General features: G+C 46.9%; 2 protein-coding genes across 3 annotated transcripts; one reads left to right on the forward strand and one right to left on the reverse strand.

The window, feature by feature from the left end:
• The first annotated feature begins 17,087 nt into the window (after window positions 1-17,087).
• On the forward strand, window positions 17,088-19,899 carry LOC119177101 (uncharacterized). The gene is made up of 2 exons (XM_037428486.1): window positions 17,088-17,265; window positions 18,341-19,899. The coding sequence occupies exons 1-2, from the start codon at window positions 17,254-17,256 to the stop codon at window positions 19,622-19,624; spliced, it is 1,296 nt and encodes a 431-aa protein (XP_037284383.1). The 5' UTR covers window positions 17,088-17,253; the 3' UTR covers window positions 19,625-19,899.
• Window positions 19,900-30,458: 10,559 nt separating this feature from the next.
• On the reverse strand, window positions 30,459-69,955 carry LOC119177102 (uncharacterized). 2 transcript variants are annotated; one of them, XM_037428488.2, is made up of 10 exons: window positions 69,824-69,955; window positions 52,910-54,486; window positions 51,665-51,916; window positions 46,391-46,574; window positions 41,691-41,948; window positions 40,299-40,469; window positions 38,405-38,551; window positions 36,670-36,794; window positions 33,559-34,842; window positions 30,459-31,204 (listed from the first exon to the last, which is right to left on the reverse strand). In XM_037428488.2, the coding sequence occupies exons 2-10, from the start codon at window positions 54,470-54,472 to the stop codon at window positions 30,956-30,958; spliced, it is 4,233 nt and encodes a 1,410-aa protein (XP_037284385.1). In that variant the 5' UTR covers window positions 54,473-54,486; window positions 69,824-69,955; the 3' UTR covers window positions 30,459-30,955. The 2 variants fall into 2 exon arrangements, with proteins under 2 accessions (XP_037284385.1, XP_075734220.1); XM_075878105.1 differs by having other exon boundaries at window positions 54,350-54,486; window positions 69,824-69,954.
• Between the last annotated feature and the right edge of the window lie 74,224 nt (window positions 69,956-144,179).

Raw genomic sequence — 144,179 nt, forward strand, 5'->3', positions numbered from 1 at the left:
TCCATCCGTGGTTCATCCGTACAAAGGGACAGCCAACATGGGTCATCGTGCATGACTGTGCTGCGCTGACCTGCAGACCTCCGCCGAATGAGTTTCGGGCAAAGGCGCCTATGTGTCTAGACAGGAACGACAGCACTGCGAAAGGGTGTGGGGAGGAGGGGGAAGGTATGAGGAGATACTGCGAGCAAGCTGGTATACGAAAGCTTGCAGTCAACAGGAGCACTGCGCCAGCGTCAATACGCATCACAACCAAGATGATGAACAAACTTTATTTAATTAGCAGAAAGGTCCTCCTCCCCTTTCAGGTGCGAGAGGAAAAGGGAGGACCAAACCTAGACGACGGCCATGATCCCATGGGCCCTGGCGGCGTCTTCGGCCTGCCGTATTAAGCGTGCTTGTAATTGAGAGTCAGAGCTGAGGAGCACGGTATCCCATCCACTCCCGTCTAGAAATTTGCCTCTCATGGGGGCCTGCGGGCATCCCCGTAAAATGTGGCTTAAGTCCGCCCTGTTGTGGCAAAATTTACACTTGTCCGAATGAAGTTCCTGCACGCAGCGGTTCATTGTTACCGGACTAGGAAACGTGTGGGTCTGGAGTAGGCGCCACGCCACCGCCTGTTCTTTGTTCAATGACGAGTGTGCGGGAGGATAAATTTTCCTGCTTAGCTTATAATACTGCGTAATATCTCTGTAAGTGGTCATCCGCTCAAATCTCTCATCGTCCTCCCCGTTCGACCAGGGCAATCCAGAGGCTTGGTCTGTAAGTACTCGAGCTGTCTGGTGTGCAGCCTCATTGCCGGGTAAGGAGGAGTGAGTGGGTGTCCAGACTCTATCTATTGTTCGTTGGTATTTGCATTCAGGCAATATTCTTATAGCTATTTGGGATATTCGCCCTCGTGCAAAGTTTCTCACAGCCGTCTGCCAGTCGCTAACAATTAGTGAAGTCGAGGTGGATGCTATGGCCCTTGCCATAGCTGCTTTCTCCACTTCTTCTGCAAAGCTCGTTCTCACCGAGCCGCTGACCTTATGATTTCCTTTGTAGTCCATTACTGCTACAGTCATGTTGTCATTTCCTTTGTATTTGGCCGCGTCTACGTATGTTGTTTCCGGTAATTCTTTTACGTTGTTATGTATATTTTTCGCTCTTTCAGCTCTTCTTGCATTGTGATATTCGGGGGGCATGTTTTTTGGAATAGGTAAGATTACTAAACATTTCCTGATTTCATACGGGATATCTTTTTTGGCGCCAAATTGATTTGCAACCAAGAGAAGCAATATTTAGGTCCCAGTCGTGGGTGGCGACAGAAGCAAAAAGAACAAATGAAGGGCGGGGAGACAACCGGCGGCTGGGGCCGGCTTATAAATGTACCGTGCTTGTAATCAGCCAAGCACTTTTAGAAATACTCCTTTTTTTTTGCGAAATTCGAGGCTCAGATTTACTAATGAAAAAAATTTAATAACATTGTGTCGATGAAAATGTGCACTATTTTCGGAAAAAGACGCGATTCCATTCCCATTCCATTCGGCTCAAAATGTGCTCGATTCCATTCCCATTGTATTCCTCCAAGTGTTGTCTTCCAATCCATTCCGGGGTTGCGAAAATATGCAATGATTCCGGAATCATTCCTATTTCGGCATGGCAACTCCGCAACACTAGTGTAGTGAAGTGTCCTATAATTTTCACAAGATGTGGGCAAGTCAGATGAATCGATTTCTTTTCCCTAACTGTTTTTCTACTATGAAGAGGCATTGGAAGCAGCCCTACTCAATGGCTCAGGACTGGAGTCTCAAATGACTATAGTAAGACGTGCGCGGGCAGCACCCTTGTCTAGCCGGGTTCCGGATATCCGATGAGCATAACACACACACACACACACACACACACATGCACACACACACATACACACACACATGCACACACACACACACGCACACACGCACACACACGCACACACACGCACACACACACGCACGCCCGCACATACACACACACATGCACACACGCACATACACACACACACACACGCACGCACGCACACACATACACACACATGCACACACACACACACACGCACACACACACACACACGCACACACACACACACACGCACGCACGCACATACACACACACATGCACACACACACACACACGCACGCACACACACACACACACACACACACACATAAACAAACACATGCGCACGTTCTCTTAGTTCAGGGGTCTCAAACACGTGGCCCGCCAACCCATAGCTTCCGGCCCGTGGTGGCCTAGGCCTATTCTCACCCCATACTTTATTTGTTTTTCATGTTAAGCATGTGCGTAAGCTACAGAGGCATGACTGGTTTAAGGTATTGTTTTTGTGAGGCACCCCATTGTGGTAACCTTGTGAGGCACAAAGAGGTCGCATCAGAACAGACAAATGGACGAGCTGGTGTGCTTCTATCTTAAACAAATACTAGCTCAACAAAAACGGGGACACGAATAGACAAGACAGACTACTTTGTCTTTCCTATTCTCGGCCTCGTTTTTGTCACGCAAATTTTCGTTTAAAAAAGCAGAAAGAATACAACACTGTGCTTATAAGAAAAGTTGCAATAAAGCCGGTGGAAAAAAGATTTGCGAAATATACAGGTTGTTTCACGGCATGTGAAAATCTGCAGAAATTAGAGAAAACGAGTATTTTTACGCTGACTTCATAACTTTTTTTCTGTAATAGCGGGTTCCTTATTCTGAGTAGAGCAAGCAATTACGGCATCAATAAAAAAAATTAAGTTAGTGAACATTTTAAATATTTTGACACAGGTGGCCAGGCCCAATAGAAAAATTGCAGCCTTTCTTGTGAAGTGAATGTTGCCGCTTTCAAATTTCGTGGAAACAGCCCCTAGCAATTTAGTGGTAAGCGATAAAGTGTGACCTATTTCACCAGTGATACCAAAACCAACACTTCAAAAGGGAAATTTCGTTACTATCTTGAGACGTCTCGAATCAGCGAGAGTCTTAGTACCTAGCACTGATTGAAGCTTTGGGGTTGGTTGGGTTTCGTTTGCAAGTATGGCGCAGGTAGTTCTATAGTTAAACGTTGAAAAATGCAAAACTAGCACCACAGCAATCACCGTCATTTTCCTCGTGTAGAAATGGCGCTCATAGGAGCTTCGGCTTCAGTTTCTCTGGGGAATCGGGCTAAATTTTACTGCTCCCCAATAATGACGACACGTCGATTTCTCTGAATCCTAATGCGGCCATGACCTTTTCGCAAGATGGACAGCATTTTTCCAAGTTGACGCAACCACCTGTCTCCGCCAACTAAATTTTATATTTATTATATAATTACATTTAGTTAGTGCCGTACTTGCATTGTCTAGTCATCTTAAGATGTGTCCCACTATATAAAAGAAATTATAAATGCAGTAGCCAATATTTCAGTTACCTTATGTTTGGTTATTTTCAGACCCAATGTTTGAGACATCCTGTGTGCTGCGTTATCGACAGAGTTTTATGGAGGTAAAATTCATTCCTGCCGACTTGTAACGGCTGTGGATAAGTTTCTACAGATTTTGTTGTTATCGCTTTAACTCAAACGTGTGCTTTCTAACCTAATAGCTTTTATTATGTGGGAGTCTGGAAACTTTATCTATTCCTTGTACAAACAGGGCCAGCCAGATAACTAGGACGAAGATAAAAGTATTATTCTAAAAACCTGTATTATTTGCACATTAGCAGTAGTCGTTTTATACAAAGAGGCAATATGTCCTCGTGACTAGGTATATAATGATTACCTTAAATTTTTCAACATCTTGTTCATGCTTGAATCGGTAACATGAAAACATTGGGTTGCTGGCCACCCAGGGTAGACAGGTATTAAATTCTTTTTTTTCGTCTCAAAATCTGCCTGTTCATATAATCCTGAAAAAAAAACGCCCACAATGCAAGCCGAGTACTCGCATCAAAGTACTAGCGTCTCCTACTCAAGCCCATCCACGTGTACATTAATGGATACACGGTCCTTTATAGCGGCATCACGCATTAGCTTCGGCAAGCAGGGTGGTTCGGCCGGATTCGCGACCTAACTGGCGATGAAATAAGTGAGAGTGTTTTCTGACTAAACGATGTCTCATGCGGCACTCAGGGTAGCTTTGACCTTCGACAGGTCAAAGCTACCCTGAGTGTCGCCCCGCCGTGGTGGTCTAGTGGCTAAGGTACTCGGCTGCTGACCCGCAGGGCGCGGGTTCGAATCCCGGCTGCGGCGGCTGCATTTCCGATGGAGGCGGAAATGTTGTAGGCCCGTGTGCTCAGATTTGGGTGCACGTTAAAGAACCCCAGGTGGTCTAAATTTCCGGAGCCCTCCACTACGGCGTCTCTCATAATCATATAGTGGTTTTGGGACGTTAAACCCCACATATCAATCAAATCACCCTGAGTGTCGATTTAGAAGCCCAGAGGGGCGCGTATGTTGATAGTCTTAAGTGCGTGTTAATGGTTTTCCTGCTTATAAAATGCGAATCTCTACTCTTCCCCTCCTCCCATGTACACACACACACACACACACACACACACACACACACACACACACACACACGCCCGACTTCGCAGGCTTATCAATAAGTAAGTGGCAAGCTATCATGCCGCGACCATCACCAAGTGCGAAGCTCTATACGATGGAGCGATAAACGAGTGCGGTCCGCTTTCCGCCTGAGATCGCTTGGAAGCGCTTGAGTAGAGGCGAGGAGCATGCGTCGTATTTCGCGTCCCCAGACAATATTTCGGCGCCAAATAAGCGCCGGCCTTCGAGGGTATGTAAACTCAACATACATGTTCATGATTCAAGCAATAATCAAAAAGTTTTTCAATTAGTAAACAAAGTGTACGTAGTGAAGACACAATACTTCTTTTAAGTGTGTAAGCCTACCACTAGCAATAACTGCTGTGTTTTTACGCCCAAGAACACCGATCTGATTATGCGGAACCCCGTAGCTTGATTGCTCGATTGATTGATATGTGGGGTTCATTGTCCCAAAACCACCATATGATTATGAGAGACGCCGTAGTGGAGGACTCCGGAAATTTCGACCACCGTGGGTTCTTTAACGTGCATCCAAATCTGAGCACAAGGGCCTACAGCATTTTCGCCTCCATTTAAAATGCAGTCGCCGCAGCCGGGATTCGATCCCGTGACCTGCGGGTCACCAGCCGAGTACATTAGCCACTAGAACACTGCGCCTTGGCAGAGGGACCCCGTAGTGAAGCGCTCTAAAAATTTCGCTTACCTGGGGCTCTTAACGTGCACCAAAATCAAAGTGCACGCGCCTCTCGTAAAATGACATAGGAGATTTTTATTAAAAATAACTGCCTGGCCAACGGCCATCGGGGGGTAGAGCCATTTAATGAAGTATCAGTAACAACGTACTTTGTCCCTAGTCACACGTCTTTAGGAGAAAAATTCCAAGATGTATTCTTGCTATTTTTCCGTCTAGACTTTTCTTTAAATCAAAGTGAATTGAAGCAATCTATTTTATTAAATTTACCCAATTACTATATATATATATATATATATATATATATATATATATATATATATATATATATATATATATATATATATATATATATATATATATATATACATATATATATATATATATATATATATATATATATATATATATATATATATATATATATATATATATATATATATATATATATATATATATATATATTGTCCCGACGTCAAGAGAGAGGTCGTACTAGAAGACGCTGAGAAAACAGCAGCGGGTCGGTCTTTTTGTTAACCGCGTGAGAGAGAGTTCCTCATCTTTGTCGTTGTTGCATTCTGCATAAAAGCGTGCAGATGCGCGTATGCGCTGTCGCCTTCGTCTTTTTCGCGGGACGCACGTGACATTTGCCTCCCTCCAAAAATGGCATCGTCCCGATGCGTAGCCAAGGCACTCTACTTATAAAAACGCACATATGCACCGGCACGCACAGGACAAACGAGAGTTAGCTGGACAAGTAGGGTTTCATCCGGATGACATGCACGATTTCGGGTGCGCAGTTTCGGCGACTGGAACTGCAATTGCCGTCAGGAATAACTTCGTAGTTGATGTCGTTCAATCGTCGGGTGACTCGATATGGGCCAAAGTATCGTCGTAATAGCTTTTCTGAAAGTCCGCGTCGACGTATTGGGATCCAGACCCATACCTTGTCGCCTGGTTTGTAGGTTACCAATTTATGTCGTAGGTCGTACCGTTTCGCATCTTTGTGTTGCTGGTGACAAATACGCACGCGGGCTAGCTGTCGGGCTTCTTCGGCACGCTGACCAAATTCTTCGGCGTCAGCGTGAGTGTCGTCACACTCGTGCGGCAGCATAGCGTCCAACGTTGTAGTGACTTCGCGCCCATGTATTAAACTAAACGGCGTCATTCCGGTAGTTTCCTGCCGGGCAGTATTATAGGCGAAGGTCACATAAGGCAAGATTTCGTCCCAGTTCTTGTGTTCTGTGTCGACATACATGCAGAGCATGTCTGCGAGGGTCTTATTAAGCCGCTCTGTTAGTCTGTTTGTTTGTGGGTGGTACGCCGTTGTTCGCCGGTGAGCTGTACCACTGAGCCTGAGAACCGACTCCAAAAGTTCTGCCACGAACGCAGTTCCTCTATCCGTGATGAGAACTGTTGGAGCACCATGCCGAAGGACGACGTTTTCTATGAAGAAATGAGCCACTTCTGCTGCTGTGGCCCTCGGCATGGCTTTAGTTTCTGCGTAGCGAGACAAGTAATCAGTGGCGACAATGATCCATCTGTTTCCTGTGGTAGAAGTTGGGAATGGGCCCAGGAAATCCATTCCGATTTGGGCGAATGGCTTTGCTGGTACTTGAACGGAATGTAATAAGCCTGCCGGCCTGCCGGGTGGTGCTTTGCGTCTTTGACAGTCGGCACATGTTTGGACGTGATGTTTTACAGCAGCAGGTAGGTTAGGCCAGTAGTAACTGTTTTGCAGACGGGACAATGTTCGAGTGTAACCGAGATGACCAGAGGTGACTTCATCATGGCAGGCTTCCAGAATTTCTTTTCGCAGTGATGCAGGGACGACGAGCAAGTATGGGCTGCCGGTGGGAGAAAAGTTTTTCTTGTATAGGACGTCGTTCCTTAAACAAAAAGATGGCACTCCTCTCGCAAAAATTCGCGGCACGTCTTCCCGTCGTCCTTCTAAGAAATCAATAAGCGAAAGCAGGTCAGGGTCACGGCGCTGCTCTTGTGAGATAGTGGCCGCGTTGATGACTCCCAAGAATGCGGCGTCCATAGACTCGTCATTAATAGCGGCAGGCTCAACGGGTGACCGCGAGAGACAGTCTGCGTCGGTGTGCTTCTTCCCTGATTTATAAATAATGGTCATATCAAACTCCTGAAGCCGAAGGCTCCAGCGTGCTAAACGGCCGGATGGGTCTTTCAAGTTAGTGAGCCAGCAAAGCGAGTGGTGATCACTGACGACCTTGAATGAGCGGCCGTACAGATACGGTCGAAATTTGAGAACCGCCCAAACCACGGCGAGGCACTCTTTCTCGGTAGTCGAGTAGTTCTCTTCCGTGCGAGAGAGAGCTCTGCTGGCATAGGCTATCACTTTCTCGGAGTTATCTTGCCATTGTATCAGTACGGCGCCCAGGCCTACATTGCTTGCGTCGGTGTGAAGTGCTGTTGGCGCTTCCTGGTCAAAGTGTGCCAGAACCGGAGGTGTTTGGAGGCGTTGGCGTAATTCGTTGAACGCTGTTTGTTCCTTTTCGCTCCAAAGAAAGGGGACATCCTCTCGTGTGAGCCGCGTCAGAGGCGCCGCAATAGACGAAAAGTTGGCGATGAATCGTCGGTAATAAGCGCGGAGGCCTAAGAAGCGTCTCACTGCTCTTTTGTCATGCGGTGCGGGAAACTTTGCGACAGCGTCGATTTTGTCCGGGTCAGGTCGAACACCTTCGTGGCTGACCACGTGGCCTAAGAAGCAAAGTTCGTTGAAACCGAAATGGCACTTCTCTGGCTTTAAAGTCAGGCCAGCCGAACGTATAGCTTGTAGAACTGCGAATAATCGACTTAGGTGTTCCTCGAATGTAGCTGAGAAGACGACAACGTCGTCTAGATAAACCAAGCATGTCTGCCACTTAAGTCCTGATAGCACAGTGTCCATTAAACGCTGAAAAGTGGCTGGCGCTGAGCATAACCCGAATGGAAGCACTTTAAATTCATAAAGACCGTCGGGCGTCACGAAAGCAGTTTTCTCACGGTCTCTCTCGTCGACCTCTATTTGCCAATAGCCACTTCGCAGGTCCATCGATGAGAAATAGCGTGCATGCCGCAGCCGATCAAGAGAGTCATCTATACGTGGCAGTGGGTAGACGTCTTTCTTCGTTACTTGGTTTAACTTGCGGTAATCTATACAGAAACGCAAGCTGCCGTCTTTCTTTTTAACCAATACCACGGGGGATGCCCAAGGACTCTTGGAAGGCTGTATTACGTCATCTTGGAGCATCTTCTGAACTTGCTTTTGGATCTCCTCACGTTCTTTCGGAGCCACACGGTATGGGTTTTGACGGATCGGTCTCGTATTTTCTTCAATGATGATTCGGTGCCGTGTCAGTGGTGTTTGCTTGACTTTCGACGTGCACGAAAAACAATTTTTGAACTGGTGTATCAGCTCTAGTAGGCGCTGTTTTTCCGAGGCTGACAGGTTTGAGCAAATGTTGACAGACAAAGGTGTCGAGGCTGGGATGGTCGCTTCGTCCGGTTGCAAAGCGAAGCAATCTCTGGCTTGGTCCACGTCGTCGTAGTAGGCAATCGCGGTGCCCTTCTGGATGTGACGACGCTCGTTGCTGAAGTTGGTGATGAGGACTTCTGCCCGTCCATCAATTAGTGCCAGAATGCCTCTCGCTATGGAAACACCTTGCGTAAGCAATAGCGTGTCTATTCGCTCCGCTATCACCTCCTTACGGCACGGCCATTCACACAACACCGACACAAGGCAGCAAGATCTCGGCAGGAGCATCACATCATCGGCTACACGTAAACGTTGCAGTTGTTCATCAGTGGAGGCGTCGACGTAAGGATGGGAGGAAAAGGTGACGATACGTTCTGGGATGTTGATGATAGCACCGTACTCTCGCAGAAAATCCATACCCAAAATTAACTCTTTACAACAGTCCGGTAAAATGACAAATGTGGCAACGAAGTTCGAATCATCGATTACGAGCCGAGCGGTGCATTTACCGTTTGGCGTCATTAGCTGCCCACCAGCACTCCTTATGCTCGGCCCACTCCACGGCGTCTTAACCTTCTTAAGGCGGTCGGCGAGCTCTTGTCGCATAATAGAGAAGTCAGCACCAGTGTCAACCAGTGCTGTTACGTGGTGTCCGTCTATAATAACGCTGAGGTCGGCACGTACAAATTCATTGGCAGTAGTACTCGTGGTTGTTGTCGTCTTCGTCATCACCGTCGTCACGTCGTCTTTGTGTAGAGGCAAGGGGGTCTTTTTGGCGTCTCGGCAATTGGCAACCTTGCCCCCGGAGGTCGCGGCAGTTAGTTTCCCTGGCACGGGCTTGGGGAGCGGTTTCTGATGGCGTCCGCGTATCTTTGGCGATTCGGGGAATTCTGACCTCGTGCAGGTGAGGGAGACCGCCAGCGACGACTTGGTGAAGACGCTTGGTTGGTCGGTAGGTGATCAGCACCATGGTCACGAGGGTCTTCAGAGTAAAAAGAAGCGGGCCGAGAAAAGTTTCCAAACCGGGTTTCTCGATGACGGCAGTAGCGCGAGATGTGGCCTGGTTCGCCGCAGTTGAAACAAAGGGGTCGACGGTCGGCAGTGCGCCACAAGTCGGTCCGACGTACTGGTGGTCGCCGCACAGGTTCACGCTGCCACCACGGCAAGGTAACGGGCCGCGGCTGAAAGGGTGGTTCTTCTGGGGCAGGCGGATGACGGCGCACGGCATCAGCATAGGACAGTGGACGTGGTTCGGGTGGTGGCGCCGGTGATGGAAAGGCTTGCCGTAGTTCCTGGCGCACGATTTCTGCAACAGAAGCAACTGGGGGATCGGTAGACGGAAGGCCGAGGGCCCGCAGCTCTTCCCGCAGGATTTGTCGAATCATTTGCCGTAAAGAGTTTTCGGAAACGGCAGCGTTTTGAGCGGCGGCACCAACAGGCGTTTGGTCGGGCAGGCGGTCAAAGTGGCGGCATCGTTGCCGGAGCGCCCGCTCAATGACAGTCGCCTCTTTGATGAATTCATCCACTGTTGTTGGCGGATTTCGTACAAGGCCGGCGAAAAGCGGTTCCTTAACTCCCCGCATCAGATGACGAACTTTCCTTGCCTCGGGCATGTCAGGGTCAGCGCGGCGAAATAGGCGGACCATATCCTCAGCGAACATGGCCACGCTTTCGTTCGGCTTTTGCATGCGGGCTTCGATCATCTGTTGTGCGAGATCCCGTCGGTCCGCACTCAGGAACGTCTCGAGAAGCTTTTGGCGGAAATCGTCCCAGGTTTGGAAAGTAGGCTCCCTGTTCTCATACCATGTGCGAGCGCTATTTTCCATTGCGAAGTAGGCACGGCCAAGTTTTTCTTGCACGCTCCAACGATTCACCACAGCGGTCCGCTCGAACTGGTCGAGCCAGTCCTCGACATCTTCATACGGTTCTCCACGGAAGACTTCGGGAACACGAGGAGTCTCAAAAGTTACCTGGTAAGGGTGAGTCGTTTGGGCCGGGGCCGGGGGAAGATTCGCAGACGCTGAAGGGGCCGCCATGTTGGTAACAGGAGATGCCGTCAAGAGTTCTGGGCTTAGGCCTAATAGGCGCCGGCTGAATCGGTGTACTGGAGTCGCAACAAGACGTTGAGGCTCCGGACTGGGTGTACGGTCCCGAACAACGCTTTCTTGCATCAGGTTGCAGGCCCCAGCACCTCCACCAGTGTCCCGACGTCAAGAGAGAGGTCGTACTAGAAGACGCTGAGAAAACAGCAGCGGGTCGGTCTTTTTGTTAACCGCGTGAGAGAGAGTTCCTCATCTTTGTCGTTGTTGCATTCTGCATAAAAGCGTGCAGATGCGCGTATGCCCTGTCGCCTTCGTCTTTTTCGCGGGACGCACGTGACAATATATATATATATATATTGTATAGCTAAGTACGAAACTTACTCAGAGTTTTTCTCAAGTGAAAAAAATAGGATCGTTTAGAAAATACTCATCAATCGTACCTGCTAAGCATTACTCTTATAAGTGAGGCGAAAAGAGCTGAATATTGGAATAAACGCCAACAAATAGCATAGTTACTCAGAAAAGCCAGCCTCCGTGCTACCATGTTCGCAATTAGAGCATTCGCAAACTACGTATCTATAGTTCTTGCTTGCAAAGTACAAATGTCCAGAAGCAACGCAAGTTTCACGGTGATCCCCGCGTAGAACAGCTCGCAACGATGAAGCAAGACGGGTATGAAAGGACGCAGTACCCGATGTGATGGAAGCTCTCTGCAGTGATCAATGGTATAAGAGAGGGGAGAATTGTTGCCTGATGACACTGTTCGAAGCAAAGGCAGAGAGACTTCCAACTGTCGGAAGGGCAACCTTTGCTTGTCTTCGTGCGTTCCTTACTTTGTGAAATTTGGGGCCAAAGTATGTCATTAGCTGACAAGGTAGCAAACAACTGCAGCGAACAAGAAGGCGCGTGTTTTTTGAATATCACCAACCGTTCATTTGTATTTTTTGTCAAAGGCTTGTTATACTCGCACATATTATACCTCGCACGAAAAGCCTCAGTGCCCTGTTCATTCGCCCATTTGCTGTTTCTTACAGAGTGCACATAGTAAAAAGAATATTTCTTAAATACTCCTTGCCAAGGAGAGAAGTGCAACTAGAGAATGAGATAAAAAGAAGCGACATTCGGTTGGCAGCCCGCTGCCGTCTTGCGAAGCTTCAGTAGCAACCGGGCCTATCGTGGAGGCAGCGCTATCTCACGAGAGGAGACGGCAGAGGGCCAATTTTTCGCGCCGTTCCCAGGCGCCACTTGACAACTGACCGGAGCTAGTAACGTTGATCTGACCCGCGCCACCTCTTCTCTTCATTTGTCGGCGAAAAGACACGAGCCGGCGTGTTCGCGCTCTTCGCGCGCCTCGAGAATCTGGCGGCGCCGACAATGTGGATAGCGCGCCGCTGCCACCGCGCCATCGCAACAACGGGCGGGACGCCGTCGCAGCCTGCTTCCCGCTATTTTGCCCGTATACCTTTCCCGGCCGCCGCTGGCGTTACGAGGGTTAGCGAAGGCGATCGCTCTCGCGAATAGTGACGTCAACACCAACGAGGTGCGCGCCAGGGAATCTGAACGCAAGCGTCGCGTGTGGAAGACCAGCAACACCTACGAAATGCGAGTTAAGAACACCGACCGCGTTCGAGTATACAGGCGGCGCGTGGGTAACCCCGACGAGACGCGAGTTAATGAAGCCGAGCGCAAGCGTCTTCAACGCGTTTCGCCTCCCGTGTCTTTGCGTTTCAAACAAACGTTTACTCGAGTAACCACTACTGTGAGTTTCACTTCAAACCATTCTTGCAGCATCCGTGTCGACGCCTGTTTCAAGGGGGTCAACGTGGTGCGCACCGCTGCTGCTTTGCATGCCACCTGAGTTCCCTTCTGGAAGATGGTACATTTTTTATTGAACCCTTTTCGTACACTCAAGCCCCGCCGCGGTGGTCTAGTGGCTAAGGTACTCGGCTGCTGACCCGGAGGTCGGGGGTTCGAATCCCGGCTGTGGCGGCTGCATTTCCGATGGAGGCGCAAATGTTGTAGGCCCGTGTACTCAGATTTGAGTGCATGTTAAAGAACCCCAGGTGGTCGAAATTTCCGGAGGCCTCCACTACGGCGTCTCTCATAATCATATGGTGGTTTTGGGACGTTAAACCCCACATATCAATCAATCGTACACTCAAAGTCAGGGGAGTTATTAGCGCCAATGTTTCTCTTGCATATCATTTCCTTGATGATGTGCTTTGTTCCAAGCACCATTTGTGGCACCACACCACCTGCCAAAAAGCTTCACCAACACGCTAGTGCGGCCCGTTTACAAGAAAAATGGCTCAAGGTCGTTCTTTTGTGTGAACCTCGTTGGTGGCACTGGCTACGCACAAGTTTGTGGCGCGTTGGCGCCCACACGACCGATGGTGCTGAGAAACGTATAAGAGCAAAACCGAGCTATTGATTTACAAAGTCAACCTAATCGCGTTCATCCCATGGAGGTAAACAAACGATTCTGGAGGGGAAGCTCTCACAACGCCTTACCGGTCATAGTGAAGTAAGCTTTTGCCATCCCTTAACCTCATAAATATACTTTTCTTGGGGGGTTTCGGCGAAGACAACAAGTGTTTTCACTCCGTTCATATAATTGATAGGTTAAATATAAAATAAGAGATTGTTGTTCCCGAAGAAAGTAGCATATAACCTATAATTGATGGCTTTATCTTTCCTGACTTGGAGGTTTCTTAAGGAAACCAGAAATTAGAAGACGCACGTTGACCAGTATCTCTGCGGGATAAAATGCTATACTAAACTCTTAAGGCGTAGGATGAAAACTTCCTTTCATTGACTGAACACTAACGTTTTATAATAGCCCAACTATAATGGCGGCTGTTATACCACCAGCTTTTGGGGTTATGACTTCACTGTTGAGGCATAATTTCTTCTTCATCAACTTTTTTCACATATTTGGTTCAGCCACAGCAACGTTCACAGCACTCGGCTTTTAAGACACCAACTGCTGAAGGTCGGGCCTAGCTTGGTGCATACACTCAAGAACGTCCCTAAATCAAAATTATAAATATGTACTCAGGCTGTTGCTTGTTGCCCTCGCTTTTGTTGATGTTGCGGTTGTGTAGTACATAGGTTGTGTGAAGCTCTCTGCTGTGATCATGAATAAGATAGGGGAGAAGTGTTCCCTGGAAACGCTGTTCGAGACAAAAGGATCCTAGGGCACTGTGCTGCTTGGGCAGAAAAGTTGGCCGCCTCACAGCAACTGCTTTGTAAATTTCGTTTATTCCTAACTCCGCTATTATTTGACCCTTTCTGTGCTCTCAGGGCTTATGTGTATGGAATGAAATAAAACTTCTATACACATATACACTCACGCTTCGCATTTCAAACTTTCACATCGGCTCATTCGCATACAGTCTCTTATTTCTCTCGTGCGTGTGCCTTCTCCTTGCTCGCGTTTCCCCTTGTGCGTCTTTGATATCACTATACCCAGTACGGATCTATCAGCGCTTATGCGTCGCTTGCTATGAGTGGCCAACGCGCCGCACCTGCCGGCCACCGTCAAGCATGCACTCAACAAAACCAGTGAATATTACCTGTTTATTGGAGGACATAAGGATGACCTCCTTGACGTCACTCAAACCGTCATGCTGATGAACCGCATGACCCACACAAGATTTGTGACGTCATGTGTTCGTGTTATCATTAGATATCATTTGAAAGTTCTTTTTTGGTTATTAACGGGCTGAGGCTAATAAAATTTTGTCTCGCATCGTTATCATTTTGAAGTAGTTCAAACTTGATGTGATTTTGCTGCCTCCACGTCATAAGCCGCCATGTTGGTGAGCCAGTAAGATATGGAGTTTTGACCATGACGTTATGCGCAAGCTATTTATACAGGACAGCACGTACACATGGTATCAGGCGACAGAAAGCCGGCTTTACTTCCGCCACGTATCCACACAATATTTCACTATCCCCCTGCCCGCCATGGTGGTGAAGTGGTTACAATGCTCGGCTGCTCACCCGAAGGTCGTGGGCTGGATCCCGACCACGGCAGTCGTATTTTGGTGGAGGCAAAATGTTAGAGGTTCATGTACTGTGCGATGTTAGTGCACGTTAAAGAACGCAAGAAGGTTGAAATTTCCGGAGCGTTCCCATACGGCGTCCCTCAAACTCATATCGTGTCATTTTCGGAACGTAAAAACGCCAGACATTATTGTAACAATGAGCCGACCACTGGTAACTCGGGCTACACGAGGACATTGGCTAGGGTTAGGCAGAACTACTACTGACCGCAACTTGCCACGATCGCGAAAACGTATGTGCAAACGTCTTTGGACTGTCATCGTCGCAAACGATCACCCGTTAAGCCAGCCAGCCGGTTGCAGGCTGTTCAAGGGCCCACGCCCCCATTTGCACAAATGGGTATGGACGTTCTAGGTTCCTTACTAACGTCTACCACCGGAAACAGGTGGATAATCGTCGCTAGCGATTACTTCACCCGACACGCCGAGACAGGCACTTTGCGACGGGCAACAGCAGCTGAAGTCGGGCGATTCTTTGTTATCACCGACAGAGGTACTGCGTTCATGGCCGACTTCTTCGACACCACCTTGCGAGCAAGTGTTACCGTGCACAGGAAGACCACGGCATACCATCCCCAGACCAACAGGTTAACTAAACGTCTCAAAAGGACCCTGGCTGACATGATCAGCATCTACGTAGACGCAGAACACAAGAATTGGGATGACATCCTATCCTTCGTCACGTTTGCGTACAACACGGCTCGTCAGGAGACCACTCAGAAGACGCCATTCAGTCTCGTTTACGGCCGTCATGTTACAACGTTAGACGCGATACTCCCACATGAAAAACAAGGCCCATAAAGTTTTTACGCAGCGAGCAGAAGAAGCTCAGCAACTTGCTTGGTTACGGATAATTGAAGAACAGGACAGTGATGCTCGGCACTATAATCTCCGGTACAGACCCGTCACATACAACGTGGATGACAAAGTGCGGTTCTAGACACCAATTCGTCGTCGCGGCCTCTTCGAAAAACTGTTGCGGAAATATTTTGGACCTTACAAGGCTCTTCGACGCATCAGCGAGGTCATTTACGAGCTTGTTCTCCGCAGCCCTCAGAGTTCAAAGCGCCGCAGACATTCGCCAAAAATTGTTCACAGGCTTTGTATGGAGCCATGCCATCAGTGACTATAGTTTTTTTTCTGCTTCATGAACCTGCATCACTAGGACGATGTTATTTTTTGCAAGTGGTATAATTTCGAGCGTATCTGCCAGTGGCGAGGGCACAGAAGCAGCGCAAGAACACTTGGTCAGGACAAGGACGAAAAAGACGTGACTGCCTTTTTGCACAGCGTTATAAAGCCTCTTTGTCGGTCGTTCTCCGGGTTTCATCGCTGATCCCTCGTCGTATATTATATGAAAATGCTGCACTATCCAGAGTATTGGCCCACATTTTGTGCTGGCGGAAGACGGGCCCGAGGACGACACGAAATTCTGACCGACATACCCTTAACAGCTTCTCGGTAAAAATATACTTACAAGGGTTGGTTCCTCCTTTTACTTTACTTTTATTTAATATAGGTCTGTGCATAATTGAATAACACCACACACTTTTCGTGAAAAAAACGTGTCAACAAATGCCGACTTCCGTTACAAAGTTGGGAAAAATTTTTTCCCGCTACAATCTTAAAAGCTGCCCTTTAACGAAACGATCCCTTAACCGTGGGTTATCCCCGGGAGACAGCATTGAAAAATTGCGGTTACAGCAGTGACCTGTTAAATTGATGAATAATTAAAGTGTACTCGCATGACCCATTAAATATTTGCGATATATGAATGCAGAATCTGGGATACAGAAGCCAGCATCACAACAGCTAAATGCTATAAAAAATGATAAATTATGGTCTGGTCAAGCCGTAGTATAAAAGTTCTCGACCGCATGTTGCATTTTACTTTACTTTCATTTCTCTTTGAGATGGCATTGACTGTGTTGGTGCAGCGCAATTTATTTGCCTAATCGCACCTTGTTAATTTTCACTCGCTCATCGTATTACAAAGCAAACGCGTAATCGGCTGTTTTTGTTTTGCGAAAGCATAGGAGCCGCGCATGCAAGAAAGCGACGTTATAGCCCGAAGCAGACGTCGACATATACCAGCCTTGGGGAAGAGTTGCGATAGCATACCGACGGAAACTCGTTTAGACTGTAAGCGCATCAGCAGTGAAGACACGGACACGATGAGAATAAAATAGAGGTGGTGTTCGTTCGGGGTGGCGACGTGATAGCCCAGAAGTCGGGTAGCATACGTTACCGCGGCATCGAGAGCGCTCGCAGCACGACCGCCCCGTTGCCCGCGATCTGGGAAAACCGTGTCGTTCTCGCCCAGACCCTCTCACGCTGGGGTATAAAGAGAGCCAAAGCAGGACGACGATTGTGCGAGGCTAGCTTGTCTTCTGCCTCGTCTGAGCCGCATCATGCGTCTCGCTGTAAGTACTGCTTCTGAGAAAAACCCGGATAATTTATCATTTTTCTTTCGAGTTTCCGCCCTTTTTTCTTCGACAGCTGCTTGGATTGCAGCGTGACTTGAATGTATTTTTTTAGTGTTCACAAATGAGCTTCCGGCAACTGTTCGAAGTCGTGCCGCGGTGCATATGGATCATTGCATAATAGTTCTGTCAGTTATCACTGTTCTACTGTACACTATTCGTCCTTGCTGTAAGCGTGTTTAGTGATCATTTTAAACTCGCGTGTTGCTTCTGTACAAGGTATAAACTAATATTCAGCAGAAAATTGCTCAGGTTTGCCCATAAAAGGTGAAATATAGATAGCGCATGTTCGTGTGAAAATCACACATCACATACGTAAGTGCTGATAGGGTACAGTTACTTCAGTGAATAATCACAAAACTTGCGAAAAGAAGGGTTGTACGATCACTAAAATTAGAAATTATTTAATGTCCGCAATTTCATCAATAGGCTCCCTCCAGTACAAATGATAATGATGTAAAACGCAGAAATCACCCCTAATGTCACTCGTCAGTAATCTGACATTTGTTTTTTGCATTTGCTTTGAGGCACACTCAAAGTGCAGAACTCACTCTTGTTCTACCCTTCACCCCATCGCTAAACTAAATGCTGAACGGAAGCACAAAAGCCTGCTGTTTCATCTGGCCTCACATGAACAGCATGTTGGAGTGCTAATGTATTATCGCATTACTTCAAATATTTGTCTTTATCGGCTGATTATGCTAGAACATACTATAATTAGAGGCGTTTGCGAGATTGTGCTCGAAGAACAAAGCATTTAGGGGTGGGCTCTGTTTTGCACACGTGCTACGTCATATCAGCGGTGCTTTAAACTAATACCACCCCATCAATTACTTGTTGAGTGAATCACATGGACAGTTAATTCCTTAGGCCAAAAAATGTTGAGGTGGTTGTTTATTGCCCGTGTGAAGGTCAACATGAGTTCCGCATACATGACTCATGCAAAAATAAGTGAGAGCTGTAGTGAAGTTGGTTCATGCGCTATAAAGTAAAATGCAGCACTTCCATGTCCCAGGTGTTGCTCTCGTCCCTCGTGGCGTATGCGTCGGCTGGTGTGCCCTTAGCACTTGGCGGTGGCTCGCTCGACGGTGGTGCTTTACTAGGCGGTGGCCTCGGACAAGCAGCGACATTGGGCGACGGCCTGGGCACAGCAGCTCTGGGCCACCTCGGTGGTTTAGGCGGCATTGCCGGCGTCGGTAGTCTTCATGGCCTGGGTGCTGGAGGGCTAGGTACCCCCGGCCAAGGAGTCAGTACACTCAATCTTGGCGGCCTCGGAGGTCTAGGAGCTCTCGGAGGCCTAGGAGCCCTCGGAGGCCTAGGGACCCTTGGAGGTGGAGGACCATTGCTGGCTACCGGTCCAACCGTGGTGGGAGTGGTGAATTCTGCAGCGACTCCAGTGTCTGTTACGGCCGGACCGGCAACAGTTTCGAGTCCGGTCAATATCAATGGTCCAGTGGCGACTCCTGTGGCATCTGTAACATACGTCAAACAGCCAGTTATTAAGCTTCGCTATGTGACCAGGCCCGTCACCGCTTACGTGAGGCAGCCAGTCGCAACTCTGACGCACACCATAAGGAAGATCGTCAACTACAACACGGTCGGATCCCTGTTAGGAATCGGAGGCCCTGGCGAATTGGATATCGGTAGGGCTCTTGGTGGTGGTGACGGATTGAGCGGAGGTGACGGAGGTGACGGAGGTGACGGAGGGGATGGAGGTGATGGAGGCAACAGAGATAATGGTGGAGGCTTCAGTGGTGGTAGCAGTGGCGGAAGTGGTGGCGGAAATGGTGGCGGTGATGGCTTCAGTGGCGGCAGTGGTGGAGGCGGTGGTGCTGGAGGCTTTGGAGGTGGTAACAGTGGCAGTAGCTTTACTGGTGGTAACGGTGGTGGAGGATTCGCTGGAGGTCATGGTGCTGGTGCACACATCACCGGAGGAAGTGGAGGTATCTCTAGAGGTCCCGCCCCAAGCGGTGGCTTTTCTGGCGGTAATGGTGGCGCAGGAGACTTTTCTGGAGGATATGGTGGTGCTAGTAGCGGTGGTGGCTATGGTGGTGCCAGTAGCGGTGGCGGCTATGGTGGAAGTGGTGGTAGTAGAGGCTTTGGAGGGACCAGTGGCGGGGGCTTTGGGGGAAGCGGTAGTGGTAGGGGCTTTGGAGGAAGCACTGGCGGGGGCTTCAGTAGCAGCCACAGAAGCTCCGGTGGTGGTGGATTCGGACCTGCACTTGAAGGTGGATTCAAGCCCATGCGGATTGCAGGACGAGGACCATCCTTCAATGTGTATAGAAAAAGTAACTACTGAGCCCTCAGTATTAGGTCACCCATGTAACAAAAATTGTGGCGAGCTGCTCCTACGTGCAGCTTGCCTTCAAGAAGTTTATCCAAAGGAGCCATTGCAAAAGTCACCCACCAGCCACAAGCTACTTGAGGAATGCATGCATCAGTGCGTGTCATGTGGTTCCCTTCTCTGTACAATACTTCCTCTCGCACTCATCAATTTGCCACCATTGTGTTTCGCAAAGCATGCTTTTTTTGCTGTATAAAGCTATCAAATAAATTTGCTTGTGACAATTGTTACTTGGGTATTCATTTTATTTGTCTCATTTTTTTATTTCAGTGCTAATTCAATGTGAAGACAAGCGTTTGTATTTGCGTGAAGCATACGTGTAGGTTTTATTCTTATTCCTACTTGTATCAGTTAACAATTAAATTCACGCTCGCCCACCTTGTGTCTAAATCTTGTGCACCGCAAGCCCTCGCAGGTAGTTCCACTATGGGAGAGTTTGTTTATTGAGTCGAACAAACTGCTGGAATAACGTGGATATATACGAGCTCACAAGGTCGAAGGAAAGAAAGAAATCGACAAGAAATACGCTCATTTACAACTGCAGTTATTGCAGAAATAATCTTTGCACGAGAACCCCAAAATATACATGCGTAACAATTTATCAGAAAAAAATTGGTTCATATCTGCATTTAATATGCAAATGTCGTCGAAAGACGATAGTCTTGCGTGTGGAGAGAGTGAACAAAATATTTATTTGATGTTCTGCGCAAAATTGGTGAATGGTATTCTGGAGGCGCTGCGTTAGAGTGCTTTGGGCATGCAGCGAAGGTGAACGAGCGCATCAAGTCACGTCACACATAAGACATGAGCGCCATCTGGCAGTTTTCTGCAAAAAGAAAGCGCGTGACTCTGAGACGGGTGTGCACGCCCGTCTCAGAGAGGATAAGGTGTAGAACGCAAGGCGACGGGTAAGTGCCACCACCATCTAGTTTTAGCAAAACGTTGGAAACACTCTCTTTTTCCTAAAAGCGTTGGATGGTTAGCGCAGCGTGATAAGCGCTACCGTCCCTAAAATTATTTATGTATGCCTTTTCTAGTAAAAGGCGCACTTTCAGAATATATACGTGTTGTTATTGGGCCCCAGACATGCACAATAATTGCTTTTTAATCACCAATTGCACAAGTATGAATGCTGAATCTTGAACAACATTGGTGGGCGCTGCGGATGGGGTCGGCCGTTTCAAGTACCCGATGCTGTTAATAGTAAACAAGAAAACAAATATACAGACAGACAGACAGACAGACAGACAGACAGACAGACAGACAGACAGACAGACAGACAGACAGACAGGCAGGCAGACAGACAGGCAGACAGACAGACAGACAGACAGACAGAACAAAACTTTTGCGTCGAAGGTCCCCAAGAAAGACTATCGTCTTCAAAAAAACGTCACCCAACACAAAAATGAGCCCCACCCAAGGTGTATTTTTCTCCTTAAACTACTTGGAAAGTGCACTTATCTTTCAGCGAAACAGAGGAAACACTGATGGTCTCATACACGTGCTCGCATTCGCCCTAATGTGCCCTTATTCCATATTTCTCTGTGGGTTTAAATATGCTCAGAATACTCGTGCTGCCAAACTGCGGATTGCACCCAAAATCCTTACAGTGCATAGACTAGTGCGTGCCGCCTGCGAGAACCTTCAAAAACGGGGCGCATGTTCTTCGAGTCAATTTTCTAGCCATTGGCTCGTCTGGTCGATGTAAACTTTTCTGCACCTCAACGGTATTGCAATAGTATTTTAGACAATATACAATACTGTATGGATGATTCTACGTAAGATCGAACAAAGTATGGCCAGTACACCTCTAAAATTTCTTTCAAAATTTTATATATCGTTGCCTTGTGAGTGGAAAAAAAAGAGATCTGCAATTGGTTTTGCCAGAAAAAATTTGTCGAAGCACAGTAAATCAATAATGACGAAGAGGGAGAGTGCCACGCTTACCTGTTTGGTTGTTTTTCCGAATTCGTTGATGAATTAAACAAAATTAATGACCGCTACGCTTTTCAAACTTATTTAACTAAATACAAGGTCATTTTTTCTTACGTTCAGCTTTATTTCGATTCTCTGGGCAGTTTGGATATGTTTTTTAAAAATCACCAAATTGACCCAGAAAACGTTTTTTGCCTACTTTGCAGGCCTCTGTTACAAAAAGGGCTTACTACACAGCCGTAGAAATTCCACACTATTTCCTCGGCATGCTTACTTATAAAACTGCTGAAGCTTGTAATAATAATACGCTTCAATACAAAGATACAATTGACCCAAGGTGGTCAAAATTTCTGGAGCCCTCCACTACGGCGTCTCTCATAATCATATGGTGGTTTTGGTACGTTAAACCCCACATATCAATCAATGAAAGATACAATTGTGCTAACTTCAAGAAAAGAGCATGCACGTGAACCTTCTTGCGATGAATAAACACCATTTATTTATCTTTCTTAAACTTTCCCCGCTCATTCTCTTTTACATAAGCTTTCACAATCAATAAAAACATGTTGGGTAATTTAGTTTCACTTGCAGTTAAGGCCCATCAAAAAATACCAATGCACAAGGATAGACAATTGCATACCAGACTTCCTGCATACTAGGTATGAAATGCAGGCCTATACTTCAGCTTCTTAAAAGGTAAGCAAAACTGAAATAGCTGTCGACTGCATTGAGGACGCCAATTTCGAAATTATTTGGTCACGGGAGCGGCAATGAGTGGGCACAGTCCGGCGTGTTCCAGGGCAAAGAGGGCTCGCTTTCGCGTTCTCAGAGGGATAGATTGCGATATAGCCGTAGGTAACTTCCACTCATGTGCATTGGTTTATCCACAGTTTGTTTGCATCACAGCCACGCACTGTTAACATGGCATATCAGAATCGCAGGCGTAGCAGACATTGTTTGCTGCTCTTGTGTATTGAAAATAAACATGAACAAAAGCACCATCTACAGGACGTACTTGTATATTTAAACAAAAAAAAAACCACCAGGCCTGCGCGGAACGCCCCGCACAGTCACAGCAAAAGCGGGAAGAGCGCCTTTTCAGAGCTTCTTTTGAACACTCCTTCGGCAAATGCTACAAACACACTTGCTGGGTACCGCTATGCCGTTAACCATTGTAATTTTTTTGCAGTAAGCCGGACTTTATTATGCTAATCTTCGCCATTTCTCGGAGAAAGTGGAATACTGAAGGCTGGCACGCAAGGGAGCCGGGTTCGAATACCACTGTGTCATTGTTGTTTTTTATTGATTTAGTCTTCTTTCTTATTTTGTGTGATAGTAGTTAAGGACACCGGCGGCAGCGGCTGCGGTGGACAACTACGGCACCACATGTGATCCGTGCTGTGATCTCATAACAGATTCCGCTATAAAAACGTCCCGAGGGGACTGATGTAACTTGGGCACGACAAGATTCCAACGCACCTCCTTGGCGCGCCAACAGAGGCGATCGATAAAGGTCGCAGATTTCCTCTCTCTAGCTCAAGTTATGCGACTACATTCGGCTCCCTCACAAGAAACACTTCAAGGCGTTCACGTTGAAGTTAAAGTTTGACTGCGTCCCCGTAGTGGGAAGCCCCATAAAAGCTCTTGTCAGGGAGCTGCAAGCGTTCGCTTTCCGAAAGCGCATTACAGCCACTTAAAGAAGCCAGAGAAACTGGGCTGCGCGAAATGATCTCAGTGAAAATCATAAAGGTGGTGCTCTAGGAGGCTAATCTAATGGGAATAAACGCCAAACTATAGAAAAGTGGGCGCGCCTGGCCATCTCAGATGAGAGCAGCAGACGACTTGCACTGGCCGTGCGCACAGGCCGCTTCTCACACCTTGTTTGACTCGGATAGAGCTCGCGGTTTGCGCTGCTGCTGTGGGTTTGATGGCGGCAAAGTATAGCTCCTAGCTTAATTATTGTGCAGGCTACCATTCGATGTACAAGAAGCTCATTTCGAAGACACGAAATGTTCGTGGAGTTCCCCACTTATGCGTCACAGCTTGATAACGCAGTGCCTCAAGAAACGCCACTCGTACAACACTCATTTTTATCATTCACTATCATGTTTATCACTGCTAATTAGCTGTGGAAAGACATAGTTACTCCATACACTATCATTCCAAACTCAAAAGCCATACGCGTTCAAAAATTCCATACCATCTTCAGACCCACATGTTTTGCTCAGTCTTGTGCAAGAGCCTCACTCGATGCATTCTCTTCACACTACAACACGCCAGACTTTGCGTGCTTGATTGCTCGGTAATCCAGCACTCATGGCAGCTCTCGTTACCAAATCATTTCAATGTTGACGTCAATTCAGTGTCGCCGACAGCTATTTTAGTGCTGCTTGCTGTTCAAGAAAGTGCAGCAGAGACCTTCATTCCATACTTACCGTGCAGAAGTCAGATCTACAAGTGTCTATCATTGCGCAAGGGCATTATTCGACGCACCGTAACTGCAAGGGAAACCACATTATGCAACAAATTTTTATCGATTGTGAAAGCTGTCTTGCAAGAGAATAAATGGGGAAATAGATATGTAGGGTTCGACGTTCCAAAACCACTATTTGATAATGAGAGACGCCGTTGTGGTGGGCACCGGAAATTTCGGTCACCTGGCGTTCTTTAACGTGCACCCAAATCTGAGCACACGGGCCTACAGCTTTCTCACCTCCATCAAAAAATACAGCCGCCGTAGCCAAGATTCGATCCTTTGACCTGCCGGTGAGCAGACGAATACATTTTCCACTAGACCACCGCAGCGGGGACAACTGAGAAAAGTGGGAAATATTTCAGAAATGGTTTATCAGCCTAGTCGTTTTCAGAAGTTTCTTTTGCATGCCGTTTTATTGAAGTAAGCGCCATCATAATTTTATTGACAGTTTTAATAATATTAGCTTCAACAGTTTCATAAATATGCATGCTGAGAAAGTATTGTGGAATTTTCGCCACTCTGTCATGAGCCCTTTTGAAGTAAAGACCTGCAAAATAGGCAAAAAAAACGTTTCTTAGGTTTATTTTTAGATTGTTTTATAAATGTATGCGCCCTTTATACTCATAGATGCGAAAAGTAAGTGATTGTAATAAAAATTACGCATGAATTAAGCTTAACAAATTTGAAGTACGTTTCTTTATTATAGTTTGCTGTTATGATCAACTTTAGTGAAAAAAAAACAGAGGAGGTATGCGTGACATTCTACCTCTTCGCCATTATCGATTTACTGTGCTTCAGAAAAAATTCTTGGTGCCAAAACCATTTGCAGATCTCTTCTTTCCATGTATTAGCCCACAATGTGTAAAATTTTGAAATAAATTTAAGAAGCCGACCGGCCATGCTTCGTTTGATTTTACGGGGAAATCACCCAGAAGATTATCGTTGTGCGAGAAAGAGACACTCTTTTTACTTGATCTTTCCTTAAAGTGAACCATGGGTATGAAAGACGTTTTAGTTCAAATCAAGAGGAAGAAATTTACGTTCGGGCACGTGGGAAGAAAACTGCTTTTCATTAAGAGTAACTGGCTGGATTCCAGGAGAAGGCAAACGCGTGTTGCAAACGAGAGACAAAGTTAAGGGGCAGATGAGATAAAGTTTGGAGGTGATGTGTGGCGGCAGCAAGTTTGAGACCGGGTTGATGAACGGAACGTGAGAGAGGCATCTGCACTGCAGTGGGCTTAATCAGGCTGATGATTATGATCGGCGTGATCTTCCTGGCCTCTAACAGGTAACACACTACCCGAAGGAATAATGTGTGATAAGTATACATGGATTTCTGTAGAGATTAATTGGCTGCTATATGTAGCTGCCTTGCCACTCTCCACTGCAAAGCTTTAGATCACACAGCAGCTTCGTAAGCAAAAGAGGGTTTGCAATGCAATAGCCCTTATGTTGCGGCAGGGTTTCACATGAATATGACCAGTCATACTAAAAAAAAAGAGTATCAAGCGCTTTCAGTTTATCAAAACCCACCCATGCTTCGAGGAATAGTAAATCCAAAGTCCTTGTAAAGCTAAGTGCATCAACCTAAATATACCTCGACGTTGAAGATGGATTTCACACTTCCTGATGACAACACAAATACTGAAGACTGAGATGTCTCAGTACTTTTGAGGGGTTGACTAAAAATTTCGCAAAACTGTCAGTATTTTAATATATTGATAATATATAACGTTCTACCCCCCAAAACGAGGGGGCATGCTATAGTGAAGGCTCCGGAAAATTTGACATTTGAGGTACTTTAACGTGCTCTGAAACCGCACACTACATGACCTCTTTCTCCTACATCGAAACATGACCACTGTGGACGGGATTGAACACGTGACCTATGGTTCAGCAGCCGAATACGGTAACCACCATAGAATCACAGTGGTGGACAGTAATAATTGCTGCAGTAAGTTACGTATGTATGTTTTCTTATTGCTCCAATACTAATAATTATTGGGTGTAATGCACAGCATTGTACACTCTGATTGTTATATTCCATTGCACAGTGTGATTATGGTATGCATAGGATATGAAGACGGTACAGCACTGAGCACGCACATTATTCTTTTGTTGCCAGAATTTCAGCACACTGTCACATGTGTAATCAGTGCCTTATAGATTTCAGCTCCTAAAGCAGTTGGCCGAAATTCAGACATGACTATATATTTCAGTTTTAAACAAGATACCTCAGTGAAGCATCAAACTGCCCTTGGGAATTTCCTGCTTAGCCGAGGCACAAAGCCGAAAAATTTTCGCGAATCTTTAAGCTTCGCCTTTAAGAGATGAATGCGAAAGCGACATCATGTCACTAGTACGTACTTCAACCACCTAAAACATACTTTCCATTGTATGATGTTACTCAAGACACTTCAATTGTGGATTACGACTTTGTTATGACACGAGATGGAACTGGGAAGGTAGTACCAGTAAAGCTACATGAACTTAAACCATCCGCTCCCCCCCCCCAACCCACGTCTCGTACTGGACACTTTAGCAAAATACAACATGTACAAAAATGAAAATAACAGCAAGCTTTATTAAACGATACAAAAAGGAAGCTCCATACATATTGTAACCAAAGAAGGCAAAACACCAAATAAGCATTATGAAAAAGCGCATGCAAGTCTTTGCTTGAAAGTTTGGCCAGGTGATACTTATTGAAACCCGAGTGACTAAATTGCATCGCTTAAAAGCCGTAGTGTGGGAAAGCATTGCGGTACATGCCATAGTCGGGTGCGCCTCAAGTATAGGGGTGCATTGTAAAATTGAGGTTCTGTCTGCTATATATATATATATATATATATATATATATATATATATATATATATATATATATATATATATATATATGGGATATGGCACAACGGGAGCGTTGTCAACAAGGATTAATATATTTATTTCCCAACAGTTTCGGGAGGGGTCCTCCCTTCATCAGGGGATGAGTTGCATCTCGTGTGCAATTTTTCATACGCTTTGTGGCAAATGTGTCCTATAGCTATGCAAGGAGTTAATTTCAAGTACATTAAACGCAGTGCTACAATTCCGGTCAGCTGGTGAATGAATACTGGAATGCGTAATGTCGCTTAGTGCTAGCACCATACAAAATGTCCAAAGTTGGTGCAGCTGATCCACAAGACTTTCTAGATGCAGAGCTAGTCTGTGAGACACTTTTTGCATGGATACTTCAAGCGTAGTACGATGTGTACGTGCTAGTGTAACTTTCATGCGCGATAATGCCTTTAAAAATGTCATTGCTTCTCATCACATAATCGAGAAGGAGCGATTTCTGGTGGATGCGAAAATAAAGTAGAAGTGACTGCAACCCGACAACAATTTTTTTTTATGCAAGTGGACGCAGAAGTTTCTTTTAGTAGACACGTGGCTACAGTTCCCTCTTTATACGTGCACTTCAACGTGAGTCTGCAATGAATTGGTCCCTCCAAATTTCTAACTAATCCCCTGATGAAGGGAGGACCCCTCCCGAAACTGTTGGGAAATAAATATATTTATCCCTGTTGACAACGCTCCCGTTGTGCCATATCCCATACCTTCACGAAGACTAACTGGCCCATTGAATTATTACTCCCACTATATATATATATATATATATATATATATATATATATATATATATATATATATATATATATATATATATATATATATATATATATATATATATATATATATATATATATATATATATATATAAACTGACACTTTCATAATCATACTTCTGATTTCACTTGCATATTTTAGCACAAAAGTGGAAAATAACACTGAGGCCAGCACAGTGCATTGCGTGTAACGCTCACCCTGTGTTCTCTTCAGTATTTCTCACCACTTTTGAATTACCTTTAAAGTGCAATTTCCACTTATGACATGACATTAAAGCGAGTGTGATCGAAACAATGCAGTATGTACTAGACTGCGCCGATTGACTTGGAGAAAATGCATTAGCTCCTTAGCGTACCTACAGGTTTCAAAAGTTCAATATGTAGGTAAACAGTGGGAAGTCCCAAAGCATGAACTCGTCAAAAATTACCCGAAAGTATTTTGGTACAGAAAAAATTTCAATAACGTGAGAAATTTGTAACTGTGTGCTGGAACTGAAGTTTCGCCTAGTGAACTTTTTAGAAGCCCTAAAAGTGACAAAAACGTCGGCTCCCGCGCACACACTTTTACGAATTTCTCCTCGCAAGCTTCCATCTTCCCTTTCCTGTATATTTTTTTTAATTCAAGGAACGAGCCGTTCAGGAGCCTAATGCCACCGAAGTTGTAGGGGTAGGTCACCGATGTTACACAGTACAGAATATGGTCACTAACGGCTCATTGAATTGACGGAAAAATTACTGAACACGTTCTTATTAAGGGCATACTTCATTTGCAATATGTGTCAACAAAACGTCACATACTAAATGCAGAACAGTCTCGCTCTGAAGCTATGGAAGAAAACAGCCTAAAGTCTGCCGAGAAGTCAGCCGAAGTCTATTGAATTCTGTATAAACTAGCGTCATGAAAGACTCAAAAAAGAAAAACATTTTTTTGCATTAGCAAAATACTTTCACAAAACCATAGTGAACATGCTTGCCATAAAAAACCAATTGGTAAGCGAGAAAATGAACAAAACGAAATGTGGGTGGCGACTTTCTTTTGACGACAAGGCAGTTGGGGCAGGAATTTCACATTTTGACGGTGTCGACTAGGGCCTACACGTAGTTTTAACGGGCAAAATACGCCGTCCTGGAAGACGCAAGGGGCTTCGCCTAACATGTTTCAATGAATTTTGTTGAGCGAGTGTCGACACAATAGGGAAAAAAATTGTATTAAAACCCAATAACGCAGGCACAGAAATATCGTGGTTAAACCTAAAACAGAATTCATTTTTTAGTATTATGCCTACGATTGAGAATACAGGCCTAAATGACGTTATTTTCACTAATAAAACCGGTACTTTATTGCAGACCGGCTAGTTAAGTCGTAAGTTAAGGATCAGGTAAGGATAACTTGTTTGTGAAACGCGTTAAGGTGAAATCGAATTGGCACGGAAGCACCGGAAAGTAAAGTACAGCTACTGGCTACTTCAAGTGCTACTTTCGCTGTTTCTCGTCAAACAACATGGCGGCCCAATATGGCAATGTCTCCGACCTCGCCAGCTTTGATGGTAGTGTTGAATTGATACAAAAGAAGCATATCTTTATGTGCCACCATTACGCCTCAAATGACGTAGGATTCTCGTCATGGTACCCCTTTTACAAGTGAGTGGTTTGAGTATACGCCTGTTGCGAATCCTGCCGCTGGGCCCGAAGAACAACAAACGTAGTCACCGCATTACGCTACAGCATGCCAATGACAAGAGTGATATACATTTCGAAGGGGAGGTTTTTCAATTCTTCGTTCAAATGTTACAATGTAGCGTTCACAGCATCTCGGTAGACGCAAGCTTCGTTAGATATGGCTGGCAGGCCACAATCGTGGAGCTCATGGAGGCCGCCGGAGCTAAAGCACCTCTGTTGACGGCCTTCGTCTGCGGACTAGCTGTGGACGCCCGAATAAACTGTGTCGGTGTAAGCGGAGAACTCTCGCCTGTTCTTTAAATCATTGTTTCCTTTAACATGACAACACTTAATTTTTAGAGCCATCGTGTGTGTTCTATGTTAATAATTGAAGTATGGCCCATTTTCTGCATTGCAGCACTGGGTGATTTTTTTTTTCTCGAAGAGGGAAAGGCTAGTATGGTGACAAAAGAACCACTCGTATTGCATATGATCTCCCCGCTGTAACAAACACTTTGGGACAACCACTTTATAGTGACGGCGGCTCAGCGGCAGCGACTTGCTGTGGCCAGCCAAAAGCTTAGTTACTAATGCGAGAATTGTTTATTCCAATTTTTACCAAATGTGCCTCTATATGAAGTATAGCGTTTATGGCTAGTGTTCCGCGAAAATAACGGCAATTTATTGGTTCTTTAAATACTGAAACAAGTGTGAAGAGAGTTATACTTATTCAGAAAAGTGACTCCTAAATGACTCTTGGGAACGATTGATTGATTGATTGATTGATTGATTGATTGATTGATTGATTTGTGGGGTTTAACATTCCAAAACCACGATATGATTATGAGAGACGCCGTAGTGGAGGACTCCGGAAGACTCTTGGGAGCGAGGCTATAAGTGAACCTTAGGGGGAGTTTTTTGAAACTTAACTGAAGCTTATCATTTCCCTCATGATACTTTCACAAGTGTAACTTATCACGCAACTTAAGTTTTGTTGTTGAAAACGGGCCTCGGCGTTCTTGACCCTAATACGACTCTAAACCAATTCACTGTGTCACTATTGTGTCCCTTTCAATGAAACATTACCTTCACCTAGAGTTTATTCTCTGCTCCAAATATAGAGTGGCCTTTGTTCTACCCAGGGAAGATAGGTATACCCGTCACTTTACTTAAAGCGCATAACACATATACAAAGCAAGTACAAATAAAGCAGTATGTAGGAATACACGCTGGTTAGCTAGAGTTTCCGGTACAATGTACTTTCCTTTGCACGAAACAAAAAAAAAAGTGTTCTATTCAACAACAATTTTGTGGAAGTACAAAGAAAGTTATGTTCCCGCAGTACATGCCACAGTGAAGAAGGAAGTTTCTAGCGACATCATAGCCTCGTTTCATCGTAAAAACAAATAAGCTCAAGTTTTTACCCCTTTAAAGTACCATAGCCTATAGACTACATGATGGTGCAACGTCCTCGTTAAATGGTTAAAAGTGAAAGACATTAAAATATATGCATTACATTCTAGTGCAGTCTTGCACCTGTATTAAAATAAATCATGCACGAATGAATTCGGCAAGGCTGCGCATCAAGACTGCGCGAGCAAACCAAGGCTGGAGAAGCAGCTCTTCCAAAAACCAGCGCTGCCAGTCACGGCCAATCGAAGATACGACAATGTATTGGCCGCTACAGCGGTCGGAGCCACGCCGGATGCGAACCTCTTGCACGCCGGACCAAGAGCAGAGCAGGCAAGCAACTTCGTCTTGGCTGTGGACCAGTAGGTCCCATAAGGCCGGGTTGGACACCTGCGCCAGAGGTCGCCCCGTACATTAGGCCAGCGATTCGCTAGCCGAATGAGGTGGAGCACTGTGTTGCCAACACACATTTACTTGATCAGCTCTCTTTGGATCATGGTGGTGCAATAAATGAAAAATTTTCGCATTGTGTATTAAGTCCTTGAGTTGAACTAGGCACAATAAGGAGATGATGGCGGCTAGTTGCTACGTCTTCACGCTTATGATGCGCTGCAAAGCATGAAAAAAACGAGAAATGACACAGGGAGCGCCTGCCCCTGTGTCTTTTTCAGACCTTGCACTGCATCACAAGCATGAAGAACTAAGAGCTTCCGAATTTCTTACGTTATGTGTACGACAAACTCTCGTAGCTCACTACTTCCACAAGGGAGCAACTCATTGCTTCGGTCGTTGTGCACTGCAAAAGCATAGCACATTGCTTAAAAGTACACCTTTAAGCAGTCACCGCAACCTAATTCTGCAGGCACTGGTGCTATCTTACCGCACCACACCCCTCGTGGTAGGGCCTACGTGCTGCCCCACGGGTTACCCCACCAGCACAGCCTCAAGTTAGGCTGCTTTACAATTTACTTAAGAAACTGCCCGATACGGCAACATGCCAACACAGGTTCATATTACAAGCGCAGGAAGAGCAGTGACCTATAGACATGTGTAAAGAATTGTTTATTATGACGGCAGTGGCAAACAGTGAGCACTGTTCAGGTAAGCGTGCACATTTGTCATAAGGGGATGATTGTAGTTTCCATGTATTCGTAGTTCTAACATTGAGGCTCGCCCTTTGTGGTCTGACAGGGTATATACCCATTTTAAATGAATAGTAACTTATAATATTACTTTAAATGTAAGTGCGGTCGCTGCGCTGAAGGCTACAAAAAAGCAACAATGCTGCACCAGTAATAAGCGATGTTCTGGCAGTTGAAAGGACCCTTAACACCAAACTTGAAAACTCTAGATGCTTGTGTTGTTTCATAGTCCTGCATACGGAGACTCCTCTGACCGACTATTAGTGGCTAGCATAGCCTAGAAGATATATTTTTATATCGCGCGGGGCAGATTGCGTTCAAACCCACCTTTTTTTCAGCGCGGGGCAGATTGCGTTCAAACCCACCTGCGGCGCGGAGCTGCAGCGAAATGGGAAACTAAAAGGAGACAACTAAGCTGTGCTCCTAGCAGTTACGAAAATGTGTGATTGGTGGCAATCTTTCTGCTGCTAACAGCATACACACGTATTTTCACAAGTCGCCACTGTGGCGCACCACATGCGCAGTAAGAGGCTATCCTACATGCATGCGTGCACGAATATGCATGCCAGCGTTTTTTAGGACTTCATAGTGTATGAATAAAATACCTTGCAAGCCGTACTTCATGGTTAAACGAAAATTTAGGCCCCATAATGCATGTGGACAGGCAATATTTAGCCTGTTTGTTTTAAATAGGCTTGGAAACTGGCATACCCCTACTAGCAAAGCAGTTTAAGTGTATACATGGTGAGATACCAGGAGCTGGAAAGCTGGGCTAGTTAATTCATTAGCGAAGAAAGTATTCGCTCTTGTACAGCTTCATTGAAGAGAACAATTTTGACAACTTTTGCAACAATCTAGTTTTTCGCCTAAACAGAATGGGAAGCAAGAAGCATCTTTACACATGCAAAAAAGTGCTCAGACAGTGGAGCCAATAACAAGTCATAGACACTGGTTTATATCTCCTCGGATTTTTAGGCAAATTTCATCGAGGGCATGAACAGCTGAGAAGCCATTAGGAGGACACTGGCTATAAAAGTATAATGTGGAACAAGTTAACAAGCTCTTTTTCCCAGAGCGAACTCCACACAAATACAACTAACTAAACATTTCAGCATATTTCCGCTGCATCAATAAATTGAGCTTATCACGTGACCAAAATACAAAGACTGTGTGCACGTAGATCAATCTCTGGTAGGCCACAGAAGACAGGCCAAAAATCCTATCCGATGAAAAAAGGTACTCATCAAAAACGACTCCTCTGGCTAAGTTACAGTGCCGTACTACTAATCGCCTAGCTTCTAGAGCATTTACTATTGAACAATGAGATCCCACGTGTTTCTAAGGGTGGCATTTATTTGTGCTGGGAAGCCACATGCTTTCTAGGGCGATGCTGCATTTTTGCGAAAATGTATCAGTGGGTCTCGGCTACCAAAATCTACTGCCGTCTTTGTGTAGCAAACTTCTTTTGAAGAGATTTTGTCGCCTATATATATTTCCCATTCAGGTATGGCAGATCGCCATTCCTCCTTTCGACAGATGGTGCCACGTCCAGATGTCCGCAAATCCCGAGAATGCAAACCCGTAAAATAAAAAGCGGCTTACCTTAATGCGGACAGAGTTGCCTTCTTTTATCTCCTGAATGGGTTCGTGAAGGCTGGCGTCGCAGTTCAGGCCTAGGTGACAGAGATCGCACAAGATAGACAACATGCTGTAAGTCCTGAGTGCAGCCATTGTTAGGGTGTGGGTCTGTGATGACCGGCTACAGGCATCACATTCAGGAAAGACAACGGAAGAACTGCTCACGTAACGCAGAAAAGAAGTGACGTAATGACCAGTGGAAAGTGGCTTCATATTATCTGGGTCATTTTGAGCATGAGCGCATTCCTCGGCTTGCACACTTTTGGCAAAGAGCTTTTCCAGACAATCTTTGCAAATACGTGCACAATTCACGGCTTTCGTCTTCAGTATCAAGTCTTCTTTCTCAGCCCACTTCAGTACTACTCCTAGTGCCACCTTCTTGGCCACGTGTTCAGATGCAGCAGCCGCCAGCTGATCATTCAGCCGAGATACGAGAAGGTTCTTGCTTGTGCGCTCTACTCGAAATGAACTCGACTCCATGACGAGGAGAATGACGTCCGCGAAAGACCAAGGGAAGCTGGAATAGGTCTTCTGTGCATTGCAGTAAGTCACCATGTAGCACGCGGATGCCATCCTCAGAAGAATCTGCTTTTTATCCTCTTCTGACATAGCATTTTCCGTGCGACATGCATAGTCAACTTCTTTGAAGAATCGCTCCCTTGTCGACTCTACTATCGCTCGGTACTGCTTCGCGACAAGAACTTCAACGTTACTCTTGTCATAGTGGCCTTTGTTGGAGGCCGATACGTCGTTTATGTACCCAGACACAATCTCTGCTTCACTTTTTATACCATACTGCTTGAGGATGCGATCCATGTCGGACTGGTGCGCAGCCAACAGCTCTTCTGCAATAAGCTTGTAACGGTTCCATCCGCACAATTCCAGCAGTTTTATATTATTGCCACTGTCAACTAGGTGGCTGTGGAATTTGGAGCTAACGACAGACTCTAGAAACCTTTGAAATCTGTACAAGTGGCCAAGAACTCTACTGGAGCGGTACGTGTTTTTGTGAGCACCCTTATCCATGAAGTCTGGGTATTCTTCGGGCCTTTCGTTCCTTTCCAAAAGAGCGGGAACACCAGTCTTTGCAAAGTCGAGACAAGTTGAGATTTTCTTCGCAATAGAGAGACATGGCTTTGAGAACACTCCCCTTTCAAGCTTGTCAGCCAGGGCCAGATGGGCGTTGGACATGATACCAACATTGTCGTTCAGGATGTAGTCGGAGATGAACTGCGCCATGCTGTCGACCTTCAAAAGAGTGCGAAAAAGGAAAATAAAATGTCTCGCAAACAGCTTTCAAAGCGTTTCATGACAACGCGTCGGTGCCGACAGGCTTGAGAAAAGCTTATGCGGCGTATAGTAAAGATGTCACGAGGGTAAATTAAAACATTACCATGTAAATCGCACGGAGTAAAATAAGCGCAATAAACGAGTTAGTCAAGGAAAAACGAGACGACATACTTCCTTTTGTACTTATCTGTTCATTCTTCAACCAGAAAACCACGAACTTACACCACAAATTTTACACTCCTTTTATCTAACGCTTTTGTGACAGGAGTTTGTAATGGATACGTATAATCAACTGCAAGCAGGTGCAACATCATCTGGAATGATCGCTTTTCCAGTATGTAGCACCGTTCAAACCGTGAGCAGACGTACGCCTTACCAGCATGCGAGCACACTGAACAAGCACGTGCACCGTCTTGAATTGGTCTATATTGTTGGACCAGTAACTTTAGTACTCGTCACTCCTTTCCGATAAAATTTCGTTAATCAACATCAGCTCTTCTTTGGCGCGAGTGGTGTCGCTGCAATTATCTGCAGTGCACTGTAAGCAGTGGTGTCTTAAGGCATCCCCACTATCGTCCAAAAGCAGCGTAACCAATCTCTCAGTCGGTTTCTTTATTCTGAGAGGAAGTTTCAGTAATAATCATCGTCACTTCAACAATAGAGTTGAAGCCACAGTGAAAGTTGAAGGGGCCCCGAAACCCTTTTTTAAGTAACCATGGAATTAATTCACTCGGAGAGCTTAGTTTTGCGAATTAAACGCCGCAAAAATACTCGGAAACCGTCAAATGCAAGTGGAGTTACAGATATTTATCGCATGCTGCAATTTCATCCTCTCTTTTTTCCCGACAAAAGCACTGGAAGCTAAGCAGGGAGGGATGGCAGGGGCAAAGAAAACACGACCCCGGCGCCTCGTGAATGAGCACTTTTAGGCGCGAAGCTACTTATGGCGTCGCCCGATCGTCCGGTTATTGTCTGTAACCGCCGCTCGTTAAGTCTACCATCCGGCCATAGATTGTGCTCCGTGTAATCAGGACGAATGCACATACGCTTAGATTTACGTCATACGTACGGAAGGAGAGAGAGAGACGGTCGCGCCACAGTGATCGCATACTCTTAGGCTGTGCCGTGCGCCAGGGGGTGCTCTCTAGTACAGTAACAGCACCGTTTTGGCGCGCGCACGCGCGTTCAGAGGGTCGACGGATGGACAAGGATACCGAGTGGCGTTTGCGCTGGGCGGCGGCTGCTCGCTCTCGAAGAAGCCACCCCACCATGCTGGCGCGAGAGGCCGAAGCGCGCCGAGAAGCTGTGCGGCGGCGCCGCGACGACCCTGAAGCACAACAGGAGGCCGAAGCGGCGCAGCAGCGGCGTGCGGACCCAGCTTCGTCCCCACTCTTCATCATTCCCTCAGTCAATATGCCGTTATTTTTTTCCTTCGAATGCGCAGAGTGTGTTCACACGCGCACTCGCGAACAAGTCGCAGCCACTCGCGGCGATCTCTAACTACCAAGCGTGCCATGTTCAAATCAACCAATGTCTGATAGATGGGCTTTCTACGAGCGATGTTTGAGAGTCTTCGATCATTTGCCGAGCAAACAGAAAGCAATTTTTAGCCGTCTTTGATAATATATTGTTATTTCCAGGCCGCGTGCTGCTCTGCATTATTTGGCTCGCGTGTTGTCGGGAGCCTCTAACTGATCAGCAGCGTTTTCTGACTATGCTCAAAAAGTGTGGCAGGGCCCCTTTAAGGCATGCCTCGGCAGACGTGTCTGTGAAGAACATAATTACCAGATTAGGCTCCGATCGTTGTGGAAGTAGCTTCTGACCGTACACCATAGGCTCTCTGTTTGGCCCCGGAAAGAAAAGACTCTCGTCCCAGATGACAATATACTCGTCTCCATCCAAATCAGAACCTGCATAGGAAAAGATGTTGACCTTTTTCGGGTGAACGATGATTAGAAAAGGACTGGTATAAAGCACCCATACGAATCTTTTTCGACAGCAGTTACCATTCACGCATCAAATTAGTACCATGCACTTCGCAGATCTCGCCGACAGTACGACTGTCTACAAGCTCGACTGTTTTCGCTATGTTATGCTACGTACTACACTGTCTAGCGCTATTGCTCACAAATTGCAATCACATCACAGACGTTTACCTAAGCTAATTTCCTCCTTCCAAGGGGGAAGAAATTTTACGACAATGTCATGGTGGCATTGCTGAACGATATGCTTCGTTGAAGAATAGTTTAGTAGTTTGGTCTCTTCTATAAAACGAAATTTTTGTTTTTAGTCTTTTCGAATATGATACTTACTTTGGCTATAGAGCTTAAGTTTGCATCAAATGACTTTAGAACACAATCCTGCTTACATTGCGTAATAATCCGCGGAACACCGCGTGAGGTAGATTTGTTTCATCAATAGCAAACGCATTTCACAATCCACAGCTATATTTCAGCTGCGTAGCGTAAATAAAATTACGAAATACGGGGTAGCTTAAGCAAACCAGTGCTACGATACGGTTTAAGTTTTGTGGTTATTTAAGGGGGCATCAAGAACAAACTAGTGTCGCAGAATATATATACAGAAAACGTCTGAATACGAGGCGGATGCGTATGAGAATTTCGCTGTTGAAATACAACGAACTTTGCTTCTGTCACGCTCATTCTCTAGTATTCACATACCGGTTATTATTAATCAGAGGATCGACTTGCTTTAAATGTAGTTTAGGTGAAGCTGCAGAAATTCGGGGACGTCATCAGTGGAGATAATGTACCTCTCACACCGACATAAGATGCCACCTTACCGCCACCACCTCCAGCACGTACAAGTCTTGTAGGAGACTTGTTCGTTCTACACACCTGCGAAGTGCGCTATGCCACACGCGAAATATCTCCTTAAAAAACGATGTGTTTTGGCTACGATAGCTTCTGAAAATTATGAATATAGCAGTTGTTTGTTTTTCTAAGCTGCGTGTGCGCAGGTATCCTCGACTGATCGATGCAGATATTTTTAGCAATTGTACGTAATCGATGGGGCAAGTGCAGCCCCGTCAGAAACTTCTTGAATACTACGTGCAATTTCCACCTATTGTGGTTCGAACCACTCCCAACAAAGTCATTTACGAGAACACTACTTGCGAACAGAACCCATCATTCCTTAAAGCCCCAGGACGAGATCTATGGGCTCAACCATGACGCCCTAAAAATGTGACGGCTTATAGTGACCTTAATTTTGCCCGTCCAAAGTAAATAAAAAAGCTAACATTCGTATTATGGTTTTGGGGCATAAGATGCCAGATAATATAAAGACGCTGAATTGGGCGGATTCAGAAAATGACCACCTGGTATTTACGTGCAGTGACATCGCACGGTACACTGGCCTCATCACGATGAAAAATCCAGAAGTGGAGCGAGGGTTATGGGAGGTTGCGCCTAAGCATAGACAATCTACACATGCAGGAGGTCAACGTTAAGGAGGCTCTCCCATCTGCACATGCATGTATCAAAGGTTGTCAACTTGCCTGCCATTTCATCAGGATGGGGCCTCCATCCATTTGCTGGGAAAACAATGCAGTCTTTGATGTGATGAAGTGCAGTTACATCAACTGCAGTGAATTTCCTCACGTCGCCAGGATGAAGACACGGACACTTCGTCACCAGCACAGATCCTGTGAAATTGGGAATTTTATATTTCACTACTGAATTATGCAGTCATTTTTCTGCTCATGTACAAGGGAGGAATGAAGAGGATATCAGCGAGGATAACCAAGTTTTGGCTCGATTAACTATCCTACAGTTGGTTTGGGCGGAAGGGGAAGAGGAATAAGAGATACAGGGAAAAAAGGAGGGTAAGAAAGATAGATAGTTTGAGACTACATGGCACGATCTCGCGATGTTCGTTCACAAGTGCTCGTGAAGCCCGGTGGTCCTCAAGAAGCACAAGAGAACTTTCATAGCCTTGTGCGCATGCGAGACCGTCGGCCAAGGTACCAGGAAGTGACTTTAGCGACTGATTGAGGAACTTCTTTCTTTGAATAAATTTAAATACCGAGCACAAGCACGCACTCTGCGATAGGAATAGCGTAAGAAGTTAGAATGGAGGACTAAGAGCTACAACAGTTGTCAAAAATTCACAAGCGCTCCTTGCTTTGAGCGTACTGGTCTGTCGCGTAAACGACAACTTCACTCAACATTAATAGGAAAATTTCCAAGTAAGCATGCGAATGTTCTCGTGGACGAGCAGAAAGGTTGATGATTCCAGAGCTTTATAGGCAATGGTGCAAGGCTTACCAAAAGGAACTCACTTTCGTTTATTCAGCGACGAAATTGAACGTGTTTGTTGGGAATGCTAAGCGTGCGCAAAAGAGAAGAATACCGATAAAGCGTGGTCGAGTTATAGCGTAACAGACAAATGACTGAAAGACAACAGCTGAGTCGGTACTTGTTCGTCATTGTTGTATTTGATTTTGCTCTGTGGGCGAAATCCTTCCAAGTCTGCTCAGAGGGAAGCTAAGTGATCAGAGGTGCGATGGTGTTAAATACGATCTGTTGAAACTGAACAGTTCATAGTCTCTAATACAAGACAATGTCAATATAACAACCCCTAAAAGCTTGCTTTGTCATTATTTAGCTTCGTCAAACAGTACCTACAGCGATTCTGGAAGAGTAGTTCAGTCACTTGTATTTAAATGTTAGCCCATGCATCTGCGCTCTCAGACCATAGCCCACTAATGTACAAAAGCAGGGATGGGCCACTTTCAAACAGTGGTCTACCCACATCTATAACTAAGGCGTGTCGTGCTCTGAACGGCAGCGACATCTAGTGTCGGAGAAGGGCCACTCTTGAGCATGTGTAGAGCCAATGACTGGTCTGCCTTGTATTTTCCGTCCTTTATCGTCGCAGCGGAGATGACGGTTTTGATCATCAGAAGTGCTTCCGTATCGGTGCACTTCATACTATGAACCTCATCCATGCCTTAATTTTGTTCAATTATGTTTATTTTTGTTATTCCACCAAACTATTTTGAGTGCGTTCGATGGCCAAGTCGTTGCTGGGTCACGCTTGACATAGATTAAAGATCAGAAATTCAAGCGAGCCTCGTCGTTGGCGCCGTGCATGCTCAGATGTGTCTTACCTATTTACTACTGCAGATATCGATCGCGGAGTTCCGCTCGCGACGCTCAGTCGTTCTTGGCTTGAGAGTTCACCACGATATACTTAGCGACGCTTCTAAATATATGAAGGGGTTTACCAACCCAAGACCACGATATGTATATGAGGGACGCCGTTGTTGAGGGCTTCTGGACTTTCAAGAACCTAAGGTTCTTTAACGTCCACGGGCCTGAAGTATTTACTCCACAATGCTCCTATAGCTTAAGATCTATGCCAGTTGCTTTTATTGTACTTCAAGATACCTGTCAATACTGTAGTCTCAGGTCCATTGTCATGGGGGCCTTCAGGAGTCAGGGAAGTGTACTGCACGAAAACTTCGCCATAATTCAGCGTCCGGGTCTCATCCAGCACGCCGAACATGTTCCGCCCCATGTCAGGCGGCACAGCTATGCGGGACTTTGACAACAGAGACTCTGGAACAGACAAAATGGTACGTTCCTGAAAAAGTGCCTTGCGTACAGCTCTATCTTTTGCATCATTTTTTGCAGTCAAAGTCAGTACATTACAAAGGCAAGCAAGTATACCAGAGCAGATGGCGTCTGAACAACCTTCAACTAGCATAATCACCGGATTTACGCTTAGCTGTAATACACTACTTTTTAGATTACAATATGTGCAGCCCTGAACTGCCACATCACGTCTCTGCTTACTATCACAGATAAAGGCACTAGGATCTTAAGAAAAACCACCACAGAAAGGAAATAGTGCCTCTTGTTCAAGCATGAAGATTAATGACAAAAAAACTTGGTTAATCAAGTCTACATAAACAGAAGCTTTCAAGAGGCTGCAAGGACGATTGTCTTCTACTAACATAACGAGAACTGCCAGCAAGTGCAGTATGCCACTCACACTTTGGGGTCTACTCGTTAGAGAATTGAAGCAGCTGAAGGGTTTATTTTCATAAGTACGTAGACAAACTACAGAAAAGGGACACTAAACTGAATCAACGAATTCCTGTATATGTAAGGAATTGAGTATCGCGAATTTCACCTTCATGCGTCTGTAAATAAAGCAGGAAATGGAAGCACAAGTCGCATTCTTATATTTCGCCTGAAATCAACACGCATGACATCACTGAATTCAAAGCGCAGGTTTGCTATTTTCGAGGCTTAGCTTCCACAGAATTTCTCAATACTTCATTGTTTTTTAGAGTGCCATTGACGAAACATACGCAATTCATTTTTACTGAATAGGAAGTCCGTAGGAATATACAAACGTAGGTAAAATTCATGACATAAGGGCGTTTTCTGAGGGCATTCGAAAGTGGTGTCGCCATCCGTAATATCTTTTAGCGTGTTTTCTCGCTACCAATGAGTCTGCACAACAAGCGGCATGATTTTAGAATTTTAGAGGATTTTCGTAAAATCAGAGAAATCAGACAATTTTAGTGCTCATTTAGTGTAATTCTTGGAAGGCAATATTGTCGTGCAAAGGATACAAGATGACTTAAGTTATCACTGGCCGCTGTATTGACTTTGAAGCTGCACAAGCAAAAAATAAGTATTTATCCCAATGAAAAGTACTCAGTGGGAGAGCTAAGATAAAAAGGCTTATTTGTAGTTTAAGCATCGGCTGTGGAAGAAAAGAAGTCACTGAAGGTCATGTACCGCTATGGGGCTGCTACTGTCGCTCACCCATCGATGTCCTGTACACCGCGAAGAGCATCGAGCGCACGAAGGGGTCCCGAGTAAGAGAGAAGCCGTATCGTGCCAGCTGATTAAACGGGAGCGCAGAGCCCACGTAGGTGTCGAGGACCTGGAGCGCGCTCCTGTCGCAGACGAGGGATTCTGTGAGGAGCGTGACCATGTGCTGCTGCAGGCAGAAGAACATGCGGCTCGGCACCCCGAGCTGTTCCAGGAGTGTGATCAGCTGCCGGTTGAGAAAGACCACACCTGTGATGAAAAAGACTCGGCTGCACTGGCGACTGCATGTAGTAATGTTTTGCAACACTTCTCCACTCCGAGTTATTTGACCTCCTGTGGTCTTTAGAGCGGCACTGTCTAACAGTTGATACCGCAAGAACTCGCTACTGCGTGGGGTCATTCCGCTGCAAGCCCTTTATTACAGGGACACTATGTTAGGTGCGGCGATGGCGTAGTGGTTAGAGCATCCGCCTCGCATGCAAAAAGTCCGTGGTTCACATCCCCGTGCCGCGCAGTTCCCAACCGGATAAAAAAAATCCGCGTGGTGATGGAACTGCATTAAGAGGCCTGGGGTGCGGCCTCACCGGTAACCACCGCCAGGAACGCACTCCCTCACCAGAGAAGGATTGGCCACCCTGGTTCAGTATCTGGCCACTACCTCCCACATGCATACGTCAAATAACTCGCAGCCCTCAGTCCCCAGCAGCTGCGAAGCAACTGACCACGGCAGTGGTCAGACCTGCAACGCATCAGAGGGTGCTAAGAATCTCTGGATCTGGACAGGCCGCCATTGAAACCTGAACTTGGCAACATTTAACGCTAGAACTTTGTCTAGTGAGGGAAGTCTAGATGTACTATTCGAGGAGCTAGAGGGTGTTAAATGGGATATAATAGGGCTCAGTGAGGTTAGGAGGACAGATGAGGCCTATACGGTGCTACAGAATGGGCACGTCCTTTGCTATGAGCGCTTGACTGACAAGCGAACTGGGAGTGGGGTTCCTAATTCACAGAAACATAGCTGTCAACATAGAGGAATCCTATAGCATTATTGAAAGGGTGGTAGGTATTGTAATTAAACTCAATCAGAGATACAAGATGAAGGTGGTACAGGCTTACGCGCCTACATCCAGCCATGATGACGCTTCAGTTGAAAGCTTCTATGAAGACATGGAATCGGCAATGAGTAAGGTAAAAACACAGTATACTATGCTCATAGGAGACTAATGCAAAGGTAGGGAAGAAGCAGGCTGGAGACCAGGCAGTAGGAGAATATGGCATCGGTACTAGAAACGCCAGAAGAGAGCTACCAGCAGAATTCGCAGAACACAATAATTTGCGGATTTGGAATACCTTCTACCAAAAACGAGAAAACCGCAAGTGGACATGGAGGAGCCGTAATGGCGAAAATAAGAACGAGATAGACTTTAATGAGTGCACACCCAAGCATCGTGCAGGATGTGGAAGTGGTTGGCAAGGTACGATGCAGTGACAACAGAATGGAATGACACGGTCTCGAATTCACCTAGACTTGAGAAGGAACGACAGAAACTGCTACGCAAGAAGCCAATCAGTAAACTAGCACTGAGAGGGAAAGTACAGGAATTCAGAATCTCGCTTCAGAACAGGTATTCGGCTCTTAGTGAGGAAACAAACCTTAGCGTTGATACAATGAATAATCTTACGAGTATCATTACGGAGTGTGCAGTGGAAGTTGGCGGCAGAGTAGTTAGACAGGACACTCGCAAGCTTTCCCAGGAAACGAAGAACCAATTTAAGAAGCGTCAAATCATGAAAGTCTCAAGTACAACAGACAAAATAGAACTAACTGGCAGAGCTTTCGAAGTTGATTATTAGGCGTAAGGTATGCGATGTAAGAAGGTATAACATGGAGAGAATTGAACACGCTCTGAAAAACGGAAGAAGCGTCACAGCAGTGAAGAGGAAACTTAGGATAGGCAAAAGTCGGATGTATGCACTAAGGGACAAAGAAGACAAAATAACTATCAATATGGATAGGATAGTTAAAATAGCGGAGGAGTTTTGCAGAGATCTGTACAGTAGCCGAGACAACCACGACCTTAATACTATAAGAACTAGCAGTAACCCAGATGACACCCCACCAGTAATGATAGAAGAAGTCAGAAAAGCTTTAGAGAGCATGCAAAGAGGCAAAGCTGCTGTGAGGATCAGGTAACATCAGATCTGCTGAAAGATGAAGGACAGATTATGTTAGAAAAACTATCCACCCTGTTTACGAGGTGTCTCCTGACGGGAAGAATACCAGAGTCTTGGAAGAATGCTAACATCCTAATACACAAGAAAGGAGATGAAAAGAACTTGAATTACAGGCCGATCAGCTTGCTCTCTGTAGTATACAAGCTATTTACAAAGGTAATTGCTAACAGAGTAAACATTAGAATTCAATCAATCAAAGGAACAAGCAGGATTTTGAACAGGCTACTCAACAATCGACCACATTCAACCTATCAATCAGGTAATAGAGAAATGCCCAGAATATAACCAACCACTATACATAGCCTTCATAGATTACGAGAAGGCGTTTGATTCAGTAGAAATATCAGCCGTCATGCAGACGGTGCGGAATCAGGGCATCGATGAAGTATATATAAACATCCTGGAAGAAATCTACAGGGGATTTACTGCTACCATAGTGCTTCATAAAGAAAGCAACAGAATACCAATCAAGAAGGGTGTAAAGCAGGGGGACACAATCTCCCCAATGCTATTTACCGCGTGCTTACAGGAAGTTTTCAGAGGCCTAGAATGGGAACAGTTAGGCATGAGAGTTAATGCAGAGTACCTTAGTAACCTTCGCTTCACCGATGGCATCACATTGCTGAGTAAGTCAGGAGAAGAATTGCAACTCATGATTACGGAGTTAGACAAGGAGAGCAGAAAGGTGGGTCTTAAAATTAATCTGCAGAAAACGAAAGTAATGTACAACAACCTCGGAAGAGAGCAGAATTTTGAGATAGGTAATAGTGCACTTGAAGTTGTAAAAGACTGTCTACCTAGGATGGGTAATAACCGCGGAGCCGAACCACGAGGCTGAAGTAACTAGAAAAATAAGCATTGGGTGAAGCACATCTGGCAAGCACTCTCAAATTATGACAGGTAGATTGCGACTATCCCTCAAGAGGAAGGTATATAAGAGCTGTATCTTGCCGGTACTTGGCTACGGAGCAGAAACCTGGAGACTTACAAAGAGCGTTCAGCTGAAATTGAGGACGACGCAGCGAGCAATGGAAAGAAAAATGGTAGGTGTAACCTTAAGAGACAAGAAAAGAGCAGGACGGATTAGGGAACAAACGGGGGTTAAGGATATTATAGTTGAAATCAAGAAGCGGAAATGGATATGGGCTGGGCATGTAAAGCGTAGACAGGAGAACCGCTGGTCATTAAGGGTAACTAACTGGATTCCCAGAGAAGGGAAGCGGGTTAGGGGGAGACAGAAGGTTAGGTGGGCAGACGAGATTAAGAAGTTTGCGGATATAAATTGGCAGCAGCAAGCATAGGACCGGGTTAACTGGCGGAACATGGGAGAGGCCTTTGTCCTGCAGTGGCCGTAGTCAGGCTGATGATGATTATGTTTAGAACAGACGTCCAATGTTGATTACCTGTGACTGCAATATTAACAGTGTCGTTGCATTATAAAATCTGAAGTGTTACGTCCGCGGGCAAGCGCTATAACCCCTGCTCCACCGCGGCGGACAGTATCGTTTCAGTGATGTAAGAAAAGCATATTGCATTTACGAAAGCAAGTCAACTATGGAAGCGCAAACAATCACCGAGTCCAGTTTCATCCTACATGCACAAGCTCTCTCTGCGAGTTTTTTTACGACACCGATTGCATGAACACATCTTCGAGTAATGCCAGAGTATTTCGGTAAAAATATTTGAAATAAACGCACGTCAAACCATTTACAAGTTCATGATTGCATGGAGAGCCCTAAAGTACGTAATAGATGAAGTTGATTATTTATTACTATATATTATTACAATTTCGCACATAAACTGCCACTAATGCTGTACCATAGTAGTGAAATGTGTTGATGCATCACGTTGATGAGAACAGGGTGTATATAAATACAAGACCTTATGTGGAGGTTAACAAACCATGGATGTAAACTTTGGTAGTTTGTTCAGAGCCATGGTTTTCTTTGGAAGATTTATTACAAAGTCTACTTTGTGTTCTTTCTCATTCTCTTACTCAAGGCTTTATTGGAAGTTTATGTGTGAACCATGTTCAGAACATGCTTGCACTTCAACAACTAGAACTGTACGAGGATGAAGGACTCCCTCGAGCCATTGCCAAATGGCTTTTCCCTTCACCTCCAATCTCGTGTGCTGTAGTGAATCAAATATAAGTGGGAGGCTCCGCAAACCTAGCTGGCGTTGTATATAATTCTTTTAAAGGGAGCAATTTTATTATTTAGCAATATTCAGGAAACGTTGTAAAGCTATAAGGTTCTATGCAGGGAAGTATGAAAGAAAGGTTGACCAACCACTGATTTCATATCTTAAGCTTGGTTTAGTTCTGATTGCTGATCAAGCTAAGTTTTTAACTAAAGGGCAAATTTAACGCAACTGACAACGATGTATGTGGTCTGTATTTCATTTGTCGCTTTCCGTCACTACTGAAGTCGTGTAAAGAGACATGGGGCACTTACGGGGAGCGGAAATTTTGATCACTTCGATGTATTCAGAGTTGACGCAGTTGAACTTGCGCATGCTCGCCCGGAGAACCAGCTGGCGACCAGGAAGTGATGGATTGAGGCAAAGCATGCCTTTGTACCCAGCGTAGCGTATCTGAATGGCTGATGGCGTTTCAAGAAACTTCAGCTTCTTGTGCACCTACCAAAAAAAAAACGAAATCGTAATTCATATTTCAGCCACTACGGAAGTAGAGACACACTTAGAGTGCTTAGTTGCGTCCTTATACACTACACACACGTATACTAAACATGAGAATGAGCGTATTTGTGGCAGAGAAAAAAAAACAGCTCCCGCCTTGTGAAATATAGATCATGCAGAGATGCGGCCAAGTGATTAGTTTTATTTCACAAAATTTTATCTGGCTTGCAGACCCTTTCAAAACGGATTTCTCATTCAGTCCTAATGGGTGACCTAGCTATATTTAACCAAGGGTGATAAAATACAATATTGAAGTCAGATGAGTGAAATCAGCTGCATCTTACTGACAACCACCTTGAGGACTACTTAAAGTTTTAAGTTTTGTAATAAACTAATTTGTTGGGCGATTTAGCTAAAGAACTGAATATTGGCTTTATACAAGAAATGAGGCTTTAAAGTACGAGAGAATCTTCAAAAACACCCTATTCATTTTTTTGCGACAAAGAAAGTAACTCAGTTTTTTCCAAGCTGCAAAGAAAGCCCACAAAACAAAATCACCGCCCAAGCACTCCGCACAAATGATTAACCAGTGAAAGCTGAAAGGTGCGGCTTCGGTTTTCATCAGTGGGTTCAACCTGACGCTGCACCGAAGCCTTTCACAATTATTGGTTACAGGATCGTGCTTCTTAGTGAGGTTAGACACGTTTGGCTTGGGTTCACCACAGTGTATTTCACATGCCACGCATTGTGCCTCGCATGATCATGGAAGTGTGATGAGCGGTTGAATGCGCTTCGAAATGCGTCAATCTCAATGGCTTCGGCTGCGACCGCCTGTGGTTCAAGAGCAATTGAAATACCACTGGAGAAACTCCTGCCGAAAACGGGCGTTCGCCCCTGCGAACGCGTTGTAGTTATCGTCACGTCCACGCTGTCGTGCCCGCAACAATGCGCGTTCAGCGCAGCGTTTTTGCAAGCGTTTGAAATCGCAAGTTATCTCGGCGGCGTGGTTTGCACGATCCGCCCGCCACCGCCGCTTGCATTCCCGTTCGCACTTTAGGGTGGCTTGAAAGGCTGCTAAATCATCGATATGCAGTTCCTGCCAGTCTAATTTTCATCCAATAATACCTAGAGGAGAATCTGGCGCTAGTGCCCACACGGGCTCGTTCACCGGCGCTTGTACCCCCACGAGAGTTACCGGAAGTACATGCTCCAGATCTGTTTCGAATGGATCACGTTATTGACATTCGCGATGCTTGTTCGCAGAGAGTAGTACAAAGTGATATGAAGTTATACTTCTTTGAAACTTGCTTTGTTCTTTTGTACGCAAACTCTACTGCAAAAATTTTTGCGATTATGTGGTAGACGTGAAGGCCAAACCTCATAAGCGCGAAAATGCACGCGACAGCGACAAGCGACGCGACGTAGATCGGCTTCGCGCGATCAGTCGCTAGCGCAGGCAAACCTCATTCACGCGACGGCTTCGGCGAGCGAATTCCACTGTTGCTGGCATGAGGCCGTCTACTCGCACCAAGAAAACCGCGTAGCGAGCGGTATGCAATTTAAAAATAAGATATATTGTTGTGTAATGAAACGAAAAGTGTTTATTATTGCCTTGCAGCACTTTTTTATATGCACATGCGTAATAAACATTGCGTTATTTCTTGTTGCGCATACGTAACTCGGGCAGGGTCACATGCACCTATGTAGTCTGTTTTTTCAGGTATTTCGCTATTGGCTGCTTGAGCCCAGCACTTCCGGGCGATGAGCGACGGTTTCCAAATCTGGAGAACCGAGCGATCGCGCAAAGACGAGCACGCGACCCGTCGCGCGAACACCCTGTTTTGTCGCTCATAGCGTCGCTCGTCACTGTCGCGTGCATTTTCGCGCTTATGAGGTTTGGCCCTGAAACCTGGAGAAATCAAAACACCAGGGTATGCATTACTCTGCCTTTTAAAGTTAGCATCAAGATATAATCAAATTTTTACAGCACTTGAAAACAAACCTTGTTTTGCCCTCAAAAGGACGCATTATTCATTCATGAAAATAACGGTTCAGTATTAAGTGAGAAACGCCTAACATTTCGTCTGCTAAGATGCTTGGTGCGTCTGCCCCAAACGCATCTCTCGTTTTGTTGCGAAGTCCAGTCAGTGGAGCTTGAAAGTTAGTCTACTTAGCTTCGTCGTAATTTTGCAGTCTAGTTAAATGAGTTTTGGCAAGAAGCGATTATGAAAACACGTGAGCTCTACGCATTATTCTGCACTGGCGCGGGACACTTCATCTATGCACAGCGGTGACTGGAAGACACCTCGCTTGAACTGTCGAATACAACATGTAAAACTCCAACGGCGCAGCAATTCTAGAGACCTAGTGGTCTTCAGCCTTTCCTAAAGACTATGGCACTGCTTCTGTGCTTTGCACCACACCCCTCTACCCACTCTGCACAGAGAATGAAACTCAAACTAGAAAAAGATCCGCAGACTGTACACTCGCTAACACAATCTAATCTGAAGGTTGTACTACCCATATGAAATTCACATGGGGGTACAGGATTGCAGCGCCAGACTCCTCTCTAGGTATTATTGTATGAAACTGTGTTGCCGGCACGTGGCATCCCGGGACTTTTTTTTTGTTCCCGGACAGCACCATGTCCATGGCTTACCAATGTCGAAGGTCTCAGTAGAAACTAATGCAACCATGCTCGGTGCCATGACGATGGTATAATAATATCGGTCGATAAACTTGGAACAACAGGGGTCAAAAAACATGCCACAAGCATCAAAGCTCACTAAAGATTGAAGCGCGACTATGGGAGGAGAGGCCAAACAACGAAAAGCGAAAACTTGGTATATATATATATATATATATATATATATATATATATATATATATATATATATATATATATATATATATATATATATGTACGTATATATTTTAGATAGTGGTAATATTATACATTTCAAAATTATTAAATTTACAGTTTGTCTGAACGCTTCGCTAAATGGTGGATTGCCTCTTTTTTAGCCGAGTGCCATAAAAGGTGGGCGTATCCAGGCAATACGCCATCAGGGCTTGTGCTTAGTTCGGCGAATAGCCGGGTCAACTGGGCATCACTCACTTCTGTGGTGGTTTAGTGCGTACAATCCGTAGTTTACTTGCTTATGTGCGGTACCCTGGCGTGATATTTCTGAGCTGAACTAATTGATTGATATGTGGGGTTTAACGTCCTAAAACCACCATACGAGTATGAGAGACGCAGTAGTGGAGGGCTCCGGAGATATTGACCACCTGGGCTTCTTCAACGAGCACCCAAATCTGAGGACACGGGCCTACAATATTTCCGCCTCCATCGGAAACGCCGCCGCCGCAGCCGGGAATGACAAGAGGTACTTGGAAATATACTGGTGCTAGCGAGTTGTACTTCATAAATATTATTTTGAGTATTCAGTTTTACTGCACTTATGCTGCATAAAATCTTTTACTGCACTTATGCTGCATTTTTAAGTCACTTTATGCTGCATAAAATGATTTGTAACAGCAATGTTCTCACGCCCACCGAAGCCTTCAAATTAACAAATTGAAGTACGCACAAAATGCAGTCAATTTTCTTTCCAGTCACATTGTTATGCAAGATGAATACGAGTGCCTTTTGATTTGCAGTCGCAGTTGACCCAAAAAGTGATGAAATTATTTCCAGAAAAACTTTGTAGATGGAATATGCAACAAGATAGATAGGTGGTAGTGCATCTTCTAGCATATCGATGCATAAAACACAGCACCATTACGTTGAACGGGCACCTTTGTATGTTACCCGGCTGAATGACAGTATCATCGTGAGAAGCACCAAGAACGAATGAACAGTGCGAAAAAAATTGCTGCACAGAGGAACGACGCAGCTGTTGTCTGCCGTTACTGTAACTCTCTGAATAAACCATGCTGATACAGCTTGCAGAAAACGGCACAACAAAAATAACACCAACACAGGCGGTACTTGCAATGATACTATTCCTCAAACACCACTTGCCCAACATTGAACTATAATATCACTTAGGTACCGGGAAATCGGGGCATATACCAAAGTTACCTCAAAAGCGCTTTGTCTAGTATACAGATAGGTGGTCTAACTATGAAAAAGTCTTTAGGTAGGTGGACATGCAGCCAATAGATTTACTGGGCCACTGTAACAAAGCAATACTTTTAACTAGTTTTTCAAGCAGCGATACTGCCTCTACCGAATAGGTGATCTGCCATCCACATCACCAGTGAAGCCAGCTTCTACTAGCAGTGAATTTCAGATCGTGTATGTTACTCGACATATAATGCTGCCGGGGGCTCTGAATTAACAAAGCTAATGTAGCAGAACGGCACCGGCACGTTAATTAGGATGTAGAGAGTCCGATACAGTCACTTTCAACAGCCGAATAGTATTCAAGCCAGTAAAACTGAGAAGTTCGCGAGCGAAATGCGCGTTACGTGATGTCAAATTGTATTCTTAACAAAAACGTTTTTCGAGCGCGTTTTCTACATTTTTAATAGGCATTGAATCTTAATGATGGACATATGCAACCCAAGTATGAGAAAACGTGACGTGACCGTGACGTGGGTAAAATTTAGCAAATCAAGATGAGCTAGCAGTACAAAAGGAGTGTAGTTTCCAGTCTTAGGCGTAGCTGCCCAATGCCCAAAACGAGAGTTGAAAGAAACTGAATGAAAGGGACAACAGCTTTGCAGCCCGACAGCTTTCACGACTTAAAATAGGCTAGATTTCTCTAGGAACCTATGCATGCTCCAGTGAATAATGCTAAAGGAAAGATTTTTTTTCTTTTTCTTTCACTTCATCTTAATTATAAACTTCAACTGTGACTGCAATTGTTAAGTGCTGACATACCATGCGGTCGACGCTAGTGCGATGTGAAAAATACGAGGGTTTTCACTGTTCTTACCGATAGAAGCAAGATAAAGGCCATTACGGCATATGGCAGTGAACATCCCGTTACACAACAAACACGCGCACAAAATGCCCTAGAGACTTACCAAATAGCCCGCAAGATCGTTTTAGGCAGGATAAAAGCCACTGCAGGTGTGCTCACCTCTCCAAGCAGTTCTGCAGAAATCATGCCAATGCCATCAGAGAAAATGTACTGCTCGTTTGTCGCAGAGTTTTTCCTTCCTTTAATATCTGGGACTTCCAGCACAGAGTCACTGAGGAGGGGAACTTTCACGGATTCTTCTGTAGATGAGAAACACTGGCCCATGCGTGCCATTTTCTTTGCAGTGCTCGAAATACCACTGAAGTCACCCATCCAGTAGCGGATCATATCGGTGCAGTACCCCTCGCCATCCTAGAAACAAATGGTGGCAAAAACAAAAAAGAAAAAAAAACTGGTACAACACAGTATGTAAAACAAGTAAGGTGACGCATTGCACCCCAGCTTCTCAACTCCACCCCCTCTCCAGTCCCTATGCTTAACAGAACGGCGATCCGCATTCTCAACAGGCAAGCCACACTGCTGCGGTGACCCCAAATTGAGTTATACTAGACCCTGGCTCAACACTACATCGACTTGGACGGACACTTCAAAGGACAAATGTATACAATGAAAAGACATGCGGTATGATGTATATAGATAAAAGCAAGTTACGCTGCTAGACTACCTTATCGATTCATGCGGGAGTTGCTCAGTGCGATTCATACGAAGATTTCAAACCCACTTGTTTTACCACATTATTTGATTAACTGTATTAGCGTCTGATGAAAGTGTCTGGTATGAAAACAGGAGAGCAGTATTATATACAGGAGGAAGACAAAATCAACTAATGAAAATATGTTCCTGCTTTGCTAGTTTAGGCTTAAAATGAATCAACTTCTTAGACATGCTAGAATGGCATCAAACCTCCCATGCTACAAGCGAAGGCTTTTTTCGTCGGCCTGCATCCCCCTTTCACACAGAGTAACAAAAAAAGTTTAACTTTGTTAATTTACATGGCCTTTGTGCCCGACAAAGGGACGTCGTGACAAGTACGCTTGGATTAAGTTGTGTTATGTGTCAAAACAGGTTGAAATTTGTTACGCCAGCGCGTCGGAACTCTAAGTGCATTCCATCGAATAAAGATAATAAGTAATGATGTCTAAGGCTAGATGGAATTAAAGACGGTATGGAAATCGCTTTGCGTGCCCGTGGTAAGGGATTTCTGACTAAGTTGCTAGGCCAGTGCAGAATTTGCTGAAACATTTGTTAGACGCCCGCAAAAGATAAGCTCTTGAGAATGTACTGAGCTCAGTATTATGACCATACCATCGTAAAGTTACGAAATGTATTTCAAGAACCACTCACCACAGCATAGAACCATGCGCCATGATCTCGTAGTTGGCTGCACGATGAAGCCAGAAGCTTGAACAGCCTGTCTCCCACGGACAGACCGTTCCGTAGAGTGTCGGTGACAACCCTTTCAATTGCCATATGCCGGCAGGAGCCAGACATGAGCGAGTACGACAAGTGCTGCAAATTGTCGTCACGAAAGGACACGCGTAGCGAGTACTCAGGGTCGAACTTGCGGAGGATCCTGTTCTCGTTGTGAAGCTGGGGAGGGAGAAAGATCACTTTGGACGGAGTCACTATAGAACGCCGAACCAAGCGTGTTCCACTCGGCGTCTTAGGAAGGTGAAGAGGGACCCCGCAGAATTTCTTATACAGCTTTGGTAGACAATGAACGATATCTACAACCTCGTGTTCCTCGATAGCGCTGCGGATCGCAAAAAGAGCGGCCTCGAGAGCAGCGCTGTTATGGAAGGCAAAGCCAACCAAGTCCTCCTCGAACTGTTCCAACTTGTCCCGAGCAAGCAAGGCCATCTGAGAATATCCATTATTTCCTTGCTGTAAAACCGCGGTCAACGCATAACAAGCGGAGAACCCAATACGCGGCTTAACCTTGCTACTACACCGCTTCTTGATCTCTTTCAGCTGTGAACCAATTTTGCTGGTCATCATAGGAGAGTACTGAAAAGTTGTTTCCCGCTTGCAACGGGCTGTTAGACAAATGATCGCTTGTCGTCCTTTCAGTTTGTTCTTTATGCTCAACTTGATGACAGAGCTTGCACCAATGTCGCAGCTGCGCATCAGCCAAAAGCAAGTACATCCCAGCTGAAAAACTCTATTGAACCATGCGTGGTCAGTGCTATCACTGGGCATGTCCCATCCACTGGAACTTTTTGATCTTATATAGAGCAACGGTGGGGTGATGATCTGAAGGTATATGCCTATGGCATCTTGTTCTCTTTCGACCTCGTTCACAACAACCCTAAATATGCTGCCATACGGTATCTCCAGCTTGAACTCGCTGGAAACGGGCCTGCATCCCTGACGGTGATTCAACGAGAGCATCACTTGCAATAATCTCTCGTCATGCTTAAAAGTGCAGGAGATTGTGTAAGCTGGAAGGCCTTCATCAGAATAAATCACATGGCTTTGAGCGAACACGCAAAGGTCTGTGAACGTTCCAAAGGAGAGAGTCTCCAGTGGTGTATGTGTCTCGTATGGGGTTGTACCGCGCCAGAAACCACGCCAAAAACCGCGCTCTCGGTCTGGGCTCAGCCACTGAAGACACCCCTTGAACGGAACAACCTTGCCCAGATGACACCACTGCTGAGCTATGCTGGAGCATATAGAAGATAGCTCGCTATCGGAGGCTGTGCAGTCCAACAACTTAATTGTGCACATAGCTTGGAACAGCTTCTCCTCCGAGTGAATACCAGATTCCACCACAACATCACTCACGTGGAAACTTGCTCTTTGGGGCAAGTCAATTGTGCTGAAGAATCGCCCATACAGCGAAACGTAGTTTTGAGGTTCGCCACCCTGATCTTTCCACACAACGAGAAAAGACAGGTGGTCTGCCATGTCTTGGACAGCTCCTGAAATAGTGCAAAAAAGAAAAGCCTTGGCGCTGATGAAAGTTTTCATGCATATGAGCGCACGAGCTTCTGCGTAACACGTAATCGCACTCACTAGAGCCTGCTAACTCATTCCGCTTCCGTCAGACACACCAGACTATCGAACATTTATGCTAATTTAAGAAAGCCATGGTGGGACGTTCAAGTGTGTTTTCTTTGCCGGTCATATGCGGAAGCACCTATATCAACTTTGAAGGCTTTATAGTTACCTTCGCCACGAGACATTGTCCGTAACCGACTGACGAGCAAGTACATTACAGGTCATCTTACTTCACGACAGAGTGTCAGAACTGCTGCTAAAGAGGGAGCACCATTTTCGCTAGCACAAATCACAAATAAATCTAGTGCTCCCAACGTGCGCATGTACTGAAATGTAAAGAGCGTCTACACATCCCTCGCTGCGTTATTGTCGTCAGTAACGATCGACGAAAGTTTGAAAAGTTTAACGTCAGACATCTGATATCTGTAAGCAGCACCGTTCGCACAGGCCGGTATTTCATAATAAACAAAATTCGTTATTTAGCACAAACAATTTATGAATGTTAACTGTATCTATCTGAAATATTCTCACGATTGCACCGCTTGAGATATTTGCCGTCAAAGATGTAGCAAAATGATCCCTCTACTATGACAATATTTTCTTTGTTTAAACTAGCAAGTCCATTTTGTCATACAATTTTGTATATTTGAAGCACGTCTACCTCGCAGTTTTGCGATACGAGTTCGCAGAGTGACCCGTCTTTCAGCTGCCCAAGGGATAAGTAACGCAAATTTATCCACTCATATTCAATTGCAACACCTGTGGTTAAGATAGTTAAAAACCTAATGTAAGAAACTATTGGTTAATTATGAGTATCCTTTCCTGCGAAAATAATGCCCATCTCTGACAAAGGCAGCTGAAAGTGTTTAGCACTGTGAGAATATCCGCCTAAATGAAATTATATAAACAAAATATATGAAGTTATATAAACAATATATATATATATATATATATATATATATATATATATATATATATATATATATATATATATATATATATCGCCACCTAGAGTTGGGAGCCGGCAAGCCCTAGCGAGCCGGAAAAGCCTAAGAGAACGAAGAAGTGTGGTTAGCGCTTCGTTTGAAGATACACGCTCGTGTCTTTCTGCCCCGCTTTTCCTATCTTGTCTCTACGGCTCTTGCTGCGTGACAAACTGGAGGAGGTGCGGGGTAATCCATGCATCGTACCCCTCCACATAGCAAGAACTCCAGCGTCGTACTGGTGGTCGCTCCTGCGGCACCACGTTAGCAGAAGAATCGGAGGGCAATCCCCCCCAGTTTGGACTGCTCGCAAGCAACATGGCAGCTCCGACTAGCCCTACCGACACCAACTTAAGTGATACGAACGGCACAACGCCGCTTCATTGCACCTTACTCGCACCGTGAACGCCAAATCCCTTTCATGGCACTGCACTTGAGGATGTCGAAGGTTGGCTTGTTCATTACGAGTTCGCTACCGTGCACAATTAGTGGGAGGACGCAGACAAACTGCGGCACGTCTATTTCAGTCTTTTGGACGGCGCGCGTGTATGGTATGAGAACCTGGCAGGTATTCTTACATCACGGGAAGACTTCAAACGCCGACTTCTTGGGACATATGCCAGCCCCGACAGTCGGGAGAGAGCTGAGCGTGATCGGCAGTCCCGCATACAACTGCCGAACGAAGGGGTTGCGATGTATGTCGAGGACATGACGCCTCTTTTCCACCGAGCTGACCCCGGCATGCCAGAAGAAAAGAAGGTGTGGTGTCTCATGCGCGCGGGGTGTAAGAGCAGCTTTTCGGTGGGCTTGTGCGCAGTCCACCTAAGACTGACGGAATTTCTCACGGAAGCCGTCACCATCGAAATCACTCTTAGGCACCGGGACCTGTCATACGAACGGCACGTCGATACTTCAACTACGGAGTACTTGAGAGCTTTCGGTGGCCAAATGAATTTTTTCCGAGAGCTCATACGTTCAGTCATCCGCGAAGAACTCCAGAAGCTTTCAGTGCCTTCGCAGCCCACTATCTCTTCGTTGTCCAGCGTTGTCCGAGGTGAAGTCCAGCATGCCTTGAGAGAACCGTCTTTTATGGGGGATTCACAACCACTCAGTAACTTCCCCCGCATATTCTATGCTCAAGCTTTGCGGCAAGCTGTTACACCTGCGATTCCGCATCCCTCCGTGCCGTGGCCCCAGCCATGCTGCAGACGGTCCAAGTGGCGCCATTATACAGCACACCTAGCCTGATCTCGCGGAAATCGGACGTCTGGCGTGCGCCAGATTGATGTCCTCTCTGCTTCCACTGTGGCGAAGCTGGGCATGTGTACCGACAGTGTTCTTACCGACAACTTCGACTACGCGGATGTTCGACGAACTCAACGCCACCAAGGTTTAGTCAGCGGCCCCCTTAAATTGAAGAGTATGTGGCTCAGCAGCGCGGAACTTCATCCTTGCACCAGTCATGCTCCTTGACACCGCGGCGATTTTCTCCTAATCGCCGTACCTATTTGAGCGTGGAACAGGGTTGGTTACACAGTCCACGCAGAAAAACTAACCACAGCGACCTTCGGGGGTGAGGCCGCTCATAATGGACAAGCTGAAGGCCTCCTACCGACGCTTTCGCAAACTGATGGTTTCCCGATAACAACGACATCAGCTGTTTCCGCAAACATTTCATTAGGCATTCCAGTGCTGCTCGACGATCACAAAGTTGCAAAGTTTAAGACGGTGCAATACAGCCATCAAGCAGCCCATGGTCATCGCCAGTGGTCCTTGTAAAGAGTAAGGACGGTACACTTCGCTTTTGTGTCGATTATAAAAAGCTGAATAACGTCACAAAGAAAGACGTGTACCCATTGGCCCGAGGGAACGATTCTCTTGACAGGCTGGGGTGAGCGAAGTACTTTTCCTCAATCGACCTCAGAAGTGGTATTGGCAAATTGAAGTCGATGAACGTGACCGCAAAAAAAAACGGCTTATGTAAATCTTGACGGTCTGTATGAATTCCGAGTGCTGCCATGCAGCCTCTGTTCCGCTCCAGCCACATTCCAACGAATGATAGATACCGTTCTCGCTGATCTCAAGTGAAAAAGTTGCCTCGTATATAGAGATGATGTGATCTTTTCAAGAACGTTTGACGAGCACCTTCGTCGCCTTCGGAGTGTTCTTGAAGCTATACGATCTTCTGACCTTACCCTAAAGCTTCAGAAGTGCCATTTCGGCTACAAAGAACAGAAGTTGATCAGTCACGTTGTGAGCGTAGCAGGCGTTCGTCCCGATCCCCAGAAGACTGCTGCTGGGGCCGCTTTTCCAACTCCGACAGAAAAAAGCATTCGACGATTTCTAGGGCTCCGCGCACACTATCGCTGCTTTATTGAAAACTTCTCTAAGATTACGGAGCCTCTCATTCTTACGCGTAACGACACCCCATTTCTGTACACTGACGAACAAGCGACTGCCTTTGCAGAACTGCAACATCCATTGTCTTCCCCTCCGGTACTTGGTCATTTCGATGAGGACGCTGACACAGAGGTGCGCACTGACGCAAGGAACATTAGTCTCGGTGCTATCCTGGTGCGAACACAATATCAGGGGAATATGAAAGAAAGAATGCAAGTTTAAGATTTTAAAGCAAACTGTATTACAAGAAAAGGTTACACGTCAGTCTTCTGCTGCCTCGCGATCTATCCCAGTTCGTGCCTCGAAACTAACTGCCTTGCCATCGGGTCGGGCCTGACTCGATGGTCGAGAGGGGCTTTCTTCACCCCACGGGGTGCCACACCACTGCATAAAACGCGACGGCAAAATTCTTTGTATTACGTCGCAGAAAACGCGTGATTTCGGACGTATCGAGTTTCAACTGCGCGTTTCACAGCGCCGAAAAGCTATAAACACTGCCTTAAAGACTGTTCGGACACAAAAGGACAGACACGCACATGGAGCGGCTGTGCTCCGACACTGACAACAAGATGGGACTGAACGTGTGATTGCCTACGCGAGCTGCACTTCACGTGCCGAAACCAACTATTCGATGTGAGAGAAGGAATGTCTCGCGGTAATATGGGCGATTACAAAGTTCAGGCCTTATCGCTATGGGCGTCCATTTAGAGTTTTAACTGATCACCACGCTTTATGTTGGTTAGCTAATCTCCGAGACCCCTCGGGGCGATTAGCACGATTGAGTCTGCGACTTCAGCAGTTCGATGTCACAATCGTATACAAGTCGGGTATAAAGCCTGAAGACGCCGACACGCTATCACTAGCACATATGGAATACGACCATACAGCTATAGAAGACGACAGTGCCTTCCTGAGTACTCTCAGTGGGGTGGACCTTCTGCGTAAGCAACGAGCGGACCACGAGTTAAGGCCCATCATCGATCATTTAGAAGGCAGCACCGCGTCTCTTCCTTGTCCACTTTCCCGTACGTTCCCGTCATTTTGCTTACGACACGGCATATTATACAGAAAAAAATTTGTGTTGGCAGCAGATCTTATCTTTTAGTCTTTCAAGACCTTCGTGATGACATCCTATTAGCCTGCTACGATGAGCCGACATCCAGCCATCTGGGATACCCACGGACGCTCGACAGGGTACGACAGCTATATTTCTGGTCAAAACTCGCAGCTTGTGTCATACGCTACGTGAAAGGATGTCGCGAATGTCAGCGTCGAAAGTCACCACCTGTAAAGCCTGCAGGCCTCTTGCAACCCAACGACCCACAACGTACGCCATTTGACCAAGTTGGAATGGATATTCTTGTACTGTTTTCTTTGTCTCACTCCGGAAACAAGTGGATCATCGTCACCACTGATAGCTTGACGCGTTTCGCTGAGACGAAGCCATTGCCACGTGGTACAGCATCGGAAGTCACCCAGTTTTTTATGCACCACATTTTGCTTCGTCACGGAGCCTCGTCAGTCATCATCACTGACCGAGGGACAGTGTTTACGGCAAAACTGTTGGACGACATCTTCAAGCTCAGTTACACGAACCACCGCAAGACAACCGCACCCCCCCCCCCCCTGAGTAACGGCTTAACAGAAAGGCTAAACAAAACGCTGGCGGACATGATTTCTATGTACGTGGATGTGCAGCATAAAACGTGGAACGAGATCATCACTGCCGCAACCCAGGAAACGACAAGGCTCGCATCCTTCTGCCTCGTTTACGGTCTAGACGTGCAAACCATGCTAGACGCAATGATTCCTTGTGACATCAACCTGCACGAGCTACTAACTCCTGATGTCGACGATTACATTCAGCATGCAGAGGAAGCACGTCAATTACCTCGCGTGCACATAAGATCGCAGCAATGTGAAGACTCCCGAAGGCACAATATCCACCATCGACTAGTCACCTAGCAACCTCGTGACCAAGTGTGGGTTTGGACTCCTGTTAGACGGCGAGGTCTGAGCGAGAAACTCCTGAGCAAGTACTTCGGACCCTATAAAATATTACGGCGGTTGAACGAGGTTAACTGGAGTTATTCCAGACGGAGGCTCGGCAACAACGCAGTGCCACTCACCACGAACAGAGGTTGTGCATGTCGCCCGCCTGATTGATGATTGATATGTGGGGTTTAACGTCCCAAAACCACCATATGATTATGAGAGGCCGTAGTGGAGGGCTCCGGAAATTTCGACCACCTGGGGTTCTTTACCGTGCACCCAAATCTAAGCACACGGGCCTACAACATCTCCGCCTTCATCGAAAATGCAGCCGTCGCAGCCGGGATTTGAACTCGCGACGTGCGGGTCAGCAGCAGAGTACTTTAGCCACTAGACCAGCGCGGCTGGGCATGTCGCCTGCCTGAAACCCCATTCTACGTGGTCATACTCGCCTTGTTGTGCCCGGGTAGCAAGCATTCTTTTCTTACGTTAATCGTTGGGTCTCGAACGAACTGTGTTAATGTTTTTTTTTTCTTTCTGATGACCAACCTCAGACTTCTTTTGCACCTGCATATTCCCTGTGCACTATAAATATCGTTTCTCCTTTTTTTTCCTTATCGGCCCTGCTTTCCGCTTGTGTATGAGCATGGAGTTGATGCTCTAATGGGAGGGGGAATAATTCCACCTTGAGTTGGGAGCCGGCAAGCCCTAGCGAGCTGAAAAGTACAGAGAGAACGAAGAAGTGTGGTTAGCGCTTCGTTTGAAGATACACCCTCATGTCTTTCTGCCCCGATGTTCCTGTCTTACTTTCTACGGCCCTTGGTGCGTACCTATATATATATATATATATATATATATATATATATATATATATATATATATATATATATATATATATATATATATATATATATATATATATAAAAAGAACGCTACTTTTACACTGCGTGCTGATGGGCACACTTAGGTAGTTCACCGACTAGGGCATGCTGAGCGTCAAACGCAAGCAAGTGATTGTTAGACTATACTCTCAGTGAAAACTTAAACATGGTGCACAAATGTTGTGACAACGTTAAGTATAAAGTAAAGCAGCCCTCGCGGAATGTAGCTAGGAAACGCATCTGCCCAGCTAACCTTGCCGCGAGCCTTTTACGCTCGAACAGAAAGAAAGGCGTAAAAAGGAAGCCAGGGAGGTTAACCAGATGTTACGTTCCGGTATGAGGGGGGGGGGGGGGTGCAATAACCATGGATGCTACTGTCCTGGTGAACTGGGCGATAGCACGTATTTTCCCTAACAATATTGATTTATTTATATGTGGAGTTTCATGTCCTAAAACCACCATATATCTATTAGACTCTGTAGTGGAAGGCTCCGGAAATTTCGACCACCTGAAGTTCTTTGCAGCGCACCCAAATCTGAGCACACAGCCCAACAGTATTTTCGCCTTCATCGAAAATGCAGCCGCCGCCACCTGTATTTGATCACGATCTGTGGGTGAGCATCCTGAACAATAATAATGAATTACTTCTGTAGGGGTTTTAAATAATAGCCAAACAGTCCTTTGGGCCCAATGCATAATTACAAAACATTATTGCAGTGTGTTTAAGTTTAGTACAAAGTGCAACGCAGGGTGTATTGGAGCATACATAAACAAGATAACGTGGCGCAACATCAAACACCATTACGCAAAACTGGAAAATACAAAAAGACACAGCCTTTGTTTGAAGTTATTTTACGGCCCTCCACATGACCTTTTCTTTGAAATAAAGATGTACTTGGATAGTTGCTACAGCTTGTCCATGGCTGCCTATTTTTTACGCGAAAGTGTTAAAGAGCTCGTTTCACAGAAATTCTGGTGTCGGCATCACTGGTTGCGGGCGAATAATAATCTTGTGGGTTACCAAAAAATTCAGAAAGATGCAATACATGAAAAAATTCTGTGCCCGAATTGGGATCGAACCCTGGTTGACTGCGTGGCAAGCGGTTGTTCTGCCACGCAGCCACCTGTACGCTTGCGAATATAACGAAAATAACTACATCTGCTTGGAAATGCCGTGAAAGTAACTTTTATTGATTGATTGATTGATTTGTGGGGTTTAACGTCACAAAACCACCACATGATTATGAGAGACGCCGTAGTGGAGGGCTCCGGAAATTTCGACCGCCTGGGGTTCTTTAACGTGCACCCAAATCTGAGCACACAAAAGTAACTTTTATGGTTTACAAACACTTGTGTTTTGTATGCATGCTTCTCAACGCCGCACGAATTATTACAGTAAGAATGCGCGGTACAAGCGTTCATTACCATTGGGCGTCAAAACTTGTGATTATCACAATGACTTCACGATTTAAAGCTGGTCGCCCAAAACCCACACATCGTTGCGCCTGTTCCCTTAAGGCAAATGACTGCATGCATATAAAATTCGAACAGGTTTCACGCACGAAGTGTGAAGTTTGCAGTAGGGACAAGATGTCACTATAGCGTTCTACTTTTCATGGCGAAACTTAATGCTCTTTTTTTTTTTTGCTTTAAGAAATCTGTCCTCGTTTTAACACAGCTGCTAGCATTAGGCATAAAGAAACAATGCACATATTCGATCAAATAGCGGTATATTTCAAGAAGCGTTGACGGACTCTTCTGTTTATGGTGCCCCTGACGTGACCATGACTGGTATTCAACGCACATCTCGACAACGCGTAAACATGCGAGAAAACTTGCAATATAAAAAAACGGCAGTTCTCACGTAATTTGAGAAGTACGCCGTAGAAAGGTGAACGGGTTGTAATTTTTTGGTCAGCGAGGCGTCATGAAATGACTAAAAGTGTCAATGTTTTTTGAAACAAATACATTTTCTTAGCGGGCAAAGGAACGTTTCAGAGAGTCGGATAAGGCATCTAGCTTCTTTCAAAAACTTTTCCCCTACGCAGTAGAAAAATGCATTTCAAAATGCAATACCAGCAAGCCTCAGAAGCTACCCTTGTGTAAATATTGCACGCTTAGAGATTAGGAACGGCAGATGTGTTATATAACCAGTTCTTTGCGATAAGCCGATATGAAGCGCAGGTGCTCGTGAGGATGGTAGCCCTCGACAATGCTAAATAAACTTCAGTGCTTGGCACCTACCTACCGTTGACGTGAAGGCGACCTGACGGCTGTATTATAGGAGTACATATGTAATGTTTATTCAATTGGATAGCGAGCACTATAACCACAATTGATGTTTCACGAACATTACGGTCCATTTGAAAAGTAGTTCTGAGACCTGGCGTGGCTCGGTGGTATAATGCTTGATTGCCGCGCAGAATGCTTGGGCTCGATTCCTAGTTGGACCCTAACGTTTATTCTTTCCATTTGGGGAGTCAATGCTGTCGATGTGTCAGGTTTTTAACGCTCACGCGTTATAGTTACCCATGTGTGTTCTCATCGTTCCTGGGTAGTTACTAAGTGTCTATCTCCTGTATTACATAACCGCATTTCGTTCACGCGAAGGGGTTGATTGCGAGAGCACTTAGAATATACACAGACAGACAGACAGATAACCTCAAAGTAGCCGAAGTTCGCTAAGAAATGCTTCGCCTCTATTACAAACTAAAAATTCACCACCAGGTTTTTTTTTTAAAATGTGGCTTAGAATGTTGCAGAAGTTCTCCAGCAAAAAAACTCCCAAGCATTTCCCCGAGGGTGAACATGGTTAAGTGCGAATGCACGGGGTGATGCTATGAGCGAAAAGAGCGGTCGAGCGAGCGAAGGGGGAGGGGGACGCGCGCAGCAGCGTTAAAGATATCAGGCGCGTTACTGACACCGATATCACCGTCGCGTCCGTGGCTTATTCGGTAGAGCGTCGCGCTGCGGCCCGCCAAGTCCTCTTTCTTTTAAACATAGAAGACTGCGGATGCCGCCGACGGCGGTGGATGGTTTGGGGTCGCTTATAAAGTGTATTCACACTTAAAAAAAAACGATACGAGTAACTGCGCCACCTGAAGCATGAATAGTCACGGGATCATGACGTGGACGAGGGCCGCAGTAGTCTTCAAAGTAATGCCTTATATGGCCGTACTTGTGGCCGGGAAACGGAAAGTCCAATTACAGCAAACAATGCGTGCTGTGCACGGATATCGGCGAACAGAGCGTTTGTCATCGGTAATTCCTCATCGCCGGAATGCGCCATCCTTTATACACCACACGCTGAAGCGTTATCGCTGGGATTTGCATGGTCTCTCGATTGAGCTTTCGCGTTCTGCGCGTAATCTAAACAAAATAATCTCAAAGACAGGCGAAGCTGCCAGAACATAGCGACGTGGCCTGCGCCGAGTGTCGCTAACAATTCTTTGTGGGCGAAACCTGAATACATAAAAATGAAACAAGAAATACGCGTGGCAGAATGAACGGAATGGGAATACGTTGCAAACTCATGACTTGCGGGTTTGTAGCGAGCTTCGAGCCCAAAATAAAGAGTTTTTTTTAATCTTGAAGTTTCATGTGGGCCAGGTTGTTTAATTGTTAGAAAAAGCTTTTACCTCTTATGTAACAATGAACACCAGTAATTGTGGACCCAATGGTAGAACGTTAAGAATCTTCGGCTGTTGTCGTACATTGCTAAGCTTACTCAGGCGTCGGCTGCAACACTCGACGTAACAGGAGCCACAGAAAGTCAAAGAAATGCTCTACGGCTGACCATTCTCCCCATTTCGGCGCTATAAGTATCGCGAAATACGTCTCATGCTCAAAATGTGTGGTGCCTTTTGATACAATTATTACCGACTCAGGGGCAGACTCACTTGATCTGTCATAAAAGTTCCCCGTGAAGGTCTTATCAAGATCCTAACGTCGACTAATCGTCCAAGCAGTCGACGTTCATGCGCTTTCAGCAATGATATATTAATCTTGTTGGCAAAAATACTGGTTTCTTGTGTCCTGATGCAATTATTCTGTAGCGTCTGTAGAAAGAACCTGGTATGAAAGGAGAAAAATTACTGCAGTTTGCATGACGCCACGAAAGGCTGAATCCCAGCTGACCTACCTATTGAGCACGTATAGCTGGCACTGCTTTGCTAAAATTTTACCCTCTCACCCGTCTCCCCTGCCTAATTATACTATAGATAGCTACCCTCACAGTTTTTTTAGTCTGTACCTCTTTTCTACGTTCAATTGTTTTTCTTTCTATCTTAATTCTATCCTGTAGGTTTATAACGTTTTTCTATTTCTTTTTCGCTACCTCTTTCTCTGTAGTAGTCTCAACCTCAGTATTTTTCACTCCTCGATCTCTGCTGGAAACGCTGCAGAAATCAATTTTCCTCGCTTTGAGATCCCACCATGGCTCCCGCAGCAATAATCACGTTCCCATAGAAACAAACATTGGGCAGTGAAAACAGTCGCGCTTCAAGCAAACAAAGCAGGCGTGGGCTGTTTGATGCTCCATAATCTTTTTTTTTTGCCGTGGTCACCGATAAGGCAGTCGGCAAAAGAACTGCCATGGCACCACAATTTAAGTTTACGCATGTCACGTGCAGTACTGTCCACTGTTAGGGGAAACACGCGAACGCGTGGCGAGATTTCTAAACGTGGTGCACGCGCATAAAAGCGCAAATACTTTCCGCCCCTGTGCTTGACGAGAGCATTCAATTTTTTTGCGTAGCGATTCAAGTATCCACTAGTAATCAGCAGGCACACAAAAGGTCCAGGTTGTTTCTTGCTGTGGTATCTCACAATTTCTAAAACATGAGCACCGTCACGCTCTTCATTCACGCTTTACCACGGCAGTGACAACACGCCGACTATTCTTTAATGTAGAGCTTGACTATTCGAAGCCTGTCATCCGCAGGTACCCTGGCCATGCCGCATCTAAGAGCTGGCCCCACTGAAAATTCGTTCATAGAATAATTACGCCCCCAGCCACGAAATTCTGGGAAGTCGATCACGAAGCACATCACTTGTGTAGCCTGTCACTGTCAATGCTCACCAAAATGTTAGTCGTAAGCTTTGCACAACGCTCTAACAAGCCGGCCGCCTTTGATAACAGACAAGGAAATTGGTTCCCGATGCAGCGATCATAGCCGGCTCTTCCTTCTGACCACTAAAACATTGCATGGCGTTAGCGCGCGCCCAGCGCTTGGGCGGGGAATTATAGCAGACGACGCAGGGCACGAACCACCCTTGCGATTCTGTGCGCATTCTCCGCGTTTCCGGATCTCGCCAGCAGTTGGCGCCCCGCGGAGCGCCGGCCGCGCGCTCGCGTGTTTCCCCTAACAGTGGACCGCACTCTACTAGCAGTGTCAAATGAAACCCGAACAGTTGAAGGCCGTGATGGTATAGTGCACACCGTCCAGTTATCACTATTGACTGGCGCACGCATCCTGTTCGGCAGCTCTGCGCATATAGGGGAGACCCGCTCAAGTTTGCCCGGCGACGCCAGCGCTTGCCTTTCCCCTGCCAAAAAAAGCGCACAACAGTAGCGTCTTCCGACCCTTCCGCTCCCTTTGGCTTCCACGCATTTGCGAAGCACGCGCTGCACGTGAAACGTCCCTCATTGCGTGATGTCACCACAACAAAAAAGGGGGTGACATCGCTGCGTCGTCAACTGTCACAATAACCATGCAAACACGAAGAGGTTGACTCCACAAGTGAAATTCTACCGATTCCCAAACCGATGGTACGAAACAAGCAGACGACAGAAATGGATTAAAGTAGTGCGCCCAAAAAAGTATGTAAACAATTTTTTTCATAAACATTAGCACGCGCACAATGCATTCAAAATTACGTGTGTTAATTCCTGCGTCACCGTTCCTCTAATCTATCGAGTTACTGGGAGATGCACGTCCCCATCTTAAAAGTATAGATTTTCAACGCCCGTCTTTAGAGCGCTGTTAAAAAATAGTGAAGAAATATTTTATGCTGCTACTTTTATTTAATATTGTTGGGGAAGCAGTAGTTGAAGCTGTGTGCACATGTGGTATTGGTAATGTGTTATATATTTTTAAATCTACGCAGCGCCGACGGAAGTGTGTGGTTGCCAAAAGCTTGAACAACTATGAAAAAAAGAAAAAAAAATGCATTAGCTGTTGTTGCACGTCCGTTGGCAGATACAGTAAACTAGTTGTTACTGAGTGTGCAGGGGCAGCCCGAACAACACGATGCGTTTTTGATACGTGACCAAGATAAAATGCCTTTATAGCAATGCGCTCTTTCCCTGCAGATTAGACACACACAAAAAAGTTTCTCTGAAAGCTGGGCGCTCATCATGATGGTACGCACGCTGTTCGTGAACTCAAAGTACCCGCGATGAGAACGGTGATAATGCAAGGAAAGACACGCGAGATAGATGTCAATTTTTGTTGTGGGTCAGAAATAAGTCCCAAATAGACCATTTATTTTTGAAGTGTTGTGTATACACCGCACAATAACTTGGGTGGGTGCTAGTAAATTAAGGTGTCCCTACTAATAGCAGTCGCAGCGCAAGAACCACTTAACCTAAAGCACGAGAAGCGGCCTTACCCATGCATCCAGGAACAAACATAGTGCATAGTACACAGAGTAAACCAAATAAAACATGTATATAATTATGAACGTACAGAAAGTTTTATTCACCTCTAACGTCATAAACAGCGTCGTCTTTCACTTACGAAACGCACTTCGCTCTGACGAGGACGGCGTTGTCTGCTACAACTTGCTTCGCTGCCCTTTTACCAAATTGCTGCCACGAAAAAAATCCTCAATTGCGGCATCCTATTAAATGCGGAGAGAGCGCATACATCATAACCGCGCGCGACGCCCAACTCAAAAACACGTGCAGAACGCGTGCAGCGTGCGAGTAAAGCAACGCGTTTTCAAGGCAGGTTGAATGGGACAGCGGAGAGGCCAACACTCGAGTAACCAGTTTTCTCCCCACATTGACTGACAGCGCCACGCTGCGCAGCGCCTCCCTCGGCGTGGGTCTCCTCTATACGCGTGCCTGCTTATGGTGATACGCGAATGGCACGCACTACGCAATCGCGAAGGCTTGCCGCTGTTGGAGTTTCATTTGAATTCAATAGTACTCCGTGCTGCTTTACATAACATACGGGGGTTTTACGTCCCGAAACCACGATTGGATTATGAGGGACGCCGTAGTGGAGGGCTCAAGAAATTTGCACCATCTCGTGTTCTTTAACGTACGCTGACATCACACAGCACTTGGGTCTCTACCATTTCGCCTTCATTGAAATTCGACCGCCGCGGCTGGGATCGAGCCGGTGACCTTCGGGACAGCAGCAGAGCAAAAGTGGGCGTGGTTGTGCCACCGCTCGCGCAATCAGTTGATTTCCTGAGGTTAGCCGATTATCGTCGGCCGCCGCTATCTCAATGCAGGACGCTTCGTTTTACTGGACACAGGCTCGCACAATAAGGATCTTTTTTTTTTTTTAGTTTGACAGCTGCGTTCTTCACCGTCTCAGCCACGTGAAAATACGCGTACTGTCTATAGTTACAGTGAGCCTGTCAGCGCGAAACGATCAGCCAGATGCTGAAGCACTGCGTGTGACAGTGTGGTCACATATTTTGTTGCGTCTAAACGTCTCCGTCACACAAAGGCTCCCCCATTGCTTTGCGCTATTACAAGCGCAAAACGTTGCTTTAAAATGTGAAAGATTACAAACTACGCAGCGATGCGTTACGCTCCGTTCTATACCAGTCCTAGACATCGCTCACGGCCGGCTCATGTATTCGAAAACGTCTGCGGACAGTTGCTCTGAAGATTGGCTAAGCGCTAAATGCATGAAATGGCATAGTAACGGTACGAACAATGCTATGAAATACTGGCCCAACAGTGAACCAGGTCCACTATGGTAGATGCGTGACTATACGGTGCTCAGCTGCTGACGCAAAGGTCGGGTCCCGGCAGCGACGGTCGCGTTTCGTTGGAGGCAAATGGCCGAGGCCCGTGTACTGTGCGATTTCAGTGCATGTTGAACACCAGACCGTCTAAATTTCCGGAGTTCTCCACTAAGGTGTCTTTCATAATCATATCGTGGTTTTAAGACTTAAAACACAATGTATCATAGTTTAACACTGAACTAGGACAAAGCCAGCGTGCAATCTGCTCTAGCGGAAAAGTCTTGTCCAAACAGCGGGCACTGGGTTGCAGTGGGCGTGCACGGCACGTAATTGTGAATATTTAGCTACAAATCACTTCGGCCAAGGCCCCAATTTCTTGATCTGTCATTTCTCACGCTCTCATTCTAGCACTTACACAAAATACTGCACTAGCCTGGACCTGACACAAATAAGCTCGAAGCAGTATGCGCGAAAGTGTAGCGGAATTTCTTATTTCAAATTTTGTCTGCTATACACAAACAGCCGAGTCACACACGCGCCCTGGTTGGTATAAAAGCGAAACCCCGTCTCAAATTACTACAGACAGGCAGGCTACAGTTCAACGTCAGCCTAGTGACAAGGTTGAAAAACGAAGAAAGAGTACAAGACATGTGCATTCCAGTTTCCGTTAAACTATGTTTCCCTGACTCGATGACCCGTCACTAAATAAAGGCAAAACGAAAGCAGGGGCCACTGCAGGGTACAATATCAGCAGTATCGTAAGTTCCTTGTTCTGACACAGCTGTATTGGCGTCGCGAGAGGACTGATTCCACACCCCATAAAAATACCTAAATTAAGGCAACCATTGAGCATACAGTCAGCAGGCGCACTTTTGGAGCTTCGTGTCAGTTTTTTTATGTTTTTACATATATACACTACCACATCTAAATTACACCGAAGACAGGGCACTGAATTAACGCTGCACCTCACAGTGTATTAATAACCACTTACTAAATGAACAAATATGCCATTACCGAGCTACTGTTGCGACATGAGAGCCCGAAAAATTAAGCCTGAAACAGCATGTACTCACATGTGGTGTTGCTCGTCATAACGCCGCTGTCTGGCAAGCGAAAGGCAAAAGTTAGCGGGAGAACGATTATATGTCATCTCGATATGACGTCATTATGTCTTCGGCGCTTGTGCAAGAATCCGCGCATAGCAGGGCAAACCGTAACCAAGCATACGAGTCGTCCCTCTTGCCCTCGCATTTCTTCGTAGACTGCGCGCGCAACTGAAGATGTAGCCGTGCCCTAAAAAGTGCAGGACCCGTATTCTGAAATGATCGCGAAAGGCGACAGTATTGTCTTTGGTGATGTAGAATCTGGTGCGTTCAATTACCGAACAGTTCAATGTCAACGTTGCAATTGCTGTTGCTTTACTAATGACTGACAACACAGGAGTTAGCGTATTGTTCGATTGATTGATTGATATGTGGGGTTTAACGTCCCAAAACCCCCATATGATTATGAGAAACGCCGTAGTGGAGGGCTCCGGAAATTTTGACCACCTGGGGTTCTTTAACGTGCACCCAAATCTGAGCACACGGGCCTACAACATTTCCGCCTTCATCGGAAATGCAGCCACCGCAGCCGGGATGCGAACCCGCGACCTGAGCGTATTGTTCGAGTGCAGGGCAACGCGATCACCGAGTTTTCGAGCGTATGCTGACTTTGACGCATTAGCCAGGTTCAGGTGTAGCTATTTGAAATATAAAACGTGGCGAAGAGCTTTCAGCATGTTTTGTGCTATTGCTCAAAAGCACAAAGTAATATTCAAAGAATTGCGCTTTGTGTGAAATGCATTTACGTCCAGAATTCAGCGTTTTAACAGAATGCATCTGAGTGTGTCGCCGCAGAGACATCGCGTCAAGAACATTTCAACAAATTGGCTCTGTGCGATAAATCAGGCGTGTAACGCGCAGTTAATCTTTCTGGAACATTCAAACCACAAAAATACACGTGCTAGAAAAAGAACAAGCACTGAAAACGCACCAAGGTAACGCTTACTCAAAGCTTGAGCGTGAAAAATGTTTTGCACCGCCAAAGTTTGTATGAAAGGGCCTACCGTTGCGTAAGTATCGCTGTTTCACTACAACCTATACCTTTACGCGCGCCATCTCGCTGGCGCATGACAAGCAACCACAGGCTAATTCGGCCTACCACTGCAATGGAACCAGCGAGTTGTGGCCGCAGCTGATTTGGTTCGCTCACACCACGATTAAAAGCAGCATGGTCGGGGCAAGTGCATGCGCTGGTCTCGCGCTTTTTAGGGGTAAAGCTCCATACACCGTGGGTCGTACGTCTCGTGTCATCGTAGTCGTCGTAGTACCCACTTGAATTCCATTGCATGTCCATAAAAATGGTGTCACAGGAAATCCATGGAGTCGATGATGGTGCGAAGCGTCCGTCCGTGCATCCGCCTGTCCGTGCTTACGTCCATTTCGGGTGGTCTGGCCTCGTACTTCTGAACAATGTCAAGCTTCCAGACGTCGGTGGACGAGGCACTGACGTTTCTCAATTGCTCGTTGGTCTTACGCACGCGCACTCATATTAGCACGAGGATGGGTGGCGGACAGCTTTGCCTCACTCGTCTTCATTCACCTCGTGGGTGTGGTGTGATTTTTTAAATTTTATTTTGTGGCCTTTCTGTGATTGTTTATAAAGGAATATACTGCACGTGAGTGAGACTTTTTTTATACCGCTGTCACACGTGGCAACTTAAGTGCACTTTGAGCGAGTACACTACGCTGCGAGTGTCAGTTGCACTCGCTGCAAAGTACACTTGCCGGCAAATGCGTTCCCCAACCTAACTTCACTGTGACGGCTGCGACGAAGTGTGTAGTTTCGGTACCAGTGGCTTGTACAGAAAGACGCTGTTGCCTCAAGTGGCGCTCACAGTATGTTTAAATTATTGTTTTTGTTATGATGGATATTGTTATGTATAAACAAGTAATAAAATGCAACAATAACCTCGCTATTTTCACCGTTGGGCTGTTTGCGGCCACGTCCGCTAGGCAAATGCGGCAGCACATGCATGTACAGCAATGGCTGCGTCCGTCACGTTGTTTACTTCCAGGTACACTTGCAAGTGTGTGGGTTAGTTGTTTTCTATTCATTTAAGATGGCATGTGCCACAGGTGCTACCTCCACAAAGACAACGTGGTCCGAAGATGAGACAGGCGCAAAAATAACAAATTTATGTTGTGCTACAAATCCGTCCATTGCCACTACCATCATTCCCAAAGTACACTTCGCTTTCTCGCGTAGCAGCAAACCGCCTAAATGGCACTTCGTGAGCGTAAGTACACTCACTCAAAGTGCACTTGAGTTGCCACGTGTGAGAGAGGTATTACGGCGAACATTATAAGGGGGGTTTTTGAAAACACTCCCAAACTTTCCGAATCCCGCTTTCGCTTAAGGTAGTGTTTAGCAACTACGTTTATTAAATAAAATAACAAAAATATTTATTTATATTACCAAACAAAATTATCTGTAATGCGCAAGATGGCTGTCAGCAATATACAACTGATTTCACTCGCCTACCTCTAATGTAATCTTGTATTTTTATTCCTTGGCTATAGACAGACAGTGAGTGTGTGTGTGTGTGTCTGTGTGTGTGTGTGTGTGTTTGTGTGTGTGTGTGTGCGCGCGCGTGTGTGCGTGCGTGTGTGTGTGTGTGCGTGCGTGTGTGTGTGTGTGTGTGTGTGTGTGCGTGTGTGTGTGTGTGTGTGTGTGTGTGTGTGTGTGTGTGTGTGTGTGTGTGTGTGTGTGTGTTGTTAAGGTTGAAAGGAAGGTCGCTGATGGCATCCCACAGCTGCCACCAGTTGTTGCGAATGGGGTCTACCTGGTCTCTTGTGGTAGCGTGGTGTAACCGGGTGGAGAAAACGAACGCTGACAAGAAGAGGATACAAAAACAAACAGGTTTATTACATTGTTTACAAGTATTTACAGCAAAGAAGGGTTAGTGGTTTCACAAACCACGAGCTTGGTGGTTGAACCGTTACATGGTTCAGAGCGCCGTCCAGCACTCTGCGGTGTCGTTTTAAGCCCTGTCGGGCTCTTCCTCTCCGAGTGGAACACCAATCACACACACACAACAGGTGAGGGGGACGAGCATGCACGGCCCACGTGAACGTCCAATATTGAGTCGTGATCACTGCACTGCAAGGTGGCGCCAGCGGGGCTCTTCCTCGTCGTGTGTGTGCCGCTAGTCGAGAGGTCTCAAGCTCCTGACAGCATACATCAAGGTGTCCGCCGATGTGTTCGCTCAATTAGCGGGGCGATTTGCGGTGGCCGCCACGGTCTCTTCCAAGGAAGATGCTGTCTTTGTTGCTCTCTCTCGAACGGTTTACGGCGTCGTGGCGACACGACGTTTTATCCTCCGGCTAGCAGGTACAATGCCTGGCGGGCATAGGCAGCCGGCCGGTCAGCTACTTGATTGAGGATTAAAAGAAGCGCCGCTCTCCCGTCAGCTCTGGCGCCGGTAACAACAGCTTCCCCCTCGCCAGATGAGTCGCCGAGGTCATCAGGCACCACTGCTGCTCGAAGGGACGACGAAAGGATCCGCATTTCAAAGACAGGAACTTGCCGTTGCTTGCCGCATGCTCTGGGTAATTGTCGAAATCATCGACAGCATCTGGCAGACCGAACGCCGAATGGGCTGAGAGCCTCCCCAGTAGACCGGCTTATGCACAATGGTGTCTGCCCAGACGAATGGTGGGGCCAAATGTAACAGTATGTATAACGACAGTCTTAGGTTGTATAAAAAAGCTACGTCATTCTACTTCGATTGTACTTTACGTTGCAGAACAAAGCCGCACAATCACTGCTTCTTGCGATTCCCTGGCTGTTCTAAACGACTTTATTGGAAAGGCCTTCACTGCTCAAAATCAACGGCGTGGTCAGGCCGTTTGAACATTTCTGGCGTTATGCAGCGCTGAACTCTGATGTCTAGAACGACGGAGTGTCGCGCTAAGAACTGCATGAAGGACATACGCAGTCGTAAGTACAAACAAGCACTTTGGCCGTCGGAAGCGCTCGGAATGGTTAAGCGTAAAAAGCAAAAATATAAAGAAATTTGAACTATTGTAGGTATGACACAATACCACAAACCACAAGTAAATTCACAGTAAAAGAAGAATGGCTAGTTGGGCAAGTTTGTAAAAATGCGATTGCCCTCTTTTGTTTTAGCTCTGCGCTGAAGAAATCCTGCACTCATTTGGTTGAAAAATGTTTTGCTGGGTAGGTCTAAAAGCTTAGACAAGCAGGCTTCCCACGGTATGTATTGGTAAAGGTCTGCAAAAAGTTAAGAAAATAAAAGGAGGCCCTGGCGTTGGTTGCAACTTGGATGAGAAGGCGATCAAAGCATAAGAAATTAGCTGTCTTCCATATGTTCACGGTTTTACTCACCGCCTAAAAAAGGTGGCATCAAAATGTGGCGTCCGAGCGGTTATTTCTGCCAGGAAAGAGTTATACACTTTATGTGCCAAATTAGATAGACGAGTCGTGAATCAGATATATGTCCAGCAAGATACATGCAATGTTAGACATATTTATAATTATGTAACCTCCAGTGCATCACCGGTGTTGCCTACTCCATGCCCTTGTCACGAAATCGTTTATACGTGGCTCAGACAGGTCTCTGTCTAAATGTTAGACTTTGAGAACTTTTTTATTCCCTGAAAGGCTACTTCGACTTTCGTCTAGCAGCCTACTGTAGGAAATGCGGCTGCGTGCCGCACTTTGATGATCCTACTGTGTTCTTTCGGCATAAAAACCAAAGAGTGCACGAACCTACTGAGGCTGCGCATATTCACAAGATTTCTGAGTCATGCGTCAGTGTTCCCTCTATGGCCATACACGATAAGGAGTTGATCTCTCTACGTTTTTTATGACGTGTGTGATACTCCTGATGTGCCTACATTTTGTTGATTTGGCTGATTGTGCATTTTTATCTTCCCTTTTCCCTCCCTGGCCTTTTATCTTTTCTTTCATATATTGCGTCGACCTTGCAATAAAGCTTCAGGTGATAGTCTGCGCTTGTCTGTCCTATTTCTCTATTTCGTGTTGCCGTGCGCTTTTCGTGCAGTACATTGTGGCACAGTAAAGGCTCTGTGCAGACGAAACTCACGAAGATGCCTCTATTGGCAACAAGTGCAGATTTGGAAGGATGTTCTCAGCCGCTCGGAGTAATCGCTGAATGACGCCTTTACCGATGCCAATGCTGTTCGGATTTTTCGCACTTGGCCATTGCAGAAAACACTTCTTTTATTTCTTCCAATGCCAGTGCAAAAGCGCGCTTATCAACGTGAGCCGTCGGTCCACCTTCGTTCAGGGAATGGTCGTGATGTGACGCTGCATGAGGGGTCACGCTGCATGCGTCACACGTGCTTCCGAGCGCTTTCCCCCAGAGATGCGATAGACCTGTTTCCCACCACAATATCGTATGTCTATCAGATTTGTTCTTTCGCGCTACTCTTTTTTTTGTGGCTCAAAGCAACGCCACCCCCACATGACGGCGCGACGCCTGGCAGTACCGTTGCAGTGACGCTTGCCCATTGGTGGCCTGCATAGCGCTACGAAAGGCGACGCCTTATCTCAAAATGCCATCTTTTTATAGATCCAGCGTGACCGCCAACATAATGCACAGGAGGAATGCAAGACACTGCCCCACGGATCTGTACGTATTTGAAAGAAAAATTACTTCGCATGATTTCAGTCGTGAGGCTATGCATGAAGAGGCTCCCTCCCCTTGACAGCAAATTACACGCGAAGGCTAGGCGATGTGTGAGAGCACGGAAGAGGCTACATGAGAGGATGGTGAACGGCTGGATTGGGCGCATCTGGCTGGCATTTATATAAAAAAAAGAGGAGGCGTTGGTCAGGATGATGGTCCGTTGACGTTATTAACGGGATTAGCCAGCCTGAGTGTTGGGCGATAAGAGTACTATAGCATAAGGTGTTTACCCTGTTTACGAGGTGCCTCCTGACGGGAAGAGTACCAGCGTCTTGGAAGAATGATAACATCATCTTAATACGTAAGAAAAGAGATGACAAAGACTTGAAGAATTACAGACCGATCAGCTTGCTCTCCGTATTATACAAGCTATTTACAAAGGTAATTGCTAACAGAGTTAAGAAAATATTAGAAATTATTCAACCAAAGGAACAATCAGAATTTCGAACAGGCTACTCAACAATCGACCACAATCATACTATCAGTCCGGTAAGAGAGAAATGCTCAGAATATAGCCAACCACTATACATAGCCTTCATAGAATACGAGAAGGCGTTTGATTCAGTAGAAATGTCAGCAGTCATGCAGACCCTGTGGAATCAGGACGTCGATGAAGTATATATAAACGTTCGGGAAGAAATCTACAGGGGATCAACTGCTACCGTATTGCTTCATGAAGAAAGCAACAGAATACCAATCAAAAAGCGTGTAAGGCAGGGGGATACAATCTCCCCAGTGCTATTTACCGTGTGCTTACAGGAGGTTTCCAGAGGCCTAGAATGGGAACAGGTAGGCATAAGAGTTAATGGAAAGTACCTTAGTAACCTGCGCTTCGCCGATGGCATCACATTGCTGAGTAAGTCAGAAAAGAATTGCAACTCATGATTACGGAGTTAGATATTGAGAGCAGAAAGGTGGGTCTAAAAATCAATCTGCAGAAAACGAAAGTAATGTACAACAACCTTGGAAGAGAGCAGCGTTTTGAGATAGGTAATAGTGCACTTCAAGTTGTAAAAGACTATGTCTACCTGGGGCGGGTAATAACCACGGAGCCGAATCACGAGGTTTAAGTAACTAGAAAATTAAGTGTGGGGTGGAGCACATCTGGCAAGCACTCTCAAATTATGACAGGTAGATTGCGACTATCCCTTAAGAAGAAAAGAGGAAGGTATATAACAGCTGCATCTTGCCGATACTTAGCTATGGAGCAGCAACCTGTAGACTTACAAAGAGGGTTCAGCTTAAATTGAGGACGACGCAGCGAGCAATGAAAAGAAATATGGTAGGTGTAACCTTAAGAGAAAAGCAGAGAGCAGAGTGGATGAGAGAGCAAACGGGGGTTATGGATATCATAGTTGAAATCAAGAAGAGGAAATGGATATGGGCCGGGCATCTAGCGCGTAGACAGGATAACCGCTGGTCATTTATGGTAACTAATTGGATTCCCAGAGAACACAAGCGGGTTAGGGGAAGACAGAAGGTTAGGTGGGCAGATAAGATTAAGAAGTTTACGGGTATAAATTGGCAGCAGTATACATTGGCAGCGGGTATAAATTGGCACCGGGTAACCCAAGTAACCCGCTAACCCAGGTCGACCAATCATATCAGGCATCGGTACAATTACTGAACCCATATCAGGTATGTGAACAAACTAATAAGCCACATTCCATGCGCCCTCGCTTTGTACATAATAAACACCACACATTTTCTTCGAGACATTCAGGTCTGTGTGTGCCGAAAAACTTGTACTTGGTTACTCTTGATGTCTCTTCATTGTATACAAATATTCCTCACGATGAGGCCATAGCTGCATTACAAAACATGTACACAGACCATAGACAATCAACACCCGAGATTTCTCTGCTATCGCAACTTTGACGAGGATGGTCCTCGAATTAAATTCCTTCTAATTTAAGCAAGAGTATTTTAAACAAATCAGTGGAACCAGTGTGGGCACCAAAATTGCACCCAAATATGACAACATATTTATAAGAAAGCTAGAATCGGAATTCCTTGCACATAGTTTCTTGAAAGCACTACTATACAGAGGATACATAGACGAGATCTTTCTTATTTGGACCTACAACGAGGATGAACTTATCAGCTTTATCGACACTTACAACGCTGTACATACGAACATACACTTCACACACACCTACTCGCAAGCAACCGTAAATTTTCTTGATGTTACCATATTGATAGAAGAAGACAAGCTTTCTACAACCCTATATCGCAAACCAACGGATTGACAACAATACCTTCATTACCAAAGCGATCACCCACGCCACTGTAAAAACAGTATTCCATACAGCCAGGCTCACCGGTTTAAGCGAATCTGCTCAAGAGACGCTGATTTAGACACGAGCTCACAGAGGCTAAAACGTATGCTCAATAAACAAGAATACCCCCACATGTAATTGATGACGCCGTTCAAAAAGCGAGAAAACTGAAGCGTGATGATTTACTTACGAAGCGACCACCGCAACAAAGACCCGCAACGAAGAAACCTCTGCTTAACTTACAACATAAAGTTCCCCAATGTAAACAATATCCTTGAACGACATTACAACATTCTGGAACAAAGTGAACGTCTGAAACGCGCATTCCCATCCGTTCCTGGCGTCGTTTATCAACGACCACGCAACCTCAAAGACACACTTGTCTACTCTCAAATCAATACCTCATCCCGTAATAATTCATGCCAACCTTGCTTAAAGTCACAATGTCTTGTATGTAAAGCGATACGAGTAACACACAAAGCAACCAGCACACAATCCAAGTTTTCTATTAACATACGAGGAAACCTAACATGCGATTTCTCTAATATGGTAGACCTACTCGAATGCAATGTGTGCAGTATGCAGTACATCGGACAAAGAGAAACACCATTTAGGATTCGTTTCAATAATCACAGAGCCCATGCGAAATCAGCCCCAAGTCTACCTCTATCAAAACATCTCAATCTTCCCGACCATGCATTCGACAAACTATCAGTAACACTCTTAGAGACGGGATTTAAATCAAACCGAGAAAGTGAACACCAAGACTCATGCCTTGTCCACTGATTTACCTTTACACCCTCGATAGAGGAATAAATGGGAATCCGGGTACACTTGCAGCAATTAAAACATTAGGAAACAATAACCGCAGTAATGAAAATAATAACTGAGTTCACGGCCCTGCAGCTGCGAAGGGCACTGGACAACTCAACATAATTCCAAGCGTATAACTACTCTTCCTAAGTGCAGCTGTCATCTGTTTCTATTTTTACCTTACTATCCAATCAATTATGCCAAGCATGACATGCCCAACAGCAACCCTGTGCACAATCGGGAGGCCCCTACTGCACGCGTAATCCAGAAGTGGGCAAGAATTGTCATTGCACCTGCTTGCCAGCCTTCGCGGCAATACGTGGCGCCGCTCTTTGAATGACAAAATGTGGATGAGACGCTGAGTAGTTCAAGGCTTGAACTTCCTAAACAAGCTCTTTTCTCCTACAACGAACCGCCAGAGCCATGCGGCGCCGTCTGGTCGGGAACAATATGTTAGTGAAAGGAAAGATACACAGACCACAGACATCCTAAAGGTGAAAAGAATAAAAGGAAGAGAGAGCGAGAGGGAGGGGAAGTAAGAGTGAAAAGGGGGAGCCCGGGGGAGTCCACCTGCTTTTTTTTCTTCTTTTTTCTCTTTTTTCTTTTTGTCTTTTTTTTTCTTCCTCCCTCTTTCTCCCCCTCTGATTTAAGATTGTATAAAGCTGAGCACCAACAAACTGTACCCTCAACCCTGTGGAAGGCCAGACTCTGGCTGAAATGTCGAAATAAACCACGTTGTGACTGCTCACGGAGGATCTACTTGACTATATATCTATATATATATATATATATATATATATATATATATTATATATATAGGCGATGGCAATGCGCTTCCGCGTGTGTTCATCTTCTTCCTCACATTAACCCCCGGTATCGTGAAGTAGCTATCCTGGCGACCTAGAGAGAGGTCAGAGGGTCATAATACGGCTTGAGACGGTTACTGTAGACTGTTTCTCGCCCCCGACGACGAAGGTCGGAAGATGGAGTAAAGGGTTCAACCACATAATTAACAGGAGAGGTCTGCGTAACCACGTGGGTCCTTGATACTTCGAAAGAAGCTTAGATGAAAGGCCGGGAGCAGCAACTGGCGAGACCCAAAGCCACACGAAAGAGTCGACGGTGAAAGGGTCAGGAGAGATATCGGAGTCGTGACGCTGTTTTGGCGACACTATTGTTCGTATGTGAAAGAACGGGCCAGTTGTTCGCATTTTTCGGTGTGGTGAGCCACCGCAGACACAGGCTGATAATCGTCAACGTCTGGATGATATGGCAGAAACGTATCAATGGTGCTAGTGGGTTCACGGCCGTATAGCAAGAAGAATGGTGAAAATCCGGTGGTGGCTTGGGAGGCGGTGTTGTAGGCGAATGTGACAAACAGAAGAACAAGATCCCGATTGCAGTGGTCTGACGCAGCGTACGTCGACAACATGTCACCCAGAGTTCGGTTAAATCGTTCCGTTAATCCGTTTGTCTGTGGGTGATATGCACTAGTGGTGCGGTGAATAATTCTGCATTCGGATAGGAGTGATTGCAACATGTCTGAGAGAAATACACGGCGGCAATCACTGAGCAGTTCACGAGGGGCGCCATAGCGGAGAACAAAGCTGCATAGATTAAATGAGGAAACGTCCTTGGCTGTTGCGGCAGGTAATGCAGCGGTTTCGGCGTATCTTGTCAAGTGATCCACGGCGACGACAATCCAGCGGTTACCAGCGCCAGTGCATGGTAGAGGCCCGTACAAGTCAATGCCGACGCGATCAAATGGGTGGGCTGGGCAGGGAAGCGGCTGGAGAGGTGCTGTGGAGAGGTGCGAGGCTGGTTTGCGTCGTTGGCAGGCGATGCATGAGTGGACGTATTTGCAGACGAAGCTGTACATTTCGTGCCAATAACAGCGTAGGCGAATGCGCGTGTACGTCTTGAACATGCCACCGTGGCCACACTGAGGATCATTGTGGAAAGCGGAGCAGAGATCGCGACGAAGATGGCGGGGCACGACCAATAACCATGTGCGGCCATCGTTGTGGTAGTTACGGTGTTATAAAACACCACCGCGGATAGCGTACGTAACGCTGCACTTGGTGGCGTAGCACTTGTGAAGCTGGGGTGGTCAGGGGGTTTCACAAAAATTTTTGAATTGTGGCGATCCAAGGGTCATTTCGTTGCTCTGAGGCCATGCCCAAGATGTCGAGTGGCAAAATATAGTGATTGTGACTAGATGCGCTGGCGTCTGAAATGAGTGGGAAGCGTGACAGGGCGCAAGCATCAGAGTGTTGGTGGCTAGAACGATATACGACACGGATGTCGTATTCCTGGATTCGGAGGGCCCACCAAGCAAGGCGACCTGGCCGGTTCTTGAGGTTTGACAACCAACACAGGGCGAGGTGGTCTGTTACGACGTCAAAAGGAGGACGACGGTAAAGATAGGGGCGAAACTGCTACAGAGGCCATATGATGGCCAGGCACACTTTTTCGGTTACGGTGTAATTGGTCTCAGGTTTTGTGAGTGCACGATTGGCACATGCAACAACGTATTCGGCGTCGGCATCTTCACGTTGTGCGAGCACAGCACCAAGGCCGACACCACTATCATCAGTGTGAATTTCTGTGCGTGCGCTCGGAGCGAAGTGACGCGAAATTGGTGGAGACGTAAGCAGGCGTCGAAGTGTCGTAACCGCATCGTCACAAGCTTCTGACCAGGTAAATAGTTCGTTGTCGCCTTTGATCAGTGCATTGAGAGGTGCGATGACAGTAGCAAAATTGTGAACGAAGCGCTTCAATAGGAGCATAGGCCAATGAAGGTGGGCAGTGCTTTCAGGTTAGTAGGCTTTGGGAACTCGGATACGGCTCGAAGTTAAGCAGGATCGGGAAGAAATCCTTCTATGGAGACGACGAGGCCTAGTATAGTTAGTTTTCTAGCGGCGAATAGGCTCTTTTTCAAGTTAAGGTGGAGACCGGCATTTTGGACACAGGTCAAAACTTGATGCAAACCTTGTAGATGGGTCGGAAAATCGGGCGCAAAGATGACAATACCATCTGAATAGCAGAGGCAAGTGCGCCACTTCAAGCCGCGTAAGATGCCGTCCATCATGCGTTCAAAGGTGGCGGGCGCGTTAGTGAGACCGAATGACATTACAGCGAATTCGCATAATCCATCTGGTGTTACAAACGTGGCTTCCGAGCAGTGAATCTCAGCCATGGGCACTTGCCAGTAGCCAGAGCGGAGATCCAAGGAAGAAAAAAACTCCGCTCCTTGCAAGCAGACGAGTGCATCATCAAGTCGTGGCAACGGGTACACATTCTTTCGGGTAATCTTGTTAAGCCGATGATAATCAACGCAAAATCGTATTTTGCCATCTTTCTTTCGATCAAGGACGACAGGTGATGCCCAAGGACTGTTGGAAGGTGTAATGACTCCGCGTTTAAGCATGCCGTTCACCGGGTCATCGATAAGGCGCCTCTCACTCGCTGATACTCGGCGAGGACACTGTCGAATGGGCGCATGGCTTCCGGTGTCGATAGTATGCGAAACAGTCGTGCGGCCGAGTGCCCTTGGCAGTCAAAAGAGGAAGAGAAATTGTCGAGCAAACGATGAAGTTGGTCTCGTTGGGTCGTCGTAAAGTCGCTGGCTATAGCTGGGGTGAAAGATCGCGGTAGTGGCCGAGGAGTTGATTTCTCGAGGGTGGCCATATCAGTGGGGTCGTCCAAGGTGTCGAATATCGAAGATGATGCCAGTGGCTCGGTTTTGCCGAGGGTTTTCCGGCGTCGCAAAGTGATTGGCTCGGGCTATGAATTGGTGATGTACATCACAGAGGCACCTGAATGGAACTAGAGAATGGCAAATGGCAAAGGCAGTGATTGGTAGCAAACTAGAAGTGCAGACGGTGCGAAAATCACTGAACCGCCGTCTTCACAATCACAAGAGTAAGGCAAGAACAGTAGACTGGGCATGCACAATGGTGTCGTCACAAACTGTGCTTTTGCGACATGTGTCCTTGTCATTTATGACATCTGTCAATAATGGGAACAACTCGAGTTCAGCACTGGCGCAATTGACGATCGCACGATGTGCAGAGAGGAATTCCCACCCTAATATGACATCATGAGAACAAGATGACAGCACAATGAATTCAATCACATAAAGAACATCCTGGATGAAGACACGAGCTGTGCGGGCACCGGATGGCTCGATGTGTTGCGCGTTGGCTGTAAGAAGGGATAGTCCAGAAACAGGCGTCATGACTTTTCCGATATGGCGGCAAATACGAGCATCAATCGCTGAAAGCGCAGCGCTGGTGTCGACAAGAGCTAGCGTCCATGTTCCTTCTATAGCGACTTCAATAACGTTTCGGGAAGAAATTTGAGGCTTATGCACTTCGCTGGAATCGCAGTTCTGGCCTCCTGAACAGCGCTACTTAGTTTTTCTGGCGCACAGGGCTCCGCCGTTGGTGCATGGGGGAAAGGGAGCGGTGGCGAGGAGAAGACGAGCGACGAGAGGAGGATGGGGTCCGGGAGTTAGAATCAGATTCGTAGTCGTCTGAATAACTGCGGTGGGGTTGACGTGGCGCATACGTGACCCATGGTGGACGCACACTGTTGGAGATAAATGGTGCATGAAAGCGACAGTAACAGGCCACATGTCCAACAAGGCCACAATGAAAGCAACTGGAACGGTTGTCTTACGTGCGCCAAGGGTCATCGGCTCTGGCGGGCGAAGAGGCGGACTACGAGGACTGTAACCTTACATCACAGGCCTGAAAGCGACTGCGGCGTACGTCAGGGGAGCCGCAGACGGAGCCTGATGGAGCGAATGCGAGACCTTTTCAGCGACCTGGTCCCTGATGATGTTTTGGAGAGGGGTGCCAACGGGAAATTGAACTCGTCGTAAACAAGCGGCCATCAGCGAAAGCTGGCGAGCGACCTCTTCACGAACGAAATCCTTAATCTGTAGCAGCAGAGATGAGTTGTAAGGAGTAAAAGTTAATCCCGACATTGAAGACGCCTGTGGATGAGAGCGGCGCTTGGCTGTGCGTTGTTTACGCAGCTCATCAAAACTTTGGCAAAGACTGACAAGTTCAGACACGATGGACGGGTTTTTTGCCAGCAGCATCTGAAAGGCGTCGTCTTCAATCCCTTTCAAGATATGCCTGATCTTATCGGCATCGGCCATTGCGACATCAACGCGGTTACACAGGTCGACAACGTCTTCAATGTAGCTGGTGAATGTTTCACCATTCTGCTTCGCGCGGCCCCGCAACCGTTGCCCAGCTCGAAGCTTGCGAACAGCGGGTGCCCGAATACTTCCGTCACGTGCATTTTGAAAGCAGCCCACGTCAGGGAGTCGCGTTGGTGGTTTCGATGCCACACGCTGGTAACGCCACTCAAATAAATGACACGTACGTAGCTGAGCTTCTCAGCGTCATCCCAGCGGTTGATCACGCTTCCCCGTTCGTATTCGGTGAACCACTCTTCAACATCCTCCTCTTCTGTACCATTGAAGATTGGTAGGTTGCGTTGAGGCGATCGACCAGGGCAGACCAATGTGGGCACCAGGACAGCAGGTTGTTGCTGCGGCTCATTTGGTACTTCATCCGGCATTGCAGAGGATGGCTTGAGTTTCCTGCTGCGAAGTTCCAAGTTGGCGCATCCCAGCAGGTCCACCACTTGTTACGGGAGTTTCTTGAGGTACACGGCGACCGGGAAGATATCAGCAGCAGCAGGCAAAGCGTAGCCAGGGAGCGAACAGTTTAGCGAGCCAGGCGATGGCGATGCGCTTCCGCATGTGTCCATCTTCTTCCTCACAATAGATATAGATGGAGGGAGAGACAGAGAGAGAGAGAAATACGATGGATGACGGCGGACGCTGACGTCGACGCCTGCTCCGGCGGCGAAATCTAGCCGGATGTCCATATTGTCACGTGATGACGAAAAGACCACAACGTCTGTTCACAGGAGCAGCAGCACCGGACGTTGAGCCAAACGGAACGTTAGACCACGAGCACAAACAGTCCTCTTCTTTTTCACAAAATCGCGCATAGTCGACTTGGCATGGCTCAATCTCGTTCCATGCCCGTGGCATTACCCCCTTCCAAAAAAAGATAGTACCATCCTCATGCTTAATGCAGAATAAACGTTGAAGTAATTGCGTACACGCACAAAGACGAATCATGAAGCAGTGCCAGGTGGCTCGGGGGTGGTGTGGCTTCATCCGTGACACATGAACAATGTCCGCCTGCTGGGAACATCGAGATCGCGGAGCTGTGTCTTCAAGTAGGACTTCGTAGTTGACATCTCTGAGGTGCCGTAGTGAAGTAGCGGTGAAGTAACTTTTCCTAGCGGCCCCTTTGGCGAACGGGGATTCACAGCCATACCAGATCACCGGGTTGGTAAATAACATGGTGGTGGCGGGAGTTGTACCTCTGCTAGTCGATGCGTTGTTGTTTTCGGATCCCCTCGAGTTCAAGCTGGCGGGCCGCGTCGGCTAGCCGAATAAAGTCATTCGCATCAGTAGGAGTATCGGTCATGTCAGGGAAGAGCATAGCATCCAGCATCGTAATTGCTTCTCGGCCGTGAAGTGACCGGAAAGGAGTTAAACCCGTTGTCTCTTGAACCACAGTGTTGTAAGCCAACGTTACGTATGGCAAAATTTCATCCCAGTTTTTGTGATCACGGTCGACGTACATGGAAAGCATGCAGCGAGCGTCTTGTTTAATCTCTCCGTGAGACCATTGGTTTGTGGATGGTATGCGGTCGTTTCGCGGTGAGCTGTTTCACTAAGTCTCAGGACGTCTTGCACCAATAGCGCGGTAAAGGCTGTTCCACGGTCAGTGATTAGAATTGTTGGCGCTCCATGGCAGAGGACGATGTTGTTCATGAAAAGATACGCAATATCATTGGCGGTGCCTCGTTGTATGGCCTTCGTTTCGCAGTACCTTGTCAAATAGTGAGAAGTGACTACGATCCAGCGGTTGCCATCTTGCGACTTCGGGAAGGGTCCAAGCAAGTCCATGCCGATTCGTTCAAACGATTGTGACGGTGGTGCAACAGGCTGCAATAAACTAGCAGGCCACACAGGTGGGGCTTTACGGCGCTGGCAATGATTACACGTTTTAACGTAATGCTTCACATCCTGGGTAAGCTTTGGCCAGTACAGTGAGTCCGAAGCCGGCCAAGGGCACGTGCAAATCATAGGGGGCCGGAGGAAGGCTCGTCGTGGCACGCAGATAAAATGTCAGCCCGTAGCCCTGGTGGAACGACGAGGAGGTATTCAGTCGCATAAGGCTCGAAGCTCTTTTTGTAGATGATGTCATTGCGGAGACAAAATGACCCTGAACGTGTGAATGCCGATGGTGGCACTCAAACTGTGACCTTGAAGGTATTTGATTAGTTGTCGAATCTCTGAACCATTCCACTGTTGTTGGGTCAAGTGAGAGTCACTGACTGCACAAAGAAAATGGTTATTGGTATCATCATCGCTTGATGTCATCGCGAGGGGAGCGCGCGAAAGGCAATCAGCATCAATGTGCCTGCGGCCCGACTTGTAGATGAATGTAACCTCAAATTCTTGAAGGTGCAAGCTCCACCTCGCGAGGTACCCTGAAGGGTCCTTGAGATTGGCCAGCCAACAGAGGGCACGACGGTCCGTAACTACACTAAAAGGACGCTCATACAGATACGGTCGAAACTTTGATATCGCCCAAATAACAGCAAGGGATTCCTTCACCGTGATCGAGTAGTTGGATTCCGCAGATGACAGAATGCGACTAGAATAAGCGATGGGACGCTCAGCGCCGTCTTGCCATTGGACGAGCACTACCTCAACACCAATGTTGCTTGCGTCAGTGTGAAGTTCGCTTGCGGCATCTTCATCAAAGTGCCCTTGTAAGGGTTCACTCTGAACGCGCTGTTGAAGCCTGGAAAAAGCAGCTCTCTGCTCTGGACCCCATACAAAACGAGTACCCTCCTTCGTTAAGCGGGTAACGGGTTCAGCGATGTTATCAAAGCCCTACAAAAAGCGCCTGTAGTAGGTGCAGAGACCCGAAAATCAGCGCAAATTCCGTTGATTCGAAGGTGGCGGAAATGCAGCAACGGACGTGGTCTTTTCTGGGTCTGGTCGACTGCCGTCGTAACTGACAAGGTGGCCGACGAACTTCAGTTCTTCGTAGCTGAAATGACACTTATCCGGTTTTAGCGATAGTCCTGCGGATTGAATAGCGACGAGGATGGACTGAAGTCGTTGTAAATGTCGCTGAAATGTTTTGGAAAAAACAACTATGTCGTCTAAATAGACGAGGTAGGATTCCCTCTTCAGACCGGACAGGACGGTGTCCATCTTCTTTCGGAACGTTGCCGGTGCAGAGCACAGTCCAAACGGTAGCACTTTCAATTCGTAGAGGCCATCGGGAGTTATGAACGCTGTTTTTTCCTTGTCGCGTTCATCGACCTTGATCTGCGAGTAGCTGCTGCGTAAATTCATTGATGAAAAATATCGGGCATGTCGAAGTCGGTCCAAAGAGTCATCTAAGCATGGGAGAGGGTAGACTCTGTCTTCTTCACTTTGATGAACTTGTGGTAATCGACGCAAAATCGAAGAAGGCCGTCTTTCTTTTTAACAAGTATGACAGGTTACGCCCATGGACTGTTCGAGGGTTGGATGACGTCCTCGTCGAGCACCTGTTTCACCTGAAAACGTATTGCCTCTTGTTCTTTTTGCGACACGCGGTAGGCATGCTGTCGTACAGGCTGTTCTGTAGGGTGCATTATTATACGGTGCTTCACGGTTGAGGTCTGCTTGATTTTGGAGGAGGACGCAAAGCATTCACTATACGTACGTAAAATAATGCGCATCTGCTGCGGCTGCGCAGAGGATAACTGGCAATTCACGTCAACTGTACTGGCTAATGCAGTGTCACCTTCGGAGGCAGTGGCAATCGGAGAGAAAGTGGAAGATTTTTCGACATCAAAGGCTTCAAATTTCGCGACGGCTGTTTGCTTTGCCAAGTGTTGGTACTGGCCGCTGAAATTCGTGAGCAGAAACTGAGTCCGCTGATGTTTCAGTTGGACGATAGCACGCGCGACACAAGTCTGCCGAACCAAGAGCACCGAGAAGTTAGTTTCGGCGATGCCACTACTTTTGTTGTCACAGTCGCTCTCCACAGTTACCAACAAACTGGCTTGTGGCAGAAGTGCGATGGTGTCGTCAGCAATTCGAAGTCTTGTGGTCAGCGCAACTGCATCTTTTTGTCTGGCTGTATGGTCGTCAGAGAACGGTCGCGAAGGTTAATAACGGATTCATGCTTGCGGAGAAAATCCATTTCTAGAATTAGGTTTTGGGAGCATTCGCGCAATACGAGGAAGAAAGCAATGTATGTCAACTCACGAATTCGGAGCCGTGCGGCGCATACTCCCAGCGGTGTCAATAGGTGACCTTCCGCAGTCCGGAGGTTGGGTGCATGTCCCCAAGGTGTCACTACCTTTCATAGCTGTGCAGCGAGGTGAGCCCTTATCATGGAATAATCGGCACCCGAATCTACCAGAGCGGTTAGCGGGTGGTTATCGACAAAAACGGGGATGCGAGCAGACACGTTTGTCGTCGATGGCACACGTCGGTGACAGGATATCGTTGGATGTCGGCAAGCAGTTCGGGGGAAGGTCTTGCTGTGGTCGATCAACAGCGGCCTCACCCCCAGAGGTCGCTGTTCTTAGTTTCTCTGGCGCGGGCTCGTGGATCTAGGCGATCTTCCTGCAAGGACATCCGCAAAGGTTGGTTGTTGGCCAGGTGACGTGGAGTGCCGTGGAAACGGTGAGCGGGGTTGGCGACATGGAAGGGTTGGGGACTGCTGGCTTGCCAAGTATTGCCAGGAAATGTCACGTAATTACGGAAAGACCACAACGTCTGTTCACAGGAGCAGCAGCACTGAACGTCGAGCCGAACCAAACATTAGACCACGAGCACACAGTCCTCCTTTTTTTCATAAAATGGCACATACTCGCATTGGCATGGCTCAATCTCGTTCCATGCCCGTGGCAATATATTTGCTCTCGAAATAAAAGAAAATTCTAGGAAAAAACGGAATGCCAAGTATTCCGCTAACCATCAGCTAAAAACTAACTCCGCATTTGCGTGTCAGCTGCAATATATATATATATATATATATATATATATATATATATATATATATATATATATATATATATATATATATATATATATATATATATATATATATATATATATATAACACGAAGCGTCCGTAAATCTGCCTGTCTGCCTGTCTGTCTGGTGACGAGTACGAGCCGCCGAGGCCCTCCACTCCACTTCGTTCATTCCCCACCAACGGGGCGACGAGCATGAGCCGCCGCGGCCCTCCGCACCTATCGCTCTGCTTCTTCCATGCCCCACCAACGATTCACCACGTATGGCGACAATAGACATCTACCGTGGTACGTCACAGCGTGATGTGCCCGGTGCACGTGCAAGGCGGTGGTTGGCAAAACACTCCCGCCAGTGGCTGAATAGAGCAGTCGCTCAGTGCTTGGGGCAAATTTTTCTTTAATTTTCGAAGGCTTAATCTTCATCTAACAGTGGCAAAATCAGTTGTGGTATGTGTCAAAGAACATCTAGGTGTGTGGTAAAGTGCGTGATAAAATATTTGCCACGCTGACTGGCTGTTTAAGTCGGAGAAGTGAACAGACGTGGCAGCCTGTGCGATGAACAGCAGCATCGTCTTCGATAATGCGCAGTGTTGACTGTGGCGTGTATTGTGCGTTGAAAGGCATCCACAATATTGATTTACCGTTACGGATGGTGAAGCTGGGAATAGTATGCGTGGTGTGTGCACTGTGAATAACGTGGTGCGTTTTGTTTGAAAAAAAAAAAACACTGGTATTCGTTCTGGGCCGGTTGCAGTAGCCGGTTGTCCATGGAACTTTACGATCAGACATTTTAGTCGAGGTAAATATGCATTTGAAGTAATCATCTGCGAGTGGGACATATTAGCGTATGCGCGGCGTGCGGAAAAAAAAGTACATGATCCGGTGATGTATACGACTACGCATGAGCTATAAGCATGTTGTAGCGTTGCTGAATCTGCGTATACACTTCACCAGCTCGTATTATCGGATACGTGACACATGTTAATAGAAACAGTGGAGATTTTCGTTGCTTATCTACTTTGTACTTTTACGCCTCGATCCTTATTATTTGACAATGCGCATTATAAGTATGTGCATCAAGCCTAAACGAGCAAAACACGTTATAGGTGCCAAATGCAGGAAGGTAACCGTGCCAGATATTAATAAAAATTATTAAGTTGTCGCGTTTTACATGACATGATTTTTCACGGAGTTACCGAGAAATGCCGCGGCAGAATTGCACTTTATTATCGCTATATAGAATATGGTAACCTCAGCCTAACGCACGACAAGAAGTGTTTCTTTTTTTTTATTCAACTCTGATTAGACTTTCGCGCGATGAGTTATAATCTTGTCCGTGACGTTGTGCACAGCAGCTTAAAACGATGTTGCCACCAATGACGTACCTCGCTTAAAACTGCGTTGCACATGCCACGATGGATATTGAATAAATTCACATTCATGTCATGCAAGTATTTCTCAAATTCCAGTTACCATGTACATTCAAAACGCTCACATTCGAAAAAGATCTGATTTTTTTATGGCTGCCATGTACGTGGATGAAGCCCACTGCGTGCTTGTCGCATCTCTTTCCATCCATGCATTTACGACTAGCAAATTTCCACACTATGAGCAGTGACCTTTTCTTGACCCCTTTCTTTCAAAATCTATGTCTTTAGAACATGGTAATGTAGAAAGCTATGTCGAAGGAATGCAGACACGCAGCTCTGCTGTGCAGAAAAATTCCACCAGCAAAACTTTTTTTCCAACCAGCACCTCCTCCGAGAGAGGGTATGGTGGGCGGGATGCGTGCCAGTGACGTCACACTGTTTACAAGCAGGGCGAGGTCTATTCAAGAAACTGAGAGAGGCACTCCTTCCTCGCGCACCCAGGCACAAACCGCGCAACAGCCAACCGGAGAGTAGCGGTACAGCAGCATCTAGAATATACTCACTGAAGTCGAGTTTGTATGTTTTTCTGTGAGACAGTGCCGTCTATTAGGCTGTTTGGAAGATACCGCCTTCCTTTTTTTCTCGCCTCTTCTCTCGGTTACGCCTTACGCAGGATGAGGTTAGACTAAGAGGAGCTTCACTCTTGAAATAATCTAGAAGAGAACTCCGATGCGTGGAATCGAACGCCCGACCTCTTGCTTGTGAGTACGTGGCGTCATCCCCTGAGCCCCAAAGGAGCACCTCCTTCAAGGTCGAAACAGCAAGCTATTTGGACCTACTACTTACCGCTGGCGGTGCCGTTCTCGGGGAGCTATCGTGTTTTCAGCATTACCAGCGAAGTGGCGCAATGAGCGTGCGTCACCAGATCGTCACGACGTGACGATGCGCGCTTATGCGTCATGTCCCACGCGTACTTTGCCCCGTGAAGACGGGGGGGGGGGGAGAGGGGGAATGGGCACTCACGCATGCGCGCTTATCTCACGGCGGAGAGCATTGTATGTCTTGGGCTTTCACCAGAACGATTCTGTTGTAGTTACCGGGCACACAAAGATCACTGCACTCTGTACAGGCTGAGTTTGAAAAAATGGGTGCGCTTTTCAGGCACAGCGAAGTAACAACTGAGATACGTTATTCGCGTTCATCCGTACCTTTGAGTACGTTTCGTGCGTCATTTGTGCGTAAGCAACGCGGGGCACGTTTCAACCTGCTTGCCGTTCTTCGCTTGCTATTCAAATTTCTTGCTGAAACAATAATTCCTTCGCCTTTGTGGCAAAGCTGCGGCTTTTTACTTCATCGCGTAAGTCTTTGTACTTATTATAGGTAGTCGCTGTATCTGTATGGTGTCACAGGAGCAGGCATACTAGCAAAGGCATCGATTTCTGCAGGTTTTACGGCAATGACAGGTAGATTCATTTTGTCAATGTGCACATATATTTTTTTTCTGATTTCATTCTGAGGCCTTTTTACCGCTATCAGTGCGGTGTAATAACGTACTAGGTACTTTTGCATTGGTCATACACGTGTTCAAATTCTTGCGCTTCTCTCGACTTTCACTCCAACGTGATTTCTTTGCGAAAAAACTCCCGCCTTCTTTACTCAGTTTGACCACGGTACGTCATAATGTAATGAAACGTGAGGGTGATTGATATTTGATGTTTAACGCCCCAAAACTACCGTATGGTTATGAGAGACGCCGTCGTGCAGGACTTCGGAAATTTCGACCACCTGGGGTTCTTTAACATGCACCCAAATTTTAGCACACGGGCCTAAAACATTTCTGCCTTCATCGGAAATGGAAAACCTGAGGGTGTTAAGCCGTGCTCGGCGAAAGCAAGGGCTGCAGTTCGAAGCTTTCTCTGAAGCAGCTTATGATGTTTCACAACTGTTTTGTAAAACGTCATAACATCATGTTTTGTTTTGTAAATTTATTTTTTAAATGCAAAGCATTTCTTTGCGAACTTCGGCGACATTGAGGGTATCTATCTAGCCGCTTACGACTTTTAGCTCTCCTGGCCGTTTAGATAATGGTTTCAATACGAAACTTGGTATGGCATAACATGACTGTATGAAAACATATTTAATCAGTCATAACATGAAAATTATGACATGTATGTCATGAATGTCACGATTCACATTTCAAGGTCCTACAGCTCTTGCGGTGGCTTCGTTCACATGGCATGTTGGAAAACTGGTATGGTAAGACATGATTGCATGGTAAACACAAGCGACAGAGCCTAACATGAAAATCATGACGGGCGTGTCTTGTAACAACATGACATGACACGCTCATGTTGCGCTTGCGGCCGTATTGCTAGCGTCACGTATACCAAATTTGGTATTACGGTACGTGAATGGACAACGAAGGTGTGTGACTGGTGCAAACTTGATAATCAGGAGATGCGTATCATTCAACAACATGACTTAACTACATGCCACGCTCATGATGCTCTGGCGGCCGTTTCGCTAGCTTCACTTATACCAAATTTGGTATTACGACGAAGCTATGATACTAGTGGAAACATATTAAACATAAGATGCGTGTCATGTAACAACATGACTACATGCTACGCTCATGATGCGCTCGCAACCGTTTCGCTAGCTTCTCATGTACTAAACTCGGTATTACGCGACGCGAATGGACGACAGAAGTAAATGACACATCCAAACATGATAATCACGACATGCGTGTCATGTAGCAACATGACTACATGCCACATTCATGATGCGCTCGTGGCCGTTTTGCTAGTTTCACATCTGCCAAATTTAGTATTATGTGCCGCCAATGGATGACGAAGGTATGCGACTGGTGCAAACATGATAATGAGGAAATGCTTGTCATGTGAGAACATGACTACATGCCACAGTCAAGGCGCCAATACAGTTCGACGTGACGCCATGCGCGTACTCGCAGGCGTTCATTTCGTCGCGTCACACCGGTGTTGCCATGCCAGGCGCCGGTCCTGCCATTTACTCGCAGGCGCGCTCGGCGCTGCGTTGCTCTGACGCTTGCGCGTTTCAGCACGTCCGGCCTCCCTCCGTCACGAAAAGAGGGAGACGCAGTGTTGTCTGGGTAACGCATGGGTGCGACATGCAGCATGACGCATTTCGCGCCGGTTGCCGTCTGGCTGCGCCGATGAACGCTGGTCACGCCTGGCGTCAGTCTATAGAATGCTCGTGTTTTGCTGATGTGGCGTCGCTGTGCCTAGCGTGCGCACGCGTCAATGCTACATTGAAGTATATTGGACCCTTCATGATGCGCTCGCGGCCGTTTAACTTCTTCCACATATACCCGATTCGGTGTTACGGGACGTCAATGGATGACAAAAATATATGACTGGTGCAAACATGATAACCTTGAAAAGCGTGTCATGTAACTACATGACAACATACCATGCTCATAGCGTGCTCGTGGCTGTTTCGCTAGTTCCACATAATCTAAATTTGGTATCACGTGACATGAATAGATGACGCAGGTAAACGACACATCCAAAAATGATAAATATGACATGGAAGTCATTTACGGCATCAATTACCTCCACCTCGTAACGTTGTGCTTATTTTAAATTAACATATCAACATTTCTAATTCGTGCTTCGCATATCATCGATTCCTACTGTACGGGGGATCTGCCAATGTTTTGCTTCGAAACATCAATGCTGGTTTGCTGTCTTTAAAGAATATTGTTCTCCGTACACAGAGTTGATTTGTTTTTCGCGGCGCAATTTTTAAATGCTTGTCCTTTCCGCAATTTTTGCCTTTTTAAACCTAAGCCAAAATTTGCCAAAAATTTACCACGTCACCATTCACTATTTTAGGGCGTCAAAAGCCTGTGAATTTCACCAATTGGGTGAAAAGTAGCCACCAGTGGACCCTCGTGTCGACACGCCTAATACTAGTGGGTGAAAGATAAAGAAACACCCGTAGCCCTACGTGAGTCCCGGGCTATTTCGTTCGCTTCTGTTTAAAAAAAAGAAAACCATAAAATACAGCACCTCAGTAGGCCCCAGCATATGCGCATGCATGTGCGCCCGGTGCAGAATAAAAGGGCGGCCATTTTCTCTTTCTACCTAAAAAAAACAAAAAAAGCAATTTTTGCACTCCGCATCCTGTTCGCGCAACGCATTCTTCTGGGTGCCCTCGGGCCCCGCCGCGGTGGTCTAGGCTAAGGTATCCGGCTGCTGACCCACAGGTCGTGGGATCAAATCCCGGCTGCCGCGGCTGCATTTCCGATGGAGGCGGAAATGTTGCAGGCCCATGTGCTCAGATTTGGGCGCACTTTAAAGAACCCCAGGTGGTTGAAATTTCTTGAGCCCTCCACTACAGCGTCTCTGATTATCATATGGTAGTTTTGGGACATTAAGCCCCACATATCAATCAATCAATGGGTGCTCTCGTTAGTTTCATGCTTATGTTTTGTACCATTGCGAAAGCTGCAGTTTCCCTTCTCTTAACTGGTTCTTTTTTCTCTGGTTTTGCTCAACGGGCTTGTCGCATCCTTTGTCGTTTTCGCCAATACATTGATGTGGCCGCGTTCGCCTGAAGGTGCACGGAGCTGCTGCCGTGGGCGCGATAAGTGAGGCTATGGTGGCTCCTAACGTATGCATGGTGCTTTGGCGAAATCTACAATGGAGGTGAAAAATCCGTTGAGTGAAACTACATGCGTGTTTCACGGGCTGCTTGCTCTCTAAATCACCAAAGCTTATCACTCTTGGGCTAACGCGGCAGCAAACACGGCGGCAGCCTCTTATAACAGACGAAAGCAGCGATTGGTACGGTCATGGCCGCTTCAGGTGTGCTAAAGCACAGTGGTGCCTTACGCTATGCCGTGCTTATTGTCCCGTTTACGAGACAGAAGTTCCTGGATTCCATTATTATTCAAACAAAATTTTTTTTATTAGAATAACAGAGCGCTGAGGTTACGTGGTACGTATTCATTCTAAAAATTCAGGGCGTCCAAACAAGGACACTAGAATGAAATCAGGACACCACAAATGCCTTTTGTGGGGCTTTTGGCATCTTGATTTTTTTCTAGTGTCTATGTTAGCATACCTTGACTCTTTGTATGATATTTATTTTTTATTTCAATTTTGTGTGTTTTTCTATAGTATGCTCATAGTCAACGCTGATTTTCTTCGGACGTCCAACGATGCCGACACTGAAATTTCTGCGAAAAAAACAAACTGACGCTCTCGCGTTAAAATACAAGCAACACTTTCGGAGCAGTCGGCTATTGGGCCTGGTGAGTGCAACTTCCTGGTTGACAGAAATCGCAGCGCCGCATCGTGAGAGGTAACGGAAAGCGGGAACACTTTCTCGTGTGCCACTCAAGTGGAGCTTCCATATTAAATCTAAATGTAGTATCCGGCCTACGGGCTACAACCCCAGGCTCTCGCGATTTGTTCATATCAGATAACAAGAGACTTCAAGACGAGAGTGATTGCAGAGAATAGACAGCAAATATAAGTCGTCGTCATTGTATCGTGATGTGATAGTGCAATTTACGTCATCATGTCCACTCGACACGAGCTGTGTCATTTCTCTATCCTTTTCCTTTCTGCTGTTTGTGTGGTTGTGTAAGTAAGCGCATGAAAGGACCCAGCAGTATTTCGTCCGTAATAATCCCAGCCTCGTCAATGCTTCGTTCACGCCCATAACGCACGGAGTGATACAAAGTGTCAGAAGTGGCCACCCGGTGCAACATCATTAAGCATGAGCAGCATTGAGGAATATACTATATAAACTGTGGTCACTCGAGCCTTTTCGCGGCCGAGCAAGAAAAGTCTGACCAACCACTAGATGTCATATCCAAGCTCGCTTCTACTCCTTTGTAAAGACATGTATTAGCCATGTCAGTTGGACAAAAGCTAGACATCAAAGTTTTGCAAAGAAGAAATTTTATTGATTTCTGCATTTTTTCATATCTGCTCTACATCCATTTCCGTTGAGGACGTTTAATGCTTTACCACAAAAATCAGTGGAGTGTAACTAGAAAGTGTTGCATTTCTGCATTTGGTTGCAGAAAGGGTGCACATTGATGTGGTTTAGATGTACTGTGCATTTATTTCCTTTGCCGCAGCTCGGATATGTAGCCTAGTGGTAAAGATACTCACTATCATGGCATGAGAATACGGGTTCAAATTCCAGCATTGGAAACAAATATTTTTGTTAATTCATTTACGCTGAAGACAATATTGGCTCTGACCAGCCTCTCGTGGCACTGAAAGCAACGCTCTTTATCTAAGTATGTTTCTCTATCTGAGCAGTACCTCGAACAAACCCGGAACAAACATGGATGTGCTCATGCCTTCCAAACCACTGTTGATGACCGGTAATATGGGCAAGAACTGGCAACAACTTAAGCAAAAGCTGGAGCTATACTTCATCGTAATGAAGCCGCATGACAAGCCCTTAAGCAAGGAAGCAAAGACAGCTATACATTTTAACTTGGCAGGTGATGACGTATTGGAAAATTTAACAACCTATGCAGCGAAGGTGAAAGCAAAGACTATGAAATCGTCGTTGCAAAGTTTGACGCATACTGGGCTGCTCAAACAAACGAATTCTACGGGTGGGATCTGTTCCGCAACATAGTGCAGACTACGGGGAATGTTTTGAACAGTTCTCTCGAGACGTTAGAATGCACGCCTCATCCTGCAATTTCGGACAACTCACAGATTCCATGATACGCAACCCAATTGTTATCGGCATTAGCAACGGCGGCCTGTGAGCTAAACGTCTGCAAGACAATGACCTCACGCTGACCAAATCCGAAGAATGTGCGAAGCAGTAGAGGCAACTGCCCAGCAATGCAATGCATGGGCAATTAGCGGAAAGCAAGTGTAACAGGTCAATGTTGCTAGGGCTTCAACGAAGCATCCGAAAACCATAGAGTACTATAAAAAGTTAAGAGTAGACACTTCCATAAGCCCCTGCAGTAGATTTGGAATCACAGCACACCAAACTGGTGTGGGGAAACTTTGCAGCCTCTGAGATGGCACACTGCGAAAAAGACTGTCTCGGAGGTCATTTTGTAGAGCCCAGAAATATTATACAGCCTCAGAGACCACTTCTACCTGCGTGCTAGTCACTGAGGCCACACTTTAAATTTCTTTACGCATTGTTTGCATGCATCAAATAGCATCGTGTAAGCTGCACTGCTAGAGTGGCACGCACACGAAGCCAATGTGCGTCTATGCAAACATTTTAATTAAAACACGGTAATCCATTGAGGAGCTATAACGTTTATTTCCAAGTTATATTCCTAATAAGCACATGCTCACTTTGTTAATATTTGGCAACACAGGCACAAAGAGAGGTTCGTTGCACTGTGAGACGCGAAAATACAGCTGCGATATTATGATTAGAAATTAAACATCAGAAATAAAAATATAGGCAACAACATAAAAATTACCGCAGAAGAGTAAAACTGCAATAACCTCACACAACTACACATGCAGTGCACAAAATGACACACCAGTACTTGCCTCAGCACTTGACTCCGGCATGAACCCGAGAAATAACATAAAAATGTCGGCAACGTTTTCTTTCCCACCTTCTAACTAGCGTTATCCTACACTCTTTACATCGCTCTTTCGCGAAAAAGTCACAAGCAGTTACCGCAGCAAAAAAAAAAAACAGTTTTAAGTGTCATGCAAGCCTTTAACGAGGCAGGCGTGTTTATTCAAAGAATACGTCCTAGCATTAGCTAGCAAACATTTTTCTACATTTACCACTTTTGTGTTATTGAGATCGTTAGAGCTTCAAGCAATTTGCGAACGGCACAGATAAAAATACTGAGCATAGCTGCACTAATCAGAAAATATCACTCCTGCAGTGCATTGGAATAGATGTAGCGGCACAAATAAAACCTAACAACACGAGCAGGGACTCAATTTTTTGAGCCAAGAAACAATTTACTCGGAAACGTGCTGCGAAGCATTCAAAACAATTTTCTTTCGTGTGGAGCAATTCACGAAAACAGTACGCAAACAAAAGAGCACAATAAATATCTCTGCGCCGAACAGCACAACGCCAGAAATATTAGCTTAAGGCTTCAATGACAAATGCAATAGGCACTTAACAAAGTATTGATGGCTTTCGTGCCTAGCAGCAGCAAAGCTGAGAGGCAGACGAAACAAGCGAACACCACGATGCACGCGGGGCACTTGATCGTATATCATTTATGGCATGTCCCTGCTGCTGCCCGTACTTCTTCATTGCCTCAAATGCTGATGAACATGGAGCGTGACAGCGTTGCCGTTGTGTCGACGCCATGTGCACATCTCTCTCATCCGATTCATGCTTGAATACAGCCCAACGATATCGCACTGTACAATCTCAGACGATAAAGACGAATTCAGGCCGCTATCAAGCCACTATCACACACGCAAAAACGCACTAGAAAAAGCACTGTAATAAATAACTACAGGCTTTCCCACTCACTTTACTTCAAGTGCGAGCTTAAATATTCTGCACGCCATTGAAATATTCTGAGTGCCGAGTATTTATTCCTTACGCCAAACATTTAGTTCAAGCGCCAACATAATTATTCCAAGCGCTACCTCATTCCGCATGCCAGTGAGTTTCATCCAAGTGCCACCGTGTTTAATCCAATTGCCGAGGACTTTAATTCAGATGCCAGTCAGTTTATTCCACGCACAAAAATCAGAATACGGGACATAAAAACGGCCGTGCAATTGAAATGCATTTCCTGCAGTATAGAAGACTCTAGTCGAAAGGTAGAAAAAATAATCATATTGGTATTCGTCGACAGTATTTGCGAAAAAAAAGGACTGCCGTGGTTTGTTTGAGCCTTGTTTGGAGTTCTTATACTTTGCTATGTGCAAGTTTGCATAATTAGTGCTTGGCACAGGTGGAATAATTTTAATGACAACGAAAGAAAATGCAGGAGAATATTACCGAACATTTAACAGCGCAATGAAATTCAGTGTCCGTCACTAAAGCTCATAATTGGCTTTGGCACGCTCTACAACATTACATGACCGGGACAGGTCTAGTAATGCGAAGGACAAACCATGTTTATTGGAGTGCCGGATGCATACCAAGAGATCAAAAACCTGGCCGTGGGCAGCGATGGGTCAAAGGCAGCTACATAATCAAGAAATCAGGAGGCCGTCGTGGGGCAGAGGGGATTAGAAATAATTCCAATATGTTTTTTTCCTGCAGTGTGCATAAAACGTAAACTGATCATCCAGATGTGGCAAAGAAAGTTATATCTTACATTAATGTTTACTCGTATCTTTTTATACTGTAATGAATCGGAATAACGAACGCTCTGCTGTTACTGAAGAAAACGATGATGATCAGTGGCTGTAGTAGTAGCTCGCGCACGCCGCTCGCCGGTAGCCATACCTGCCTGCACCTTTCGCCAAGCTGCGTCTGAAGCTTTCTCGACGTACACCTCTATTTTAAGTGGTGGAGGAGCCGGGGTTCACATCAACCTGGAACTTCCCAATCGGACGCTACCCTCACCGTTCACCATGACTGCTCCTGGCCCTTCTCAAGCTGCCCCACCACCGACAGTCTACTGTACTGGCGTGCCTCGGCAACGCGACCTACCAATTTTTCGCGGGAATGACGAACAAGACATCGAGGACTGGCTCGTCGAGTACGAAATCGTAAGCGCTTCCAACAAATGGAACGCCTGCGACCAGCTCACGAACGTGCGCTTTTACCTTGATGATGTGGCCAGCCTCTGGTTCAAGAACCACGAAGGCGAAATCACCAACTGGTCCACCTTCAAGACGACCATCGCCGCGGTCTTCGGTCGTCCCGCCGTGCGCCGGTTTCGCGCGGAACAGCGTCTGCGTAGTCGAGTGCAGCGCAGGGACGAGACCTTTACAAGTTACATTGAAGATGTCTTGTCTCTTTGCAAGTGCGCCAATGCATCTCTAACAGAACACGAGAAAATCAAGCACTTCATCAAAGGAGTTGACGGTGATACCTTGCAGATGCTCGTCGCTAGGAACCCACAGACTGTCACCGACGTTGTCCAGCTTTGTCAGGAGTATGACTAGTTGCGTAAACAGCGTGTATCGACGCGCAGGGCCGCTGAAGATACAGCTGAAGTTTCCGCCCTCATGCACGACGTCGCTGCTGATCACACCGCCTTACTGCACCACATCAAACAATTCATTCGTGAAGAAGTTGCGCGTCAACTTTCTCTTGTGGCTGAAGCATCCGAGCCAGTGACCTCGTTAGACCCAGGTCTACGCCAGGTCATTGAGACACAGGTCACCCAGGCACTGTTTTCAACGCCATCTGTCCCTACGCCGCTGACCTACGCTGCCGTCATTGATAGAACCCCACCCCCACCTGTGTCAGGCGCATACCGGGGCACAGGGTCCTCGTACCCTACAACGCTGCCTACATACACGGCACCCCATCCTACTACGCCCCCTGCACCTTCTGTCGTTAACCCATGGCGCACCTTCGATAATCGACTCATCTGTTTTGCATGCGGGTTGTGGGACATATAGCACGCTACTGTTGCCGTCGCCACTTCCAGCCTCCGGACCGTGGGAATTCTGCAAATTAACAGGCTGCCCAGAATCCCCAGCGACCATCTTCCCCTATAGCCGACTCGTTGTCCCCACGTTGCCCTGTCGACTCTCGCCGGTCATTACCGCCCCGTCGCTGATCTGTCTCCCCAATGCTTCGGCGCACGATCCCCGCTTGAGAGGAAAACTGACAGCCGCAGTTCCGGAGGCAAGAACTGCGTCGTCGTCGAACTCTCCAAGACCTCCTCTTTGTCCGCCCAACCAAATTGATGTGCTAGTAGGAGGTGTTGCTGTACGTGCACTTGTCGACACAGGCGCCGTCTTTTCTGTAATTAGTGAAAAACTGTGTCGCGATTTGAGAAAAGTTACAACGCCACTTACGAATCTTTCTCTGCCTACAGCCACCTCCCATTTCATCGCGCCGACGGCTCAGTGCACAGCACGTGTTCTTATTCGACACGTTTGGTACGCTGTCAAATTTGTTGTTCTTTCACGTTCATCTTACGACGTCATACTAAGATTGGATTTCCTTTCTACCCTTCAGACCCTCGTCTACTGTGCTCGTGCTGAACTTTCGTTGACTTCGTGCCTTGATATCGACCACCACAGCCCCTCGAAAGTGTTTATCGTAGATGATGTCCACATCGCGCCTTTGTCCGCCGTCCTAGTGCCTGTGTTTTCCCCTGCTGCCACTAACTCGACGCTCCTGTTCCAACCAACTGCAGCTAGTGCGCACCACCGAACCATCGTCCTTCCGTTTGCTGCCATCAACTTTTCTGATGGTTCAGCGGTACTTCATGCGTGCAATGTCTCTGCTTGTCCATACATCCTGCTACGCTGCAAGTGTCTGGGGAGCCTCGAGACCTTAGATTGTATTTTCGAAGACCCGATGTACCCAGACAATCTATTTCTACCGACTTGTGCCATTACACCCGCAACTGACGTCAATGACCCTATGGGTGTATTCCGCAAGTCCATTGATCGCCACCTCACGCCTGGGCAGCAGGAACAGCTGATCAAGCTCCTCCAGCGTTTTCGAGCCTCGTTTGACCACAATCAGGCTTCCTTAGGTCGAGCGTCATCTGTTGTTCACCGTATAGATACCGGTCAAGAGACACCATTACGACAGCGTCCATATCGTGTGTCAACTGCCGAACTCCGTGTCATCAATGAACAGGTCGACGATATGCTGAAACGTGGCATAATCGAACCGTCAAGCAGTCCCTGGGCCTTTCCAGTTGTGCTGGTGAAGAAGAATGACGGATCCATCAGGTTCTGCATAGACTACCGACGTCTCAACCGAATCACGCGCAAAGATGTCTATCCGCTGCCACGCATTGACGATGCCTTCGACTGCCTACAGGGAGCGGAATTTTCCTCCTCTTTAGATCTGCGCTCTGGATACTGGCAGGTACCCATGGCAGAGCCAGGTTGCGAAAAAACAGCTTTCGTCACGCCCAACGGGCTTTGCGTATTCACAATCATGCCTTTCGGCCTCGGCAACGCGCCAGCTACGTTCGAGCGAACGATGGGTTCTATCCTTGAAGGTCTCAAATGGAACGTGTGCCTTTGTTATTTAGATGACATTGTCATCTTTTCAACTGATTTCACAACCCATTTAACCCGCCTCGAGAATGTCCTCGCTTGTATCTCCACCGTGAGGCTGCAACTGAATCGGAAGAAGTGCCATTTCACCGCTCGAAAGCTTACGATCCTTGGCCCCCCGTGGTTTAGAAGGACGGCATTTTTCCTGACCCTGCCAAACTTACAGCCGTTTCAGCGCTTTCCAAACCGACCACCATAAAACAGCTCCGAAGCTTCATAGGCCTTTGCTCCTACTTCCGGCGCTTCGTCCACACTTTCGCGACGATCATCGCTCCTTTAACCAAGCTCCTTGCCGGCTCTAGAGACCTTTTGGCCTGGTCTGCCACCGGAGACGATTCTTTCAATGAACTGCGCTGCCTCCTCACGTCACTGCCTATTATGCGACACTACGACCCATCGGCACCCACAGAGATACACACCGACGCTACTGGTGTCGGGCTGGGCGCTATTCTTGTGCAGAAGAAAGCCGGCTTCCAAGAGTACGTGGTTGCCTACCCAAGCCGAACTCTTAGCAAAGCCGAAATTAATTATTCCGTAACTGAAAAGGAATGTCTCGCCATTATTTGAGCGATAGAGAAATTTCGACCTTACTTTTATATGGGCGCCCCTTTTGACGTCGTGACTGACCACCACGCCCTCTGCTGGTTGTCGTCACTTAAGGATCCGAGTGGTCGCCTTGCCCGATGGGCGTTACACCTTCAAGAATAAGATATTCGCGTGATCTATCGCTGCGGCCGGAAACATTCGGACGCAGACGCCCTCTCCCGTTCGCCGCTACCCCCTGACCCGGCCTGCTGCGAAAGTCTCATCTGTGACGCCACTGCCGTCACCATCGCCGACATGCCATCTGAGCAACACAAGGACCCTTGGATTGCTTCGATTCTAGACATCCTGGCTGGGCGGACGGCTTGTCCCCCTATTTGCACCTTGCGTCGGCAAGTCTAGCTCTTCACCGCTCGCGACTACAAGCTGTACCGACGCAACTACGCACCCGGTGGATATCAGTGGCTACTCGTGATTCCACGTCATCTGTGATCTGAAATTTGTTCCACGTTTCATGACGACCCCCAATGTGGCCACTCAGGTTTCCTGAAGACTTATTCTCGCATACGGCTCTGATATTACTGGCGTGGCAAGTACCGTTTTATACGACAGTACGTTGGGGCTTGCTCGACGTGCCAGAGACGAAAGACTCCCCCTCATCACGCCAGTGGTACTTTATTACTCCTACCATGCCCATCTCGACCATTCGATCGTGTCGACATTCGACCGTGTGCACATTATTTATTCTGGTACTTGAATTAAAGTGAGCGGGAAGACCTGTAGATGCGTGTATCAGCAGCATACAGAACGAACGAGATTGGATGGTGACACATTCAAAGTCACGGGATCTGAAGACATGGGATCTCAAGCTAACCTCGTACCGTATTCTGTCTACAGGAAGCTTCGGCCAAATCGCTTATCAAACACACAGCACAACCACTCTGCGGTCTTACGATTGGACCATCATCAGGCACATAGGTGTCAACAGTCAAAAAGTAGTCATCGGTTACAGACGCCAGCTTTTTACCTTCTACGTCTCCAATAAAGAAAGACCGGCAATACTCGCGCTCAAAGAAAGTGAAATATTACGGCTAGTTACCCGTCGTGTCGACGCAGTAGCAGCCAACAGCTCAGAACAATTAAAGCGAGAATTCGGCGAGCTATTCGAAGGTACACACTAAACAAAAATGACCTGAAATAACCTCAAAAACTGGGTAAACCATTTGTCCTCTAGCGCATTACCTTTCCTGGGTTTTTTTACCACCTAATATCGAGGTAAAAATTTACTCTCGTGCTAACTGAGTTTTTGAATGTAGGGAGAGTAGTAAATATTTACCCCAGTGAGGTCTTGAGCGAGTATATAGAGAGTAAATTTTTACTGCCTTCACAAGGTTTTTGAGGTGATTTCTGGGAGTTATTTCCGGTGGTAAAAAAAATAAAAATTGACGGGTGCATTCGCTCAGAGTCGACAAATTTATTAAATAGCAGAATTGATTGAATTTATTAAACGGCAGAATTGGTGACACATAGATTCACATACAGCCAAACACGCACACACACAACAAATGCAGAATAATACACCACTAGAACAGACTGCACGCGTTGCTCAACTATACACTTTGACAATACGGTATATATAGGCACGACTTTTTGACCAGCCCTGTAGTACCGGTAGGAGAGCTCTTTTTTTGCATTGATTAACAACAACGGTTGACGGTGCAAGCGTAAACTTAAGGTGGGCTGCAGGGCACTAAATGTCACACCGACCTTTTATAGTAAATCTACCCGATCTCACCTTTTTGAGTATCCAACAATTACTTGGCACACCAGGCTCATGGCCCCACGCGTGTTAGCACTGCTGATGCACAAGTCCACAAAATATACCTAAGTACGCACAAACCATGGTAGCTCAATGATTTTCATTGAGCGACGGTGCACAAATACAGTAGCAGCACGTATTCATCACAACGGGCGTAGAGGAGTGGTGCACGCCTGCACACAAGCTTCTTACCGACGGCGCACTAGGCCTTTTCGAAGAGCACGGCAATCCGATGAAACACAGCTGGCGATCACAGAACTCATATCCTGTGCGAATTTCGTCGTCATTTCAGACACAAATGAACACGTGACCGCTATCTTACGGGGACGGGGCGGTGTATGCATACTTCCAACGAAAGATCACCGTCCGGGTTTCCTTCGTGCTCACCGGCAGCTGCTAGTTGGTTCCGTCTGCCTCGTATCGGCTTCGCGCTACATGTTTGAGAACAGTTGGTGCATGAGATGGGCAATTCGGGTGGCACTTTACTCACGCAGACATCGCCTACTCTGGAACAAGATATATGCGATGCTTCTTTCACCTGACCCGGCGACACACTCCCACTGGTCACTGGCGGCCGCGGCTCGGTGCCGCCGACAGAGTGAAGCATTTGGCTTATTGCTTCTCCATTACGCAAGCACGGACGATGACACCAGATTGATTTTGTTACCACTGGCAGATCTTCGCGATTCGGCTCGGAAGCGAGATATCCGCGACGTGCAGGTTCGGAGGCGCTCGGAAGCGCAAAATCGCTCGATGATGTAGGAAACACGTGAGATCCATCAGCCCAACGAGACACACAGGTACCGAGCTTCTTGCACCGCCGTCTGTCTCCAAGGCCAGCGCCGAGCAAAAGCCAACAATTTACGAAAATATGCAGGACAACTTTCCACAGCAGGTTTTCTTTCTTTTTTTCCTTCTTTTGAGATCTCTCCCCCCCTCCCGTCTTTTTTTCTTTTTCACTCGCAGAATGCTGTTCTCGCTTGTTGTGCTTATGCTGCCCCCAGTTCCAGTGAAAGTGTGTTAACTCGAGGTCAGTCCTGAGGCACGGCGATACCAAAAAAAAAAGATCTGTGGTCCTCGCGTACCTTCATGATTAACTGAGAGCGTCACAATGGGGGGCATGGGGCAAAAGCCACCGAAGCAGCTGCACTTTGCAGTCACGTGGTAATAAACTCTGAAACGCAGGTTAAAAATCACGTGATAGAAAACTCCCTACGTGGTAAAGCTGGATTTTGACATCCTTTTACTACTTGCCTGACCGGTGGTGGTAAAACTATGTCATGTACCATCTTTTACTCCTACACGAGGTAGTAATTTTAAACCCGAGAGAGTTTTCAGAGGTCATGAGCCGCAAAAACCCCAAACTTGGATAGTTTTTGCTTACAGTGTACCAGCTGCGCGCAACGACCATACTCGATGGTACTCTTGTCGGATGCTATCCTCGTGGTTCAAGCCACCCGCCGAGTCCCTTTAGCCCTGAAGGAACAACTTCGCAGCGAACTGAAGCGAGTGGAGCAAGCTGGCAATGTGACTAAAGTGAACGAGCCAACTAAATGAGTAAGCCAATTGGTAAGTATCAAAAAAAGGAGGAAAGTCAAGGGTCTGCATGGATCTCAGGCCAATAAACGCTAATATAAAACGGCAGCATATTGAGATACCAAGGCGGGAGGATGTCGAGGCAGAACTAGCTAAAGCAAAGGTGTTAAGTCGAATTGACACGAAAGCTGGTTTTCATCAAGTGCCTCTTGACGAAAAGCATCACTCTTTTTGGGAGGTATATATAGGTTCTTGCGGATGCCTTTTGAAATCACAGCAGCATCACAAGTATTTCACGACTTGTGATGCTGCACCGGGTAACCCAAGTAATTTGGCACCGGTTACCCGGTGCCAAATTGGCACCGGGTAACCCAAGTAACCAGCTAACCCAGGTCGACCAATCATATCAGGCATCGGTACAATTACTGAACCCATATCAGGTATGTGAACAAACTAATAAGCCACATTCCATGCGCCCTCGCTTTGTACATAATAAACACCACACATTTTCTTCGAGACATTCAGGTCTGTGTGTGCCGAAAAACTTGTACTTGGTTACTCTTGATGTCTCTTCATTGTATACAAATATTCCTCACGATGAGGCCATAGCTGCATTACAAAACATGTACACAGACCATAGACAATCAACACCCGAGATTTCTCTGCTATCGCAACTTTGACGAGGATGGTCCTCGAATTAAATTCCTTCTAATTTAAGCAAGAGTATTTTAAACAAATCAGTGGAACCAGTGTGGGCACCAAAATTGCACCCAAATATGACAACATATTTATAAGAAAGCTAGAATCGGAATTCCTTGCACATAGTTTCTTGAAAGCACTACTATACAGAGGATACATAGACGAGATCTTTCTTATTTGGACCTACAACGAGGATGAACTTATCAGCTTTATCGACACTTACAACGCTGTACATACGAACATACACTTCACACACACCTACTCGCAAGCAACCGTAAATTTTCTTGATGTTACCATATTGATAGAAGAAGACAAGCTTTCTACAACCCTATATCGCAAACCAACGGATTGACAACAATACCTTCATTACCAAAGCGATCACCCACGCCACTGTAAAAACAGTATTCCATACAGCCAGGCTCACCGGTTTAAGCGAATCTGCTCAAGAGACGCTGATTTAGACACGAGCTCACAGAGGCTAAAACGTATGCTCAATAAACAAGAATACCCCCACATGTAATTGATGACGCCGTTCAAAAAGCGAGAAAACTGAAGCGTGATGATTTACTTACGAAGCGACCACCGCAACAAAGACCCGCAACGAAGAAACCTCTGCTTAACTTACAACATAAAGTTCCCCAATGTAAACAATATCCTTGAACGACATTACAACATTCTGGAACAAAGTGAACGTCTGAAACGCGCATTCCCATCCGTTCCTGGCGTCGTTTATCAACGACCACGCAACCTCAAAGACACACTTGTCTACTCTCAAATCAATACCTCATCCCGTAATAATTCATGCCAACCTTGCTTAAAGTCACAATGTCTTGTATGTAAAGCGATACGAGTAACACACAAAGCAACCAGCACACAATCCAAGTTTTCTATTAACATACGAGGAAACCTAACATGCGATTTCTCTAATATGGTAGACCTACTCGAATGCAATGTGTGCAGTATGCAGTACATCGGACAAAGAGAAACACCATTTAGGATTCGTTTCAATAATCACAGAGCCCATGCGAAATCAGCCCCAAGTCTACCTCTATCAAAACATCTCAATCTTCCCGACCATGCATTCGACAAACTATCAGTAACACTCTTAGAGACGGGATTTAAATCAAACCGAGAAAGTGAACACCAAGACTCATGCCTTGTCCACTGATTTACCTTTACACCCTCGATAGAGGAATAAATGGGAATCCGGGTACACTTGCAGCAATTAAAACATTAGGAAACAATAACCGCAGTAATGAAAATAATAACTGAGTTCACGGCCCTGCAGCTGCGAAGGGCACTGGACAACTCAACATAATTCCAAGCGTATAACTACTCTTCCTAAGTGCAGCTGTCATCTGTTTCTATTTTTACCTTACTATCCAATCAATTATGCCAAGCATGACATGCCCAACAGCAACCCTGTGCACAATCGGGAGGCCCCTACTGCACGCGTAATCCAGAAGTGGGCAAGAATTGTCATTGCACCTGCTTGCCAGCCTTCGCGGCAATACGTGGCGCCGCTCTTTGAATGACAAAATGTGGATGAGACGCTGAGTAGTTCAAGGCTTGAACTTCCTAAACAAGCTCTTTTCTCCTACAACGAACCGCCAGAGCCATGCGGCGCCGTCTGGTCGGGAACAATATGTTAGTGAAAGGAAAGATACACAGACCACAGACATCCTAAAGGTGAAAAGAATAAAAGGAAGAGAGAGCGAGAGGGAGGGGAAGTAAGAGTGAAAAGGGGGAGCCCGGGGGAGTCCACCTGCTTTTTTTTCTTCTTTTTTTCTCTTTTTTCTTTTTGTCTTTTTTTTTCTTCCTCCCTCTTTCTCCCCCTCTGATTTAAGATTGTATAAAGCTGAGCACCAACAAACTGTACCCTCAACCCTGTGGAAGGCCAGACTCTGGCTGAAATGTCGAAATAAACCACGTTGTGACTGCTCACGGAGGATCTACTTGACTATATATCTATCTATATATATATATATATATATATATATATATATATATATATATATATATATATATATATATATATATATATATATATATATATATATATATATATATTATATATATAGGCGATGGCAATGCGCTTCCGCGTGTGTTCATCTTCTTCCTCACATTAACCCCCGGTATCGTGAAGTAGCTATCCTGGCGACCTAGAGAGAGGTCAGAGGGTCATAATACGGCTTGAGACGGTTACTGTAGACTGTTTCTCGCCCCCGACGACGAAGGTCGGAAGATGGAGTAAAGGGTTCAACCACATAATTAACAGGAGAGGTCTGCGTAACCACGTGGGTCCTTGATACTTCGAAAGAAGCTTAGATGAAAGGCCGGGAGCAGCAACTGGCGAGACCCAAAGCCACACGAAAGAGTCGACGGTGAAAGGGTCAGGAGAGATATCGGAGTCGTGACGCTGTTTTGGCGACACTATTGTTCGTATGTGAAAGAACGGGCCAGTTGTTCGCATTTTTCGGTGTGGTGAGCCACCGCAGACACAGGCTGATAATCGTCAACGTCTGGATGATATGGCAGAAACGTATCAATGGTGCTAGTGGGTTCACGGCCGTATAGCAAGAAGAATGGTGAAAATCCGGTGGTGGCTTGGGAGGCGGTGTTGTAGGCGAATGTGACAAACAGAAGAACAAGATCCCGATTGCAGTGGTCTGACGCAGCGTACGTCGACAACATGTCACCCAGAGTTCGGTTAAATCGTTCCGTTAATCCGTTTGTCTGTGGGTGATATGCACTAGTGGTGCGGTGAATAATTCTGCATTCGGATAGGAGTGATTGCAACATGTCTGAGAGAAATACACGGCGGCAATCACTGAGCAGTTCACGAGGGGCGCCATAGCGGAGAACAAAGCTGCATAGATTAAATGAGGAAACGTCCTTGGCTGTTGCGGCAGGTAATGCAGCGGTTTCGGCGTATCTTGTCAAGTGATCCACGGCGACGACAATCCAGCGGTTACCAGCGCCAGTGCATGGTAGAGGCCCGTACAAGTCAATGCCGACGCGATCAAATGGGTGGGCTGGGCAGGGAAGCGGCTGGAGAGGTGCTGTGGAGAGGTGCGAGGCTGGTTTGCGTCGTTGGCAGGCGATGCATGAGTGGACGTATTTGCAGACGAAGCTGTACATTTCGTGCCAATAACAGCGTAGGCGAATGCGCGTGTACGTCTTGAACATGCCACCGTGGCCACACTGAGGATCATTGTGGAAAGCGGAGCAGAGATCGCGACGAAGATGGCGGGGCACGACCAATAACCATGTGCGGCCATCGTTGTGGTAGTTACGGTGTTATAAAACACCACCGCGGATAGCGTACGTAACGCTGCACTTGGTGGCGTAGCACTTGTGAAGCTGGGGTGGTCAGGGGGTTTCACAAAAATTTTTGAATTGTGGCGATCCAAGGGTCATTTCGTTGCTCTGAGGCCATGCCCAAGATGTCGAGTGGCAAAATATAGTGATTGTGACTAGATGCGCTGGCGTCTGAAATGAGTGGGAAGCGTGACAGGGCGCAAGCATCAGAGTGTTGGTGGCCAGAACGATATACGACACGGATGTCGTATTCCTGGATTCGGAGGGCCCACCAAGCAAGGCGACCTGGCCGGTTCTTGAGGTTTGACAACCAACACAGGGCGAGGTGGTCTGTTACGACGTCAAAAGGAGGACGACGGTAAAGATAGGGGCGAAACTGCTACAGAGGCCATATGATGGCCAGGCACACTTTTTCGGTTACGGTGTAATTGGTCTCAGGTTTTGTGAGTGCACGATTGGCACATGCAACAACGTATTCGGCGTCGGCATCTTCACGTTGTGCGAGCACAGCACCAAGGCCGACACCACTATCATCAGTGTGAATTTCTGTGCGTGCGCTCGGAGCGAAGTGACGCGAAATTGGTGGAGACGTAAGCAGGCGTCGAAGTGTCGTAACCGCATCGTCACAAGCTTCTGACCAGGTAAATAGTTCGTTGTCGCCTTTGATCAGTGCATTGAGAGGTGCGATGACAGTAGCAAAATTGTGAACGAAGCGCTTCAATAGGAGCATAGGCCAATGAAGGTGGGCAGTGCTTTCAGGTTAGTAGGCTTTGGGAACTCGGATACGGCTCGAAGTTAAGCAGGATCGGGAAGAAATCCTTCTATGGAGACGACGAGGCCTAGTATAGTTAGTTTTCTAGCGGCGAATAGGCTCTTTTTCAAGTTAAGGTGGAGACCGGCATTTTGGACACAGGTCAAAACTTGATGCAAACCTTGTAGATGGGTCGGAAAATCGGGCGCAAAGATGACAATACCATCTGAATAGCAGAGGCAAGTGCGCCACTTCAAGCCGCGTAAGATGCCGTCCATCATGCGTTCAAAGGTGGCGGGCGCGTTAGTGAGACCGAATGACATTACAGCGAATTCGCATAATCCATCTGGTGTTACAAACGTGGCTTCCGAGCAGTGAATCTCAGCCATGGGCACTTGCCAGTAGCCAGAGCGGAGATCCAAGGAAGAAAAAAACTCCGCTCCTTGCAAGCAGACGAGTGCATCATCAAGTCGTGGCAACGGGTACACATTCTTTCGGGTAATCTTGTTAAGCCGATGATAATCAACGCAAAATCGTATTTTGCCATCTTTCTTTCGATCAAGGACGACAGGTGATGCCCAAGGACTGTTGGAAGGTGTAATGACTCCGCGTTTAAGCATGCCGTTCACCGGGTCATCGATAAGGCGCCTCTCACTCGCTGATACTCGGCGAGGACACTGTCGAATGGGCGCATGGCTTCCGGTGTCGATAGTATGCGAAACAGTCGTGCGGCCGAGTGCCCTTGGCAGTCAAAAGAGGAAGAGAAATTGTCGAGCAAACGATGAAGTTGGTCTCGTTGGGTCGTCGTAAAGTCGCTGGCTATAGCTGGGGTGAAAGATCGCGGTAGTGGCCGAGGAGTTGATTTCTCGAGGGTGGCCATATCAGTGGGGTCGTCCAAGGTGTCGAATATCGAAGATGATGCCAGTGGCTCGGTTTTGCCGAGGGTTTTCCGGCGTCGCAAAGTGATTGGCTCGGGCTATGAATTGGTGATGTACATCACAGAGGCACCTGAATGGAACTAGAGAATGGCAAATGGCAAAGGCAGTGATTGGTAGCAAACTAGAAGTGCAGACGGTGCGAAAATCACTGAACCGCCGTCTTCACAATCACAAGAGTAAGGCAAGAACAGTAGACTGGGCATGCACAATGGTGTCGTCACAAACTGTGCTTTTGCGACATGTGTCCTTGTCATTTATGACATCTGTCAATAATGGGAACAACTCGAGTTCAGCACTGGCGCAATTGACGATCGCACGATGTGCAGAGAGGAATTCCCACCCTAATATGACATCATGAGAACAAGATGACAGCACAATGAATTCAATCACATAAAGAACATCCTGGATGAAGACACGAGCTGTGCGGGCACCGGATGGCTCGATGTGTTGCGCGTTGGCTGTAAGAAGGGATAGTCCAGAAACAGGCGTCATGACTTTTCCGATATGGCGGCAAATACGAGCATCAATCGCTGAAAGCGCAGCGCTGGTGTCGACAAGAGCTAGCGTCCATGTTCCTTCTATAGCGACTTCAATAACGTTTCGGGAAGAAATTTGAGGCTTATGCACTTCGCTGGAATCGCAGTTCTGGCCTCCTGAACAGCGCTACTTAGTTTTTCTGGCGCACAGGGCTCCGCCGTTGGTGCATGGGGGAAAGGGAGCGGTGGCGAGGAGAAGACGAGCGACGAGAGGAGGATGGGGTCCGGGAGTTAGAATCAGATTCGTAGTCGTCTGAATAACTGCGGTGGGGTTGACGTGGCGCATACGTGACCCATGGTGGACGCACACTGTTGGAGATAAATGGTGCATGAAAGCGACAGTAACAGGCCACATGTCCAACAAGGCCACAATGAAAGCAACTGGAACGGTTGTCTTACGTGCGCCAAGGGTCATCGGCTCTGGCGGGCGAAGAGGCGGACTACGAGGACTGTAACCTTACATCACAGGCCTGAAAGCGACTGCGGCGTACGTCAGGGGAGCCGCAGACGGAGCCTGATGGAGCGAATGCGAGACCTTTTCAGCGACCTGGTCCCTGATGATGTTTTGGAGAGGGGTGCCAACGGGAAATTGAACTCGTCGTAAACAAGCGGCCATCAGCGAAAGCTGGCGAGCGACCTCTTCACGAACGAAATCCTTAATCTGTAGCAGCAGAGATGAGTTGTAAGGAGTAAAAGTTAATCCCGACATTGAAGACGCCTGTGGATGAGAGCGGCGCTTGGCTGTGCGTTGTTTACGCAGCTCATCAAAACTTTGGCAAAGACTGACAAGTTCAGACACGATGGACGGGTTTTTTGCCAGCAGCATCTGAAAGGCGTCGTCTTCAATCCCTTTCAAGATATGCCTGATCTTATCGGCATCGGCCATTGCGACATCAACGCGGTTACACAGGTCGACAACGTCTTCAATGTAGCTGGTGAATGTTTCACCATTCTGCTTCGCGCGGCCCCGCAACCGTTGCCCAGCTCGAAGCTTGCGAACAGCGGGTGCCCGAATACTTCCGTCACGTGCATTTTGAAAGCAGCCCACGTCAGGGAGTCGCGTTGGTGGTTTCGATGCCACACGCTGGTAACGCCACTCAAATAAATGACACGTACGTAGCTGAGCTTCTCAGCGTCATCCCAGCGGTTGATCACGCTTCCCCGTTCGTATTCGGTGAACCACTCTTCAACATCCTCCTCTTCTGTACCATTGAAGATTGGTAGGTTGCGTTGAGGCGATCGACCAGGGCAGACCAATGTGGGCACCAGGACAGCAGGTTGTTGCTGCGGCTCATTTGGTACTTCATCCGGCATTGCAGAGGATGGCTTGAGTTTCCTGCTGCGAAGTTCCAAGTTGGCGCATCCCAGCAGGTCCACCACTTGTTACGGGAGTTTCTTGAGGTACACGGCGACCGGGAAGATATCAGCAGCAGCAGGCAAAGCGTAGCCAGGGAGCGAACAGTTTAGCGAGCCAGGCGATGGCGATGCGCTTCCGCATGTGTCCATCTTCTTCCTCACAATAGATATAGATGGAGGGAGAGACAGAGAGAGAGAGAAATACGATGGATGACGGCGGACGCTGACGTCGACGCCTGCTCCGGCGGCGAAATCTAGCCGGATGTCCATATTGTCACGTGATGACGAAAAGACCACAACGTCTGTTCACAGGAGCAGCAGCACCGGACGTTGAGCCAAACGGAACGTTAGACCACGAGCACAAACAGTCCTCTTCTTTTTCACAAAATCGCGCATAGTCGACTTGGCATGGCTCAATCTCGTTCCATGCCCGTGGCATTACCCCCTTCCAAAAAAAGATAGTACCATCCTCATGCTTAATGCAGAATAAACGTTGAAGTAATTGCGTACACGCACAAAGACGAATCATGAAGCAGTGCCAGGTGGCTCGGGGGTGGTGTGGCTTCATCCGTGACACATGAACAATGTCCGCCTGCTGGGAACATCGAGATCGCGGAGCTGTGTCTTCAAGTAGGACTTCGTAGTTGACATCTCTGAGGTGCCGTAGTGAAGTAGCGGTGAAGTAACTTTTCCTAGCGGCCCCTTTGGCGAACGGGGATTCACAGCCATACCAGATCACCGGGTTGGTAAATAACATGGTGGTGGCGGGAGTTGTACCTCTGCTAGTCGATGCGTTGTTGTTTTCGGATCCCCTCGAGTTCAAGCTGGCGGGCCGCGTCGGCTAGCCGAATAAAGTCATTCGCATCAGTAGGAGTATCGGTCATGTCAGGGAAGAGCATAGCATCCAGCATCGTAATTGCTTCTCGGCCGTGAAGTGACCGGAAAGGAGTTAAACCCGTTGTCTCTTGAACCACAGTGTTGTAAGCCAACGTTACGTATGGCAAAATTTCATCCCAGTTTTTGTGATCACGGTCGACGTACATGGAAAGCATGCAGCGAGCGTCTTGTTTAATCTCTCCGTGAGACCATTGGTTTGTGGATGGTATGCGGTCGTTTCGCGGTGAGCTGTTTCACTAAGTCTCAGGACGTCTTGCACCAATAGCGCGGTAAAGGCTGTTCCACGGTCAGTGATTAGAATTGTTGGCGCTCCATGGCAGAGGACGATGTTGTTCATGAAAAGATACGCAATATCATTGGCGGTGCCTCGTTGTATGGCCTTCGTTTCGCAGTACCTTGTCAAATAGTGAGAAGTGACTACGATCCAGCGGTTGCCATCTTGCGACTTCGGGAAGGGTCCAAGCAAGTCCATGCCGATTCGTTCAAACGATTGTGACGGTGGTGCAACAGGCTGCAATAAACTAGCAGGCCACACAGGTGGGGCTTTACGGCGCTGGCAATGATTACACGTTTTAACGTAATGCTTCACATCCTGGGTAAGCTTTGGCCAGTACAGTGAGTCCGAAGCCGGCCAAGGGCACGTGCAAATCATAGGGGGCCGGAGGAAGGCTCGTCGTGGCACGCAGATAAAATGTCAGCCCGTAGCCCTGGTGGAACGACGAGGAGGTATTCAGTCGCATAAGGCTCGAAGCTCTTTTTGTAGATGATGTCATTGCGGAGACAAAATGACCCTGAACGTGTGAATGCCGATGGTGGCACTCAAACTGTGACCTTGAAGGTATTTGATTAGTTGTCGAATCTCTGAACCATTCCACTGTTGTTGGGTCAAGTGAGAGTCACTGACTGCACAAAGAAAATGGTTATTGGTATCATCATCGCTTGATGTCATCGCGAGGGGAGCGCGCGAAAGGCAATCAGCATCAATGTGCCTGCGGCCCGACTTGTAGATGAATGTAACCTCAAATTCTTGAAGGTGCAAGCTCCACCTCGCGAGGTACCCTGAAGGGTCCTTGAGATTGGCCAGCCAACAGAGGGCACGACGGTCCGTAACTACACTAAAAGGACGCTCATACAGATACGGTCGAAACTTTGATATCGCCCAAATAACAGCAAGGGATTCCTTCACCGTGATCGAGTAGTTGGATTCCGCAGATGACAGAATGCGACTAGAATAAGCGATGGGACGCTCAGCGCCGTCTTGCCATTGGACGAGCACTACCTCAACACCAATGTTGCTTGCGTCAGTGTGAAGTTCGCTTGCGGCATCTTCATCAAAGTGCCCTTGTAAGGGTTCACTCTGAACGCGCTGTTGAAGCCTGGAAAAAGCAGCTCTCTGCTCTGGACCCCATACAAAACGAGTACCCTCCTTCGTTAAGCGGGTAACGGGTTCAGCGATGTTATCAAAGCCCTACAAAAAGCGCCTGTAGTAGGTGCAGAGACCCGAAAATCAGCGCAAATTCCGTTGATTCGAAGGTGGCGGAAATGCAGCAACGGACGTGGTCTTTTCTGGGTCTGGTCGACTGCCGTCGTAACTGACAAGGTGGCCGACGAACTTCAGTTCTTCGTAGCTGAAATGACACTTATCCGGTTTTAGCGATAGTCCTGCGGATTGAATAGCGACGAGGATGGACTGAAGTCGTTGTAAATGTCGCTGAAATGTTTTGGAAAAAACAACTATGTCGTCTAAATAGACGAGGTAGGATTCCCTCTTCAGACCGGACAGGACGGTGTCCATCTTCTTTCGGAACGTTGCCGGTGCAGAGCACAGTCCAAACGGTAGCACTTTCAATTCGTAGAGGCCATCGGGAGTTATGAACGCTGTTTTTTCCTTGTCGCGTTCATCGACCTTGATCTGCGAGTAGCTGCTGCGTAAATTCATTGATGAAAAATATCGGGCATGTCGAAGTCGGTCCAAAGAGTCATCTAAGCATGGGAGAGGGTAGACTCTGTCTTCTTCACTTTGATGAACTTGTGGTAATCGACGCAAAATCGAAGAAGGCCGTCTTTCTTTTTAACAAGTATGACAGGTTACGCCCATGGACTGTTCGAGGGTTGGATGACGTCCTCGTCGAGCACCTGTTTCACCTGAAAACGTATTGCCTCTTGTTCTTTTTGCGACACGCGGTAGGCATGCTGTCGTACAGGCTGTTCTGTAGGGTGCATTATTATACGGTGCTTCACGGTTGAGGTCTGCTTGATTTTGGAGGAGGACGCAAAGCATTCACTATACGTACGTAAAATAATGCGCATCTGCTGCGGCTGCGCAGAGGATAACTGGCAATTCACGTCAACTGTACTGGCTAATGCAGTGTCACCTTCGGAGGCAGTGGCAATCGGAGAGAAAGTGGAAGATTTTTCGACATCAAAGGCTTCAAATTTCGCGACGGCTGTTTGCTTTGCCAAGTGTTGGTACTGGCCGCTGAAATTCGTGAGCAGAAACTGAGTCCGCTGATGTTTCAGTTGGACGATAGCACGCGCGACACAAGTCTGCCGAACCAAGAGCACCGAGAAGTTAGTTTCGGCGATGCCACTACTTTTGTTGTCACAGTCGCTCTCCACAGTTACCAACAAACTGGCTTGTGGCAGAAGTGCGATGGTGTCGTCAGCAATTCGAAGTCTTGTGGTCAGCGCAACTGCATCTTTTTGTCTGGCTGTATGGTCGTCAGAGAACGGTCGCGAAGGTTAATAACGGATTCATGCTTGCGGAGAAAATCCATTTCTAGAATTAGGTTTTGGGAGCATTCGCGCAATACGAGGAAGAAAGCAATGTATGTCAACTCACGAATTCGGAGCCGTGCGGCGCATACTCCCAGCGGTGTCAATAGGTGACCTTCCGCAGTCCGGAGGTTGGGTGCATGTCCCCAAGGTGTCACTACCTTTCATAGCTGTGCAGCGAGGTGAGCCCTTATCATGGAATAATCGGCACCCGAATCTACCAGAGCGGTTAGCGGGTGGTTATCGACAAAAACGGGGATGCGAGCAGACACGTTTGTCGTCGATGGCACACGTCGGTGACAGGATATCGTTGGATGTCGGCAAGCAGTTCGGGGGAAGGTCTTGCTGTGGTCGATCAACAGCGGCCTCACCCCCAGAGGTCGCTGTTCTTAGTTTCTCTGGCGCGGGCTCGTGGATCTAGGCGATCTTCCTGCAAGGACATCCGCAAAGGTTGGTTGTTGGCCAGGTGACGTGGAGTGCCGTGGAAACGGTGAGCGGGGTTGGCGACATGGAAGGGTTGGGGACTGCTGGCTTGCCAAGTATTGCCAGGAAATGTCACGTAATTACGGAAAGACCACAACGTCTGTTCACAGGAGCAGCAGCACTGAACGTCGAGCCGAACCAAACATTAGACCACGAGCACACAGTCCTCCTTTTTTTCATAAAATGGCACATACTCGCATTGGCATGGCTCAATCTCGTTCCATGCCCGTGGCAATATATTTGCTCTCGAAATAAAAGAAAATTCTAGGAAAAAACGGAATGCCAAGTATTCCGCTAACCATCAGCTAAAAACTAACTCCGCATTTGCGTGTCAGCTGCAATATATATATATATATATATATATATATATATATATATATATATATATATATATATATATATATATATAAACACGAAGCGTCCGTAAATCTGCCTGTCTGCCTGTCTGTCTGGTGACGAGTACGAGCCGCCGAGGCCCTCCACTCCACTTCGTTCATTCCCCACCAACGGGGCGACGAGCATGAGCCGCCGCGGCCCTCCGCACCTATCGCTCTGCTTCTTCCATGCCCCACCAACGATTCACCACGTATGGCGACAATAGACATCTACCGTGGTACGTCACAGCGTGATGTGCCCGGTGCACGTGCAAGGCGGTGGTTGGCAAAACACTCCCGCCAGTGGCTGAATAGAGCAGTCGCTCAGTGCTTGGGGCAAATTTTTCTTTAATTTTCGAAGGCTTAATCTTCATCTAACAGTGGCAAAATCAGTTGTGGTATGTGTCAAAGAACATCTAGGTGTGTGGTAAAGTGCGTGATAAAATATTTGCCACGCTGACTGGCTGTTTAAGTCGGAGAAGTGAACAGACGTGGCAGCCTGTGCGATGAACAGCAGCATCGTCTTCGATAATGCGCAGTGTTGACTGTGGCGTGTATTGTGCGTTGAAAGGCATCCACAATATTGATTTACCGTTACGGATGGTGAAGCTGGGAATAGTATGCGTGGTGTGTGCACTGTGAATAACGTGGTGCGTTTTGTTTGAAAAAAAAAAAAAACACTGGTATTCGTTCTGGGCCGGTTGCAGTAGCCGGTTGTCCATGGAACTTTACGATCAGACATTTTAGTCGAGGTAAATATGCATTTGAAGTAATCATCTGCGAGTGGGACATATTAGCGTATGCGCGGCGTGCGGAAAAAAAAGTACATGATCCGGTGATGTATACGACTACGCATGAGCTATAAGCATGTTGTAGCGTTGCTGAATCTGCGTATACACTTCACCAGCTCGTATTATCGGATACGTGACACATGTTAATAGAAACAGTGGAGATTTTCGTTGCTTATCTACTTTGTACTTTTACGCCTCGATCCTTATTATTTGACAATGCGCATTATAAGTATGTGCATCAAGCCTAAACGAGCAAAACACGTTATAGGTGCCAAATGCAGGAAGGTAACCGTGCCAGATATTAATAAAAATTATTAAGTTGTCGCGTTTTACATGACATGATTTTTCACGGAGTTACCGAGAAATGCCGCGGCAGAATTGCACTTTATTATCGCTATATAGAATATGGTAACCTCAGCCTAACGCACGACAAGAAGTGTTTCTTTTTTTTTATTCAACTCTGATTAGACTTTCGCGCGATGAGTTATAATCTTGTCCGTGACGTTGTGCACAGCAGCTTAAAACGATGTTGCCACCAATGACGTACCTCGCTTAAAACTGCGTTGCACATGCCACGATGGATATTGAATAAATTCACATTCATGTCATGCAAGTATTTCTCAAATTCCAGTTACCATGTACATTCAAAACGCTCACATTCGAAAAAGATCTGATTTTTTTATGGCTGCCATGTACGTGGATGAAGCCCACTGCGTGCTTGTCGCATCTCTTTCCATCCATGCATTTACGACTAGCAAATTTCCACACTATGAGCAGTGACCTTTTCTTGACCCCTTTCTTTCAAAATCTATGTCTTTAGAACATGGTAATGTAGAAAGTTATGTCGAAGGAATGCAGACACGCAGCTCTGCTGTGCAGAAAAATTCCACCAGCAAAACTTTTTTTCCAACCAGCACCTCCTCCGAGAGAGGGTATGGTGGGCGGGATGCGTGCCAGTGACGTCACACTGTTTACAAGCAGGGCGAGGTCTATTCAAGAAACTGAGAGAGGCACTCCTTCCTCGCGCACCCAGGCACAAACCGCGCAACAGCCAACCGGAGAGTAGCGGTACAGCAGCATCTAGAATATACTCACTGAAGTCGAGTTTGTATGTTTTTCTGTGAGACAGTGCCGTCTATTAGGCTGTTTGGAAGATACCGCCTTCCTTTTTTTCTCGCCTCTTCTCTCGGTTACGCCTTACGCAGGATGAGGTTAGACTAAGAGGAGCTTCACCCTTGAAATAATCTAGAAGAGAACTCCGATGCGTGGAATCGAACGCCCGACCTCTTGCTTGTGAGTACGTGGCGTCATCCCCTGAGCCCCAAAGGAGCACCTCCTTCAAGGTCGAAACAGCAAGCTATTTGGACCTACTACTTACCGCTGGCGGTGCCGTTCTCGGGGAGCTATCGTGTTTTCAGCATTACCAGCGAAGTGGCGCAATGAGCGTGCGTCACCAGATCGTCACGACGTGACGATGCGCGCTTATGCGTCATGTCCCACGCGTACTTTGCCCCGTGAAGACGGGGGGGGGGGGGAGAGGGGGAATGGGCACTCACGCATGCGCGCTTATCTCACGGCGGAGAGCATTGTATGTCTTGGGCTTTCACCAGAACGATTCTGTTGTAGTTACCGGGCACACAAAGATCACTGCACTCTGTACAGGCTGAGTTTGAAAAAATGGGTGCGCTTTTCAGGCACAGCGAAGTAACAACTGAGATACGTTATTCGCGTTCATCCGTACCTTTGAGTACGTTTCGTGCGTCATTTGTGCGTAAGCAACGCGGGGCACGTTTCAACCTGCTTGCCGTTCTTCGCTTGCTATTCAAATTTCTTGCTGAAACAATAATTCCTTCGCCTTTGTGGCAAAGCTGCGGCTTTTTACTTCATCGCGTAAGTCTTTGTACTTATTATAGGTAGTCGCTGTATCTGTATGGTGTCACAGGAGCAGGCATACTAGCAAAGGCATCGATTTCTGCAGGTTTTACGGCAATGACAGGTAGATTCATTTTGTCAATGTGCACATATATTTTTTTTCTGATTTCATTCTGAGGCCTTTTTACCGCTATCAGTGCGGTGTAATAACGTACTAGGTACTTTTGCATTGGTCATACACGTGTTCAAATTCTTGCGCTTCTCTCGACTTTCACTCCAACGTGATTTCTTTGCGAAAAAACTCCCGCCTTCTTTACTCAGTTTGACCACGGTACGTCATAATGTAATGAAACGTGAGGGTGATTGATATTTGATGTTTAACGCCCCAAAACTACCGTATGGTTATGAGAGACGCCGTCGTGCAGGACTTCGGAAATTTCGACCACCTGGGGTTCTTTAACATGCACCCAAATTTTAGCACACGGGCCTAAAACATTTCTGCCTTCATCGGAAATGGAAAACCTGAGGGTGTTAAGCCGTGCTCGGCGAAAGCAAGGGCTGCAGTTCGAAGCTTTCTCTGAAGCAGCTTATGATGTTTCACAACTGTTTTGTAAAACGTCATAACATCATGTTTTGTTTTGTAAATTTATTTTTTAAATGCAAAGCATTTCTTTGCGAACTTCGGCGACATTGAGGGTATCTATCTAGCCGCTTACGACTTTTAGCTCTCCTGGCCGTTTAGATAATGGTTTCAATACGAAACTTGGTATGGCATAACATGACTGTATGAAAACATATTTAATCAGTCATAACATGAAAATTATGACATGTATGTCATGAATGTCACGATTCACATTTCAAGGTCCTACAGCTCTTGCGGTGGCTTCGTTCACATGGCATGTTGGAAAACTGGTATGGTAAGACATGATTGCATGGTAAACACAAGCGACAGAGCCTAACATGAAAATCATGACGGGCGTGTCTTGTAACAACATGACATGACACGCTCATGTTGCGCTTGCGGCCGTATTGCTAGCGTCACGTATACCAAATTTGGTATTACGGTACGTGAATGGACAACGAAGGTGTGTGACTGGTGCAAACTTGATAATCAGGAGATGCGTATCATTCAACAACATGACTTAACTACATGCCACGCTCATGATGCTCTGGCGGCCGTTTCGCTAGCTTCACTTATACCAAATTTGGTATTACGACGAAGCTATGATACTAGTGGAAACATATTAAACATAAGATGCGTGTCATGTAACAACATGACTACATGCTACGCTCATGATGCGCTCGCAACCGTTTCGCTAGCTTCTCATGTACTAAACTCGGTATTACGCGACGCGAATGGACGACAGAAGTAAATGACACATCCAAACATGATAATCACGACATGCGTGTCATGTAGCAACATGACTACATGCCACATTCATGATGCGCTCGTGGCCGTTTTGCTAGTTTCACATCTGCCAAATTTAGTATTATGTGCCGCCAATGGATGACGAAGGTATGCGACTGGTGCAAACATGATAATGAGGAAATGCTTGTCATGTGAGAACATGACTACATGCCACAGTCAAGGCGCCAATACAGTTCGACGTGACGCCATGCGCGTACTCGCAGGCGTTCATTTCGTCGCGTCACACCGGTGTTGCCATGCCAGGCGCCGGTCCTGCCATTTACTCGCAGGCGCGCTCGGCGCTGCGTTGCTCTGACGCTTGCGCGTTTCAGCACGTCCGGCCTCCCTCCGTCACGAAAAGAGGGAGACGCAGTGTTGTCTGGGTAACGCATGGGTGCGACATGCAGCATGACGCATTTCGCGCCGGTTGCCGTCTGGCTGCGCCGATGAACGCTGGTCACGCCTGGCGTCAGTCTATAGAATGCTCGTGTTTTGCTGATGTGGCGTCGCTGTGCCTAGCGTGCGCACGCGTCAATGCTACATTGAAGTATATTGGACCCTTCATGATGCGCTCGCGGCCGTTTAACTTCTTCCACATATACCCGATTCGGTGTTACGGGACGTCAATGGATGACAAAAATATATGACTGGTGCAAACATGATAACCTTGAAAAGCGTGTCATGTAACTACATGACAACATACCATGCTCATAGCGTGCTCGTGGCTGTTTCGCTAGTTCCACATAATCTAAATTTGGTATCACGTGACATGAATAGATGACGCAGGTAAACGACACATCCAAAAATGATAAATATGACATGGAAGTCATTTACGGCATCAATTACCTCCACCTCGTAACGTTGTGCTTATTTTAAATTAACATATCAACATTTCTAATTCGTGCTTCGCATATCATCGATTCCTACTGTACGGGGGATCTGCCAATGTTTTGCTTCGAAACATCAATGCTGGTTTGCTGTCTTTAAAGAATATTGTTCTCCGTACACAGAGTTGATTTGTTTTTCGCGGCGCAATTTTTAAATGCTTGTCCTTTCCGCAATTTTTGCCTTTTTAAACCTAAGCCAAAATTTGCCAAAAATTTACCACGTCACCATTCACTATTTTAGGGCGTCAAGAGCCTGTGAATTTCACCAATTGGGTGAAAAGTAGCCACCAGTGGACCCTCGTGTCGACACGCCTAATACTAGTGGGTGAAAGATAAAGAAACACCCGTAGCCCTACGTGAGTCCCGGGCTATTTCGTTCGCTTCTGTTTAAAAAAAAGAAAACCATAAAATACAGCACCTCAGTAGGCCCCAGCATATGCGCATGCATGTGCGCCCGGTGCAGAATAAAAGGGCGGCCATTTTCTCTTTCTACCTAAAAAAAACAAAAAAAGCAATTTTTGCACTCCGCATCCTGTTCGCGCAACGCATTCTTCTGGGTGCCCTCGGGCCCCGCCGCGGTGGTCTAGGCTAAGGTATCCGGCTGCTGACCCACAGGTCGTGGGATCAAATCCCGGCTGCCGCGGCTGCATTTCCGATGGAGGCGGAAATGTTGCAGGCCCATGTGCTCAGATTTGGGCGCACTTTAAAGAACCCCAGGTGGTTGAAATTTCTTGAGCCCTCCACTACAGCGTCTCTGATTATCATATGGTAGTTTTGGGACATTAAGCCCCACATATCAATCAATCAATGGGTGCTCTCGTTAGTTTCATGCTTATGTTTTGTACCATTGCGAAAGCTGCAGTTTCCCTTCTCTTAACTGGTTCTTTTTTCTCTGGTTTTGCTCAACGGGCTTGTCGCATCCTTTGTCGTTTTCGCCAATACATTGATGTGGCCGCGTTCGCCTGAAGGTGCACGGAGCTGCTGCCGTGGGCGCGATAAGTGAGGCTATGGTGGCTCCTAACGTATGCATGGTGCTTTGGCGAAATCTACAATGGAGGTGAAAAATCCGTTGAGTGAAACTACATGCGTGTTTCACGGGCTGCTTGCTCTCTAAATCACCAAAGCTTATCACTCTTGGGCTAACGCGGCAGCAAACACGGCGGCAGCCTCTTATAACAGACGAAAGCAGCGATTGGTACGGTCATGGCCGCTTCAGGTGTGCTAAAGCACAGTGGTGCCTTACGCTATGCCGTGCTTATTGTCCCGTTTACGAGACAGAAGTTCCTGGATTCCATTATTATTCAAACAAAATTTTTTTTATTAGAATAACAGAGCGCTGAGGTTACGTGGTACGTATTCATTCTAAAAATTCAGGGCGTCCAAACAAGGACACTAGAATGAAATCAGGACACCACAAATGCCTTTTGTGGGGCTTTTGGCATCTTGATTTTTTTCTAGTGTCTATGTTAGCATACCTTGACTCTTTGTATGATATTTATTTTTTATTTCAATTTTGTGTGTTTTTCTATAGTATGCTCATAGTCAACGCTGATTTTCTTCGGACGTCCAACGATGCCGACACTGAAATTTCTGCGAAAAAAACAAACTGACGCTCTCGCGTTAAAATACAAGCAACACTTTCGGAGCAGTCGGCTATTGGGCCTGGTGAGTGCAACTTCCTGGTTGACAGAAATCGCAGCGCCGCATCGTGAGAGGTAACGGAAAGCGGGAACACTTTCTCGTGTGCCACTCAAGTGGAGCTTCCATATTAAATCTAAATGTAGTATCCGGCCTACGGGCTACAACCCCAGGCTCTCGCGATTTGTTCATATCAGATAACAAGAGACTTCAAGACGAGAGTGATTGCAGAGAATAGACAGCAAATATAAGTCGTCGTCATTGTATCGTGATGTGATAGTGCAATTTACGTCATCATGTCCACTCGACACGAGCTGTGTCATTTCTCTATCCTTTTCCTTTCTGCTGTTTGTGTGGTTGTGTAAGTAAGCGCATGAAAGGACCCAGCAGTATTTCGTCCGTAATAATCCCAGCCTCGTCAATGCTTCGTTCACGCCCATAACGCACGGAGTGATACAAAGTGTCAGAAGTGGCCACCCGGTGCAACATCATTAAGCATGAGCAGCATTGAGGAATATACTATATAAACTGTGGTCACTCGAGCCTTTTCGCGGCCGAGCAAGAAAAGTCTGACCAACCACTAGATGTCATATCCAAGCTCGCTTCTACTCCTTTGTAAAGACATGTATTAGCCATGTCAGTTGGACAAAAGCTAGACATCAAAGTTTTGCAAAGAAGAAATTTTATTGATTTCTGCATTTTTTCATATCTGCTCTACATCCATTTCCGTTGAGGACGTTTAATGCTTTACCACAAAAATCAGTGGAGTGTAACTAGAAAGTGTTGCATTTCTGCATTTGGTTGCAGAAAGGGTGCACATTGATGTGGTTTAGATGTACTGTGCATTTATTTCCTTTGCCGCAGCTCGGATATGTAGCCTAGTGGTAAAGATACTCACTATCATGGCATGAGAATACGGGTTCAAATTCCAGCATTGGAAACAAATATTTTTGTTAATTCATTTACGCTGAAGACAATATTGGCTCTGACCAGCCTCTCGTGGCACTGAAAGCAACGCTCTTTATCTAAGTATGTTTCTCTATCTGAGCAGTACCTCGAACAAACCCGGAACAAACATGGATGTGCTCATGCCTTCCAAACCACTGTTGATGACCGGTAATATGGGCAAGAACTGGCAACAACTTAAGCAAAAGCTGGAGCTATACTTCATCGTAATGAAGCCGCATGACAAGCCCTTAAGCAAGGAAGCAAAGACAGCTATACATTTTAACTTGGCAGGTGATGACGTATTGGAAAATTTAACAACCTATGCAGCGAAGGTGAAAGCAAAGACTATGAAATCGTCGTTGCAAAGTTTGACGCATACTGGGCTGCTCAAACAAACGAATTCTACGGGTGGGATCTGTTCCGCAACATAGTGCAGACTACGGGGAATGTTTTGAACAGTTCTCTCGAGACGTTAGAATGCACGCCTCATCCTGCAATTTCGGACAACTCACAGATTCCATGATACGCAACCCAATTGTTATCGGCATTAGCAACGGCGGCCTGTGAGCTAAACGTCTGCAAGACAATGACCTCACGCTGACCAAATCCGAAGAATGTGCGAAGCAGTAGAGGCAACTGCCCAGCAATGCAATGCATGGGCAATTAGCGGAAAGCAAGTGTAACAGGTCAATGTTGCTAGGGCTTCAACGAAGCATCCGAAAACCATAGAGTACTATAAAAAGTTAAGAGTAGACACTTCCATAAGCCCCTGCAGTAGATTTGGAATCACAGCACACCAAACTGGTGTGGGGAAACTTTGCAGCCTCTGAGATGGCACACTGCGAAAAAGACTGTCTCGGAGGTCATTTTGTAGAGCCCAGAAATATTATACAGCCTCAGAGACCACTTCTACCTGCGTGCTAGTCACTGAGGCCACACTTTAAATTTCTTTACGCATTGTTTGCATGCATCAAATAGCATCGTGTAAGCTGCACTGCTAGAGTGGCACGCACACGAAGCCAATGTGCGTCTATGCAAACATTTTAATTAAAACACGGTAATCCATTGAGGAGCTATAACGTTTATTTCCAAGTTATATTCCTAATAAGCACATGCTCACTTTGTTAATATTTGGCAACACAGGCACAAAGAGAGGTTCGTTGCACTGTGAGACGCGAAAATACAGCTGCGATATTATGATTAGAAATTAAACATCAGAAATAAAAATATAGGCAACAACATAAAAATTACCGCAGAAGAGTAAAACTGCAATAACCTCACACAACTACACATGCAGTGCACAAAATGACACACCAGTACTTGCCTCAGCACTTGACTCCGGCATGAACCCGAGAAATAACATAAAAATGTCGGCAACGTTTTCTTTCCCACCTTCTAACTAGCGTTATCCTACACTCTTTACATCGCTCTTTCGCGAAAAAGTCACAAGCAGTTACCGCAGCAAAAAAAAAAAAAAACAGTTTTAAGTGTCATGCAAGCCTTTAACGAGGCAGGCGTGTTTATTCAAAGAATACGTCCTAGCATTAGCTAGCAAACATTTTTCTACATTTACCACTTTTGTGTTATTGAGATCGTTAGAGCTTCAAGCAATTTGCGAACGGCACAGATAAAAATACTGAGCATAGCTGCACTAATCAGAAAATATCACTCCTGCAGTGCATTGGAATAGATGTAGCGGCACAAATAAAACCTAACAACACGAGCAGGGACTCAATTTTTTGAGCCAAGAAACAATTTACTCGGAAACGTGCTGCGAAGCATTCAAAACAATTTTCTTTCGTGTGGAGCAATTCACGAAAACAGTACGCAAACAAAAGAGCACAATAAATATCTCTGCGCCGAACAGCACAACGCCAGAAATATTAGCTTAAGGCTTCAATGACAAATGCAATAGGCACTTAACAAAGTATTGATGGCTTTCGTGCCTAGCAGCAGCAAAGCTGAGAGGCAGACGAAACAAGCGAACACCACGATGCACGCGGGGCACTTGATCGTATATCATTTATGGCATGTCCCTGCTGCTGCCCGTACTTCTTCATTGCCTCAAATGCTGATGAACATGGAGCGTGACAGCGTTGCCGTTGTGTCGACGCCATGTGCACATCTCTCTCATCCGATTCATGCTTGAATACAGCCCAACGATATCGCACTGTACAATCTCAGACGATAAAGACGAATTCAGGCCGCTATCAAGCCACTATCACACACGCAAAAACGCACTAGAAAAAACACTGTAATAAATAACTACAGGCTTTCCCACTCACTTTACTTCAAGTGCGAGCTTAAATATTCTGCACGCCATTGAAATATTCTGAGTGCCGAGTATTTATTCCTTACGCCAAACATTTAGTTCAAGCGCCAACATAATTATTCCAAGCGCTACCTCATTCCGCATGCCAGTGAGTTTCATCCAAGTGCCACCGTGTTTAATCCAATTGCCGAGGACTTTAATTCAGATGCCAGTCAGTTTATTCCACGCACAAAAATCAGAATACGGGACATAAAAACGGCCGTGCAATTGAAATGCATTTCCTGCAGTATAGAAGACTCTAGTCGAAAGGTAGAAAAAATAATCATATTGGTATTCGTCGACAGTATTTGCGAAAAAAAAGGACTGCCGTGGTTTGTTTGAGCCTTGTTTGGAGTTCTTATACTTTGCTATGTGCAAGTTTGCATAATTAGTGCTTGGCACAGGTGGAATAATTTTAATGACAACGAAAGAAAATGCAGGAGAATATTACCGAACATTTAACAGCGCAATGAAATTCAGTGTCCGTCACTAAAGCTCATAATTGGCTTTGGCACGCTCTACAACATTACATGACCGGGACAGGTCTAGTAATGCGAAGGACAAACCATGTTTATTGGAGTGCCGGATGCATACCAAGAGATCAAAAACCTGGCCGTGGGCAGCGATGGGTCAAAGGCAGCTACATAATCAAGAAATCAGGAGGCCGTCGTGGGGCAGAGGGGATTAGAAATAATTCCAATATGTTTTTTTCCTGCAGTGTGCATAAAACGTAAACTGATCATCCAGATGTGGCAAAGAAAGTTATATCTTACATTAATGTTTACTCGTATCTTTTTATACTGTAATGAATCGGAATAACGAACGCTCTGCTGTTACTGAAGAAAACGATGATGATCAGTGGCTGTAGTAGTAGCTCGCGCACGCCGCTCGCCGGTAGCCATACCTGCCTGCACCTTTCGCCAAGCTGCGTCTGAAGCTTTCTCGACGTACACCTCTATTTTAAGTGGTGGAGGAGCCGGGGTTCACATCAACCTGGAACTTCCCAATCGGACGCTACCCTCACCGTTCACCATGACTGCTCCTGGCCCTTCTCAAGCTGCCCCACCACCGACAGTCTACTGTACTGGCGTGCCTCGGCAACGCGACCTACCAATTTTTCGCGGGAATGACGAACAAGACATCGAGGACTGGCTCGTCGAGTACGAAATCGTAAGCGCTTCCAACAAATGGAACGCCTGCGACCAGCTCACGAACGTGCGCTTTTACCTTGATGATGTGGCCAGCCTCTGGTTCAAGAACCACGAAGGCGAAATCACCAACTGGTCCACCTTCAAGACGACCATCGCCGCGGTCTTCGGTCGTCCCGCCGTGCGCCGGTTTCGCGCGGAACAGCGTCTGCGTAGTCGAGTGCAGCGCAGGGACGAGACCTTTACAAGTTACATTGAAGATGTCTTGTCTCTTTGCAAGTGCGCCAATGCATCTCTAACAGAACACGAGAAAATCAAGCACTTCATCAAAGGAGTTGACGGTGATACCTTGCAGATGCTCGTCGCTAGGAACCCACAGACTGTCACCGACGTTGTCCAGCTTTGTCAGGAGTATGACTAGTTGCGTAAACAGCGTGTATCGACGCGCAGGGCCGCTGAAGATACAGCTGAAGTTTCCGCCCTCATGCACGACGTCGCTGCTGATCACACCGCCTTACTGCACCACATCAAACAATTCATTCGTGAAGAAGTTGCGCGTCAACTTTCTCTTGTGGCTGAAGCATCCGAGCCAGTGACCTCGTTAGACCCAGGTCTACGCCAGGTCATTGAGACACAGGTCACCCAGGCACTGTTTTCAACGCCATCTGTCCCTACGCCGCTGACCTACGCTGCCGTCATTGATAGAACCCCACCCCCACCTGTGTCAGGCGCATACCGGGGCACAGGGTCCTCGTACCCTACAACGCTGCCTACATACACGGCACCCCATCCTACTACGCCCCCTGCACCTTCTGTCGTTAACCCATGGCGCACCTTCGATAATCGACTCATCTGTTTTGCATGCGGGTTGTGGGACATATAGCACGCTACTGTTGCCGTCGCCACTTCCAGCCTCCGGACCGTGGGAATTCTGCAAATTAACAGGCTGCCCAGAATCCCCAGCGACCATCTTCCCCTATAGCCGACTCGTTGTCCCCACGTTGCCCTGTCGACTCTCGCCGGTCATTACCGCCCCGTCGCTGATCTGTCTCCCCAATGCTTCGGCGCACGATCCCCGCTTGAGAGGAAAACTGACAGCCGCAGTTCCGGAGGCAAGAACTGCGTCGTCGTCGAACTCTCCAAGACCTCCTCTTTGTCCGCCCAACCAAATTGATGTGCTAGTAGGAGGTGTTGCTGTACGTGCACTTGTCGACACAGGCGCCGTCTTTTCTGTAATTAGTGAAAAACTGTGTCGCGATTTGAGAAAAGTTACAACGCCACTTACGAATCTTTCTCTGCCTACAGCCACCTCCCATTTCATCGCGCCGACGGCTCAGTGCACAGCACGTGTTCTTATTCGACACGTTTGGTACGCTGTCAAATTTGTTGTTCTTTCACGTTCATCTTACGACGTCATACTAAGATTGGATTTCCTTTCTACCCTTCAGACCCTCGTCTACTGTGCTCGTGCTGAACTTTCGTTGACTTCGTGCCTTGATATCGACCACCACAGCCCCTCGAAAGTGTTTATCGTAGATGATGTCCACATCGCGCCTTTGTCCGCCGTCCTAGTGCCTGTGTTTTCCCCTGCTGCCACTAACTCGACGCTCCTGTTCCAACCAACTGCAGCTAGTGCGCACCACCGAACCATCGTCCTTCCGTTTGCTGCCATCAACTTTTCTGATGGTTCAGCGGTACTTCATGCGTGCAATGTCTCTGCTTGTCCATACATCCTGCTACGCTGCAAGTGTCTGGGGAGCCTCGAGACCTTAGATTGTATTTTCGAAGACCCGATGTACCCAGACAATCTATTTCTACCGACTTGTGCCATTACACCCGCAACTGACGTCAATGACCCTATGGGTGTATTCCGCAAGTCCATTGATCGCCACCTCACGCCTGGGCAGCAGGAACAGCTGATCAAGCTCCTCCAGCGTTTTCGAGCCTCGTTTGACCACAATCAGGCTTCCTTAGGTCGAGCGTCATCTGTTGTTCACCGTATAGATACCGGTCAAGAGACACCATTACGACAGCGTCCATATCGTGTGTCAACTGCCGAACTCCGTGTCATCAATGAACAGGTCGACGATATGCTGAAACGTGGCATAATCGAACCGTCAAGCAGTCCCTGGGCCTTTCCAGTTGTGCTGGTGAAGAAGAATGACGGATCCATCAGGTTCTGCATAGACTACCGACGTCTCAACCGAATCACGCGCAAAGATGTCTATCCGCTGCCACGCATTGACGATGCCTTCGACTGCCTACAGGGAGCGGAATTTTCCTCCTCTTTAGATCTGCGCTCTGGATACTGGCAGGTACCCATGGCAGAGCCAGGTTGCGAAAAAACAGCTTTCGTCACGCCCAACGGGCTTTGCGTATTCACAATCATGCCTTTCGGCCTCGGCAACGCGCCAGCTACGTTCGAGCGAACGATGGGTTCTATCCTTGAAGGTCTCAAATGGAACGTGTGCCTTTGTTATTTAGATGACATTGTCATCTTTTCAACTGATTTCACAACCCATTTAACCCGCCTCGAGAATGTCCTCGCTTGTATCTCCACCGTGAGGCTGCAACTGAATCGGAAGAAGTGCCATTTCACCGCTCGAAAGCTTACGATCCTTGGCCCCCCGTGGTTTAGAAGGACGGCATTTTTCCTGACCCTGCCAAACTTACAGCCGTTTCAGCGCTTTCCAAACCGACCACCATAAAACAGCTCCGAAGCTTCATAGGCCTTTGCTCCTACTTCCGGCGCTTCGTCCACACTTTCGCGACGATCATCGCTCCTTTAACCAAGCTCCTTGCCGGCTCTAGAGACCTTTTGGCCTGGTCTGCCACCGGAGACGATTCTTTCAATGAACTGCGCTGCCTCCTCACGTCACTGCCTATTATGCGACACTACGACCCATCGGCACCCACAGAGATACACACCGACGCTACTGGTGTCGGGCTGGGCGCTATTCTTGTGCAGAAGAAAGCCGGCTTCCAAGAGTACGTGGTTGCCTACCCAAGCCGAACTCTTAGCAAAGCCGAAATTAATTATTCCGTAACTGAAAAGGAATGTCTCGCCATTATTTGAGCGATAGAGAAATTTCGACCTTACTTTTATATGGGCGCCCCTTTTGACGTCGTGACTGACCACCACGCCCTCTGCTGGTTGTCGTCACTTAAGGATCCGAGTGGTCGCCTTGCCCGATGGGCGTTACACCTTCAAGAATAAGATATTCGCGTGATCTATCGCTGCGGCCGGAAACATTCGGACGCAGACGCCCTCTCCCGTTCGCCGCTACCCCCTGACCCGGCCTGCTGCGAAAGTCTCATCTGTGACGCCACTGCCGTCACCATCGCCGACATGCCATCTGAGCAACACAAGGACCCTTGGATTGCTTCGATTCTAGACATCCTGGCTGGGCGGACGGCTTGTCCCCCTATTTGCACCTTGCGTCGGCAAGTCTAGCTCTTCACCGCTCGCGACTACAAGCTGTACCGACGCAACTACGCACCCGGTGGATATCAGTGGCTACTCGTGATTCCACGTCATCTGTGATCTGAAATTTGTTCCACGTTTCATGACGACCCCCAATGTGGCCACTCAGGTTTCCTGAAGACTTATTCTCGCATACGGCTCTGATATTACTGGCGTGGCAAGTACCGTTTTATACGACAGTACGTTGGGGCTTGCTCGACGTGCCAGAGACGAAAGACTCCCCCTCATCACGCCAGTGGTACTTTATTACTCCTACCATGCCCATCTCGACCATTCGATCGTGTCGACATTCGACCGTGTGCACATTATTTATTCTGGTACTTGAATTAAAGTGAGCGGGAAGACCTGTAGATGCGTGTATCAGCAGCATACAGAACGAACGAGATTGGATGGTGACACATTCAAAGTCACGGGATCTGAAGACATGGGATCTCAAGCTAACCTCGTACCGTATTCTGTCTACAGGAAGCTTCGGCCAAATCGCTTATCAAACACACAGCACAACCACTCTGCGGTCTTACGATTGGACCATCATCAGGCACATAGGTGTCAACAGTCAAAAAGTAGTCATCGGTTACAGACGCCAGCTTTTTACCTTCTACGTCTCCAATAAAGAAAGACCGGCAATACTCGCGCTCAAAGAAAGTGAAATATTACGGCTAGTTACCCGTCGTGTCGACGCAGTAGCAGCCAACAGCTCAGAACAATTAAAGCGAGAATTCGGCGAGCTATTCGAAGGTACACACTAAACAAAAATGACCTGAAATAACCTCAAAAACTGGGTAAACCATTTGTCCTCTAGCGCATTACCTTTCCTGGGTTTTTTTACCACCTAATATCGAGGTAAAAATTTACTCTCGTGCTAACTGAGTTTTTGAATGTAGGGAGAGTAGTAAATATTTACCCCAGTGAGGTCTTGAGCGAGTATATAGAGAGTAAATTTTTACTGCCTTCACAAGGTTTTTGAGGTGATTTCTGGGAGTTATTTCCGGTGGTAAAAAAAATAAAAATTGACGGGTGCATTCGCTCAGAGTCGACAAATTTATTAAATAGCAGAATTGATTGAATTTATTAAACGGCAGAATTGGTGACACATAGATTCACATACAGCCAAACACGCACACACACAACAAATGCAGAATAATACACCACTAGAACAGACTGCACGCGTTGCTCAACTATACACTTTGACAATACGGTATATATAGGCACGACTTTTTGACCAGCCCTGTAGTACCGGTAGGAGAGCTCTTTTTTTGCATTGATTAACAACAACGGTTGACGGTGCAAGCGTAAACTTAAGGTGGGCTGCAGGGCACTAAATGTCACACCGACCTTTTATAGTAAATCTACCCGATCTCACCTTTTTGAGTATCCAACAATTACTTGGCACACCAGGCTCATGGCCCCACGCGTGTTAGCACTGCTGATGCACAAGTCCACAAAATATACCTAAGTACGCACAAACCATGGTAGCTCAATGATTTTCATTGAGCGACGGTGCACAAATACAGTAGCAGCACGTATTCATCACAACGGGCGTAGAGGAGTGGTGCACGCCTGCACACAAGCTTCTTACCGACGGCGCACTAGGCCTTTTCGAAGAGCACGGCAATCCGATGAAACACAGCTGGCGATCACAGAACTCATATCCTGTGCGAATTTCGTCGTCATTTCAGACACAAATGAACACGTGACCGCTATCTTACGGGGACGGGGCGGTGTATGCATACTTCCAACGAAAGATCACCGTCCGGGTTTCCTTCGTGCTCACCGGCAGCTGCTAGTTGGTTCCGTCTGCCTCGTATCGGCTTCGCGCTACATGTTTGAGAACAGTTGGTGCATGAGATGGGCAATTCGGGTGGCACTTTACTCACGCAGACATCGCCTACTCTGGAACAAGATATATGCGATGCTTCTTTCACCTGACCCGGCGACACACTCCCACTGGTCACTGGCGGCCGCGGCTCGGTGCCGCCGACAGAGTGAAGCATTTGGCTTATTGCTTCTCCATTACGCAAGCACGGACGATGACACCAGATTGATTTTGTTACCACTGGCAGATCTTCGCGATTCGGCTCGGAAGCGAGATATCCGCGACGTGCAGGTTCGGAGGCGCTCGGAAGCGCAAAATCGCTCGATGATGTAGGAAACACGTGAGATCCATCAGCCCAACGAGACACACAGGTACCGAGCTTCTTGCACCGCCGTCTGTCTCCAAGGCCAGCGCCGAGCAAAAGCCAACAATTTACGAAAATATGCAGGACAACTTTCCACAGCAGGTTTTCTTTCTTTTTTTCCTTCTTTTGAGATCTCTCCCCCCCTCCCGTCTTTTTTTCTTTTTCACTCGCAGAATGCTGTTCTCGCTTGTTGTGCTTATGCTGCCCCCAGTTCCAGTGAAAGTGTGTTAACTCGAGGTCAGTCCTGAGGCACGGCGATACCAAAAAAAAAAGATCTGTGGTCCTCGCGTACCTTCATGATTAACTGAGAGCGTCACAATGGGGGGCATGGGGCAAAAGCCACCGAAGCAGCTGCACTTTGCAGTCACGTGGTAATAAACTCTGAAACGCAGGTTAAAAATCACGTGATAGAAAACTCCCTACGTGGTAAAGCTGGATTTTGACATCCTTTTACTACTTGCCTGACCGGTGGTGGTAAAACTATGTCATGTACCATCTTTTACTCCTACACGAGGTAGTAATTTTAAACCCGAGAGAGTTTTCAGAGGTCATGAGCCGCAAAAACCCCAAACTTGGATAGTTTTTGCTTACAGTGTACCAGCTGCGCGCAACGACCATACTCGATGGTACTCTTGTCGGATGCTATCCTCGTGGTTCAAGCCACCCGCCGAGTCCCTTTAGCCCTGAAGGAACAACTTCGCAGCGAACTGAAGCGAGTGGAGCAAGCTGGCAATGTGACTAAAGTGAACGAGCCAACTAAATGAGTAAGCCAATTGGTAAGTATCAAAAAAAGGAGGAAAGTCAAGGGTCTGCATGGATCTCAGGCCAATAAACGCTAATATAAAACGGCAGCATATTGAGATACCAAGGCGGGAGGATGTCGAGGCAGAACTAGCTAAAGCAAAGGTGTTAAGTCGAATTGACACGAAAGCTGGTTTTCATCAAGTGCCTCTTGACGAAAAGCATCACTCTTTTTGGGAGGTATATATAGGTTCTTGCGGATGCCTTTTGAAATCACAGCAGCATCACAAGTATTTCACGACTTGTGATGCTGCACCGGGTAACCCAAGTAATTTGGCACCGGTTACCCGGTGCCAAATTGGCACCGGGTAACCCAAGTAACCCGCTAACCCAGGTCGACCAATCATATCAGGCATCGGTACAATTACTGAACCCATATCAGGTATGTGAACAAACTAATAAGCCACATTCCATGCGCCCTCGCTTTGTACATAATAAACACCACACATTTTCTTCGAGACATTCAGGTCTGTGTGTGCCGAAAAACTTGTACTTGGTTACTCTTGATGTCTCTTCATTGTATACAAATATTCCTCACGATGAGGCCATAGCTGCATTACAAAACATGTACACAGACCATAGACAATCAACACCCGAGATTTCTCTGCTATCGCAACTTTGACGAGGATGGTCCTCGAATTAAATTCCTTCTAATTTAAGCAAGAGTATTTTAAACAAATCAGTGGAACCAGTGTGGGCACCAAAATTGCACCCAAATATGACAACATATTTATAAGAAAGCTAGAATCGGAATTCCTTGCACATAGTTTCTTGAAAGCACTACTATACAGAGGATACATAGACGAGATCTTTCTTATTTGGACCTACAACGAGGATGAACTTATCAGCTTTATCGACACTTACAACGCTGTACATACGAACATACACTTCACACACACCTACTCGCAAGCAACCGTAAATTTTCTTGATGTTACCATATTGATAGAAGAAGACAAGCTTTCTACAACCCTATATCGCAAACCAACGGATTGACAACAATACCTTCATTACCAAAGCGATCACCCACGCCACTGTAAAAACAGTATTCCATACAGCCAGGCTCACCGGTTTAAGCGAATCTGCTCAAGAGACGCTGATTTAGACACGAGCTCACAGAGGCTAAAACGTATGCTCAATAAACAAGAATACCCCCACATGTAATTGATGACGCCGTTCAAAAAGCGAGAAAACTGAAGCGTGATGATTTACTTACGAAGCGACCACCGCAACAAAGACCCGCAACGAAGAAACCTCTGCTTAACTTACAACATAAAGTTCCCCAATGTAAACAATATCCTTGAACGACATTACAACATTCTGGAACAAAGTGAACGTCTGAAACGCGCATTCCCATCCGTTCCTGGCGTCGTTTATCAACGACCACGCAACCTCAAAGACACACTTGTCTACTCTCAAATCAATACCTCATCCCGTAATAATTCATGCCAACCTTGCTTAAAGTCACAATGTCTTGTATGTAAAGCGATACGAGTAACACACAAAGCAACCAGCACACAATCCAAGTTTTCTATTAACATACGAGGAAACCTAACATGCGATTTCTCTAATATGGTAGACCTACTCGAATGCAATGTGTGCAGTATGCAGTACATCGGACAAAGAGAAACACCATTTAGGATTCGTTTCAATAATCACAGAGCCCATGCGAAATCAGCCCCAAGTCTACCTCTATCAAAACATCTCAATCTTCCCGACCATGCATTCGACAAACTATCAGTAACACTCTTAGAGACGGGATTTAAATCAAACCGAGAAAGTGAACACCAAGACTCATGCCTTGTCCACTGATTTACCTTTACACCCTCGATAGAGGAATAAATGGGAATCCGGGTACACTTGCAGCAATTAAAACATTAGGAAACAATAACCGCAGTAATGAAAATAATAACTGAGTTCACGGCCCTGCAGCTGCGAAGGGCACTGGACAACTCAACATAATTCCAAGCGTATAACTACTCTTCCTAAGTGCAGCTGTCATCTGTTTCTATTTTTACCTTACTATCCAATCAATTATGCCAAGCATGACATGCCCAACAGCAACCCTGTGCACAATCGGGAGGCCCCTACTGCACGCGTAATCCAGAAGTGGGCAAGAATTGTCATTGCACCTGCTTGCCAGCCTTCGCGGCAATACGTGGCGCCGCTCTTTGAATGACAAAATGTGGATGAGACGCTGAGTAGTTCAAGGCTTGAACTTCCTAAACAAGCTCTTTTCTCCTACAACGAACCGCCAGAGCCATGCGGCGCCGTCTGGTCGGGAACAATATGTTAGTGAAAGGAAAGATACACAGACCACAGACATCCTAAAGGTGAAAAGAATAAAAGGAAGAGAGAGCGAGAGGGAGGGGAAGTAAGAGTGAAAAGGGGGAGCCCGGGGGAGTCCACCTGCTTTTTTTTCTTCTTTTTTTCTCTTTTTTCTTTTTGTCTTTTTTTTTCTTCCTCCCTCTTTCTCCCCCTCTGATTTAAGATTGTATAAAGCTGAGCACCAACAAACTGTACCCTCAACCCTGTGGAAGGCCAGACTCTGGCTGAAATGTCGAAATAAACCACGTTGTGACTGCTCACGGAGGATCTACTTGACTATATATCTATCTATATATATATATATATATATATATATATATATATATATATATATATATATATATATATATATATATATATATATATATATATATATATATATATATATATATTATATATATAGGCGATGGCAATGCGCTTCCGCGTGTGTTCATCTTCTTCCTCACATTAACCCCCGGTATCGTGAAGTAGCTATCCTGGCGACCTAGAGAGAGGTCAGAGGGTCATAATACGGCTTGAGACGGTTACTGTAGACTGTTTCTCGCCCCCGACGACGAAGGTCGGAAGATGGAGTAAAGGGTTCAACCACATAATTAACAGGAGAGGTCTGCGTAACCACGTGGGTCCTTGATACTTCGAAAGAAGCTTAGATGAAAGGCCGGGAGCAGCAACTGGCGAGACCCAAAGCCACACGAAAGAGTCGACGGTGAAAGGGTCAGGAGAGATATCGGAGTCGTGACGCTGTTTTGGCGACACTATTGTTCGTATGTGAAAGAACGGGCCAGTTGTTCGCATTTTTCGGTGTGGTGAGCCACCGCAGACACAGGCTGATAATCGTCAACGTCTGGATGATATGGCAGAAACGTATCAATGGTGCTAGTGGGTTCACGGCCGTATAGCAAGAAGAATGGTGAAAATCCGGTGGTGGCTTGGGAGGCGGTGTTGTAGGCGAATGTGACAAACAGAAGAACAAGATCCCGATTGCAGTGGTCTGACGCAGCGTACGTCGACAACATGTCACCCAGAGTTCGGTTAAATCGTTCCGTTAATCCGTTTGTCTGTGGGTGATATGCACTAGTGGTGCGGTGAATAATTCTGCATTCGGATAGGAGTGATTGCAACATGTCTGAGAGAAATACACGGCGGCAATCACTGAGCAGTTCACGAGGGGCGCCATAGCGGAGAACAAAGCTGCATAGATTAAATGAGGAAACGTCCTTGGCTGTTGCGGCAGGTAATGCAGCGGTTTCGGCGTATCTTGTCAAGTGATCCACGGCGACGACAATCCAGCGGTTACCAGCGCCAGTGCATGGTAGAGGCCCGTACAAGTCAATGCCGACGCGATCAAATGGGTGGGCTGGGCAGGGAAGCGGCTGGAGAGGTGCTGTGGAGAGGTGCGAGGCTGGTTTGCGTCGTTGGCAGGCGATGCATGAGTGGACGTATTTGCAGACGAAGCTGTACATTTCGTGCCAATAACAGCGTAGGCGAATGCGCGTGTACGTCTTGAACATGCCACCGTGGCCACACTGAGGATCATTGTGGAAAGCGGAGCAGAGATCGCGACGAAGATGGCGGGGCACGACCAATAACCATGTGCGGCCATCGTTGTGGTAGTTACGGTGTTATAAAACACCACCGCGGATAGCGTACGTAACGCTGCACTTGGTGGCGTAGCACTTGTGAAGCTGGGGTGGTCAGGGGGTTTCACAAAAATTTTTGAATTGTGGCGATCCAAGGGTCATTTCGTTGCTCTGAGGCCATGCCCAAGATGTCGAGTGGCAAAATATAGTGATTGTGACTAGATGCGCTGGCGTCTGAAATGAGTGGGAAGCGTGACAGGGCGCAAGCATCAGAGTGTTGGTGGCCAGAACGATATACGACACGGATGTCGTATTCCTGGATTCGGAGGGCCCACCAAGCAAGGCGACCTGGCCGGTTCTTGAGGTTTGACAACCAACACAGGGCGAGGTGGTCTGTTACGACGTCAAAAGGAGGACGACGGTAAAGATAGGGGCGAAACTGCTACAGAGGCCATATGATGGCCAGGCACACTTTTTCGGTTACGGTGTAATTGGTCTCAGGTTTTGTGAGTGCACGATTGGCACATGCAACAACGTATTCGGCGTCGGCATCTTCACGTTGTGCGAGCACAGCACCAAGGCCGACACCACTATCATCAGTGTGAATTTCTGTGCGTGCGCTCGGAGCGAAGTGACGCGAAATTGGTGGAGACGTAAGCAGGCGTCGAAGTGTCGTAACCGCATCGTCACAAGCTTCTGACCAGGTAAATAGTTCGTTGTCGCCTTTGATCAGTGCATTGAGAGGTGCGATGACAGTAGCAAAATTGTGAACGAAGCGCTTCAATAGGAGCATAGGCCAATGAAGGTGGGCAGTGCTTTCAGGTTAGTAGGCTTTGGGAACTCGGATACGGCTCGAAGTTAAGCAGGATCGGGAAGAAATCCTTCTATGGAGACGACGAGGCCTAGTATAGTTAGTTTTCTAGCGGCGAATAGGCTCTTTTTCAAGTTAAGGTGGAGACCGGCATTTTGGACACAGGTCAAAACTTGATGCAAACCTTGTAGATGGGTCGGAAAATCGGGCGCAAAGATGACAATACCATCTGAATAGCAGAGGCAAGTGCGCCACTTCAAGCCGCGTAAGATGCCGTCCATCATGCGTTCAAAGGTGGCGGGCGCGTTAGTGAGACCGAATGACATTACAGCGAATTCGCATAATCCATCTGGTGTTACAAACGTGGCTTCCGAGCAGTGAATCTCAGCCATGGGCACTTGCCAGTAGCCAGAGCGGAGATCCAAGGAAGAAAAAAACTCCGCTCCTTGCAAGCAGACGAGTGCATCATCAAGTCGTGGCAACGGGTACACATTCTTTCGGGTAATCTTGTTAAGCCGATGATAATCAACGCAAAATCGTATTTTGCCATCTTTCTTTCGATCAAGGACGACAGGTGATGCCCAAGGACTGTTGGAAGGTGTAATGACTCCGCGTTTAAGCATGCCGTTCACCGGGTCATCGATAAGGCGCCTCTCACTCGCTGATACTCGGCGAGGACACTGTCGAATGGGCGCATGGCTTCCGGTGTCGATAGTATGCGAAACAGTCGTGCGGCCGAGTGCCCTTGGCAGTCAAAAGAGGAAGAGAAATTGTCGAGCAAACGATGAAGTTGGTCTCGTTGGGTCGTCGTAAAGTCGCTGGCTATAGCTGGGGTGAAAGATCGCGGTAGTGGCCGAGGAGTTGATTTCTCGAGGGTGGCCATATCAGTGGGGTCGTCCAAGGTGTCGAATATCGAAGATGATGCCAGTGGCTCGGTTTTGCCGAGGGTTTTCCGGCGTCGCAAAGTGATTGGCTCGGGCTATGAATTGGTGATGTACATCACAGAGGCACCTGAATGGAACTAGAGAATGGCAAATGGCAAAGGCAGTGATTGGTAGCAAACTAGAAGTGCAGACGGTGCGAAAATCACTGAACCGCCGTCTTCACAATCACAAGAGTAAGGCAAGAACAGTAGACTGGGCATGCACAATGGTGTCGTCACAAACTGTGCTTTTGCGACATGTGTCCTTGTCATTTATGACATCTGTCAATAATGGGAACAACTCGAGTTCAGCACTGGCGCAATTGACGATCGCACGATGTGCAGAGAGGAATTCCCACCCTAATATGACATCATGAGAACAAGATGACAGCACAATGAATTCAATCACATAAAGAACATCCTGGATGAAGACACGAGCTGTGCGGGCACCGGATGGCTCGATGTGTTGCGCGTTGGCTGTAAGAAGGGATAGTCCAGAAACAGGCGTCATGACTTTTCCGATATGGCGGCAAATACGAGCATCAATCGCTGAAAGCGCAGCGCTGGTGTCGACAAGAGCTAGCGTCCATGTTCCTTCTATAGCGACTTCAATAACGTTTCGGGAAGAAATTTGAGGCTTATGCACTTCGCTGGAATCGCAGTTCTGGCCTCCTGAACAGCGCTACTTAGTTTTTCTGGCGCACAGGGCTCCGCCGTTGGTGCATGGGGGAAAGGGAGCGGTGGCGAGGAGAAGACGAGCGACGAGAGGAGGATGGGGTCCGGGAGTTAGAATCAGATTCGTAGTCGTCTGAATAACTGCGGTGGGGTTGACGTGGCGCATACGTGACCCATGGTGGACGCACACTGTTGGAGATAAATGGTGCATGAAAGCGACAGTAACAGGCCACATGTCCAACAAGGCCACAATGAAAGCAACTGGAACGGTTGTCTTACGTGCGCCAAGGGTCATCGGCTCTGGCGGGCGAAGAGGCGGACTACGAGGACTGTAACCTTACATCACAGGCCTGAAAGCGACTGCGGCGTACGTCAGGGGAGCCGCAGACGGAGCCTGATGGAGCGAATGCGAGACCTTTTCAGCGACCTGGTCCCTGATGATGTTTTGGAGAGGGGTGCCAACGGGAAATTGAACTCGTCGTAAACAAGCGGCCATCAGCGAAAGCTGGCGAGCGACCTCTTCACGAACGAAATCCTTAATCTGTAGCAGCAGAGATGAGTTGTAAGGAGTAAAAGTTAATCCCGACATTGAAGACGCCTGTGGATGAGAGCGGCGCTTGGCTGTGCGTTGTTTACGCAGCTCATCAAAACTTTGGCAAAGACTGACAAGTTCAGACACGATGGACGGGTTTTTTGCCAGCAGCATCTGAAAGGCGTCGTCTTCAATCCCTTTCAAGATATGCCTGATCTTATCGGCATCGGCCATTGCGACATCAACGCGGTTACACAGGTCGACAACGTCTTCAATGTAGCTGGTGAATGTTTCACCATTCTGCTTCGCGCGGCCCCGCAACCGTTGCCCAGCTCGAAGCTTGCGAACAGCGGGTGCCCGAATACTTCCGTCACGTGCATTTTGAAAGCAGCCCACGTCAGGGAGTCGCGTTGGTGGTTTCGATGCCACACGCTGGTAACGCCACTCAAATAAATGACACGTACGTAGCTGAGCTTCTCAGCGTCATCCCAGCGGTTGATCACGCTTCCCCGTTCGTATTCGGTGAACCACTCTTCAACATCCTCCTCTTCTGTACCATTGAAGATTGGTAGGTTGCGTTGAGGCGATCGACCAGGGCAGACCAATGTGGGCACCAGGACAGCAGGTTGTTGCTGCGGCTCATTTGGTACTTCATCCGGCATTGCAGAGGATGGCTTGAGTTTCCTGCTGCGAAGTTCCAAGTTGGCGCATCCCAGCAGGTCCACCACTTGTTACGGGAGTTTCTTGAGGTACACGGCGACCGGGAAGATATCAGCAGCAGCAGGCAAAGCGTAGCCAGGGAGCGAACAGTTTAGCGAGCCAGGCGATGGCGATGCGCTTCCGCATGTGTCCATCTTCTTCCTCACAATAGATATAGATGGAGGGAGAGACAGAGAGAGAGAGAAATACGATGGATGACGGCGGACGCTGACGTCGACGCCTGCTCCGGCGGCGAAATCTAGCCGGATGTCCATATTGTCACGTGATGACGAAAAGACCACAACGTCTGTTCACAGGAGCAGCAGCACCGGACGTTGAGCCAAACGGAACGTTAGACCACGAGCACAAACAGTCCTCTTCTTTTTCACAAAATCGCGCATAGTCGACTTGGCATGGCTCAATCTCGTTCCATGCCCGTGGCATTACCCCCTTCCAAAAAAAGATAGTACCATCCTCATGCTTAATGCAGAATAAACGTTGAAGTAATTGCGTACACGCACAAAGACGAATCATGAAGCAGTGCCAGGTGGCTCGGGGGTGGTGTGGCTTCATCCGTGACACATGAACAATGTCCGCCTGCTGGGAACATCGAGATCGCGGAGCTGTGTCTTCAAGTAGGACTTCGTAGTTGACATCTCTGAGGTGCCGTAGTGAAGTAGCGGTGAAGTAACTTTTCCTAGCGGCCCCTTTGGCGAACGGGGATTCACAGCCATACCAGATCACCGGGTTGGTAAATAACATGGTGGTGGCGGGAGTTGTACCTCTGCTAGTCGATGCGTTGTTGTTTT

Source organism: Rhipicephalus microplus, chromosome X (assembly GCF_043290135.1).
Source record: "Rhipicephalus microplus isolate Deutch F79 chromosome X, USDA_Rmic, whole genome shotgun sequence".
NCBI lineage: Eukaryota > Metazoa > Arthropoda > Arachnida > Ixodida > Ixodidae > Rhipicephalus > Rhipicephalus microplus.

Bases quoted from the DNA above. Each gene is read 5' to 3' on its own strand.
- LOC119177102 (XM_037428488.2), bottom strand. From the start codon at position 54,472: ATGGCAGACCACCTGTCTTTTCTCGTTGTGTGGAAAGATCAGGGTGGC. The intron at 40,470-41,690 runs GTGAGCGACAGT...TGTCTGTTCCAG, and splicing joins GGTGTACAGGACATCGATGG to AGTCTCTGTTGTCAAAGTCC. The intron at 31,205-33,558 runs GTAAGCCGCTTT...CCTCTGGCGCAG, and splicing joins GCAACTCTGTCCGCATTAAG to GTGTCCAACCCGGCCTTATG.